The sequence below is a fragment of the Theropithecus gelada genome, chromosome 7a, assembly GCF_003255815.1.
Source record: "Theropithecus gelada isolate Dixy chromosome 7a, Tgel_1.0, whole genome shotgun sequence".
Lineage (NCBI taxonomy): Eukaryota > Metazoa > Chordata > Mammalia > Primates > Cercopithecidae > Theropithecus > Theropithecus gelada.
This window is the reverse complement of record NC_037674.1, coordinates 5,983,197-6,125,204: the sequence shown is the minus strand read 5'-3', so window position 1 is coordinate 6,125,204 and position 142,008 is coordinate 5,983,197. Positions and strand designations below refer to the sequence as shown.

Genomic DNA, 142,008 nt, shown 5'->3' with positions numbered 1-142,008 from the left:
TCGTGCCTCAGCCTCCTGAGTAGCTGGGATTACAGGCATGCACCACCATGCCTGGCTCCTTTTTTTGTATTTTTAGTAGATGGAGTCTTACTAGATTGTCCAGCCTGGTCTTGAACTCCTGGCCTCAAGTGATCCTCCCACCTCAGCCTCCCAAAGCACTGGAATTTTAGGTATGAACCACGGAGTCAAGCCCCTATAAGTAGTCCTGAGACCTGGTGGCACCTACAGCTTCGTGTGCCCTCCAGCCAATGCAGCTGTCCTTCGCCTTCCGCCTGCATCTCGGCTACTCGGGGCTCTTTACTTGGTGGGATCATTGAGGCTTCATTTGTGCCTTTGGTTGTTGCTGCACTTCCTCACTGACCTTTATGACTGGACAGCAGGTACTTGGAGGAACCCCAGAGGCCCCCTGGCTTCTAGACATTCCTTCTGCCTTGCTGTATAGCAGCACCCAGCTTCCCCTTGGTAATCAGGGTGGACCACCCTGGACAGTAAAGGGCCTCCCTTTTTGCCTCATGAGATTCTCAAGATGGCCAAGCGTCAGTCTCAACTTCCAATTCAGGGAACATTGGCTGTGTGTGCTGGTGGAGCAGTCCCTCCCTAGGGACTTCAACCTTCAAACAAATACAGCTCCAAGTTGCAGAGGTGGGAAGGAAAAGCTGGGCAAGGGAGCTATTAGATCTTACAATGAGAGGAGCCCCTCCCACACACACCCCTTGATTCCCAGAGCTGTGTATTCAGACATGGGAAAAACACCATCCACCTCTCGCGGGTTCAGAGACAGCAGTGGCCCCATAGATAGAGTTAAACAGCAGAACTGTATTGTCTGGAGGCTGGAAGTCAGAGATCAAGGCGCTGGCAGGTTTGGTTTCTAGAGAGGCCTCTCTCCTTGGCCTGCGGGCAGCCAACTTTTTATGGCCTTTCCTTGTGTGTGCGAGCCCCCAGTTCTCTGCATGTCCTAATCTCCTCCTCTTATAAGGACACCCAGTCAAATTGGAGTTGGGCCTACCCTAGAGACCTTATTTTAGCTTAGTTATCTCTTTAAATATTTTATTTCCAAATATAGCCACGTTCTGGGGGCCTGGGGGGTTAGGACTTCAGCATATCAGTTTTGGGGGGACACACTCAGCCTGTACCAACCTGTTTGGCCCGCCGAAGGCCTAAATACCATGCTAGCCCAGGAAAGCACAGGACATAGCTGGGGTTGCAGAGGGGAACAGTGGAGATGGGAAGACGGTACAGGCCCCGGAAGGCGTGGGGAAGTACAGTCTCTTGGGGGGTCTGCTAGGCAGAGAATCGGAGAGGGCACTCAAGGCAGCAGGAACAGCACGTTTCAGGGCATGGAGCAGCAAAAGGCATGCACCTTTGGGGTAAGTCAGTGCAGCTGAAAGACAGAGCTTTGCAAGCAGCAGCGCCTGTGGCTGGCAGGGACCCAACCTCCCAGCTGTTGTTTGATGGGCACTGGGTCCTTGTCAGGATTCTAAGTCAGGAGAGACAAGGTGAGAAGTCACTATGTTCTGTCAAAGATGCATGGATGGGAGATGGGGCCTGGGATTTGTGTCCCACGCTTGCCACTGGCAACCCATGCTCCTTTGTTGCAGAGTGAGGGCTTTGGAACCTCAGGGATCTGGTCTAAACTTCCTGCTCGGCGATACCAGTTGTGTGAGCTTGGGGACATGACTGAGCTCAGACTCCAGATTATTCAGGTGTAAAGACACAGGTTATTGTGGGGATTAATAAGGTAATGTAAGTGACATATGGCAGAGTAGACACGGTTCGCCTTGGCTTCCTTTGGCTTATCTGGAAGTTGTTTTCTCTGTAAAATGAGGTAGGCACATAGATTTTCTGGGGGGTGCAAGAGGACTCGGATGGGCCAGTCCAGTGGGGAATCATGGGCTGGCTGTGGTCTGAGGGGCTGCCCACAGGAGTCCAGGCAGAGGAGGGTCTGGAGTTGAGAGCTGCAGGAGCCCTGAGCCAGCACCATGGGGCATCTTCACCAGCTCATCCCCAGCCTCTCCATGTATGGCCCAAAGCTGGCATTTCTGATTTCCAGGCTCTGCTTCCTGGCACCCAAGGTCTTTGCGGATCCCAGAGAGGCTCACCCTGGGACTCAAAAGAGGTGTGCTGTGGAGAGGAAGGAGGCAGAGGCAGCCTGGGGGAGGAGGGAAAACCCGGCATGGGGGGTGTGAAGACCTGTTTATTTTTCAAACTGGTTCCAAAGATTTGTTCAGGAATTACTCCAGGGGAGGAGTCCCCCCTGTCTTTGCGGATGTCTCTGGCATGTTAAGCGTTTCAGGTAGGATTTTGCTTGGGGAAAAATATTCTGCAATAAACACACACACACACAAACACACATACAGACACACACACACACACACACACGCAAAAACCACCAGGGACAAATTAATATCTAAGCTCTCTTTCTACTGCACATAACAGTGGCCTGTCCACAGTTCCCCCCAGATCCCGGGTAATCCCTTATGGATAGGGACCTTATTTTACATTGTACCCTCAGGGCACAGCCTGGTGTGGCAGGCAAGCCCTTGATAACTGTTTACTGTCCGAGCTGAACACCTGAAGGGGTCACACTACAGGCCAGCCTGGTGGACATTCGACAGAAATCAAGAATTTTATTTGGCCCTAAATCTGTTGCTGTTCATCCGTGTCACACTTATCACATATAAACAAGGCTGCATTGAGATTCTGGAAGGCAAACACACGGCCATATGCCATCTTCTCTGGGCACAGTAAATCGGGTTCTGGGGCGCGTGTATATGAGCCCCACACCTTCAGCACCTCTCAGCACTTTCCTGGGGTCTGCTCTGTCGGATCCACATGAGGTGACTTTGTCCCCAGCCACACTGGATTAGCGCAGGGATGTGCACTTGACCCAAGCCGGGTCAACCAAAGCCCCCTCCTCAGGAGTGTGGAACTGGCCCCAGGAGATCCTAGCTCACTTTATGGAGACATAAACTTGGGGGGATTTGGGGCAGTCATTTTCCATGGCAGGGTCTGGGCAGCACAGGGCACCTGTCTGCAGAGGAAGGAGCTCCAAGCCAATGCAGAGGGAGTTTGAGGTGATTCTGCCGCACCCTCCCCTGGGCTCCTTGGAGCTCCAGTGGGGCTTCCTTGTCCCAAGTTCCTCTTTCAGTGTAAAGTCAGCTAGAATTGGTGACTTGCAAAAGACCTGAATCATGCACTGACTTTTTTGCAGGCCCTCTCTTGCTCTAGAGAATCAGGCCTAAGCACGCAGACCCTGGAAACTGAAAATGCTTTATCCCACAGCACGTGCATAGTTTTCGATGCATCATTTACCCAATGAGGCTGAACCCGGAATTGGACTTCTACCTGCCCGTCCTTTCCAGGTTTTAACTATGTCCTAGCTCTCTTGACTTGAGCTGGGAAATTCCCTATGCCACTTGGACTCTACAGCTCTGCTCAAAGGCCCTGACGTAACGCCCCCCTGAAAGCCAGGGCAATCCCACCTCCGCAGTGCTGCCGCCTCTACCGCGCTATCTTCCCGAACCTCTGCTCTCAGCCTGTCTCTCCCCAGCTTGGGTCCTGAAAAGGTTCTACTGAGCACAGTGCCTGCTCCCAGCCATCTGTCTTGCCCTCAGCCATGTGCCAGCCACACACTAGCCAGGCCCGGCCTGTCCTGCTCTCACCCTGTTCCCTCCCTAGCCGACTGGAACCCCACTCTCCCCTCCCCACCCAGCCGACATCTGCTGCTTCTGGGACCAGCCCCGCTGTGTCTGGTCTGACCGTCACGTGCTTCTGCGGCAGCCCTTTCCTAGGTGACCTGTCTGCTGAGAGCAGAAACTGAGGTGGGCAGGCCTGCGCCACCTTCCCCTTGGCCCCTTTCCAGTGCTGAGTGTTCTGCCTGGCACAAAGCCAGGGTTCCGCAAATGCTGGTTGAACCGAAACCCACTGTGGTTGCCGGTTCCTGAGCTGGTCTTTCTTCCCGTTCCCATGCCCAGCTCCCAGCCACGAACTGCAGGCCGAGCCTGTGGCCAGGCTCCCTCTCCTGTGGCCCAGAGAGTGTCTTTTGGCTGGGGGTGCTGCTGTCGGGACCCTGCTGTGCCTGCTGCCAGGCCCTCACCAGCCTGCTCTGAGCAGCTGGGCCACACTGACCACCTGCCCTGCCCTGCTTGGCAGTCAGGAAGCACTTCCTGTTTCTGCTTCTGAAATGGACTGCCAGCTCCCGGGGGCAGCAGGGAACCGGCCCCAACACCCCTGCCATCCACCTGAGTGGCAGCTAGGCTGCCCTGCAGCCCTCCCTCACCCCTTCTTGTGTCTCCTGCTATGGGTGGCCTTCAGGAAACATACACTTAGCAGGCTGAGGCCTAAACTCAGCTATGGGCTTAGGGTCCAGAGGAGGAGCCCTGGGGAGCAGCGCCCAGAACTTTCTGGCTTTGAGGAGGGGGATGAGGGGCAGGGGACAGAGGCGGCTGTGAGGTCCTGGGCTTGGGGACCCTAGGGAAGGAGTGAGGCAGCTTTAGGGACCCCATACAAAGGTCCCCAGGCCTCACACAAACCCTTCCCAGCACCCCCCGTGACCCCCACCTCTCCATCCTGGACTGAGCACTGGGAGGGGCCTACTGGGAGGAGAGGCCCCACTGTGGGACATGGGGGAGTAGGGAGTGTCAAAGGGGCACAGAGAGAAGGCATTTCAGGAAGCACCTTCACCAGGGCTGGCCATAAATAACCCCCGGGCAGAGTCCATTCCAGTGGTTCTCACCTACAGACCTGCCCCTGCCTCCTGCCTTTCCCTGTGCATGCTCTGAGCCAGAGAGGACGACTAAGAGAGTGTGACAGAGGGGCTTCGGGATGTCGCCTCCGTGGGCAGCGGGTAGGCTGTGGCATCCCTTAGGGGGTAACCCCACTTCCCAGACTGCTGGGCTGCAGGGAGTGGGGCGGCCAGAGGACACCCTCCCCCACCTCTGCGCTCAGTGGTCCTAGGGCCCCCGGTCTGCAGGGTCCATTGGGGCAGCAGCTAGAAAAATGTCTGGCTGCAAGGGACAGGGGCCTACCCCAGAGGCTTAGGGCAGCAGCTCGTTTTCTGCCACAGCAAGAGGTTTGGGGCAGGCAGCTGTGCACGTTCAGCTCTGCTATTCGAGGGCCTTCCGGGGGGCCTCACTCCTGGTGTGGTGCTCTAGACACTGGGCCACCAGCAAGGGGTGAGGAAGGCAAAGGCCTTGCCTGCTGCGGCACTGCTGATGTCAGGGAAGGAATAGACTTTCCCAGCCGGCCTTGGTTAGGGTCTCAGGCCACCCAAGCTGTGAGCGAGGCTGGGAGAGTGAACGGGACTGTCGACATGGACTTTGACCACGGCCGCTGAACAACGCTCAGGGATAGGCGGGATGTTAGGATATTGGAGGGCTCTCCACAGCGAGGGCTCTTGGTGGCTGCCGCCAAACAGGGCAGGGTCTGGTGGTGGGGCAGGAGGCTCAGGGACCTGGAGACTGGCACAGGGTGGCCTGTCTGGGTGGAAGCTCTGAGGAGTCCCTGGGAAGGTCCCAAGCCCCAGGGTCAGGAGTCCCTTCTTAGGCTGAGGGGGTGTCCACACCGGGTGTGGGAGGCTGCTCAGGTTGGCTGGGCACACAGCTGTGAAGGCAGCCCTTTGACGCGCCTCGATGGTGCAAGGAGAGAGCTGGGTGGTCTTGTAGTCACCAGGCTGGGGCTCCAGCCCCACGTTACAGCCTTGCTGTTGCCCTCCAGTGACCCCTCGCATCTTGGAAGTGAGACAACTTGTGGTAAACACCTGACACCTGGGTAGTCCTCAGAGGGGGCCACAGGGTCAGCTGGGGACGCGGAGGGGTGAGACGGAAGAGAAACTGGGATGGGGCTGACTTCCAGGAAGCCAGGACATCATGGGGCCCCAGCTCAGCCTGGCCCAGCTGTCAGAGGGGCTGCTGGTTCAGAGCCTGGGGCCTTCTCCAGTTGAGATGCCAGTGCCGGGCGGCTGGTGATAAACGTGGCCCCTGTCCCAGAGCAGTGCACGCTGCCTTAGGCATTGGCTGTGTCCTAATCTTACTAGAACACTCCTGGGCCAGCCTCTCCCTCCACCCAGCACCTCTGGGGAACACTGGGGCTTCCTAATGAGTTAATCGGCTCAGAAGGAGCCCAGGGAGTCCAGAGGCAGGCACAGCGCAGCACCCCCCACGCCCCACCCCAGCCCCCTCCACTGATGACACTGTTGACACCGCGGAGAGAAAGGCCTGCTCAGTGGGTCGTTGTGCTGAGAAACGAAACATTGCCTAACCCCAGGGAGAAACCACAAAAAGACAAAAACACGCACTGTAGCTGCAGCTGGGCCTGAGGGCTCAGCCCGGATCCTGCTGTCTGCAAGGCGGGTGCAGCTGTTGTGTTGTTTGTGTTAAAGGCAAGAAAGAGAAGGTTTGCAGAGTGGGATCGTGTTCAAATCCCCAAAAGATACCCCTCTGCCAGAGGACGAGTGGCGTTTGTTTAGGGACAGTGGGGCCTGGTTTCTTTGTCATTGAGTGGGTTAATTCCACTCTCTGAGCAGCCCTGACTGAGCTTCGCACCTGCGCTGGGGTCCCTGCTTGTTCAGAGCTGGGGCTGGAGAAGCAGCGCGTCCCTGTCCCCTTGCACGCTCTCCCATACCCTGCCCCTCCCCCTCCAGTCGTGGGACACTGCTATATTGCCGAAGGGATCTCAGGGTGCACTGGGACCTGATCCGAGCAGCCCCCACAGGCATCAGGGCAGAACTGGGCAGTGAGGTAAACACAGCGACGTGCCAAGGCAGATGGCAGGGCAGAGGCAAAGGTGGCTCCAGAAATCAGGAGGGCTGGAAAGGAACTGCTCTCATCCCGCAGAGGTGCATGTCATGAGTTTGCAGCTCAGGTTGGAGTCCACCATTCCTTATCCTTTACGCACAGGTCCCCCACGGGCGTCTAGGGCCGGGGCTACTGACCGGAGGCCTGCTCTGGCTTCCCTCCCTCCCCAAGGTGCTCTGGTCAGGCCTACCCACTCCCACCCTCAGCCCAGGCTCAGATCTGTCTGTTCTCCTCAGAAGGCAAAGTTTTGGGGACTTGGGGCCACTCATGGGTTGGGGGCTGGGTTGGGGGCTAGAGGCATGCTTAGGGCCCGGCCTCCATGGCAGGGCCAGGAAGTGAACCCCAGCTATCACTGGGGCGGGAGCCAGGTGCCTCCCAGCCAAACCGCAGCCCCAAGGGCTCCTCCTGTCCCCTGCTGCCCTCTCAGGGGCTGCCAGACCAGCTGCCCCACTCCCATGTTGCCGCCTGCCTGCACATCTCCTTTCTAGGCCCCGCCCAAACCCCTGAGTCTTGGAGCCCACCTGCCATGCAGAAGCTGCACTGCAAACAAATACACACACACGCAAACACACACACACACATATACAAGCACAAATATACACCCACGCACAAATACACATGCAAACACACACACACACAAATACACACGCACAAATATACACTCACGTACAAATACACACACATGCACAAATACACACAAGCACACACACGTATGCACACAAGCACACACACATGCAGGCGCACACACACACACATGCACACACCCACACCAGGAGCTCCCTCCCTGGAGCCTCCCCTTCACATGGTCTCATCCTGCTTGTGCCAGCAAAGTCCTTTAAGGCCACACGTTAGTGATATGTTCTGTGTCCCTGAGGGTGGTGGCCCTGTGGTTCCTGGCTCCAGTCTGGTCTGACTGACCCCCCTGCCCCCGCTCTGCTCCCTTCAACACTTGGCACCTTAAGGCTGAAGGCCCCTGTGGAGACAGTGGCAGCCCATCCACCCAGATAAGGGTAGCGTTTGAGTCTGGCTGCTGTACCTATGACCTTAATCTTAACACATGCTGCCAGTCGCAGACCGGGGGAACAACGCCAGTGCAGCAGGAGAATGTCACCAGATGCCTGCTTCATGACAGAGGAGGTCCTGAGGAGCTGAGTTAGGTCCTTGAAAAGTTTTGTCCCGCCACCGGGGACAAAATGGCATTGCTTTATGTATCACTAATCCTTGGAGAGGCTCCTTGAAGATGGAAGAGACGAGGGGATCTAAACACAGCCTGGGATGCCCAGGCCTCACTGGGACGCACCGTGGTAGGAATGAGGGTGAGATGCCCGTGCTGGCCTCTTGCCTCTCTCCAAGATCAACGAAGCTGGGCACTATTAAAGGGGTGAGGACAGACTTTATTGAGTAAGAATGATTGCAATCGGGAAGAGGCGCCAGGGTGAACTGAGCTCAACTTCCCTGAAACAGAAGGCGGGGGTAAAGGCTGCGTGTGCTCAGAAGACACTGGGGGTGTTAAGGAGGGTTGGTCCATGAGACTCAGCCACCTGGGTGTGATAGTGACTGGCTACCTGGGTGTGATAACTGGGCTCATCTGGAGGAGAAGCAAATTCCTTGTGTCTTTAGTGTCTTTTTTTTTTTTTTTTTTTTTTTTTTTTTGAGACAGGGTCTCACTTTGTGGCCAGGCTAGAGTGCAGTGGCGTGATCTCGGCTCACTGCAACCTCCACCTCCCGGGTTCAAGCAATTCTCCTGCCTCAGCCTGCCAAGTAGCTGAGATTACAGGCACCTGCCACCATGCCCAGCTAATTTTTTATTTTTTGTTTGTTTGTTTGTTTTTCCTGTAGACGGGGTTGCACCATGTTGGCCAGGATGGTCTCAATCTCTTGACCTCAAGATCCGCCTGCCTCGGCCTCCCAAAGTGCTGGGATTATAGGCGTGAGCCACCGCGCCTGGCCTTGAGTGTCTTTATGACAATGGTACAGGTTAGAGCAAGAAGCCCACCCAAGTCAGCCCTGTGACCTCCCACAGGGACTGGGAGCAAAGCCAGAGTGAGAGCCTCTGGAAGTTCGCATTGCAGAGGCAGCTCCCAGGTCCTTGTGGAGACAGTTCTGGGTGGTGGCAGATTCTCAAGGGGCAGCGGAAGGATTCACGGCTGCCAGCTTTCTGAAGTGACTGCTCAATGAGAGGGTCCAGGGGCCTATCTGCCCATCACCAGGTTGTGGCTGTGACAAACAGTAAATTCTCCTGGCAGCACTGCACTCTCTCAGGCAGGCCCCTAAGGGTGACTGGGGGCATCATCCTAGGAACACGGCTGTTAACAACTATGCTGGTATTTTTATAAGTCTCTTAGTGATGGTTGGGGGGTGCAGGGGGACAAAGTCATTTGCACTGAGTCGGCAGTTTTTATAGACCAGAGGTGATGCTGAGTGGAGAAGAGGGCTCAATAGAGGCTGACTGGTTTGGTCAAGGAGAGACTCTGACAGCTCCTGCTGCTGCTGTATCTGTAGACTCCTTCCCTCCAGGGGACATCACCCCGGCTCTGCTGGTCACCTTCTAGGCACAGCTGTGCCTAACAATGCCTAATCAGACATTGTTAACATGCACAGGAGCCCATAGTGGTCAAGGGAGAGCTAAGAGAGCGTATCCTGGGCACATGCATTGGATGGGCCCCCAAAGAATGCAGTCTGGGCCCTGATGCTGGCTCATGGTTTCTCAAGAAGTCCTGAACCCTTTCACTGTTTTCCTGAAGCCCTGCCCTCTCCTTCAGCTCTGCAGGGCACACAGACCCACGTTTCTACCCCGTGTGAGAAGTCATATTGCCTTGGGGCCACCATGCTGTGAGGAATCCCAAGCTAACCACATAGAAAGGTGATGTGGAGGACCACCAAGGCGCTAAGCAGGTGAGGGAAACCTTTGGGGACCTTCCAACCCAGCCTGGTAGCCAAGTGAACACAGCAAAAAATGTGTCTCTAGTCAATGCCATGTGACAATAGTAGCCAAGATAAGCATGAGACATAATAGATCACTGTTTGGGGAGGTGCAGCAATGTGTCCTCTGAACCCCAGCAAACGTCATCTTCCAGAGAATGCTGTCATTAATGAGGATGATGTGGCAGCTTTCGGGACCGCATTGTGATCTTGTTTTCTGGATATTATCATCAGAAATCAGCTGTGAGGGAGAAGAGTAAGCTGGGGAAAGAGAAGGAGAGTGAGCAGGGGAATGGAAGTCGTGTTCCCTGGAAGCTAGGACCCCGAGCTCCTAGGGAAGAAGATTGGAATGACAGCAGCTCACTCCATGTAGAAGCCAAGAGAATCCTGGAGTCCACAGGAAACTGAAAAGGTGTAAACATGGAGGCCTTGGGCCCAGAGTGGCTCAGGGAAACTGTCCTAGAAGGTCCTGAAGCATTGTGTGTTCTTCCCCACTGACCAGGACCCCCAGGAAGGCGGGAGTCTGGGCTTCAAGAAGGGTAAAGGTGAGCTAAGAGAAAGTGATTCCAACTGGGGTGAGAGAGGAGGGCTTTGGATGCAAGTCCAGGAGGAATAGGAGAGAGGAAAGGCCCAGGATATGGTGGCTTCTGGAAGAGCCAGGGGAGCACTGGTTTAATGCCCAGATCTGGAAACATCTGTTTGGCAAACAACTCTATAACCAGTTAATTTCTAGCCAGGAAGACAGAAACCATCCCAGGCATTTTAAGCAGAAGGTATTTACTGCTGGAATCGATGACAAAGATGTTGTAAAAGCCGGAGGAGCAAATGGGCCAAGAGGGTGTTACACAGAGATCTGAGGCTGCTCCTGCTCTACGCCTAGCTCAGGCTGATGTTTAGTGTAGGGGCCAAAGGTGACCTCAGACAGCACCCAGCAGGCAGAGTTTGAGGCATCCCCATGGGCAGAGCTGGTGCTGAGGCTCAGGCCATGGGGCTGTGGAAGGGATGCAGGAGAGAAGGTTCTAGACCAGGGCTTGATACTTCACTCCCTGGAGCCACATGGGCTGAGGCTCGGGCATGCGTCCCTGGTGCTGATCTGCCCTGTGGATATTAAAGTGCCTACTGTGTGCTGGCTGCGGCATCTGTTGTTCTGGGAGGTGATGGTGTCTTCTCTGGAGCCCCTTGCCCTGCCCTCTGCCCAGTGGCTCTGCCTCTGCCACGTATAGGCCTTCAGCTCCCAACAGGGGTGGAGGACCACAGCTGCCCATCTCTGCCGCCCCAGCCCCAGCCCAGAGTCGGGCAGGGAGTGATGAATGCTGGCATGCTGACCCTTGTTTGTGAAGCTTGATCAGGAGGCCCAAGTGGAATCTGGGCCAGCTTGGGACAAAGGGACATGATGGGCACCTTAGGGGATCCTAGGCCACCGGAAAGGCTCTGGGTGGCCTAAGGTTTCAGTCCCAGCTCCTGCCTTTTTGGCTTTGGCTTCAAAGTCCTCAATTGCAAAAAAAAGGGAGTTCATGAAAACACCAAACCCAGGTTGGAGGACGAAATGGCATATGGCCCTGGTGGGGACTTCACCGGGGGGAGGCGTGGCCCAAAAGGCTTGGGTTGCGTCAATGATGCCCATTCTGTTTGCAGGAGCCTGGCATGAGCAGAAGTTCTGAACCCACTGGGCTGTGCAGTGGAGGAGAAGGTGGGCTTTCACACAGAGCCTGGCCAGCTCGGAGCAGGGGCAGAGGGAGACTCAGGCTCTTCATTCCAGGGACTGCAGACAGCTTGGCAGAGGCCAGGCAGGCCCAGATGGGACGAGATCTGGCTGCCAGGCTGAGGAGTTTGGACTTGGAAATTTAAAAGCCCTTCAGGAAGCCTCTGCAAAAGACTGGCCTGTCATTGATAATTAAAAGAAAAAAAATCGACCACAATGCAAGGCAAGGAGTGGCCTTTGGTAGAGGCCAGGCAGGATCCAGGGGGGTGTGGCCGGGCTCAGGCATGAGCAGGCCCAGATCCTGTGCATCCTGCTGTCGGTGCCTCCCACCTCTTTCCCCTTGACACCTGCCTCACCCTGGTCGTTTCCAAAGAAGGCCCAAGACTCCCACCGTGGCCCTGCCCTGACAGGTGGAGGAGCTCTGAGCCTCCTGTGGGAGCTAGAGCTTAGCTTGGGCCAAGGAACCTGCACCCGTGGAGGATAGTGGGCAAGCCGCTCTGCCCTAAGCGGGGAGGCTATTTTGGGTTCAGAACCAGGCTGGATGAATTCTGTCCTTCTGCCGGCAGCCCTGGGAGCTCCATCTGCTCCAGGGAACAGGTTGAGAGCTTCATCAGATGGTCCTTAAAACCCAGGCGCTCTGCGGAGGCCTGCCTGGGCCTGAGCCACTTCTGACCACGTCCTGAGGAGAGAGGCCATTTCTTTTACTGTCTCCTGTCTCTGAAGAGAAGGAGGAAGTAAAAGTTGAAACACAACAGGAATGAAGTCAGTGGCAAAACCAGCCGGTGCCACTGATGACCAGGCCTGAGGTTAAAGGATTAACCCCCACTCTAACCACAAGTGCTCTCAATCTATCATGACCCTTTCACGTGCAACCCCTTAGAGTTGTAAGCCCTTAAAAGGGCCAGGAACACTGCCTTCGGGTGGGGGAGCTTGGTTCTTGAGATGCGAGTCTGCTGGAGCTCCCGGCCAAATAAAGCCAAATCCTTCCTTAACCGGGTGTCTGAGGGCTTTTGTCTGCAGCTTGTCCTGCTACACTCCAGCTGGAATTGGAGAGAAATTCCAATTCTGGCACGGCCCAGACCCTCTCCGACCTGGGCTGTGCCACCCAGACAGCGTCTCCCGCCTCCTGCGCAGTGGCCAATACCAGGCCAAGAGCTTCACCTTCGTTACCCTGCTTCATCGTCACAAGACCCTGGGGGCAGCAGGTGCGATTTTAATCCCATCTTATAAATCTGGAAACTTCCATTTACAGAAGTGACAGGATCCTCTCAGAGGATGTGGCCAGCAGGCAGTGGAACAGGGATTTTGACATGAACTGTGACTCCCAGACGCCATGCAGTTGACCAGGCTGCCATCCGGAGCTTCCCTGGGGCCAGGAACTGCCTCTCAGGCCTGACGGGATTCAGATATGCACCAATGCACACATTGGAGGAGAGGTGAGCGAAGGGGGACCCCACGACCCTGAAGCCTGCAGTCTCAAAGGGAAAGAGGACCCTCCACCCACGTGTGGATTGGCGGGCCTGAGTGGGGCACCCTTCTCTGTTACAAGTGCTGCTCTACCCCCATAGCCATGGGCTGCACTTCCATCCTTTGGGCAGCCTCGAAGGCTCTACAACTCTCCCTAAAGACGCTAATTTCACCCCCAGGGCCATCCAGGCTGGGGGAGCCTCTTGACAGAAACCTCCCATGTATGCGGTGTCTCTCACCCAGGCATCTTCCTCCTCCTGCACAGAGCCCTGTTCTCAGGGTTGCTCAGGCACACAGGTGACCTGGATGTTCTCTCCTGGATGTGACCCATTGTGTGTCTTAAGTGTCTGGGGCACGATCAAGAAAACAGCATGAGCCGGGCACAGTGGCTCATGCCTGTAATCCCAGCACTTTGGGAGGCCGAAGCGGGTGGATCACGAGGTCGGGAGATCGAGACCATCCTGGCCAACATGGTGAAACCCAGTCTCTACTAAAAAATAAAATAAAATTAGCTGGGCGGGGTGGCATGTGCCTATAGTCCCAGCTACTCGGGAGGCTGAGGCCAGAGAATGGCCTAAACCTAGGAGGCGGAGCTTGCAGTGAGCCCAGATTGTGCCACTGCACTCCAGCCTGGGCGACAGAGCGAGACTCTGTCTCAAAAGAAAATAGAAGAGGAAAAAAAAAAAAAAAAGCATAGCTTAGACTCCTAAACCTTTTGGACAAATAAACTTCACACCAACACTTAGAAGGGCAACAGCTGATGTTGAGGAAACATGACTCTATTTGTTCTCATAATCTTTATTCACAATTTCAATAAGATCTCCTTTGAAAACAAACAACAGAATGCTGTCCTGGGTGCGCGGCACAGTCAAGGGTTGCAAGAACCTGGAGTCCTCCACTTGCAGGGCAGCTGTTAAGGGCTTGGGACCCGCCCTCGTTCACCCCTGCTGGGTGTTCCTTGGTTCCTGGTGTCTGTGAGGCTCCAGCAGACCCTAACCCCGCCTTGAGCATGTGAGGCCCTTTCTGACGCCCTCATGGGCCAGAAGCAAAAGGGCTGCTCCTTTCTTCAGGTGGGGTTCCAGTCAGGGCCCCACAGGAAGCAGGTGGGCACATGTGGGAGGGGCACCCCTCCTCCCCAGGCACCCCCCATATTGAGGGGCATTTCCTGAGCTCCCAGAACAGCTGGAGAAGGGGATGATGCATCTGTTGGGGAAGGTGGAGGAGCCTGTCCACCGTTGGCCTCATTACCCACACTTCCCAGAGACCACGAGGCCTAAGGGTGGCCACTGGCTGGTTATGGATGCGGGGAGAACAGGCTCATGCCTCTGCCCGCTGGCCAGTTCACAGCGCCACAGGCTCCTTCCCTGCTCTTGGTTGGTTCTCAAAGGAAAAAGTGGAAGCATTTTTATGATCCTGCTATTTGGCTCTGGAATTCCCCTTTGGAAGGAGCAATGGCGGGATAAGGCCCCGCGGTGGAAGGAGGATCCCAGGCACCTGGTTAGAATCGACTGCTCTGCTGCCCTGAGCTGCTCACAGAGTAGAATGGAGAGGATCGAGCACAGGGCAGGATTGAGGTGGGCACCTGCGTGTCTGAAGGTATGCGGCTGGCCCATGCATAGCATCTGCTCCACTTGGGGACAGCACATGAGGGTCTGTGGCGGAGAGGGGCAGTGGCTCATGCCTGGACACTTATAGGGCAGAAGAGGCAAAGCTGGGCTGGCAGCAGAGGGGCTGGAGGAACGTAAGCCTCAGAGTCAGTTGCAGTCTCCAGGCCATGCCCCGGGTGCCTGTCGGCTCTTGGGTGCTTGGCACAGGCTCTGCTGCTGTGCAGGCTGAGTCCCACTCAGAGTCCTGCCCTTCAGTCTACAGGCAGGGGCCGTTTCTGATTGGATCGCAGAGTGGCCACATGGGCTGTGGGAGCTCCGCCAGGCTATCGTGTGCAGTGCTCCACTACTCCAGCCTGTCTCGGAGACCCTCCGGCATCTGCCCAGTTGCTGCCTAAAGTGATCCCATCTCCTAGGCCTGGAACAGTGCCTGCCCCGCTCCCGTGTCAGACACAAGCCCCACCCCGCTCCGGGTGCCCTGTCCTCTGACACGCATGGTGACACTCTCCAGCACCCCTTCCTTTGCCAGGTTCCCCTGACCTGGGGCTGGCCTCCAGTCCCTGAGTCTAGGGACCAGGCCTGCCAGACTTGTCACCCTTCAGCTGGCTCCCACCATGACCATGGCACGAGTGATTCTTATTTTATTTTTTGGACTTGCCAAAAAACCACCACATCAGTGTGTGGTGAGCCTGGAGGACAAGCCATCTGCGGGTAGAACCCAATAGACATGAATCATCCGTTCATGGAATGACCAGTCGGTCCGGGCTCCACTGGATAAAGGTGTGTTGTCCACGCAATGGGAGGACAAATTGCTTCTGGTCCCCTTCTTATGGGAATGGAAAGGACGACAGTCCCAGATGGATGGGCGCATGCCACGCTCCTGAGCTGCATTCTTCTGCTCTACCCTAGACACTGCCTCCGATGCCTCGGCTGCAATGGGCAGTACTTCAGTTTGGATGGTTCACTGACACCCTGTATCTGGTTTTTGTAGAAACTAGGCTTGTAAATTAAATGGGAATATGACAGGGACCACCAGCCCTGAACTACTGAATTTGTTTAGGGTGGCACTAATCTCTGCCGCTTGCCCCCTGCCATGTGATACCATTTTTGATTTGCTATCCTGGCCAGGGGAGGGGAGACCCAGAGGCTTCCACTTGGCCCTCCTGCTCTCATGGCTCTTCCCCCACAGGTGGAGGAATCCATGTGGGTTCTAGTGACTGCTGGCAATCTCCATCCTAAGCATATGTGCAGGTGGTGGAGAGGTGATCCCGACCACAGTGAGCCAGACCCAAGACCCGGTCCCTCATGCTCCTCCCCACCAGGGGTCTGCGGAGATACTGGGACCTCTACTCATCAGTGTCAACTCAGATCCTGCGCCCAGCAGTCCCACAAATGTCTGGATGTCTCCCTTTCCCCTGTGCATGGAGATGTAATCCATGGCTGAGAAGCCCCTTGGGGAAGGCCTGGAGGAGTCATTCCTGCCCACACTTGCCATGGGTTTGCAGCTCAGTCTTCACAGATCTGGTATCTCCTTCAGCCTGGGTTCTGGGTCTGAGGACTGGCTCGCGGCCGGAAACCAGCCACGGGATTATGATTTGGGGGTGGGAGGTGGCTGCCCTCAGCCTCCTGGTCATCCATCCTGGGTACTGTTGATCACACAATTAAGCCATGCCCTTGGTAACCGCCTACCCAGCTTGCCTCTGTGGACTCTGGGTTTGAGGAAGCCCCTCTGCGGCTCTCTGCACAATAGGCCCCAGCTGCTACTCAGAGTGGCCACCTGCTGAGATAATTGCATCCACCTTGCTTCTGAAGGTTAAGCAGCACCATCTGTTCCCTATCCCATCGAGATCTTGTCATCATCCCTGTTGCTATTAAGATCCCTCTAGAAACCTCTACTGTCAGCCCTGACCCTCAGAGGACAGCACCACTGAGCTTCTCAACCACGAGCCACCCTCTCCCCAGTGCTCTTTGTCACATTGGTGTAGGGGGGGTCCATCAGCCCTCCTGGGTTTTCCAGCCTTACTCAGAGCCTTTGGTCCTGAGCTGACCCCTCCTGGGCATTCCAAGAAGCATTCTAGCTCACAGTAGCACCATCTCCTGGGGTCCTGGCTAGGCTGTGAAGTTTCGCATCAGGGATCTCCTGGGGTCCTGGCTGGCAGTGAAATTCTGCCTCCAGGCGGGTGTGCCCACACTGACAGGCTCTCCTTCATCCTGTGCTCTGGCACCCTCAGGCCCAGGCCCAGGCCCAGGCACACTCTACTGGTCTTCCTGGTCCAGCGTGGGCCTGCAGCTTCTTTGGCATAAAAGTCTTCCCTGCCCATGACCCAATTTGGATGAAACTTGAGGACATTATGTTGAGTGAGATAAGCCAGTAGCCAAAGGACAAATCTTGTATGAATCTACTTACATAAGGAGCCAGAGTAGCCAAATCCACAGAGACAGAGTAGAATGGTGGCTGCCAGGGCTGGGTGGGGAGGGGGTGCTGAGGACTTAGTGATGAATGGGGAAGAGTTTCAGTTTGCGAAGATGAAAAACTTCTGGAGATGGATGTGGTGACAGGTGTCAATGTACTTACTGCCACGGAGCTCTACATCCAGAAATAAGAACTTTTATGTTACATGTATTTCACTTCAAATTCTTTTAAAAAGCAAAACCAGGCCTCTACTCCCTTAGCAGGTCCAGCCCTCTCCAGTTGGGCTGCAGTGGGGTTTGACCCTTCCCATCAGTCTGGCTGCCTGGAGGAATGGTGGAGGTGGGTCTGAAGGAAGCACTGTCTTGTCAGACACCACCAGCTTGGGGCCATTGTGCAGTCTTCAAGCTGGCTGGGGGAAGGGACACTATTGCCTAAGGGGGAGTGGTCACTTCCACAGGCCCTGCATGTACATAGGAATCTGAAGCTCTAGGTCCTCACTTGTACCTCCCCAGACTCTCCATCCAAGGTCTCGGGATCCCTTCCCTACTGAGGTCCTGACCTAGCTTGGGACACCCCTGGAGGCTGAGAGCGCCCCCACGCCTAGCAGTAACTTCTGAGCCTCGGTGTGATCCACCTCTCGCTTCCATCCTCCAAATCCCCCAAATGCCGGAGATCAGTTTCTCTGAATGCTCCAGGGAGGCTATCTGACTTTCCCATTTTGATTTCATTGGTTGTCATTCTCCGTCATCTTCCGAGTGGTGCTCAGAGCAGCCCCGTCCTCCGGCTCCAGGTCCCTCGCCCACCAGGATGTTGCGTCAGCTGGTGGGACCCTTCCCTGGGTAAAGTCCCCCTGGTTCACTGCCCATGCTCCATACAGTGAGGAGGGCGGTGAGAGAGAGACAGAGAGAGATAGGCTCATGATGCCCTCACACCCTGAAGGGGCTGGGCCTCTGTACCAACAACATTGGCCGGTCACTGTCCCACTGGTGGCAGCATTGTCTCAGGAGGGACTTTCCCTGAGGCAAAGGACAATTACTGGGGAGGGACAGGCTGTGAACCAGTCTCTGCCCAGTGGGTGGGGTGGGCACGAGGGCTCTGAGGAAGGCATGGGGCGGAGCGCCTGGTGTCCACTCCCACCCTCCATTCAGCAGCCCTGGCTGTCTCCCCTCTCCTCTGCACTGTGGCTGCCTTGGGCTGCCTGGGGCTAAGGCTTGTCCCAAACCTCCAGTCCCGCAATGGTGCCCCGTCCCTGGCATGGTCCCCACTCCACCCTGCCCCAGCAGGAGGCTGGTTTGCCCTGGATGGGAAGAAGGCCTCACAGGCCTCACGGGCAGGGAAGGCTCCCATGCGTGCCACCCCTTCGGCCATGCCCTGGGGTTCCGCTCTTGGGATTCTTAACGAGTTTATCCTTGAATGTGTGTTTGTAAGTGAAGTCAATGGGACAATGGAGCGTCCTCCAAGACTCCTTTTCCTGCTTCCTTCCCACCCCCTGTTAGGCGTTCTGGGCTGCCCCCTGCCCTGCTGCAGGCCCAGGCTGTCCAGCACGGGCACTCCACGGATGAGATAGAGCCCTGGGCACCTGGGAGGTCTGCACAGGCCCCACAGGGATCCCTGAGCCCAGGGCTGATTTTAAATAGCAGAAGAAAACACGCTTCCTGCTTTCTGACCAAGGGCCCACACTTTCATTTGCTGCCTGCCCTGCTCGCAGAGTGTCTTCTCAGTAGACACACCAGGAGGGCCTGTAAGCTGCTGACTGTGGCCCACACAGCCCACACACTGGTCCCCAAATCTCACCGTCTTCTCCCATCTTCCCTTCATCAGGAAGAGGCTCAGCCCCTTTCTCCCCGCCCAAACCTAAAAACACACTCCAGGGCCCAGCCCTGTGAACTTGGGGAGGGTGGGAGTGTTAAACTTGAGCTCACCAAAGATTTCTGTGATTTTCCGAGATTGCATATATGACCGATTTAGGAAAACTTGCAGGGAACACAAGCCACATCCTGCCCGCAGGCCCGGTTTCCGTAGCGCCTATGGTGACCAGGTTGGCACCAACACCCCTGTGCCACTGCCCTGTCCTGGCCCAGACATGCTGTCATGGCCTCAGGTGCCAGGCTAAATGAGGTCTGTCACCTGTCCCCTGCTCATGGAGCTGAGTGTGTTTGAAGTTCATTTACTGTGTATGTTCCCCTGGGGTGTGACTAATGAGCCCTACCCCCAGACAACAGTGCCAGAAATCCAAACAGGGCTGGGCTCAATCCCATCTGCCTGAGGCTCAGGGAGTCCCTCTGCTGTCCCCAACACCCACTCCTCATGTCCCACCCCCTAGCACATGGAACTGGAGCTGGGAGCTCACAGGCCCCTGGGGACCCATCTGCGCAGTTTGTTTGGGTGAGAGCTCTGTATTGACAGCAGCTCTGCCGGCAGCCCTTGGCAAGGAGAAGGCCGTGCCAAGTGGGTATCAAGCAACGGTTGGGCACACGCTCCAGATGACATGCGGGGGTGGGGGCACAGCCCTCCTCTACCCTGGGGGAGCCACCTCCCGATAATCCCTCCCATGGCTCCCCGGGGAGGGACGGGAGAACACAGGATGATTGTCACAGATCATGTGCTGGGAGGAGAGCCGCGCAGACCTGAGGCCGGGAAAGGGGGCAATGAAAACAGCTCTTTGTCCAGGGCCTCATCTGCCGCACACTGGGCTTGTGTTTCTTGCTTTATGACAATTGGGTGAAACATTAGACTGGGCATCAATTATTCAGATTTCACTGTGAGGTCAGAACACAGCAGCTCCGTCCTGTCCCCACCCAGAGAGAAGGAGAATGCCAGGGGAGTCAGTTCCAGGCTGTGGGAATTTAGACAGACTCCTGGGTGGGGCGCCTGAGCCCCCTGCCCCCACACTTGCGCCCTCAGATTTCAGCTGCCCAACCCCCACCAGGTCTAACTCTCCTCCACCCGCACTGACCAAACTGCTTTCCAGGTATTTGGGTGGCGTTGAACACCAGAAGGCATTTCTCCATTTTCAGGCAGAAAGTGCAATTGAAGGAATCCTCTGGTACTCAGCGACCTTCCACCCAAACCTGAAACACACACACACACACACACACACACACACACACACACACACGTGTGTGTGTGCATGTGCAAAAGGCATTGACATTTCTCTGGCTCTGTTTGCTTAGGACCCTGAGCCTGATCCCTTGCCTGGCCAGCTGCCCCTCACGTGCTGTCCTGGAGCTCCTCCCAAAGTGTCATTCACACACGGCTGTGGTCCTGGCTGCCACCCACCTTTCTCCTTTCTAATGTAAGTGTTTCGAGCCACACGTTTCCCTCCAAGCGCTGTTTAACTGTATCCAGAGATTTTGACAGGTTGTATTTTCACTGCCATTCAATTCAAAAGACTTTGTAATTCTTCTTGTTATTTCTGCTTTGGCCTGTGGAATTTTCAGAAGTATTCGTTTGACTTCGAAATATTTGGGGGATATCCAGACATCTTTATGTGATTTATTTCTACTTTGATTCCACGGCAGGCAGAGGATATTCTTGGTATAATTTCCAGCCATTTAAAATGTATTGAGACTTGTTTTATGACCCAGCATGGAAATAATGTGTCGTCTGCAGTGGGAGATGAAATATTGTGTAAATGTCAATTCAGTCAAGCTGGTTGATGGTGTTGTTCAATTCTTCTGGATCCTTGCTGATTTTCTGTCTGTTGGGTGTTGAAATCTCCCACTGTCATAGTGGAGTTGTCTGTTTCTCCTTTCAGTTCTATCCGTTTTTGCCTCATATATTTTGAAGCTCTCTTATTATGTGCGTGCACGTTTAACATGGTTAAACATAACCGCCATAACAAAATCCCATAGGCTGCGTGGCTTAAATAACAGAAAAGTATTCTCACAGTTCTGGAGGCTGGAAGTCCAAGATCAGGGTGGCAGCATGGTCAGGTCCTGGTGAGGGCTCTCTTCCTGGCTTGCAGACAGCTGCCTTCTTACTGTGTGCTCAAGTGGCCTCTCCTCAGTGCATGCATGCATGCACAGCCCAAAGACACTCCTCTCTCTTCTTTTTTTTTTTTTTTTTTTTGAGATGATGTCTCACTTCATCGCCCAGGCTGGAGTGCAATGGCATGAATGATCTCGGCTCACTGCAACCTCTGTCTCCCAGGATCAAGCAATTCTCCTGCCTCAGTCTCCCAAGTAGTTGGGACTGCAGGTGTGCGCCACCATGCCCAGCTAATTTTTTATTTTTAGTAGAGACGGGGTTTCACCATGTTGGCCTGGCTGATTTTGAACTCCCGATCTCAGGTGATCCGCCCCACTCAGCCTCCCAAAGTGCTGGGATTACAGGTGTGAGCCACTGCGCCCAGCCTCTCTCTTCCCCTTCTTACAAATACACTAATCCTTTCAGAGCAGGGCCCCATTTTTACAACCTCATTTAACTTTAATCAATTCCTAAAGGCCCTTCAAATACAGTCACCTTAGGGGTTAGGGCTTCAACATATAAATTTGTAGGGGACACAGTTCAATCTACAGCAGATGGTTATATCTTTGGATGAATGGACACTTTTACTAATATGAATACTCCTCCTTATTTCTAGCAGTATTCCTTTTTCTGAAGTCTATTTTATTTGATATAAATGAAGCAATTTTTACTATCTATGATTAGTGTTTACATTATACATTTTTTTTTTATCCTTTTACTGTTTATCTCCCTGGGATTTACATTGAAAGTGTATTTCCTATAGATAACATGCATTCGGGAGTTTTTTTTTTTTTTTAATTCAATATGGCCATTGCTGCTTTTAGTTTAGTTCTTCTTTTTTTAGATATTGAAATAGCTGGCTTTACATTTGCCATCTTGCTACTTGTCTACTTTTTGTCTATCTGTTTCTTTTTCTTTTTTTGTTTTTTTGAATTGTGTATTTTTCAATATTCCATTTTTATTTCCTCCATTGGCTTATTAGCTATATGTGTTATCTTTATTCTTTTACTAGTTAATTTAGAGTTTACAAGATCTGTCATTAACTAATCGAATAATAGTATGCTTGCTTACGTAAGGTGGAAAACCTTAAAGTGATATACTTTAATTTCTTTCATCCTTTGTTTTCCCATTGTTAGCCTTCCATCCCACTGTTATTGGATATATTATGTCCATATATGTAATAAATTCCACAGCATATTCATATTATTATTGTTGTAAATAATTATATTTTTTGAATGAGAAAAATTAACAGGTTTTCTTCCACAGCACTTGAAAAATATCCACTTGACTGTCTCCTGCTCTGCATCGTTTCTGATGGTCGTTATTATTTTTGTTCTCTATACATAAGGTACCTTTTTAAAAAAGAAACTTTACTTTTTGGGGTCACAGCAAAATGGAGGGAAAGGCACGGAGATTTCCCAAATGCTCCCTGCCTTTACATACGCATCACCTCCTCCCCATACACGTCCCCTGTCAGAGCAGTGCATACGTTACAACTGATCAACCTACACTGACACATCACTGTCACCCAGAGTCCACAGTCTACATTAGTTTTTATTCTAGACATCATTAATTCTCTGGGTTTAGACAAATGTATAATGATAGTATCATACAGAGTAGTTTCACTGCCCTACAAAAATTACCTGTGCTCTGCCTATCTATCCCTCCCTCCCTGAAACCCTTGACAACCACTGATCTTTTTACTGTTTCCATAGTTTTGCTTTTCCAGAGTATCATATAGTTGGAGTCACAGTCTGTAGCCTTTCACATCAGCTTCTTTCACTTGGTAATATGCACTTAAGTTTCTTCCATGTCTTTTCATGGCTTGATATCTCATTTATTTTCATCACCAAATAATGTTTCATTGTTGGGATGTACCACATTTTATTAATTCACCTACTGAAGAGCATCGTGATTGCTGCTAAGAATAAGCTGTTATAAACATCCATATGCAGGTATTTCACACACTAATGAACATCCATGTGGACTAAAGTTTTCAATTCCTTTGGGTAAATACCAAGAAGCACAGTGCTGTATTGTACGGTAAGAGTATGTTTAGTTTTGTGAGAAACCACAAACTGTCTTCCAAAACGGCTGTAGCATTTAGCGTTCCCACCAACAATAAATGAGAGTTCCTGTTGCTCCCCCTCTTCATCAGCATTTGGTGGTGTCAGTTCCTGGGTTTTGGCCATTCTGATAGGCGTGCAGTGGTGGTAGCTCACTGTTGTTGTAATTTGCATTTCCCTGACGACATGTGATGTGGAGCATCTTTTCGTATGCCTATTTGCCACCTGTACCTCTTCCTTGGTGAGGGACGTAATGTGTCTCTTATTGCTGGCTGATTTTGAGATCTCTTTAGCACAGGTTTTTAGCAATTTGAATATAATGATCTTGGCCATGATGCTTTTTGCATTAATTCTTCCTAGGTTTCAATGCGTTCTTTAAAATAGTGTGTTTGTATTTTTCATCAAATGTTAGAACATTTTCAGTTATCGTTTCTTCATCCATTTTCTCTGCCCTTGACCACTTCCAGGACTGCAATTACAGGTAAGTTACACCCCTTGACATTGTTCATCTTTAGAGGTACTACGCTCCTTAACAAGTTCATTTTTTTTTCCAGCTATTTTTCTCTCTGTGCTTTAGTTTGGATAGTTTGAGTACCTTGTCTTCCATTTTACTGCCTTTTCTTTTGTCATGTCACATCTTCTGTTAAGCCTATCTGGTGTTTTTTCAGACTTACATTATTTTTTTAAATTAATGTACAGTACAATAAACTTTTATTTTTTTGATGTACCATCAAAATTGACAAGCTGATCCTAAAATTCGTAGGAAAATGTAAGAAACCCAAAATAGCCAATGCATTCTTGATAAATAACAAATTTGGGGATTCACAATTCCCAGTTTCAAAACTTACTATAAAGTCACGGTAATCAACACTATGTGGGAGTAAAATAGTGATAGACATATAGATCAATGTAACAGAAGTGAGAGTCCACAAATAAATCCATATATTTATGGGCAATTGGTCTTCAACAAGCATGCCAAGACAATTCAATGGAGGAAGAAATAGTTTCTTTAGTAAGTGGTACTGGGACAACTGGCTACCCACATGGCATAAGAATGAAGATGGATCCTTAGCTCATACTATTTACAAAAATTAACTAAAAATGTTTCAAAAACCTAAATATAAGAGCTAAAACTATGATATTTTAGAAAAAAGCATAGGCATAAATCTCCATCATTTTAGATTAGACAGTGGTTTCTTAGATATTACACCTAAGGCTTAAAAGAAAAATAGATAAATAGACATCAAAATTTAAAACCTATGTGCTTTATTTTTTATTTTTATTTTATTTTATTTATTTATTTATATATTTTTTTGAGACAGAGTTTCATTCTGTTGCCCAGACTGGAGTGCAATGGCACAATCTTGGCTCACCGCAACCTCTGCTTCCCGGGTTCAAGCGATTCTCCTGCCTCAGCCTCCCGAGTAGCTGGGACTACAGGCCTGCGCCATCATGCCTGGCTAATTTTGTATTTTTAGTAGAGATAGGGTTTCTCCATGTTGGTCAGGCTGGCCTCGAACTCCCAATCTCAGGTGATCTGCCCACTTCAGCCTCCCAAAGTGCTGGAATTACAGGCATGAGCCACTGCGCCCGGCCCTAAAACCTATGTGTTTTAAAGGACACAATCCCAAAGAAAAAACAGCCCAATGGAATGGGAGAAAATACTTGTAAACAATATATTTGACAAGTGTCAAATATCCAGGAAAATAATATACATATACAACTCTTACATCACAATAATTTAAAAAACTAAATTATGAGCAAAGGATTCGAATAAACATCTCTCCAGAGAAAATATACAAATGATCAATAAGAACATGAAAAGATTCTCAATGTCATTACCCATCAGGAGAAATGCAAATCAAAACGATGAGATAACAGTTCACACCCACCAGGGTGGCTATAATCAAATATCTCAGACAGATAAGAGCAAGTGGTGGCAAGGATGCAGAGGTATTAGCATCTTCATACACTGCTAGTGGGGCTGTAAAATGGTACAGCTGCTTTAGAAAACAGGCTAGCAGTTCCTTAAACAGTTAAATATAGAGTTACCACATGACCCAGTAATTCCACTCCTAGGTATAGTCCCAAGAGAAATAAAAACATATGGCCACACAAAAACTTGTACACAAATGTTCCCAGTAGCATTATTCGAATAGCCAAAAGTGGAAACAACTCATGAATGGATAAACACAATGTGGTATACCCATATAACAAAACATTCTGCAGCCATGAAAGGAAGTACTGAAACGTGACAACATGGCTGAGCCTTGAAAATATTTAGCTAAGTGAAAGAAACCACACACAGAAAGGCATATATTGTATGATTCCACTTATACAAAATGTTCAGAAGAGGTGAATCCCCACAGACAGAAAGCAAGTTGGTGGTTTCCAAGGGCTAGAGGAAGGGACAATGAGAGTCACTGGTAATAAATACAGGTTGTTTTTTTTTTTTAATCTCAGGAATCATGGAAATGATCTGGAACTAGGCAGTGGGAATGTTTGCTTGTCTTCTGAACATACTAAAAACAACTGAACTATGCACTTTGGAATGGTTTTATGGTGTCAAATTGATGTTATTTCTTCTGTAAGTGTTTGGTGGAATTCACCAATGAGCCTAGAAATTTCTGTTCCAAAACAATTTTAACTACAAATTTAATTTCTTCAAATGACATAGGACCATTCAGGTTGTCTGTTTCTTCCTGGGTGGGTTTTGGTAGTTTGTAGCTTTTAAAGAGTTGGTTTGGCCAGGTGCGGTGGCTCACACCTGTAATCCCAGCACTTTGGGAGGCCGAGGAGAGCAGATCATGAGGTCAGGAGTTCGAGACCAGCCTCACCAATATAGTGAAATCTGTCTCTACTAAACATACAAAAAATTAGCCAGGTGTGGTGGCATGAGCCTGTAGTATCAGCTACCTGGGAGGCTGAGGCAGGAGAATCACTTGAACCCAGAGGCGGAGGTTGCAGTGAACTGAGAGCATGCCACTGCACTCCAGCCTGGGTGACAGAGTGAGACTCCTTCTCAAAAAAAAAAAAAAGTTGGTTCGTCTAAAATTTAAAATATAGGTATAAAAGTTGTACATGGAACTCCCTTATTATCTGTTTAACGTTTATGGTGTATAGTGATATCCCCTCTTTGCTGATATAGGTAATTTGTATCTTTTCTATTTTTTCTTTATCAGTCTGACTAGAAGTTAGTTAATTGTACTGATCTTTTCAAAGAACAATTATTCTGTTTCATTTATTTTCTCTATTATTTTTCCGGTTCCGCTGATTTCTTCTCTCATTTTTATTGTTTACTTCCTTCTCCTTGCTTTGGGTGTATTATGCTTTCCTTTGTTTACTTTATTAAGGTAGAAGTTTAGATTGAATAATTTTGAATTTTTTTCTAATAAAAACATTAAGTGATAAAAAAATTTTCTAATCAATGCTTTAGCTATACCCTCAAATTTGGATATATTTTCAATTATATTTAGTTAAAAATAGTTTCTAATTCCCCTTGAGACTTCTTGTTCAATGAGTTATTTAGATGTGTTAATTTACAAGTGTTTGCTGATTTCCCACTTATCTTTCTGTTACTGATTTCTAATTTAACTTCATTATTGTCAGAGAACATACTTTGAATTATTTAAATTTTTAAAAGTTAGTTAGGGTTGTTTTATGACACAAGATATAATCCATCTTGTTGAATATTCCACATGTACTTGAAAAGAAAAAATCTGTGCTCTGCTATTGTCAGATCGAGTATTCTAAAAGTGTCATTTGGATTCTTTCGGTAGATGATGTTTTGTTCAGGTCTTCCAAATCCTTACTGATTTTCAGTCTGCTTGTTCTATTGGTAATTGAGAGAAAAGTATTAAAGTTTCAAATTATAATTGTGAGTTTTTCCGTTTTTCTTACAGTTTTTTGAGCTTTTGCTTCATTTATTTGGAAGCTCTGTTGTTAGTTGTATAAATATTTAGGACTTTTATGTGTTCTTAGTGAATTGACCTTTATATCATTGCTCTGATGTCTACTTTTTCTAATATTTATATACCCACTCCAACCTGTTTATATAGTATATCATTTTGCATCCTTTTACTTTTATCTTATCCATATAATAATATTCTAAATGGGTTTCTTATAGACAGCATATAATTGGTTCTTGTTTTCTAATTCCATTCTTATAATCTCTCTCCTTTAATTTATATGTTTAAACCACTTACATTTAATGTAATTTTTGAAGTTTGGGTTTAGATCTACAATTTCTTTGTTGGTTTCCTATTTGTTCCTTGATTTTTTATTCTGGTATTTTCCCCTCCCTTCCTTTATTTGGATTACTTAAATACATTTAGTATTTCATTTGTATTTAATTCTTGAGTTTTTTTATAATATCTCTGTACTTTTTTAAGTGGTTACACTGTGGATTACAATATTCATTGTTAGATATATATTTTTTGTAGTCTACATAGAATTAGTATTTTACCACTTCAGGTGGAATTTTAAAATCTTTTTTTTTTTTTTTTTTTTTGAGACAGAGTCTCACTCTGTGGCCCAGTCTACAGTGCAGTGGCACAATCTCAGGTCTCTGCAACCTCCACCTCCTGTGTTCAAGTGATTCTGCTGCCTTTGCATCCCAAGTAGCTGGGACTACAGGCACATGCCACCATGCCCAGCTAATTTTTGTATTTTTAGTAGAGAAATACATTTCTACAATGTTGTAGGGTGAAACATGGTTTCACCAACAGGGTTTCACCATGTTGGCCAGACTGGTCTTGAACTCCTGACCTCAAGCGATCTGCCCGCCTCAGCCTCCCAAAGTGCTGGGATTACAGGCATGAGCCACCATACCTGGCTGAAATTTTAAAATCTTACTGTCATGCTTTACCCTTTTCCCTTTATCATATAGTTGCCGTATATATTACATCTACCCACAGTGAAAACCACATCAGTGTTATACTTTGTACATTTAATGGTCACACATATTTTAATGAATTTAAGAGGATAAAGGTCGTGTGTTATATTTACCCATATATTTGCCATTTCTGTTTTTCTTCTTTAATTCCCAATGTTTCAAGTTTGCCTCTGGCATCATTTTCCTCCTATCTAAAAAAACTTCCTTCAGGTTTTTTTCTTAAAGGAGGTCTACTGGCAATGAATTGCCTCAATTTTCCTTCATCTTACAATGTATTTATACCATTTTCATTTCTGAAGAATATTTTCACTGGACAGAAAACTCTGGGCAGACAGTTTTGGGAGTTTTTTCAGTATTTTTTAAATGATGTGCCACTTTCTTCTATCCTCCATAATTTCTGATGAGAAATCCATCATCATACAAATCCTTGATCCTCTATTTAATGTTTCATTTCTCTTTGGCTGCTTTCAAGATTCTTTTCTTTGTCGTTGTATTTAACAATTTGATTATCCTGTGTCTGGTCATTAATTTGTTTAAGTTTATCTTGTTTGAGATGCACTGAGCTTCTTGAATGTGTAAGTTTATGTCTTTCACCAAATTGGGAAATTCTCAGCCAGCAGACTCAGAAGGACTTCCTTCCTTCCTTCTTTCCTTCCTACATACATATCTTTCTTTTCTTTCTTTTCTTCCTCCCCTCCCCTTCCCTTTCTTCCTTCCTTTCCTTTCCTTCCTTCCTTATTTCCTTCCTTCCTTTCTTTCCTTCTTTTCTTTTCATTCTTTTTCTTTCTTTGTTTCTTTGTTTCCTTCTTTCTTCTCTTTTCTTTTTTCTTTTCCTTCCTTCCTTCCTCCCTCCCTCCCTTCCTTCCTTCCTTCCTTCTCCTTCCTTCCTTTCTTTTTCTTTGTTTCTCTCTTTCTCTCTTTTTCTCTTTCTCTCTTTTTTCTTTTTCTTTCCTTTTCTTTTTTCTTTCTTGAGACAGGGTCTTTCTCTGTTGCCCAGGCTGGAGTGCAGTGGTGTGATCTCAGCTCACTGCAACCTCTGCCTCCCTGGTTCAAGCAATTCTCATGCCTCAGTCTCCTGAGTAGCTGGGATGACAGGCATGAGTCACCATACTTGGCTAATTTTTGTATTTTTAGTAGAGACGGGGTTTCACCATGTTGTCTAGGCTGCTTTTGAACTCCTGACCTCATGTGATCCGCCTGCACTGGTTTTCTAAAGTACTGGGATTACAGGTGTGAGACACCACACCCAGCCTCAGCCAGTATTTCTTCACATATTATACTAGTACCACAGTCTTTCTCTTCTTCTTCTGTGTTTCAATAATGCAAATATTAGATCATTTCATGTTATTCCATAGGTTCCTGATGCTCTGTACATTGATTTTCTTTCTTTCTACTCTTCAATTTCTATTGCTCTAGCTTCATGTTTACTCACTCTTTCCTCTGCTCTCCATTCTGTTATTAAGTTCATCCAGGGAATTTTTAATTTCATTTGTTGCAGCTTTCAGTTCTAAAATTTTCATTTGGTTCTTGTTTGTATTTTCTGTTTCTTTGCTAAGATTTTGAATCCTTTCATCTCAAAAGTTTCCCCTTACATATTGCAGCATGGCTACAATAGCTGCTTTAAGTCTTTAAAAATTCCAACATGTGTCATTTCAGGGTTGATGCCTTTTGATTATCTTTTTCCTTTTAGTTTGAGATTTTTCTGGTTCTTTAACTACAAGGCATTTGTGGTTGTACCTGGACCTTTTGGATATTATAAGGCTCTGTGTCTTATTTAAATCCCAAAGAGAATGTTGACATTGTTGTTTTAATACACAATTGACCTGATTAGGTTCGGGCTATGGGTTCTGACCCACCATCTGTGGGCTGTGGTTCCAATGTCAATTCAGTTTTCAAAGGCTTTGCAATACTATGTGAATCTGCTCTGCCTGTACATTCTCCATGGGCTTGTCTGGGACCTGGGGTTGTGGTCTACCTTTAAGCTCAATTCTCAAAGCTTGTGGTGTGCTATGAGGAACAGATCCATGCAAACGCAGCTCAGAAGTGAGCCTAGAAATTCATACACAATTCTATGGGATTACTCTCTTGAGACCTTTTCTTTCCATTATCTCCTGCTCTCTGGAGCCTCCCTTTCTCATCCTGTGGCCAGAGAGCCCAGGCTTTAGTTTCTCACTCTGCTGCACACTTCCCACAACTGAGACTGCATCCAGGGTCAATCTGTGGGGGAATCCAGGGAGAGAAAAAACAATGAAACATTGTCTCACACTCCTGGTACCGTGACTCTTCTGGTCAGAGAGGATTCCTGTCCATTAGAGTTTCAGGCACCCTGCCAACAGCCACTGCCCTTGTCACCCCTGCTGCTGTGGGATTGCTTGAGGCTGGGAGGGAGAGGATGGAAAAATAACCAGGGCATTCCTCTCACTCTCTGACTCTCAGGAGTCCCCTTTCCTGCTCTTCGAGCAGAAAGAGAGGGCTTCTCTTGGAGTGCTCTTTGTCCACACCCATTGTACCCTCGCAGGTTTTGGGGGAAGAGGCTTTGAGTCCAGGCTGGGTAATACTGGAGGAAAGGTAAACGGGAAATACACCACTAATCTGGTGGCCCCTCAGCTTCTGGCCTCATTCCCCTGTCAGCTTACCATTGCTTTTTTAGCGTTCTCAGGCGGCTGCCCCTTGACTTCTGTCCACGAAGCATCATTTCACTCAGCGGAAAGGCAGGTAAAAGGTGCTTATTTCATCTCGCCCAGATCAGGAACCTACCTCCATCTAGTGAATTTTTATTTCAGATGGGGTATTTTTCCAGCTCTAGAGTTTCCATTTGTTTTTTGTTTTTGTTTTTGTTTTTTTCTTTTTGTGATTTTAATGTCTCCCCTTGTTATGTTTGCATTTTTTAAAAAAATCCTTGAATATATCTATAATAGTTGTTTTAAAGTCCATGATTACTAGTTCTATCACCTCTGCTTTTTCTTGGTCTGTTATTACTGACTCTTTGTTTATTTGTTTTGGGTTACATTTTCCTGCCTTTTGCATGTATAATAATTTTTATGGAATGCTAGACTTGAATATATCTATAATAGTTGTTTTAAAGTCCATGATTACTAGTTCTATCACCTCTGATTTTTCTTGGTCTGTTATTACTGACTCTTTTTGTTTATTTGTTTTGGGTTACATTTTCCTGCCTTTTGCATGTTAATAATTTTTATGGAATGCTGGACTTGAGAATATTGCATTGTTGAATATCTGGATTTGGTTGTCTTCCTTTAGAAAGTGTTGCATTTTGTTCTGATAGGCACTTAATTTCTTTGTGCATCAACTTGAAACTCTCAAGACTTGTTTTAAAACTTTGTTAGGGCTTTATCTAGGGTCATTTCTTTCTGTGTTCTCTATTGGACTACAGGCACATGCCACTATAGAAGGGGGATACATTGTGAGAAACGTATTATTAGGCAATTGTGTTGTACAAACAACAGAGAGTGTTGAGTGTGCTTACGCAAACCTAGATGGCATAGCTTGCTACACACCTAGGTTATGTGGTACAGCCTATTGCTCTGAGGCTACAAACCTGTGCAACGTGCTACTGAATACTGTAGGCAACTGTGACACAATGGTAAGTATTTGTGTATCTAGACATATCTAAACATAGGAAAGGTAATGTGTTGTATTATAATGTTACATGGCTACGATGTCACTAGGTGAGAGGAATTTTTTAGCTCCACTACAATCTTGTGGGACCCCTGTCATACACGTGATCCATCGTTGACCAAAAACATCTTCATGTAGTGCATGACTGTAATTTGGTATTCAGCGAGGACTCTCCCCTCTGGCTGACCAGAACACGAAGGCCTCCCAACCTGTGCGAGTTCTGGTTACTGCAATGCCTGCAGCTGCCTCTACCTGTGCATTGTGGTTGTGTGTCCAGCCCCATGGACTCTTGCCCTATATAGGTACACATCTGTTTTCATCTGAGACTCAGGGTGACCCCGTGCAGATTCATGAACCCCCTTTTTTTTCTTTTTCTTTTCTTTTCTTTTTTTCTTTCTTTTTTCTTTTTCTGAGGTGGAGTCTAGCTCTGTTGCCAAGGCTGGAGTGGAGTGCAATTGGTGTGATCCAGCTCACTGCAACCTCCGCCTCCTGGATTCAAGCAATTCTCCTGCCTCAGCCTTCCAGGTAGCTGGGACTACAGGCACTCACCACCACGCCTGGCTAATTTTTGTAATTTTAGTAGAGATGGGGTTTCACCATGTTGGCCAGGCTGGTCTTGAACTCCTGACTTCAAGTGATTCACCCACCTTGGCCTCCCAGAGTGCTGGGATTACAGGTGTAAGCCACCATGCCTGGCCTATGAACCCATTTTTCTGCCTCCCCAAACTCCAGTTGCTGTTTCCTCAGCTTGGCAAGACCACTGTTCTCTGCTGGATCCTCTCTCTGCACCAGGGCTGGGAAATGCCTGCAGGCAAGAAGCCAGGTCGATTGGAGGGCTCATGCTTTCTGCCTAGCTGCTCTGAGGGATCATGTGCCTGCACTGCCTGTTATTTGCAAATAGTTTTTTGATATATTTTGTCTGGTTTCCAACTTGTTTGCAGCAGGAAGGCTAGTCTGATGCCAGTGCTCTGTCTTAACTAGAAGTGAAAGTCTGCTTATTTTAATCAGAATTATTGAATTATTGGACTGCTTTGACATCATGTAGACAAAGCTCTAAGTAGCTTTTTAAATATGTTACCTGGTGGAGCATGAAGGCTCATACCTGTAATCCCAGCACTTTGGGGGGCTGAGCAGGGAGGATCGCTTGAGCCCAGGAGTTCAAGGTTAGAGTGAGCTATGATTGCACCGCTGCACTCTAATCTGGATGGCAGAGTGAGACCCTGTCTCTAAAAAAATACATAAAATTAAAATGTTACCTGATAAAAGAGATAGCCTCAGAAATTTAATTGAAGTAAATATTGTACAGCCTGATTGCATTTTCAGATTTCTGACACATTCCCGTGAAAGTGTCTTAGGGAGATCCAGGGAAGCCTGTTTCTTAGAAAAGGGCTGCCATACTCTAAGAAACAGCTCTATAATAGTATTTGCAAAGCAATTAAATACAAACTTGCACTCCTGATTGTTACTGCAGAAGTAATACTTATCCATCATTGAGAATTTAGAATGTAATGGCAAGTCCCCCAAAAGAATCACCATAGTCCCCATCAGTTAGTGCTTGTCACTCTTTTTATTGTAGCAGCTAAACATTTGTACTCTGTTATCAATATATCCACACAAATAGTCTTGTATGAAAAAATTAACTCATAATGTATGACTTCTACAAATGCTATATTTGAGTCTCCCTAGCAGGGTGGATCTGATGGAAGAATTAGGGAGGTTGTTAATGATGCAAATTTGCAAGCCAGTTATTTGCTGCACTGACCTGAAGTAGGCGTGTTGTTGCATGTGGATGGTGGCAGGATGGCTGTGGGATGGACGAGTTCACGAGAAGCCACCGAGGGCTGTGGCTGCTGGGATGGCAAGGGAGTGTCGCTTGTTTCCCCTGGACATGCAGTGAGGCAGAGGGAGAATCGATGAACAGGGAGAATCGATCCACGATCCGACCAGCCCTGCCCCTCCTTCCCCCTTGGAGGTAGGATGGCAGACAGAGACACTTATGGGCCATCTGTCCCAATAGTCCATAGAAGCCTCCTGCAGTCATAAATTTGCTGTAAGTTTATCTTCATCTCATTTAAAAAATAATGTTGTAAACCAGAATTAAATAAAAGACACCAATTCAAGAAAGCTATATTGTGGAAATAATTTTTTAAAGGCAAGTTATAAAAAGACAGGATAATTGTATTAAGAAACTTGAGACAAAGGCTTGTTGCTGTGAATAAGCTTAATTATTTAAATTTGACCTTCTTGGCAGTCAAGGCAAAAAAAAAAAAAAAAAAGGAAAATAGCATTACAAAGCGCTTGCTATCTAACACAGTTCCATGATTCTTCATTAGAAACTCTTGGGGGTGGATGCTTTTCTGATTCAGAACATTTGGATTTTAGACCAGTAATAAACTACGTATGTATGTTAAGTAACGCCCTAATAGGATTAGGGTGGCAACTCGTTGCCAAGTGCATTCATACATTTTTGCAGTGAAACATGCAAATATTCACATTAAGACTTTAACTATCCTTATATCTGACCAAGTCAGGTTTTGCCACCAAATGAGTTTGCCACGAACTTATGGAAAAAGTGTTGGTTTTCAGGATTATTTAGAATTTGGAACTGTGTGTTAGAGACTGCAGACCTGTAATAGAAGCTGTTAATTAATCTCTAGGGAGGGAGAAATGTTTTCCTACTTCACAAATGTTAATACCATGTGGACTTTAAAGATATTGCACAACAAAATGAGCAGGTTCACAGTGGATGTTTTACCAGAAAAAATGCATTGTGTCAACAAACTCTACTGAACTCTATTGGACAGGCATCTGGCCTGTCACCAGGATGCCGGGAGGGGCAGGAGAGGGCAGGACGCAGCCCTGGATGCGGGATGACCTTTGCTCTTCAGGTACACATTGGAGGGTGGTGTGCTGCCTCAGGAGGCCAGAGCACAAAGGCAGCGGGGACTGAGTCCTGGAAGGAGGCCAGCGACTGAATCAGAGGAGACTCTGCAGGGCAGCGCCAGGTGTAGGGGGTTTGTTTGGCTACAAGTGACAAAGACCCAGGATCAAGCTGAAGGAGCAATAGGGACTGAGGATCTTGTAGCAGAAAGTACAGAGGCAGGGTGGCAGTGGGCACCCTATGCCAGGCTCCAGGGTGTCTCCCTGGGTGTAGCCCTCCTCAGGGTGTGGCCTCACACTTGGCTGGTAAAAGATGTGATATCCTGACAATGGCAGACGTCCCGTGGAACATGCTAGACTATTTCTTCCTGTGGGTCTCTTTTATCAGAGAGGAAACCTTAGCCAGGAATTCCCAGCCAACTTTTGTTTATGTCTTATCAGCAGGACAGGGTCCTCAGTCCCCCAGCAAGTGGGGAGAGAGTCAAACAGCTGGTAGTGGCCAGCCAGGACAGTCCCCACGTCACTAGCAGGGAGGAGGGGGGCACATCAAGGTGAGCCTCAAACAGCGGGGAAAGGAGGGTCACAGCCAATGGACCAGCCACCCATTGAGCTCACCAGGGTTGGGGAGAAGGGTATGGGGGGACAAGACAGAGCTAGTGGGAGGTCAGCCTTAAAACCCTGGGATGGGTTGAAGGGCGTGGGTGATGACAATCAAGAGAAGTCCTGGACCTTGAGCTTGTGGGGAAAGGGGCCAAAAGGGGCTGGGTGAGTCTGGTCAGGGCTGCTTCTTCAGCATGGAAAGGCTTGGGAAAGCAGTGGGTTTGGGACTAGCAGAACTGAGGGGCCGAGCCCCAGCTCAGGCAGTGACGCAAGGGCCAGATCAAGGCACCTTTCAGGGCTGCAGGGCTGAGCACACCCCAAAGCCCACCGGCTCCACACCTGTGAAGGAAGGGCAAGCCGTGTGTGTTCTGTACCTGTGTGCACCACTCCAGTCTCTGGAAATGTGGGCTGCTTCTCCCACACCAAGCAATGCAGTTCTCCGGTTCCCTGGATGCCAAACAGGTGTCCTACAGTGTAACTCAATTCTGACTCAATCTACCTAGATAGCATCAGACCCCACAGGTTAAGGGCTGAGCTCAATCCCACAGAGCTGCCCTGCCCTGTCACATGCTGACTGCAGGTCCAGGTTGTCACCTGTGCTTCTGACAAAGAAGCTGTAAATCAGGGGTTCCCACGACTCCCTCCCTGGGTTCAATCATTTACTAGAATGGCTCACAGAACTTAGGGAAACCCTTTACTTATGTTTAGCGGTTTATTTTAAAGGATCTTATAAAAGATACAGATACACAGCCAGATGGAAGAGATGCGCAGGCAGGCAACGTGGAAAGGGGTCGGGGCTTCCAGGCCTCTCTGGGTGCCGCCCTCCCGGCCCCTCTGCGTTCAGCGCGGGGTTCTCCCAACCTGTCATTTCGGGTTTTTATGGAGGCTCCATTACATAGACTGATTGATTACATCATTGGCCTTTGGAGATCAACTTGACCTTCAGCTCTTCTCCCCTCTCTGTAGTGGGGTAGTGGAGCTGAAATCCCAACCCTCCAATTACTGGTTGGTTCTCCTGGCAACCAACCCTATTCCTGAGTCTACCCAGGAGCCCCCAGCCACCAGTCGCTCTCATGAGCACACACAGACACTTATGGCTTTGGAGATTCAAGAGTTTTCGAAGCTGTGTGCCAGGAAAGAGGGTGGGGAGACTACAAAAGGCCACATGCATATTCTTCATTATAGCACAAAATCACAATGTCCTAATGTAGGAAAGTGATGGGTTCAGCTATGGCACTGCTGATGGGATACCTTCTATCCATTTACCTTGACAGCTAAGTCTTCACAATGACTGGAAGGCCAGGCTCAAGTGTAGGATCCTGGAACCATTCTGCACAGAAATGTGGCCAAGGCCCCACCTGTTCCCCTCGACTCCCACTCCTTGCCCGTCCCACAGCCCCGCCAGCCCAGACCAGCCCAGACCAGCCCAGCCCATATGGGGATTATCACTGGAAACAGCTGCCCCTTGTGGCGCAAGGCCCACAGCTGTGCACCCCTATCAGGAAGAGACCCAGGGAGGCCCACGAGGCCCAGGTGGAGGTGTCGGGGGGTGGGGGGGAATGCTAGGCCCCAGGGCCAGCTGCATGGTCTAGCAGGGGCACAGGTCTGGGTGGGCAGATCTCCCGGGCCCACAGGCTCCTCGCCTGTGGGGAGGGCACCACCAGAGGAGGGCCCGGAATAGCGGCTCTGAAGGTGGCACTGGCCTCCGTACAGGCGGTGACAGGGGAACGCAGGGAAGCAGGAGAGGGAGGACTCTGGAGGGAAACCGCAGCACCTGACCTGGGCCAGGAGGAGCATGGTACCCCCTTCACCAACATGGGGCCTGCCAGGGAAATGGCTGGGCACGCATTCTTTTCATGTTTGTGTGGAGTCTTGGTATTTTTTTAATGGCATAATATTCCACAGTGTAGATGGTGCCCCATCACACCCGGGCATCCTTGTCACCCCAGGGTGCAGGCTGTGCTGTTGGGAGGTTTGGAAAGGAGAGGAACCCAAGGGTAGGCTCCAAATGGAGGGCTGTCTCTTCTCCATTTGGGGTGTTTCTTGTTGATTCGTATCCTTGTTTGTGGGAGCCCTGAGCAGGACGGGGTCTTACAGGAAGGCATGGGTGGCATGGGCAGAGCAGTCTTGCAATTTTTGTTTGCGTGAAAGCTGTGCTCCTGGAGACAGACCTCTGGGTGGCTGGAGGCCCTGAGTTCAGGGGCTCCCTTTTCTCCTTGCAGCCGAGTTGGCCCAGGCTGAGGCTGTAAGTCAGAGCTGTCCATCCATCACCTGCAAGAGAAAGGGAGAGTGTGGGGGCGCTGGGCTGGAGCAGAGACAGAAGGACCAAGGTCTGGGTAAAGTTGTGGCCTGGGTGCTGGCCGCCCCTGGAAGGAGTACAGTTGGGGGCCCCTGGATGATAGCCCTCCTCCAGGGCACTATGACTACAACTCGGCGTTTGTTCGTGCCTCTGCCAGGCCCCAGAGCCTGCCTGGCCTGGCTCCTGCTATGTGGGGTCAGATGTGAGGATGCTGAGCCCTGACCAGGAGGAAGGCGGTGGGGCACACCCACCCAGCCCACCACCCACCCTCTGCTGTCACATGTCTGCCTGCCAGGAGGAGGCCCACAATGCGGCTTTGTGTGGCAGCTGGCTCTGAGCACACGCAGAGTGTCTGGGGCAGTCCTGGCCAGCAGTGCCAGCCCTGGAAGCCAGAGATGCCAGGCTGGGGAGGGAGGATCCACCCTGCCCAACCCCTCCAGGGCCTGGGGCCAGGCGCTCTCCAGGAAACACCTGGGCTGGCCAGGCTTCTTCAGGGGACACCCAGGACCCCTAGAGGCTGTGTCTGGGGAACAGGAAACTTTCAACAGAGGCTTGGCTGTTAGTCCCCAACTAGCAGGGCCTGTGGGGTACCCTGGGACCACCAGGCCACCGGTTGGACCAACTCAGCCTGCCTTGGGATTCCCAACAGAGCTCCCTGGTCCCGGGTGAAATGAGAAAAAAAGAGGACAGCTTTGCCCATGTCTGTAATGCTGAATGTTTCTATTATTTTTAATATGAGTTTTTTGAAATGTTAAAAAATTCTTTTTAAATGAAATTATTCTAGTGCATAGAGATTGTTTTTATGACAACCTCCTTAATCAGCAAAACTAAAAGTCACCAACTCTATTTTCAGCCTTTATAAAAATGTGGCTCCTGAAGCCCCCAAACATTGACCCCTCGGTGCTGGCCGGGCTGGCGGGGCGCCTCGCGCAGGCGCAGCTGGGCAGCTGTGGGGAACAGTTGGCGCGCGGCAGCCGGGAAGGCACGTCTGGAGGGCTCTGTGTGGGTGCCCCAGAGTTTCCCAGAGCTGGGTGGGGGTGGGGGCTCTCCTGAGCTGGGACCTTCTCCCCTCTGGACCAGGGATGGCGTTGACCCTCCCTTCCCTGCCCCTCCCCACCCCACTGCCTTTGTCCACTTTAAGAACGCACACCTGTGCAACCCTGCATGGCTCCCCTCCAGCCCGTGTGGGACAAGGGCCGGTCCCTGGTGTCTAGCCCGGCTCTCAGGAACACCCTTGGCAATGCTGGGCAAGAAGCTCCTCCTCAGCTCTTCCCTTGGCAGATGAGGGTGGTGTCAATGGGCTCCCTACAGAGTCCGTCCTCTTTGGGTTGCCCTAGCATTGCTACAAACGGAGCATTCTGTAGGAAGGAACAGACCTTTTGCCCGAGTGACTTGGCCTGGATCTGAGAAAAACAGCCGTCCTTCAGCCAGCAGGGACCATCCCCTGCCTTGTGGGGATGGCTGCTGTGTGTGGGCAGGTGGGGACAGCCCATCTGCCACGGCTGCCCAGTGGCGAGGTCCCTTGGGGACCCTGCCGCCAAGTGAGTGCAGGGCCTTACTGTGACCAGCCCACCAGGAGATGTTATCGGGCCTGAAGCAGGTCCCCAGGGGTTGGGCCATCTGGAGTGAGGCGGTGGCAGGGAAATTGCTTCTCCTTCACAGAAATGTTTAAGAAACAAATCCAGGGAAGGCCTGTTTTTTTGAATGACACAGTAACGTGTCGAACTTAATTTAAGAAACACCCTCAGATATTTTTATTTCCTTTTTGCATTGAATTTGCATTGAGGTTTTCAAAAAATGCAAAAGGGCCTTTCTACTGGGCCTGAATCTTGCAAGATTTCTAACCCATTTCAGTCCTGTAAATAATTAGGTGCCATTGGTTGCTGAGACTGACTTTCCCAGACCAGTGGAGAAAGGCCCTGGCCCTGAGGGGCTCTGGTAACTTAGGGGACAGCACCTTATGGACACCCCTACTCAGGGAGGGATCAGTGAATTGATGCTTCTGGGCTTGGAACATTCCCCGCCATCTGGGCCTTTCTGTATGCATAGAGGGGACAGTGGGAACTGCGGGACAGAGGGTGGTCTGCACGCCCTCCCTGGACTCCATGAGGCCCATCTGGGTCCCCTGAGTCCAGACCAGTGCCCCAAGAAGCTCACAGTCTGGTAGGAAGCCGAGGAGGCAAACGAACAGGAACAGCCCTAAATAACTGCACAGTGCCCAGGCTGCCAGGAGAGTGTGTGGGCAGAGAAGGCTCCCAGAGCAGAAAAAGGATGCGCAGGGATGTATTCCAGGCCAGGGAGCAGCGTGTGCGGGGGCCGTGCGGAACGGCGCATTCTGCAAAATGCAGCGTCTGGCTGGAGGGCTACTCCGCACTCCCTGGCCCAGCTCTGAGTCCAAGTCACCCAGGGATGAGCTTCTGGCTCTTGCCTGAGATGGGACGTCATGGCCCCAGGTGTGGCTGGCAGAGGACCTGCAGGCTAGGGAAGAGGGCATGAGGTCGGCAGGTTAGAAGTGGCTGGGGAAACACGCGCAGGTCGCCTCTCTGAGGCAGTTGTCTCTTCTGTGGAGTTGAGACCAGTGGGGGAGATAAATGCCAGGCACTGCAGATGCAGAGATCCCTGGGGAAATCGAGTGACTGGAATCTCCTCTAGGAATGAGGGGCTTCTGGGGGGCAGTTCCAGGCATGGAGGGGGCTGAGGGACACAGCAGGACACACTCCAGACCATCCCAGGAGGCCTGAAGGGGACCTCAGCCCCCTCAGCTGCCGTGTGTGTCCCTCTGGCCCTGGCCCAAAAAGGAGATGGTGCATGCCTGTTTCTAGACCTCTAGACCCCTTGTGGGGTCCCTGGGCTCTCTCTGCCAGGGACAGGCAAGAGGGCACCTTGTTCCCTTTACAACTCCCACAGTCTAGCGAGAGTTGGAGCTCACTGAGTGCCACATGCCATTAGGACCTAGGTGGGAGATGGGGGTGCCAAGGAGGGGAAGGGGACTATGGAGAAATGGATGAAAGGGGACTAAGCTGGCTGGACGTGCCGAGCCGTGAGTGTCTGAGCAGGGGCTGAGCCCACCCTCTTGAACCTCAGACGGGGCCACTGGGGCCTGGTGAGGCCCCACAATTGTCCCCAGAACCTCAGAGTGCCTACAGGGCGCTGTGAGAGGCAGCACTGAGCTGAAAGGAGCGTAATCTCTAAGCAGGTGTAACCTAGAATAGAGCCTGATAGCTCAATGACAGATGCTTAATTTCTCACAATATTTCTGTCATTATGCTGGGACAGATATTCTTGGTTTGTTCAAGAACAAAGTCTTTTTTTTTTTTTTTTTGAGTCATTATACAGCACAAAAGAGACCACACCCTGAACAAGATTGGGACAGCACCGGGCCCCCGAGCCAAGCCAAGAGGAATCACCCCGTCCACACAGCCACCCTGCCCACAGGGCCTTCTGGTCCCAGAGCCCCGAGCCACACCCAAGCCTGCCTGGCTGCAAGAGGGGCTTCAGGGACTGATTCCGCTTGGGAGTGGGTGAGGGGAGGTGACCTCAGGCTCCTTTAAAGCCTTGCCTCTCAACTCCTCACTCCCAAATCCCTCCAAAAGAGATAAAATGACTCCTATAAAGATTAAAGGTCACGCACCAGAGATCATGCATGTGAAAAGTGACAGGAACACGAATTCATGCGATGGGGGTCTCAGACTTTTGTCCACCACCGCCTGAGAGTGATAAGGCCCAAGAGGGCTCCCTGCAGAGCTACCTGTATGAGATGTTGCTCTGCCTTAAAACGTCATGGGGATGATGTGTGGTATTCAGTATACTCCTGCGTTTGCTTTCCCTGGTTTTTAAAAGGCGTTTTCAAGCACTCACCATTGCCTATGGAGCGTGGCTCACCCTCCCTGCCCACCCCAGAACACAGTTTGAGAACTAAGCTATTGAAGATGGACCCTTCCCCACCCCAAGCCTAGCCCGTCTCCATTTCTAGCCCGGCTGAGGGATGCGACCATAGCCCTATAGCACTAGTGTGAGTGGTAGCCTGGGGCCAGCCTGGCTTGCACACCACCCCCTAGCCACGCACAGCCTGGAGTGGGAGGGCACCGCCTGAGAACCTGCAGGAGGAAGACCATCGGGGATGTCTCCAGAAACTGGCAGACACAGACAGCGACCCTTCCCCTTGGTGAGGCCCTGAATAGCCTTGCTAGTTCCTTCCCCCTGTATAGCCTACAAGGTCAGTCTCACCAGGGAAAATGGGATGCTGCATCCCAGGCCCATGGGGACAGAGGAGGGCTGCCGGCTGGGCCTGGCTGGGCTGGCTGGGGTGGCTGCACCCAAGGGTCAGAGTTCATCTGTGGCCCTTCTCTGCAGGGTCAGTCCTGGGAGGTGCTGGCCACCACGGTCATAGTCCAACCAGCTCAGCTAGCGATGTCCAGAGTGAGGCTGGCTTCATGCCACAGGACAAGGCCAGTGGTCAGGGTAGTGCCTTCCTGGGAAACTGCTCTCTGTTGGAGAGACAGCATGATAGAATGACTTTGCAAACGGTTTGCAAGCTGGAAGGGCTGGGGTGGGGTTGGGGTGGAGGTGGGGGCGAGGGTGCTTAGAAAGCAATGAACAGCACCTGGTGGGGACTCACACCTGTGTTCACGCAGCGGGCACCTGTGGGCAGTTTGGCCAAATTACCCGAGAGGCCAAGCAGCTTTCCTGCCCAGTGAAATGCAATCTGCTTTCTTCCTTTTCTCTAGTCATTATTTATTTATCTGAAAGATGCTTTTATGATAGAAATTCAGGGCTGCACGTAGGCATCTCTAATGAGGGCATTTGGGAGCAGAGAAGGGGACCAGGCATCTCCCCTGGGCGTGCTGGGGGAGGCTGACAGCCTTCACGCTTTGCAGAGCCCTCTGCCTGCTTAAAAGCTCCTCCCAGCCTTTCTCAATTTCTCCTCCAAGGCATCACAATGCAACGGTGTGCAGATCAGATCCTACTTTTACAGGTGAAGTGGCTGAGGCCTCCATTCCTCAAGTTACAGAGGCACCTGCCCGGAGGGAGCCCTGCTGGTGGCCTGCATCCTCTCCCTGGGCTCTGGCGCAGCTCACAGTCTGAAAATTACAACTCCCTGTTGTTGCTATGGTGACTGGTTGTGTTATTCTATCCTACAGAGCTGTGTGCCCCACCTTGCCCAACACGGTCTGTTTTTGCAGGAGAAAGTCTCTATCTCCAAGTCCGTGTGTGTGTGTGTGTGTGCGCGTGTTTGAGAGACAGAGAGAGAGAAGAAAGAGAGAAGAAAGACAGAGAGAAAAGAAAGAGGGAGAGAGAAATGGACCCTGCACACTGCCCTTCCTGCCACCCCCACCTTTTCCCTGGGCCCAGTGGACCTTCTGTCCCTGCCCAGGAGGCTGCCTGGGTCCCCAAGATACTGGCCCCATTCCTTTCATGGGACACCGACTCTGGGCCACAGGCACTGGCTGTGCGGGGGGCCTTCCCTCGTGTCTCCTTGTGAGGTCAGATCCCTGTGTCCGTGCACAAAGGGCACCCCGTTCTTGTCTCGTCTGCAGACTACTCTGTGACATGGATGGACAGACCATGATCTATTTAGCCAGGCTCTCTAGATGGACAGTTGGGCTGTTTCCAATCTCTGGTTGTCACAAACAAATCTGTGAAAAATAACCTTGAACATATGTCATTTTGCACATGTGAGAATATGTGTAGAACAAACTCCTAGAAGTAGCATTAACGGGAAATTGGTATATGCATTTCTAAGATTGGAAATTTTTGCAAATTGCTGTCCATTGATATCATCCATTGTGATCCTAGTACATGCTGAAAACTGAACTCAACATTTTATCTGGATTATTTTATTTCATCTCACCATGGCCCTAAAATGGAGGTTATTCCGATGCTGGTTTTACAGATAAGCACACAGATGCTCAGAAAAACTCAGCAACATGCCAAATCGTCATCTGGGCTGGTGGGGTGGGGTCGGGATGGACCCTGAGTCTTCAGGCCCTTGTCAGGCCCTCTCCTAAGGGCATGCGGGCCCAGCCCTGGGGCACCTGCCCCGCCCAGGGGGCCTGGACCCTTGACCTGTTCTCCAAGCCCCATTCAAGCATGCAAGCCTTGTGTGCCAGGAGCCCACGGACGGGCCCTTCTCACACCAGCCAGGCTCTCCTGGAACCAGTCACCAGCCACGCCACTGGGGCCTTAGGATGCACAGACCTTCTGCCCCCGAGGCTCTCCCCCATGAGATGCTGTCCTCAGCCGGGCTGGCTGGCCCGAACTTGGGAGCTTGGCTTGCTCGGAGGGGTCTCCCCACCCAGCCCTCTCCCAGCTCCCCGGTCTCCTTCTTCCAGGCCAGCTGGACACTTTGGGATGATGTCCTCTGGCCTCTGCATCTTTCCTCGGGTCTGGTCAACTCCTGGTCAGACTGTGAGTTCTGAGAATCAGGGCCTGCGTCCCGGGCCCAGCGTGATGCTCACCAAGCCGGGTGCAGGAGAGGACAATGGGAGAGGCAGGGCAGGCCCAGGGAAGTGAGAAGCCGCCGCCTTTCCCGGGAGAGCCCTGGCTTCCTCTGAAAGCGGTTAGCATGCAGGGGAGCGCGCCTGTCCCTGCCTGTATTTGCATGACAAAAGGGCCTGCCCAACGGCTCTCGGCAGCTTTGTTGAGAGCTGCAGCCTTGCTCAGGCTGAGCCTTGGGAATTGTTCCCCGACAGGGGTAGTTCCTGGGCTCCACAGCTACCCCGGCCGACAAAAGCCACATTGTGGGGCTGACGGCAGCTGCCAGCACCTGCTCCCTGCACCGCCGCTGCCTCAAGGCTTTGCACGGCACCTGATGCCTTTGCTAGGGACACAGCCAGGGGCAGACGCGGAGGCCCCGGGCATCATCCAGAACACATTGTGAGGGGTGGGGTGGGTGGTGGGGGAACCTTGCCTGGTTCCCAAAGGGCCTGGGGAGATGGCCCAGGGCTGGCCAGTGGCAAGGTGAGGACTCCAAGGTCACCAGTGTAGGCTGGGAGAGAGGAGAAAACCATAAACCCCAGGTGTGCGGCGCCCACGCTGCAGCATTGCATTATTTGATGCTTCACTCACAACAGGTGTTTTTCTTACTCTTCAAATGGGGAAACAGGCTCAGAGAGGTTCACTAGCCAGCCCAGCATCACACAGCAGAGCCCAGGTTTGAAGGGCCCCAGCCCCTCGGGGCATGCTCCTTACAGGGACCCCAGAGTTTCCCCTGGCCCTTTCCCCTTTCCCTTCTGAGCTTCTCAGTACTTTCTCTGTCTCCTCAATGGCCTCGCCACAGCATCCAGCTGCCTCGGCAGCAAGCACAGGGCGCCCTCGCCGCGCCCCTGGGGTGCCTGCCGTCAGCGGCATCCCCTTCCTTGTGGAGCACTGCCCTCTTCCTCGCTGGTCCCAGGGGTGTGTCCATGACACACCACTCCCTTGTGTCCTTTATGGATCCACAAGCTCCTGTTAGCCTGCCGAGCCCCTGTGCACTCCTCCTCTTCCCCAGAAGCCCCTCCTGAGCCCGGCTGCCTTCTCTCCATGCATGGTCCTGTGTCCTGGCTGTGAGAACCTGCATTTTGGCACCTGGTACCTAGCCCAGAAGCTCTACCTTAGCGCCTGCAATAAGCCAGCACTCATGGAACTAAATTGACTTCACAACTGTATTCCAAATGCAAACGCTGTCGCTACTCTGACTCACAGGAGAAAGGCTTAACTAGTGCTTGCCTCTGGCTCACCTGAAGGGGCTGGGGCGGTGCCAGCCGCAGGTGCAAAGGCCTCCGCACACCCGCAGGCAGCGGCCCTTCCTCAGGCCTTGACGGAGACGGGAACCGTGTAGGAAAAGCTGTGGTGAGGGCCATCCCCTCCAGATATCAGAGCAGGGACGGGGGCCATCACCACTGAGTCACCCTGGAGGGGGAAGGCTGTGCTGCAAACTTGGAAACAGCGTGAGGAGAGGGGCCCTCAAAGCCACCGCCTGCTCACAGCCCCCTGACTCCAGGGAAGGCTCCCTCCTTCTTTCTCCTGGGGATCTCCTGCTGGGACTCCCCGAAGTCCAAAACCAACCAGAGGGAGGTCAAAGGAGTCCATGATGCACCCAGTGGACTGGGGTAGAGGTGTGTCCTCTGAGGAGCCAGGAGCACAGCCCCCGGGGGAAAGCTTGGCCCAGCTGGAGGTGACACCATGACTGGAAGACAGGGCCGTGGGAAGGATCAGCATGCAGCAGGTGCAGAAACCAGAGCTCAGGAGGAGAAAGACCCTGCAGCCTCGACAAGAAAGGGAGGTGTGGGGAAGACCCCAAGGAGAGGCTGCAGGTGGGCTTGGCCAGCAGGAGAGCTATGGGCGGGACCTCAGTGTCACAGCGCAGGAGGAACTGAGCCCTTGCCTGGGCCCCACCCTCCCCAGCCTGCACCCCTACTGCACAACTATTCAGCTTGTGGGGGAAGACAGAGCCAGCTGCAGGCTGCGGGGGAAAAGGACCTGTGCTTGCCCTCCTTTTAGGTCCCAGGGACTCCCCCATCGCACCTGCGAGGAAGCTCCTGGGGGTCAGAGCCGCCTTGATCAAGCATACGGTGAGCTTGAAAACCCTCAGACACACAGGCTAACCATCCTCACCAGGAAACCCTGGGAGATCTCAGAGTGGCAGAAGGGAGATGTGGAATTAGAAAATTTCATCCCCTGCTCCCCATCTACTGGAAAAGCAAAAGCCCACTCCTCAAGGCACGGGCATTTGCTGGGCACCCAATTAAACCTCAAAGGGCACTTGGAATTTGAATGAGTTCCCCAAATTGTCCCAAGTTATCCAACTGAATCAGAATTCAGGGTCTGTAGTAAGACCCTGGGGGTGGCCCACACCGGATGGGCTGATCCAATGGCTGTGCCCAGCCTCTCTCTCGTGCTGCCTCCCCTACAAGAGCTGCCAGGTCACAAACTTGCTTCCCCCATCTCCCTCAGTGCTGGCGGGCCAAGCACCCTGTGGCCAGTACAGTGAAACAGAAGGCTTCTGGAAAAGCATCTTCTTCTTAAGGAGGGCACAGGTCGCTGGCTTCTACCAGCCTCCCCGGGCTTCTGACTCCAGTTGCAGACCTGGAGCAGTGGCAGATGTCTCTGGAGCGGAAAGCCAACACTTTAAGGATGGTAGAGGAGCCGGGTCCCTGTGGGCACCCTTGAGCCACTTCCTGGGAAGTGCCCACCTGCCAACCTCTTATGATGGGAGACTCCTGTTTTTTTAACTGGCTGTTGACTGATCTAACAGATCAACAGACTCCAACGTAGGCCCCAGGCGTGGCTTTGTGTGGCTTTGTGTGGCCCACTGTGTCTCTCACAGCAGGTTTCCCTCCTGCGCAGTGGGCCTGATTCCTGCATCACGGAGTGTCTTATCAGCTCAGGAGGCTATCACAAAATAGCACAGACTGGGTGGCTTATTTCTCACAGTTCTGGAGGCTGGGAAGTCCAAGACCCGGGTACCAGTAGCGGGCTTTCTCCCTGGCGTGGAGATGGCTGTCTTCCTTCTGTTTCTGCACGTGGTGGAGATGTTCTCTCTCTCTCCTCTCTCCTCTCTCCTCCCTCTCTTCTTAAAAAGTCACAAATCCAGCTGGGCGCCGTGACTCAGGCCTGTAACACCAGCACTTTGGGACACTGAGGCGGATGGATCATCAGAGGTCAGGAGTTCGAGACCAGCCTGGCCAACATGGTGAAACCCCAACTCTACTAAAATCACAAAAATTAGCCAGGCATGGTGGTGAGCACCTGCAGTCCCAGCTACTTGGGAGTCTGAGGCAGGAGAATCACTTGAACCCAGGACGTAGAGGTTTCATTGAGCTATGATTGTGCCACTGCACTCCAGCCTGGGTGACAGAGCAAGACTCCATCTCAAAAAAAAAAAGGTCACTAATCCTATCATGGAGGCTCCCCACTTATGACCTAATCGCCTCCCAAAGGCCACACTTCTTCCTACCATCGTACTGGGGGTTGGGCCTCAACATATAAATTTGGGGATGTGGGGACTAAATTCAGTCTGTGGGGATCAGACAGGAGACCGAGAAGCCTGAGTGCTTGGTGTCATGATGGGTGGACAAATGTAGATGATTTCCTAGTAATCACCAATTTCTTTCAGAGATAACCCCCTGCCTTCTGGATAGTACACTGGGGGAAGACGAGGAGTACTCTTTTTTTATTGTCTTATCTCTAAGAAAGGATGGGATGGGCTGGGTGCAGTGGCTCACACCTGTAATCCCAGCACTGACTGAGGCTGAGGCAGGTGGATCACAAGGTCAGGAGATCAAGATCATCCTGGCTAACACAGTGAAACTCCATGTCTACTAAAAATACAAAAAATTAGCCGGGCGTGGTGGCAGGTGCCTGTAGTCCCAGTTACTCAGGAGGCTGAGGCAGAACAGTGGTGTGAACCTGGGAGGTGGAGCTTGCAGTGAGCCGAGATTGTGCCACTGCACTCCAGCCTGGGTGACAGAGCAAGACTCCAAAAAAAAAAGGAAAGAAAGAAAGAAAGAAAGAAGGAAGGAAGGAAAGGGGAGGGGAGGGGAGGGGAGGGAAGGGAAGGGAAGGGAAGGGAAGGGAAGGGAACCAGGTGGGGGCAGGGCTACAGATGGCTGTGGGCCTGAGAACAGCCGCATGGCCTAGGGTCACTGAGAGTGGGACTGGAGGTCTGTGTTCTCGGAAGTAAACTTCTTTTCTTTTTTTTTTATTATTATACTTTAAATTCTAGGTACATGTGCACAACGTGCAGGTTTGTTATATATGTATACATGTGCCATGTTGGTGTGCTGCACCCATTAACTTGTCATTTACATTAGGTATATCTCCTAATGCTATCCCTCCCCCCGCCCCCACCCACGACAGGCCCCGGTGTGTGATGTTCCCTTCCTGTGTCCAAGTGTTCTCATTGTTCAATTCCCACCTATGAGCGAGAACATGCGGTGTTTGGTTTTTTGTCCTTGTGATAGTTTGCTGAGAATGATGGTTTCCAGCTTCATCCATGTCCCTACAAAGGGCATGAACTCATCTTTTTTTATGGCTGAATAGTATTCCATGGTGTATATGTGCCACATTTTCTTAATCCAGTCTATCATTGATGGACATTCGGGTTGGTTCCAAGTCTTTGCTATCGTGAATAGTGCTGCAATAAACATATGTGTGCATGTGTCTTTATAGCAGCATGATTTATAATCCTTTGGGCATATACCCAGTAATGGGATGGCTGAGTCAAATGGTATTTCTAGTTCTAGATCCTTGAGGAATCACCACACTTTCTTCTACAATGGTTGAACTAGTTGACAGTCCCACCAACAGTGTAAAAGTGTTCGTATTTCTCCACATCCTCTACAGCACCTGTTGTTTCCTGACTTTTTAATGATCACCATTCTAACTGGTGTGAGACAGTATCTCATTGTGGTTTTGATTTGCATTTCTCTGATGGCCAGTGATGATGAGCATTTTTTCATGTGTCTGTTGGCTGCATAAATGTCTTCTTTTCAGAAGTGTCTGTTCATATCTTTCATCCACTTTTTGATGGGGTTGTTTTTTCTTGTAAATTTGTTTGAGTTCTTCGTAGATTCTGAATATTAGCCCTTTGTCAGATGAGTAGATTGCAAAAATTTTCTCCCATTCTGTAGGTTGCCTGTTCACTGTGATCATAGTTTCTTTTGCTGTGCAGAAGTTATTTAGTTTAATTAGATCCCATTTGTCAATTTTGGCTTTTGTTGCCATTGCTTTTGGTGTTTTAGACACGAAGTCCTTGCTTGTGCCTATGTCATGAATGGTATTGCCTAGGTTTTCTTCTAGGGTTTTTATGGTTTTAGGTCTAACATTTAAGTCTTTAATCCATCTTGAATTAATTTTTGTATAAGGTGTAAGGAAGGGATCCAGTTTCAGCTTTCTACATATGGCTAGCCAGTTTTCCTAGCACCATTTATTAAATAGGGAATCCTTTCCCTATTTCTTGTTTTTGTCAAGTTTGTCAAAAATCAGGTGTTTGTAGATGTGTGGTATTATTTCTGAGGGCTCTGTTCTGTTCCATTGGTATACATCTCTGTTTTGGTATCAGTACCATGCTGTTTTGGTTACTGTAGCCTTGTAGTATAGTTAGAAGTCAGGTAGCGTGATGCCTCCAGCTTTGTTCTTTTTACTTAGGATTGACTTGGCAATGTGGGCTCTTTTTTGGTTCCACATGAACTTTAAAGTAGTTTTTTCAATTATGTGAAGAAAGTCATTGGTAACTTGATGGGGATGGCATTGAATCTATAAATTACCTTGGGCAGTACGGCCATTTTCATGATATTGATTCTTCCTATCCATGAGCATGGAATGTTCTTCCATTTGTTTGTGTCCTCTTTTATTTCGTTGAGCAGTGGTTTGTAGTTCTCCTTGAAGAGGTCCTTCACTTCCCTTGTAAGTTGGATTCCTAGGTATTTTATTCTCTTTGAAGCAATTGTGAATGGGATTTCACTCATGATTTGGCTCTCTGTTATTGGTGTATAAGAATGCTTCTGATTTTTGCACACTAATTTTGTATCCTGAGACTTTGCTGAGACAGTGGGGTTTTCTAAATATACAATCATGTCATCTGCAAACAGGGACAATTTGACTTCCTCTTTTCCTAATTGAATACCCTTTATTTCTTTCTCCTGCCTGATTGCCCTAGCCAGAACTTCCAACACTATGTTGAATAGGAGTGGTGAGAGAGGGCATCCCTGTCTTATGCCAGTTTTCAAAGGGAATTCTTCCAGTTTTTGCCCATTCAGTATGATATTGGCTGTGGGTTTGTCATAAATAGCTCTTATTATTTTGAGATACATCCCATCAATACCTAATTTATTGAGAGTTTTTAGCGTGAAGGACTGTTGAATTTTGTCAAAGGCCTTTTCTGCATCTATTGAGATAATCATGTGGTTTTTGTCTTTGGTTCTGTTTATACGCTAGATTACATTTATTGATTTGCGTATGTTGAACCAGCCTTGTATCCCAGGGATGAAGCCCACTTGATCATGGTGGATAAGCTTTTTGATGTGCTGCTGGATTCAGTTTGCCAGTGTTTTATTGAGGATTTTTGCATTGATGTTCATCAGGAATATTGGTCTAAAATTCTCTTTTTTGTTGTGTCTCTGCCAGGCTTTAGTATCAGGATGATGTTGGCCTCATAAAATGGTTAGGGAGGATTCCCTCTTTTTCTATTGATTGGAATAGTTTTAGAAGGAATGGTACCAGCTCCTCTTTGTACCTCTGGTAGAATTTGGCTGTGAATCTGTCTGGTCCTGGACTTTTTTTCGTTGGTAGGCTATTAATTATTGCCTCAATTTCAGAGCCTGGTATTGGTCTATTCAGAGATTCAACTTCTTCCTGGTTTAGTCTTGGGAGGGTGTATGTGTCCAGGAATTTATCCATTTCTTCTAGATTTTCTAGTTTATTTGTGTAGAGGTGTTGATATTATTCTCTGATGGTAGTTTGTATTTCTGTGGGATCAGTGGTGATATCCCCTTTATCATTTTTTATCACGTCTATTTGATTTTTCTCTCTTTTCTTCTTTATTAGTCTTGCTAGCAGTCTATCAATTTTGTTGATCTTTTCAAAAAACCAGCTCCAAGATTCATTGATTTTTTGAAGGGTTTTTTGTGTCTCTATCTCCTTCAGTTCTGCTCTGATCTTAGTTATTTCTTCCTTCAGATAGCTTTTGAATGTGTTTGCTCTTGCTTCTCTAGTTCTTTTAGTTGTGATGTTAGGGTGTCAATTTTAGATCTTTCCTGCTGTCTCTTGTGGGCATTTAGGATTATAAATTTCCCTCTACACACTGCTTTAAATGTGTCCCAGAGATTCTGCTATGTTGTATCTTTGTTCTCATTGTTTTCAAAGAACATCTTTATTTCTACCTTCCTTTCGTTATGTACCCAGTAGTCATTCAGGAGCAGGTTGTTCAGTTTCCATGTAGTTGAGCAGTTTTGAGTGAGTTTCTTAATCCTGAGTTCTAGTTTGATTGCACTGTGGTCTGAGAGACAGTTTGTTATAATTTCTGTTCTTTTACATTTGCTGAGGAGTGCTTTACTTCCAACTATGTGGTCAATTTTGGAATAAGTGTGATGTGGTGCTGAGAAGAATGTATATTCTGTTGCTTTGGGGTGGAGAGTTCTGTAGATGTCTATTAGGTCCACTTGGTGCACAGCTGAGTTCAATTCCTGGATATCCTTGTTAACTTTCTGTCTCATTGATCTGTCTAATGTTGACAGTGGGGTATTAAAGTCTCCCATTATTATTGTGTGGGAGTCTAAGTCTCTTTGTAGGTCTCTGAGGACTTGCTTTATAAATCTGGGTGCTCCTGTATTGGGTGCATATATATTTGGGACCGTTAGCTCTTCTTGTTGAATTGATCCCTTTACCATTATGTAATAGCCTTCTTTGTCTCTTTTGATCTTTGTTGGTTTAAAGTCTGTTTTATCAGAGACTAGGATTGGAACCCCAGCCTTTTTTGTTTTCCATTTGCTTGGTAGATCTTCCTCCATCCCTTTATTTTTTGCCTATGTGTGTCTCTGCACATGAGATGCGTCTCCTGAATACAGCATACTGATGGGTCTTGACTCTTTATCCAATTTGCCAGTCTGTGTCTTTTAATTGGAGCATTTAGCCCATTTACATTTAAGGTTGATACTGTTATGTGTGAATTTGATCCTGTCATTATGATGTTAGCTGGTTATTTTGCCTGTTTGTTGATGCAGTTTCTTCCTAGCATCGATGGTCTTTACAATTTGGTATGTTTTTGCAGTGACTGGTGCCAGTTGTTCCTTTCCATGTTTAGTGCTTCCTTCAGGAGCTCTTGTAGGGCAGGCCTGGTGGTGACACAATCTCTCAGCATTTGCTTATCTGTAAAGGATTTTATTTCTCCTTCACTTATGAAGCTTAGTTTGGCTAGATATGAAATTCTGGGTTGAAAATTCTTTTCTTTAAGAATGTTGAATATTGGCCCCCACTGTCTTCTGGCTTGTAGAGTTTGGAAGCAAACTTCTTAAAGGCAGGAAAACCAATGGTGCCTTTGTCAGAGCTTAGCTGTATCTTTACAGACAACGATGGCAGTGAGGGGATGAAATGTTCCTGTCCCTGCAGCTCCCTGCCCCACCCTCACTGGCACTCCCAACACCCCCTGCAGAGGTGGGCAGGCTTCAGAAAAGCCCTCACATGGAGTACGACAAGGGTGAGAGTGCAGCATTCTGAAGACAGAGATCTCAGTTTGGTTGATAAAAAAGAGATATTTAAGCTGGGTACAGCGGCTCGTGTCTGTAATCCCAACAGTCTGGGAGGCCAATGCAGGCAGATCACCGGAAATCAGGAGTTCGAGACCAGCCTGGCCAACATGGTGAAACCCCGTCTCTACTAAAAATACAAAAATTAGCCAGGCGTGGTGGCAGGTGCCAGTAATCCTAGCTTCTCAGAAGGCTGAGGTGGGAGAATTGCTTGAACCCAGGAGGCAGAGGTTGCAGTGAGCCAAGATCGTGCCACTCCACTCCAGCCTGGGTGACAGAGTGAGACTCTATCTCATAAAAAAAGGAGAGAGATATTTGGCTAGAAAAACGATTAGGAGTCCACTGCAAAAATGTAAATATGGTCTGCATATTATACAATATTCATAGATGAACAATAAAGTTATTCAGTCCAATACAGGCTCTGTGGCTATCCAAGAGCAGGTCCTCCTTTTTGCAAATATGTAGGACAAAGTGTTGTGAGGTCAGCAGCTTGCTTTCAAATCATTTCAAAAAAATATAGAGATATAGACAGACAGATGGAAAGAGAAATAAAATGAGCGTGGCAATCACTGAAGAGTTGGTGAATCAGAGTAAAGTGTGTTTATTGCACTACTGTTTTGGCTTCTGGTTAAATTATTATTATTACTATTACTATTATTTTTGAGACAAAATCTCTCCTTCTGTTGCCCAGGTTGGAGTGCAGTGGCGTGATCTCGGCTCACTGCAACCCCCGCCTCCTGGGTTCAAGAGATTCTCCTGCGTCAGCCACCTAAGTAGCTGGGATTACAGGTGCGCACCACCAGGCCTGGCAAATTTTTGTATTTTTAGTAGAGATGGGGTTTCACCATGTTGGTCAGGCTGGTTTTGAACTCCTGGCCTCATGATCCACCTGCCTTGGCCTCCCAAAGTGCTGGGATTACAGGTGTGAGCCACTACGCCCAGCTGAAAAGTTTTGAAACAGAATGTTGAGGAGAAAAGCAGGAGCTGCTAGGCCCTCTGCTGCAGCCCCTGACTTTGAAGGCATATGTCCTGGACAGTCCTGGCATTCTGGGCACTGCCCTCCCACCCTGCTCCAGTCCCGGGTGGGCGTCTCCTGTGGATCAAGTGCCTTGCAGAGCCCTCTTCAGCGCCCAGGAGGTGTTTATGTGGCAGCCCCATGAGAGGCAGGAGGCTGCTCCCCACTTTAGGATGAGGGCGCCAGGCATTTGGGGCAGTCCAGCCAGGACTCCAGCCCAGCCTCTCCCCCGGCACGGCGCACCTTGGGCAGCCCTTGGGGGCCACAGAAGCTCCTTGACTGCAGCTGCATGCTTCTCCCCATGTTCCCCTGACAGACCGGACCTGAGATCTTCCCCGGGGCAGCCCACTCTATTGACCAGGGCTGCAAGGTGGCCTGCTGCGAGAACCAATGGCGGGCCGCCAGCTGCCCACCAGATCTCCCCCAAGGGGTCTGTCCCTGAAGACTCAGAGAGTCAGCAGAGGGTGCTGAAGCTGAGCCAGGAGACTGCTGGGAGAGGAAGCCCTGGGGTGCTAAGAGCCAAAGGGGCAAAGCCAGCAGAGAGAGGCAGCCACAGCATCTGGAGGAGAAAGGATGGGAGCCAGGAAAGGGAGCTGCCCGTGGCAGTCACTGCCAGGTGGTCCTCCTGTCCGAGCATCCAGTTGTCCTTTCCCAGGCCTTGTTCCTGCAGGTCCCTCCAGCAGAACTTCCAAGTATGCTCTGCTCACTGCATACTTGCAAGGAGCTGCGCTGGGTCCAGACGTGGCACTGGAGAGGGCTGTATGTGCGAGGGGCAGCCCTGCTGCAGGAAAAGAGGACCTCCTTATTCTCTCTCATAACGCAGCCGGAGGATGCAGCAGGGTGGGTGCAGCAGCTCCTCTGCCTGTGGGGGGCTCCTGGACTGCCAGCAAGGTTCTGGGTCCCGTGCAGTGGGTGGAGGGAGAACAGAAGGCAGCAAGACCTCCCAGTTCAGAGGTCTCTTGGAAATGACAGATATCGTGCTGGGTCCTTATATCCTACGGACCCACATGTGGTCTCGTGGCACACCCAGCTGCCAGGGAGGTTGGCAAGTCAGGGATTTTTATTTGTTTCCCCCTTGTCTCTGCTCAGAGGCCCTTGGGAAGATATACCTGCAGTGAAGCAATGCTCTCATGAGCGGTCATCCTCGATGTGTCCCTCTGGGAAGTGGCCTTTGGTTGCAATCTCTGGAGCTGACTCCTGAATCACAGAAATTCCTCCTCTGCCAGGACAAATTCCACAGCATGCAGGGTTCTAAAGAAAAGATACATCTCAGCTTGGCACTTGTGAAATTATAGCTTATTTTTTAAAAGAAAAAATCTCTATTCTCATAAAGAAATTTGGTTTCCTGGAAGGAGGTAGGGAGACTGGGTTGTGGTGTCTTGGGTTTCCCCAAAGTCCTTATGAATCAGACACCATCAAATGTCAGCATGGAGAGGGCTCAACCCTGTCAGCTCTCTGTGGCAGACTGTGCTTCCTAAAGAATGCCACACCGCTGTCTCCAGTTCCACAGGCTCCTCTAGTCCCTTGTAATTCTTCTACCAAGAGGTGGAATCTACATCCCCATTCCCTTGAACTTAGGTGGGTCACTATATCTGCCTAACCCACGTGACTTCTGAATATCAGGTTGTAAAAATGTCATGCACTTCCACCTTGATCTCTTGAGATGCCCGCTCTTAGAACACAGCCCACCATACTGTGAGGAAGTGCCAGCAGCCTATCTAGAGGTTAAGGACAAAATGCCCAATTTCACAGCTGTGGCTGAGCTCCCGTTAAACAACTAGGACCAATGTGAACCCACCATCATGGAAGAGAGTCTTCCTGTCCCAGCTGAGCCACCCCAGCTGACTCTGCATGGAACCAAGATGAGCCATCCTCTCTAAGCCTTGTCCAAATAGCAGAGCTGTGAGCAAAATAAATGGCAGTCATAGCTGGGCGCAGTGGCTCATGCAAATAATCTCAGTACTTTGAGAGGCCAAGGCAGGAGGATCATTGGAGTCTGGGAGGTTGAGGCTCCAGTGAGCTGTGACTGTGCACTTCAGCCTGGGCAACAGAACAAGACCTCATCTCAAAAAAGTAAAAATAAAAGTAGGCCAGGCATGGTGGCTCATGCCTGTTATCCCAGTACTTTGGGAAGTTGAGGTGGGTGGATCGCTTGAGTCCAGGAGTTTGAGACCAGCCTGGGCAAAATAGTGTGACCCCATCTCTAGTTTTAAAAAAAAAATGAAAAAAATAAATAAATGGCAGTTGTTGTTTCAAGCCACTAGGTGTGTGGTGGATTTTACACAGCAATGGTAAGCCATTTCAAATGAGGAAACTGAGCTGTAGAAAGCAGAGGTGATGTGCATGCATTTCCACAGAGGGGTGGTGGCAGAGACATGGCTCCAGGACCCTGGACTGCAGTTCTGGTGCTCCAGGATGGCCAGGCAGGAGAGAAATATGTATTCTGGCTGCTGCTGGAGAGGACCAAAGACCACCTAACTCTTCTGGAGATGAGCCCTCAGAGATCAGAGGGGGCTGTATGCCAATGAAGGTGTTCTGGTCTGCTAATTACCTGAGGGTCCTCCAGGGCAGGCCTGGACTTCTTCCAAAATGGCAAACTTGGAGTCAGGACTGGGCTAAGAGCTGTTCTATCCATTCCCTCTCTCACATCCTAGAGCAGAGCCCCTCCCTGCCTCACCCAGCCCTGTCTCCAGGCAGATATCAATGATCTTAGAGTATATGTAAGTTCTCTATACCCAATGGTCACAGCTGATTGGACTGGGGTGGGCCCCAGACCTCAAAGTTGGCCCATCTTTAGGTGGCCTGTGACTTAGTCTGGCACAAGAGGTTATGCCAAAATGGATTATTATGATTATATGGGTCAGTTTCCTTCAGCAACTTAATTTATAGATATCAAGAAAACTAGGTCATTTGCAGAAGGACATGATGAAGGAAGAGGGCCTAGAAACACCTCCGTCTCCCAGGTTCAAGCAATTCTCCTGCCTCAGCCTCCTGAGTAGCTGGGATTATAGGCGTGCACCACTATGCTCAGTTAATTTTTTTTTTTTTTTTTTTTTTTTGTACTTTTAGTAGACATGGGGTTTTACCATTTTGGCCAGGCTGGTCTTGAACTCCTGACCTCAAATGATTTGCCTGCCTCAGCCTCCTAAAGTGCTGGGATTACAGGTATGAGGCACCGTGCCCGGCCTGGCTATTTTTAAAGACACTGCAACAACACTGTATGAACAATCTCTACCTTGAAGCAGGGGGTTCCTTCAGCTCAGCACGGCTGTGAACTGAGCCGAGGCTCAGGGGATCCCTGGTCCCTCCTTGCTTGCACTGAAGGTCTCCCTGAGAGCAGGGGCAGCCCCCACACCAGCTGGTCCTCTCTGTGTTGTGGGCATGTGGTGGAGCTGCTGTAGGTAGAGGTGTGTGCACACCGCTGGGGTGGTTACATTCATGGGCAGTTCCCCTGGATGTCTCACTGTCAGCGGGCCCAGGAATCCAGGCTGCAGTCCCTGAGCTGAGCTGTCTCAGTCCAGGATTACTGCTTCATAACGACACCTGGGCAGATAAAGGTCTTTGAGGAGAGACTTCAAGGAGACCACAGATGTGGCTGGAGAGTTCCCCCATTGTCTGGGCACCTATTTCCTGAGTGGCTGCTCACCCAAGGCACTGGACACCGAGGAGAGATGGCTGGTGACTGATCCCAGAGCTGGCTGAGAGCCGTGGGCATTCTTACTCCACTGCAGAGGAGCTGTTTAAGGATCTACCTTGTATTCACCCACCAGACCCAATGCAGACCCCTCAAACGGTCCCAGTCAGTGGCTTCCAGTGGGAATGACTTCTGGACTTTTCGGAAGTGACTTCAGGTTGGAAATGGCAGCCTTGTGGCTGCTCTCAAGTTTCCTGTAATATGATTAAATCTGATTTTTAACTTCTGCTTTCTCTTTCATTGAGGGGAAAACATTCTTTTATTCCTGGAATATTAACATCCCTCTTTGTGCAGTTCTCTGCTCTACATAGGAAACAAGTTCACACCTCATACCAAATCAGACAGCTCCAGTTCAAAGAGGCTCAGACTGAAAGAACTCCTCAGACCTGTATCCTGAAAATATTTTAAATCAATTTGTCGAACTATAAAATCAGGTCTAAGAGCTCCTGACTCTTCAATACACCGTCCTACAAAGAAAGCCCAGAGCCCATAAAACTAACTGAATACATGAAGAACATGATAGATTGAGGATTCACTGCCTGCCGCCCCAGGTTAACAACAGACCATGTGTGCTCATTGCTGAGCTCCACCTGACCATGAGTGGCCTAGCAGTTCATTTCCAGCTTCACTTCCTGTGATTTGATGGTGCCTAGATGCTACCAACTGGTACTCACTTTAGCAGTAACAAAAAGAAAAACCACTTCACGTGTATCAGAATGGCTAACCCTTGCCATCTTTCAGCTCTAGATGCAAACAGCCCAGAATTCAAGGCAGTCATAGCCTACATTGTTCATGATAAATCCTCCCAATCCCATTAATGAGAACACTCATTAGACAGGATTCCCGTGACAGCCCAGAATGAACCAGCCTGGCTCTCCCTGAATCGATCTGGTAAGTCCCTGCGCTAATTGGCCAGCTTCCTGTAGGCTGGCAGTGGGGGCACCAGTGTGAGGTGAAAGGATTCTAGGCTGAGAGCCTGGGCTCTGCATCTTGCTTCATGTGGCTCTAGAAGTCTCTTGGCCTGACTGAGGCTCAGTTTTCTCACCTGGAAATGGGAATGAATGGCACCTTCTGTGTAGAGTTCCTGTGTGTGTCAATGTGTCTGGTGAGCACTGATGGGTGGGGGCTTATTGCTATTGACCAGAAGCTTGGCAGGAATCTCAGAATCAATGGGATAAAATGCAGCATTTGACCCTGAGACCCAAGCGGGGAGGGGATCACCAGTTATGAATGGCAGACAACCAAGGAATGAGAGTGGGAGGGGTCATGTAGAATGGACAATTGTCATCAAGCCTGGAGATGTTCCCAGATCATGAGGGAGGGCAGGGATCCCGTGTCAGTTGTCATGTTTAGGAGCGGGAGCCATCTGCTCTGGCAAGCCTAGAAGGGATCGTCCGTCATTTTAACTTGCTTCCCTCGTACATTTGTTGCAGATGCTGTAAATACCTCTCGGGTGTTTCGATGGCTCAGATTCAGAAGCATTGCTGGTTTTAATCTTTCCCCGTGTAAATGTGCACCAGATGCGAAGTTGGCTTTTGTCCTTTAGAACTTGATCAATTATTTTGCACTCTGGACTACTGGGAGACAGGGCATAAAAAGAGTTTTCTACTCCAACCCCATGTCATACAACAGAAAATGGCTTATTCTTTGTAAAACGCCAAACCGTCAGTGACTGAGATGAGGTTTTTGATCAGAAGTTCCTCATCCAACAACCCCATTCTGACATGGTTAGGCTTGAGGGCTGTAAAAACTTTGGGGTCTAAGCCCTCCTTGGATGGAAGGCTTCCTTGGTGACATTATAAGTACGTCAGGACACAGGTCAAAAGCGGATAGGAGAGTGTGGGGTGTGGGGGGAGTTGAGTGCTTACACATGACTCCTGGGCTGAGGAGGACATTGCCTGCCCTCTGAGTTGGGGGGCACTGACCGCTGACATTGAGACATCCTGGATAAACCAAACCACCCTCAGCTCCAGGCTGGACTCTGTGAGCAGAAGCAGGGCTTGCAGGCAATGGCTGCCCTGGGAAGAAGGAGGACAGTGCCCAGAGTGGGCATCTCACAGCCTGGCTGTCACCAGGAAGCCTAGAGAGCAACACTCCAGAAAAATGTCCAGCCCCATTCTACCTGGTACCTGTTGTTTTTCTTCCACCCCAGTTTCCACATTGATTCCGGTAGGCTAAGTCCCAGTAACAGGTGGACCCCAATGTCTACTGCGGCTCAAACACAGTGATGGTTCGGGAGCATGTTCTTGGCCAAAAGACTTTTGGGCCCAGGCTCGTTCTATTTGGTGGCTCCATCATCCCCTAGAGCTTTGTTGCCATAAGCATGTAGATGGCAGGCAGGGAAGGGAAGCTGCAGCATGGAGACCTGCTCTCTTAAAAGCCTCAGTGCAGAGGTGACAGGCAGCCCCTCCACCCATACTCCCATGTTGAGAATTAGTCACCTGGTCACACCTAACTACAAGGTGTCTGGGAAGGCCGGGTGCTGTGGCTTACAGCTGTAATCCCAGCACTTTGGGAGGCCTAGGCCGGATCACCTGGCTAACATGGTGAAACCCCATCTCTCCTAAAAATACAAAAATTAGCTGGGCGTGGTGGTAGGCACCTGTAATCCTAGCTACTCAGGAAGCTGAGGCAGGAGAATCACTTGAACCCAGGAGGCAAAGGCTGCAGTGAGCAGAAATTGTGCCACAGTACTCCAGCCTGAGCAACAGAGCGAGGCTCCGTCTAAAAAAAAAAAAAGTGTCTGGGAAGTGAACTGAGTCGCAACTGTGGAAAGAGAGGAGAGATTTCACTGGGCAGCTAGTGCTCTCTGACCCCATCTTCTGATTTTTGTTTTTCCTTACATCTAAGTTAAACATGCACATCACTTGAAGAGTCAGATAGTTCTACCAGGTTTGTTAGGAAACACAGCAGTCCTTCCCTCCTTTCCTTCCCTTTCCCTCCGCAGAAATGATCTCTTTTTCCTCTTTTACCTAATTATTTCCATGACTCAAACAGCATGGGTATTCGTTTTCCACTGCTGCCTAACAAAACAGTACAAGCTTAGTGGCTGGAGACAGCAATGGTTTAGTATCTCGAAGTTCTGTGATCAGAAGCCTGGGCATGGTGCAGCTGGGTTTTCTGCTCAGGGTCTCACGAAGCTAAAATCAAGGTATTGCCCAGGCTGTGTTCTCTGCAGCTTGGGTCCTTGTGCAAGCTCCATATGGTAGGAGTCTTCTCTGTGGTTAGAGGGCTGAGGTCTCCATTTCAGTTGACTGCCATCCGGGAGCCAGTGTCAACTACCAGAGGCTGCCGGAGTTCCTTGCCATGTGGCCCCTTTGTCTTTAAAGCCAGCAATAGACTCTTCCTCACTTCAAATCACTGTCATGCTTCTACTCTCTCTGAGCTCCCTGTCTCTGACCTTTGACCCAGATTGAAACGGCTCATGGGATTATCACAGGCCCACCCAGATACTGTCTCCCTATCTTCCAGTCAACTGATTTGGGACCTCGGTCACATCTGCAAAACCCCTCACAGAAACACTGAGTGTTTGACTAACTGGGAGAAAGAAGGTGAGCACAGACCACAGGCAGGATGCTGGGGCCATCTTAGAATTCTGCCAACCACAGCACGATTGCATCGCTGCTTCTCGGTTTTTCAGTTTGGAGCCGTGTCTGTTGACTTCCTTGGAGCCGTGTCTGTTGACTTCCCATTATGTATGTAGATAGGGACTTCCCTCCCACCCCTCTGCCATGTGTACACCTGAGTGCCCCATTCCCCTACCAGATCCATGCAGAAAAGCTTATTAGATCAGTGTTCAGTATTCATTATTACCATCATGAAAACACTATTTGCAACTGTGCCAAGTAGTCAACTATAACTGACTTTCCTTTTCTTTTCTTTGGAGCTCTTTATTGTCTTTTCTCTTCATTTAGTCTTCTATCTACTTATTATTTCAATCCCAAACCCTTCACCAGTTTTCTCACTCTTCTCAAGTCAGATTGGGTATTGGAGAAACTCTTGATGTGTCCCTGAATAGCTCAGTTCCTTGCCTTCTGGGGACATCATGGGTCTACTCCTGGCTCCCTGTGAACAAGATGGTGTCTTAGTCTGTTCAGGCTGCTATTACAAAATCACCACAAACTGGGAGGCTTATGAACAACAAAAATTTATATCTCACAGTTCTGGAGGCCGGAAAGTCCAAGAACAAGGAGCTGGCAGATCCGGTGTCTGGTAAAGCCCTGCTTTCTGGTTCACAGAAGGCCATCTCCTTACTATAACCTCACATGGTGGAAGGGCCAGGGAGTACTCCAGGGTCTCTCTTATTTATTTATTTATTCATTCATTTATTTATTTATTTACAGACAGTCTTGCTCACCTAGGCTGGAGTGCAGTGGAATGATCTCAGCTAACTGCAACCTCTGCCTCCTAGGTCCAAGCGATTCTCCTGCCTCAGCCTCCCAAGTAGCTGGGATTACAGGTGTGCACCACCAAGTCTCGCTAATTTTTGTACTTTTTTTCAGTAGAGACGGGGTTTCACCATGTTGGCCAGGCTAGTCTCCAACTCCTGACCTCAAGTCATCCACCTGCCTTGGCATCCCAAAGTTGCTGGTATTATAGGCGAGAGCCACTGCGCCCTGCCTGGGGTCTCTTTTCTAAGGACACTAATTCCACTCATGAGGGCTCTGCTCTCACGACCTAACTACCTCTCAAAGATCTCTCCTCCAACTATTGTTACATTGGGATTAGGATTTCAACATATGAATCCTGGAGAAACACAAACATTCAGTCTTTAGTAGACGGTCCATGTGAGCAGTTACGAGCAGAAATGATGTGTGTCACTTCTGGGCCAATGCAAGACCTTACAGAAAGTCCCTTTTTCCTCTGCCATGAGACTGTCAGAGAGTGGCTGCTTTGTTGATCTGAGTGGTGGGGTGAGGATGATAGTGACAGAGGGCAAAGTCCCCATCCAACCCTCAATGTACTGAGAATTAGGCTTTTGCTATTTTAAGCCACTGAGCTTCAGGAACTATTTGTTACTGTAACATAACTTAGCTGATCCTGACTGATCCAGAGAATACTAACCAGGAATGGGGCACTGCTGCAACAGAAACCAAGATATGTGGCTGATCAAGCAGGCAGTGGGAAAATGGATTCTGAAGGCTGGAAGCATGGCCATCCATGTATTGAATGGCAGAATATTTGGTAAATTGTCACACTGGATAACGTAAAAGGTTCAGGGAAAAGAGACTAAGGGTGTTACTCTACCATCAAAGACTGAGAGGCTCAGAGGATCTGCAATCAAGTTGAGAGAGAGGCATGTCTTGAAAAGTACTGTGAGTGGATACTGACAATGAAACCAAGTGGAAGCAAAGAGACTGGGTAAGATGTTAACTACATTTTCAAGAAACTAGCAGTGCCCAAAATTAGGAGTAATACAACCTGTGGCTGGAACTTAAAATAACTCTTGGTCTCCAACCTTTTACAGGCAGAAAATGGGCTGAGAAAACTGCTCAGCCCGCAAAAGCAAAAGGACATATTTCCCCAATATCCACTTCATGTGCAGCCAAGGAGGAGAACGGCAAAAGGAAAACTTCCCGAGGGTGGAGCAAAGCCCCTGGTTGCCCCATCCCCAAACTCCACAGCAAGCACATTTGAGGCTATTCAAGGAGTGGTGTCACTTTAGGGCAGGGGCCATATCTGCCCAGCAGGGTTTCAGGATTGCTACGGATACTGTCTACTGCATGTCTCCCCCTCCTCCCTTTTCTGAATTAGGCTGTTTGTTGTGTTATTCTATCTCTTTGCACTTCCAGCATTGGGTGTGCATATGAGCAGCAGGGGCCCAGACAATTCATCTTTATATCATAGGTCTCTAGACCAAGAGGAACCACATGAGCCACATGAAGAAACCACTGTTTCTCTCATGGGGGTCCTGGGCTTTGAACTGGCTGCCACAGAATGTCCCTCACCTCAAATTTCTGTTATCCTGTCTCTGGCCTCTAGACCCAGACTAAACAGGCATGTGAGATGGGTCAGGCCTACCTGGGGAGGGGTAAAATGTATTTCGTGTATGGGAAAGAAGGGGTAGCTAACAACCTTGGGTCCATGCTATCCCTTGTCTTCTGTGTGGCAACCAGCACATTCTATATAGAGGCTGCTCCATCAACCTGCTGTCCCCAAGTGCCTCCCTATGGACACGCAGCATGGCCAGAAATAAACCTTTGAGCTTCGCAGTGTGGCCCAGCCTCTCCTGACTGATACAGGGACTCTGTTCATCTTATCTCTTGAAACTGTTCCTGGAGCTGCCAATCTGCTCCAGCCTGGGCTGCTGACCCTCTGCACCTGGCTGGGCAGCTATTACCTGGGACTTCCTTTCCCTTCCATCCTGCAGTGACTTCCCTGCTTTCTGGATCACATGTCTCCCACTTTCTTGGTTTACATCTTTGTTTTGATGAAGTATAATCTCTGGTGGCTTCCTACTATGAGAAAGGATGCATGGGAGATAAATTTTTTGAAATCTCATGCATTTGAAAATACTTCGTTTATAGTTTGGCTGGGTGAAGGTTGGAAAATAATTTTCCTTTTCATTTATTTCCCACGGCTTTGTTCCCTTCCTTCTAACTTCAACGAGTTGTTGTGGAGAGGCCCACGGTCGTTCTGACCCGACTATCCGTATGTGACTTGTTTTAATGTCAGGACACTTTTGTTCCCTGCATTCTGAAACTCGCCAATGATATGTCTTGGCGTAGAGCTATTTTTTCCCACTGTGTAGGGCTCTCTCCCTTTCAGCTTATGTCCGTGAAGACCTCTCTTGAATTAATAATTCATTAATGATTTTCTCTCTTGTGCTTTCCCTGATCACCTGTTGGGGTCCCTACTCGTTGATCAATGACTTTTTTTGGTTGGTCCACTCATTTAGCTTTTCTCTATTTTCCTTTTTTTTAAATTTTTATTTCGGTTCTACTTTCAGGGAGCTTTTTCACTATTACATTTCTGCTACCTTGCAAACATCTCAAGAACACTTTTCTTCCCCTGAATGTTTCTGTATATATGTTCTCCCTTCACAGGTTGTATGTCTTTTAAAATTTAATGACATTATTGATGGTTTTGTTGATGTTTACTTCCTTCTGCATGGACTGTTTCTTCCAACTTGTTTTAAAACTGTATCCTAACTTTGTATTTCATGACACAGGGTTTCCTGAGATGCCGGTCAGCTCTGGCTGCCTGCTTGTATTTTGCCCAGGAGGGACTGAGAGGCTGACAAGAACTTCTGTACACATGAGTGGCGGTGTTAACTGTGGCCTTCCCTATAGGGTAGTTGGGCAGCCACAAATGTCAGAATGTCTGGAAGTTTCCCCTTGGCATGGTTGGCTCCCCCAGGAAAGACCCTTCTAGTCTCCTGGCTGCTTGCATTCTGAAATCCCAGACAGGGGCTTGCGGGTCTCCGCATCCAGTATCCATGTGTGCATTTAATCGCCTGATCCTATTACCGTACCTCTGTCCTTAATTGTGCCTGCTGTCCACCCACCCCAGACGCTGCCTTTTACTTTTTTCAGGTCATAAATATCCAGCCTTTTGTCAGAACAAGGAAGGGGCACTTATCAGGCTGCATGACATTGGGGTGCAAATAGGGGCATCTGAGTGTTCCTCAAGCAGACGTTCTGCCAACCCTACTTTCACCCCGGTTTACTCTCACATTCAGAGGTACATAGTGCCACCCATTAGTGAACCTTCTGGGGGATTCCATGGAGTATATTCTTAGCTTTCCTTCCTAGCTACTATCTCAGGGTTTCATTTTCTTGAATCTGCTAAGTATTTTAGCTTCAAAAACTGTGTTGCTGTTACTTCCTCTCTTGTTCTCCCTGTCTTTGTGGATTTCTGCCTTCTAACAAATGCTCCAGAAGGAAGTTAAAGTCAACACATACTAACCATCCACCAACTTTACCCAGAAACTCAATCACCCTTTCGGCCTTTAGTCTCTATACTCCCCAGACACATCTGCTCTGCTTTTCTGTTGCTTCCATTTGAAATGAGGCGGCCCAGCCCTCACATATACATAGGCCATCTCTGTCAAAATTTTACTTAGCAACGAAAACATGGACTCTTAGCTAAGAGATTTTCTCTGGGGAAGAGCTGTGTCTGTGCGGAAGACACTTCCATGTAGGTTTGGGATAAAGTCAGTGAACACCACGACAATCATCAAACGCTTGAGTGGATTTTTGAGAAACCGGCCAGGGGGCTCAGTTTTCTATCCAGAATGCCACAGAATACAGTCAAAATTCTTTGGCATCCACATTCTTGGGAAACTCTTGGAGGGGGTGCATCAGTGCCGAGGACCCTTGGCCATGCAGGGCATCCCCTCACCCAGGGCAGGCCTGTTTTGTTCATGGCTGTAGTAGCCCAATACCTAGAATAGTGCACACTCTAGGAGGCCTACCACTGTGTATGCTGGCTGGGGTGACCCGGTGGAGAGACGTGGCACCTTGAAGATTGGGGAGAATTCTGCTGGCTGGAAAGGGGCCAGGAGGGTATGGGTGGCTGATAAGCTAGTGTAGGACCACTCCTTCCTTAAGAAGTGACTGACTGTGACATGTGGTGGGAATGGAGGAACATTCCGAATCATTAGTTGGTCAGGACACACGTCTCTTAAATGTCATCACACAATCTGCCTAGAAGAAACATGATTACTTTCTGCCAAGCACAGACCCTCCTAGAGGGACCAGACCCAGCCCAGCACCTTTATAGTCAGCCCAGAGAGGAGCAACTCAATCAGCGAGACCGCATTTTTGGGTTTTAGTTACAGATACTGAGGGTGCTCAAACATACATGCAATTTGCTGTTCACCATAACACGCAACCCGGAATGGCTGTTTCGGTACCCCGTCGGTTACCTGAAAAGCAGTCTTACTGGGCCCCAACCCCAAATCAATTTGGTGAGAACCTGAACTCCGCTATTAACCTTAATTCTGAGAGAAGAATGACACCCCCCTCCCACTGCTGGGGTCCACTGAGGGTGAGTGCCCGGGCTCCTTCATTCTCCAGGCTCCTCTCAGAACACAGCAAGGGTGGCGGACTCCTTCCAATGTCCATTAAGCACAATGCACCGGGGAGAGGCAGTAGGCGGTTTGCTGAGCCCGGTTCCGAGGCGGTGGGAAGTTATTCACCGGCGTCTCCGAGGACAGCCCAGGCCTGGAGAATGGCTGGGGCCGCGGGCTGGAGTAGGGGTTACCGGTGAGAGTCAAGGGCAGGTTGGCCAGGCCCGGGCCGGGAGGCGCGGGCAGGACGCAGCCGAGCATTTCCTCCGGGAGGCCCAGACAGCGGGCGGGTGGGGCGCGGTGGGCGGGGTCCTCGCAGTTGGTGGCTTTTGAAGCCCCCCCGACCGCGGTGGGAGAGGGGCAGCCTAGAAGAGTTGGCAGCGGGCCTGAGGCGGGAGGGGGAGGAAGGGGCCCCGCGTTCCCTCAGCAGCGGCGCCGGCCGCCCTGGCACGTAGTTCGCTTCTGGAGGCACAGGCCGCGGTGGGCGCGCCACCCGGGCTGCCAGGCTCACCGCCAGCCGAGGCCAGACCTGTTCGGGCTGACCCAAGCTCAAGGGTAGCGCGGCCGCACACCGGACCCCGGCAGCCAGGAACGAGCCCGAGTCTGTCCCTCCCGCAGGAACTGCCCCGCCCGGACTCCCGGAGCTCTGCAGGGCAAGGGCGTGGAGCGGGCGAGCGGCCTGAGGCTCTAGGCGCGGCCACCCGGCAAGCTGGCTGCTGAGGGCGCGGCGCGAGTGCTTTCCGCCCCCAGGCAGCCCCGCGCCCGGCCGAGCAGACACGCCTCCCCGCCGGCGCCCATCGCGGGAGGAACAAATGGCGCCCTCCAGAAAGCACTCCGCTCCACGCCGGGGGCGAAGGCTGGCCACCACACAAAAGCTCCGGCAGGGAAGTGCCCGCTGTGTCCCCACCGCGGGGGGTACGGGCAGCAGCTCCGCGCCGCGACTGCCAGGCCCACCACCCCCGGACGTCATTCGTCAGCGCGCCCCGCTCCAGTTTCCGCCCCTCCTCCTACCGGCCCAGGGGACACGCCCACTGGCGCGCGCAGGCCCCGGGACCGGGCACGCCCCTCTAACGGCCCGGATTGGCCTGGCCGTGCACTCACGGACCAATGGCGTCCGTCCCGGCAATCGGTCACGCCCCCTTCCCCAGGCGCGGGCACGCGACCCCTCCGTTCCTCCGGTGCGCGCTCTGGGCTCCCCGCCCCCTTCGCGCGCGCAGCTCCCCGCGGCCGCCGCCGCCTGTAACCTGCGCCGCCAGGATGTGGCTGGGGGCTGACGTCGGGTCCAGATGTGGCCCCGGCCCCGCCCACCCCCGGGGCCGGGCCGCCCACACCGAGCCGCGGCGCGCTCGGCAGCTGTCCCGCCTGCCACAATGCGCGGCGAAGCTGCGGCCGCGACTTGGCGTGGTGGTCGCTAACGTCGCCGCTCGGCATCCTTAGAACCGGCCGCCCCTGACGCCGCGCGGGGACCTCAGTCGTCCGCGCCCCCCATGCGCTCGCTCTTCGGTGCCCGGCCGGGCCGGCGCCTCGCAGACGCGGAGCCGCGCGGGTGACGGCAGAGGCGGCTGCGCGCCCAGCCCAGCCCAGCCCGAGGAGAGGGCGCGCCGCGCCCCCGCCCCCCGCCCGCTCTCCCGAGGCCGTGGGTGCGGATGCGCGGCTGACGCCTCGCAGCAAGAGCACCGCCGCCGGCCCCAGCCCGCAGCATGGCAGCCGCCGCCTATGTGGACCACTTCGCCGCCGAGTGCCTCGTGTCCATGTCGAGCCGCGCGGTCGTGCACGGGCCGCGTGAGGGGCCGGAGTCCCGGCCCGAGGGCGCGGCCGCGGCCGCCACCCCCACGCTGCCCCGCGTCGAGGAGCGCCGCGACGGTAAGGACAGCGCCTCGCTCTTCGTGGTGGCGCGGATCCTAGCGGACCTCAACCAGCAAGCACCGGCGCCCGTCCCGGCGGAGCGCAGGGAGGGCGCCGCGGCCCGGAAGGCGAGGACCCCCTGCCGCCTGCCGCCGCCCGCCCCCGAGCCCGCCTCCCCCGGCGGCGAAGGCGCGGCGGCCGCGCCCCCCAGCCCGGCGTGGAGCGAGCCGGAGCCCGAGGCGGGGCTGGAACCCGAGCGGGAGCCGGGGCCCGCGGGGAGCGGCGAGCCCGGCCTCAGACAAAGGGGCCGGCGGGGCCGAAGTCGCGCCGACCTCGAGTCCCCGCAGAGGAAGCACAAGTGCCACTACGCGGGCTGCGAGAAAGTTTACGGGAAATCCTCGCACCTCAAGGCGCACCTGAGAACTCACACAGGTCAGTGGGGCGGCGCGGGCGCCCGGATTGCGCGGACGGGGTCAGTGCGAGCTGCCCGACCACGCCCCCGGAGCCGCCGGCGGGGCGCGAGGTAGGGGCCGGGCGGGCCGGGACGCCCGGGGCTTCGCCCCTTCCCCCGCCGCTCCAACCCGCGGCTGGCCCCGCGCGCCGTGCGAGGCGGGTCCTGGCTCTTGGAGCCGGCGCCCGCCAGGCGACCGCGCCCCCGCCGGGCACGCCCCCTCCCCGGCGCGCTCGGGTGGGGCCGCGGGGGCGGATGTAGTCATCTGGGTCGGGGGCGGGGACCCCGCCCGGCCGGGGGGCGGTGTAGGCAGGTGCGGACAGCCTGGGTGTGGACCGCAGGCGGCACTCGTGACGGTGGGGCGCCCGGTAGCGGGGGCAGGGGACGCTCTCCGGGGTCCCTCCTAGTCTCCTCCCCCGCCGCCCGGGCGCGCGCTCAGGAGGGGAGGGGCCGGCCCTGGCGCGCGGCGGGCGAAGTTCACGTAGGGACAAGGCTTCCTTCGCCACTCTGTACATTCTCCGCTCTCTTCTTCCTGTAATTTTTCCAGCGCTCTAAGGTTTAATTTGTCGTAACCAGAGTCAGCGGCGGCGCTGGGTGATGCGGGGGGCGGTCCCGGCTCCCGCTCCCCGCCTGCGGCTCTTTGTGGGAACCCCCGCCCAGTCGGCCGGCGGGGGCGCGCCCGGCCCTAGGGCTCTTCGGCCTCTCAGCTCTCTCCGGAAAGGAATGCCCTGGCTGCTGCCTGTCCTCCGTGCTGACCTCTCGCCTGCCCACCTCTCACCTGCCCTGGGCCGGTGCGCGGCGGGCGGCACCTGCGCCAGGGCAGGCGCTGAGCCTCCAGCCTGGGGATCACCGCCCGCCCCCGCCAGCCCAGCGGCAGCAGTTCCCACGCGCGGCCCGATACTTTGTACTTGATTCATCTGTGGCGGTTCCCTCCCCCCTTTTTGTTTCGTTTTTAACACAAAGATGAAAACGTGTTAATGGACGGCAATCCTCCCCCATTTTTGTGTGAAAAATTATATGCTTCCCCTGAGCTCACGTGAGTTCTTCTGTGACACTCACCTCTTCGGGGGGCAGGCTCAAAACCCATGCACTGAATATTGTTGCCTTGTGACCAAGAGTGGTAGTGTCTCATTTGTAAAATAGTTCACGTAGTGATTAAAAGGCATTAAAAGAACCTGCAGCCTTGGAGACCGTAGAGCTGAAGGCCCCCTTTTTTCCGGTACATTTGGAACTGAAAGGGCCCGAGGTCTGCAGGTGAGGCTTTCGAATTTCGGACTTTCACTCCGGAGGCTGTTGTGGCCGCCCCAAACCGCGTGGCAAGTGATGGGCTAGAGAGTGAGAGCACGGCCATTTCTAGGCATTCGGGGTCAGTTAAGGGTATGGGGGCTCAGGTTGGGGGTGGGGATCAGTATGGACTCAGAGTTCAGCTCGGGACGCGGCTGCAGGGTGGGTGTGGCCCTGGGGGAGGGGCCAGGCAAGGCTAGGCTGGGCTCGGCTCCAGGTGGACCCTGAGTATCGGGTCGGGGCAGCGCTTGGGGCGTGGCTGGGGTTGAGATCCGCTTTGGGGGAAGATGCGCGTGGTGAGCGGGATACTTCATGTTTGGGAAATTTTTCTACAGCCCCTGTCAGGGTGGTCTGCCACTCGGCAGCACCGGTAGCTGGGAATTGAGGAGGGGGGTGGCCGAGGGGAGGGGCTCGCCGTGGTGGGCGGGGCCGGCTCGTCAGGGCCTCAGCCCTGGGATGTCTTCCTGGTGGGTTCACCTCTGGTTTCAGGCTCTGGCCCCGCGCGAGCCCCTTGACTAGAATATTGGTGCAGGGGCGCTGGAGACTCGGGCCTCCCGCCATAGGTGGGGCCAGTTTCCTCGGAGCGCCTGGAAACCGAAGGCAGGCAAAAGAGAATAGAACCAACCCTTTGAGCGTTTGCAGCGTGCTAGTGTCCATTCTTGAAGCAGAGAAACTGTTCCACCCTTCGGGTGTGCAGACATCAGAAGTGCTACCTCCAGGGTGGAAACCGGCCTCCATGTCGGGAGTGCACAGGGCTCCGGCAGCGGGGTGGCGGGGAGTTGGGAAGAATGCAGACTTTCAGGCCCCTGATGCCGACCCGTTCTAGCCTGCAGCTGGGAATGCATGTTACCGGTACCCCAGGTGACCCATTATGAGGGTTGCACTGCCCAGAAACCTGCCTCTGGAGGGAGTGTGGTTCAGCATCTGGCGGAGGGCACCCCTGGGAAGCCCATTTCCAGTTCCTGCCCAGATGGGCAGAGCATAAGTAACTGGTGTTCCTCAAAGGAGAAGAGGAGCGTCTTGCAGAAGGAAGAAACCCAGGCAGCCCTCAGGGATGACTGAGAAGGCAGGCCACGAGGGGATAGCTTTGCTGCAGCCATGGGCTCTGAGGTGTCTGTGGTTTGTGGGCCTCTAGCAGCATTGTGGGGTCTCTGCAGTCAGTGACGGAGGTCATGCCGAACCCTGTGCTCCATTAGGTGCGGGAAGGTGCCCCCGCCGCTTCCTGCATCTCCAGGATCCACAGTAATTTCATGGCAGAGGGTGAATATCAAAACCAGGAAGGTAGCCAGCTGCTCTGTGCTTTTCCTCTGTGACCAGGGACCGGTTCCCAGATCTCCCTGCAACTTGGTGATGTCTGCCCTGACCACCTGCAAAGTCTTCAGGGAAATGAGGTCAAGTATGTGAAGACCCTTTGGGAAATGCAAGGGTCGGCCTTGACTCTGGAGGCACTTGTGGTCCCTTGGCCGCGGCTCTGCTCTGATTTTCCACCCCCACTCTCTGAACAGTTGCATGCTGAGAGCTTTCTGTCCTGGTTAGCTCTGTAGCAGTGTGGTCTCCGAGTCCCACTCTCCCAGGAGTTATTCTGTGGACACATTGGTCTCTGTCACATTTAGGTAATTGTTGATGTTATAACGAATGCATAACACCAAACCTAGAAAAGCATCTTTGCAGCTCGTGCTACTTTGTTATTTGGCCAGTTAGAACTTCCCAGGCCAGATCTGGAAAGTTTGCTAAAAGGGGCATAGGGGAGCAGCAAGACCAGGAGCAGATTTTCTTGGAGCCTGAGGTGCTTTGATGCAGAAATTCAAGGACTTACCTTCGGATAGGTCAGGCTGGGGCCCTCTTGAGGGCAGACTGGTTCCCCAGATCCTGCCTCTGGAGAGGTCCTGCGTGTTGTCCTGAATGGGGAGACTTGGCAGGCTCCCAGCAGAATGGCCACTTGGTCTCTCTTGGCAGAGAAACCCTGAATACATATCTACCTATTTGTTCCCAAAAATAATTGTTTTCAAAACTGCTCTGTGCCCTGTTTTCCCTCCAGCGCTCGAGCCAAAACATCTCTCTGCATGCTGGGCCCTGTCTGGGTTCTGGGGGTTCCACGGAAAGGTGAGCATAGTGGTGTACACAGCCTTCCCTCCTGCAGAACCCGAAGCATGTTTGTGGTCCCCTGGCCCTGTTTGGGGTGGAGGAGGGAAGTAGAGCAAGATCACATTCTGTCAGCCATTTCCTGTGATAATTTGGGTGGGGTTAACCTGAAATTTATCTTTACCAACTGAAGCGGGGATTTGATCCTGACCGATTATCGCGACCCCTCCCCCAAGGCACACTCTGGCTTTAGAGGCTTGTTTGCAAGCACACTGTTCCCTGAGCACCCTGCAGATGCTCCCTAATGCTGCCTCGGAAAGCAGAGCAGAGGACATCTGGGTGGGATCTCCTTTACCCAGGGTAAAGCTGGGCTTGTTGGTGGCCCGTGCCTTGTTCAGAGACACACACAGGCCAGGGGCTCAGCACTTCCACCCCTCCCTCTCACACCTTCGCAGTCCCAGGCTACCAGTGGCCCTAGTTGTGAAACTCCTGAAACAATGCAGAAGTGTATGCAGCATGGGAGGTGCCAGCCTGCACCACCCCCAAACCACTGTTACCCCGCATTGGTGGTTTTCTTTACAGACCTTCTAGATGGATTTGCACGTATGCATACATGTGTATCTACATAGACATTTTGAAACATGCATAAATAGGATCCTAGCAAACATCCCACTGATGGCATTTTGTTCGGTGTGTGTGCTTAAATGAGGCATCTTCATTCTTTTTCCCAGCCACATGGTATTCCAAGATGTGGTTATATGGCTGTATTGTAACTTATTTACCCTTCACTTATGGACAGGACAGCTACATTGCCTTTTTTGTTTTTTGCTATTACAAGTTGTGTTTCAGTGGACTCTGATGTGTGTGTGTCTTGGTGCAGGGGAGCTGGCATTTCTGTAGGATTGAGACCTAGTGGTGGTGTTAACAGGGTTGATAAGTGTTGGTGAAATTTGTTGTGGAGTTACTATGTTATGTTTTTAAAGGAAGTAGACTGCAGTTGTTGGTCCCCCCTCCCCTGAGGGAGAGACCTATTGTGTCACCACTCCACCTTCTTGAAAATGTTTACTTCTCCCAGTTCTCCTTTTTTGTGTGTGAGAACATTGAGAACATTTAAAACAGTGTCAGCAAAACCACTGTCACTCCCGCACGCCTGGTGGCTGGCTCTCCTGGCCATCTTCAGTTCTGGTTTTACAGAGATTGGATGGAGAGTGTGTGGTGGGCTCTCAGCCCTGGAGCAGTTGGGTGGGGGCTGGTGTGGTGCTGTCTCTGCCCCCGCTCCCCACTCCGCAGAAAGCGGGCTGGAGGGTGTGCTGCCTGAGCCAACTGATAGGAGGCAGTTCATTCAACCAGTAGCCTGTGTCTGGGGCTTCACATGTCTGGAACACAATCCTTCTGAATAGGTGCCATGAAGCCTACTTCTCAAGCTCTGACAGCCTCCTGCCCTTAGGTCCTGTTGGCTCCCACTTTACACATAGTTTTAATCTGATTGGTTACTGGGGAAGGGCGAAATACATGGATAGCAGCTAAAGGCAGGGGAGGAAACAAACCAGTAGGTTGTTAACATATGCATGTGTAAGTCTGTGTGTTTAAATGGGTCATGAAGAAGCCCCACAGTCAGCCAGCACTGGAACAAGTATGGGGCCATTTGTGGAGGGGCACATGTGTCTCCGCAGCAGTCCCTGAGGTCTGCATGAGAGACCCTGGAATGAGTAACACTCTAGCAGGGATCTTGAGATACCAAGGCACTGTGAAGTGTGTTCAGTTTGTGTTTTCAGGAAGCAGTTAAAATAGTTTTAAAAATAAAAACTTCTAGAACGGTGCACTCAGCTCTCACAATCCTAAGACTTCCAGACTGTTTGCTCTAGGGGCCAGGCATCGTTCTGTTTGTATTAGTTTACATCAAGCTGTCTAATCTTCACAAGGACCCTGTGAAGTAGGCTCTCTTATTATTACTAAATTTCAAATAAGCTAAGGCTTCGATGCTTTAGGAATCGTGCCCAGGGTCACACAGTAAGTGAGGGTGGAACAGGGATTGGAGCTGGGGCTTGCGCCTGGGCAGGCGCTCCTGAGGTAGGTGTACCTACTGTGTCTCCTGCCACTTCTGTCTGGATCAGTGTTTCAGGTGACTGCAGGTGAGCAGGGCCCTGTGGTAGTAGAAACCTGGATGTCCCCAGTACATGGCTTCCCGCACAGATTTTTGCTGCTGCTTAAAGATTGAGGGAGTAGTACAGTGAACACTCCAGTACTCTTCCCATAGGGTCATTGGGTCATATTTTGCTACGTTTTTCTCCTTTCCTCCTTCCCTTTTTCTTTCTAAGGAAAGAAAACTTAATTTGTTGTCTATATTTTTCTCTCTTTTCCATCTCGCCTCTCTCTTTAAATTATATATTACCTGATACACAGTCCCTATTCAGTTCCCCTGGTGATTCCTAAAATGTCCATTATAGGATTCAGGATACAGTCAATCACACGTTGTGTTTGGTTGTCCTATTTAGTTTCCCTTAGCTTAGGATAGTTTCCCATCTTTTGGTCTTTTATTATATTACACTGGCATTTGAAGGCCCGAAGCCAGTTGTCTTGTAGAACAACTCACAATCTGGATTGGTCTGATTGTTTCCCATGATGAGGTCTGGTTTAAACAAATTTTGGTCCAAAATATGGCACAGGTGATGTTGGGTACTTCCATTGCATCATGGGGGCGGGGCATGGGATATTAGCCTGTCCCACTGCAGGACCACATGGTTAAGGTGGGCGGCCAGGCTCAGCCCCTTCCATCCAGCTGGTTGGTTTCTACTCCATCTTCCAGCTTCCTTGACTGGACAGATGTTGGGGGTTGGGTTCAGCTTTGGAAGGCTTTCGAAGTCAAAGGACCAACTGGAGGAGGCCTGGGCGCTCCTTTCCCCAAACAGGCAGGGCACCCTGATTTTCCTTTGAATGAAAATGGCTCCAGGTGGTGTGAATAGCCAGCGCAAGGGTAGCTGTGCGAGTGTTCTTGGTCAGCCTACCTGAATGCTGGCCCTGTGCCACAGGCAGCCTGTCTCCCAGGGCTGGGGGAGGGCCTACGACGGGTGACACCCTCAAAGTCCTGGTCTTTATGTGCTTTCAAGAAATAAAAATTATCCTAAGTCCACGCACCTGAGCCTGTTTTTCTTTCTTTTCAAAGCCCCAAATGGGATTATTTTCTTGAGAAGTCAACTTCCGGTCGAGATGGGAATAAACTTCTCTCCAGCTTGGCGATTCAAAAGCAGCCGCTGTGCTGTGTGGCTGGGGATGGGGTTATGGAGACAGCCACCAGTGCAGTCCTTGCGGTGGGAGATACTGAGTTCAGAAGGCTTTGGACACTTTTCTGGGCCAATATGATGGAGACTTGAACTTGTTTTACTCTTGGCATCAATTGGGCACTGGGCACAGAAGAAATCCTCACCCAACCAAAAGCTCTGCCATTTGGCCATGAACACACACGTATGCCTCCATATCCACGTACATGTGTATAAACACAATGGGTGTGTGTGTGAGTGGACGTGGCACCCTGCTCATGCTTGCTGAACAGAGGAGCATGCACACCTGGAACATAGTGGCTATGTGGAACCTCTGATTCCTAGTTCAGTTTTAGATCTTAAGTTCGTCTTCACCCCCAGCCAATGTGGATCAGCTGTTTGTGAGTCAGGCTCTTGGGTGAGACGTGGAGTTTGCTCAGTTCAAACTGGGGCTGTGGTGAAGGGGCTCTGCCTTCACACCCCGCTGCCCTACCCAGCAGAGGGACCGGGCTCCTGTGTCCTCCACACTGCTTCAGTTCCCCTCCTGATGCGGGGCCAGGCTGTGATCACCATTTGCTGTTAAGCATTGTGTGTGTGTGCGTGCGTGTGTGTGTGTGTGTGTGGTGGCAGGGGTGGGGTGGGGGGAGGGCACAGCATGGCACCAAGCACCAGAAACTCAGCCTTGACCAGTCCCTGATTTTCACCATCATCATTCTGGACAAACAAGACAGAGAGAGCGTTTGGCAGGGGGAGGATTCTGTTTATTGTTCTCCGTTTTTGAAGTTCATCACAAAAACACTTGCTAACCAGAAACTTGGCTACACTCCGTGGCCATTGGCCAGTCTGTCCCAAGGTGACTTGTTTGGAGAAGCACTGAGGCTTGATGCCTCAGATTAAATGTCCTTGTGCTGGTGCCACAGGGGTGTGGCCTACTCTGCATGGATGGGTGACCCTGGGTCCCCAGGCACAGGGCACAGGCTTGTCTCCTTGAAGCTGGAGCCCACGCTGCAGCATGAAAGAGCTCTGCATGAATTGAAGGCCCAAAGCAAAAATCGCTCACCAAAGAGCATGTGGCTCAGAGCCTACCTTGGCCTCCTGTCTCAGGAGAAGCTTCTAAAGGTGGAGTTGTGGCACGTGCCTGTCTCCTGTGAGCGCAGGGCAGGTGGAAGGAAGCTTGGAAGTGGGGAGAGGATGATGTGGGCTCAGAGGAACCTGGGACTTCTCCCCCGACCCCAGCGTCCACGGGACACACATGGGAGGTGAGGTGATGCCTAAGCAGCCTGGCGAGTGGCCAGGGCCCTGGTTGGGGCCTCCTCACTCCCTTTTGGAGCACTGGCAGCTAATCCTTGGGGGTCTACCATCCTTTCCTGGTCTGGCCTCGTTGGAGGACTCATCTGCCTTCCTCCTGGAGTAAGGAGAGCCTGTGAACAGAGCAGTGACCCCAAGGCCTATGGCCACTGGGGATGGCAGGGGCCTTGTGCTTCCATATGTGGGTCCAAGCTGTGGATGGGGAGGCCAAGTGTCCTGGTATGTGGGAGGTGGTCAGGTGCTCCCTGGAGATCTAACAGGTATGCATGGGTTAGCGAGATCTCAGAGTCCTTGGGCCACACCTAAGTATGTGCAGGGCCTGTGATACAGCCAACATTTCCTCCTCTAATATTCTCCGAGACTTTCTACTTGTCTTAACTCTTTTATTGTCTAAATGTTCACTGTAAAGAAGAAGAATAAAGGGAACTTGGTTTAGGGCTATTGGTGGAAGTTAAAGTTAATGGTGGAGCATGAATAGGGGTGTCTGCAAGGAATTGTTAGAAAGGAGATTGGAAATAGAGCAAAGGCATATGTAAGTTCAGAACCTGACTCCTTTGTCCACTGGGAGTGGGGCAGAGGGCATGGGTCCAGCAGGTCATTGGTCTCGGGTTACCGGAAAGGTGAAGGCTGTTCACCCGGGCCATTGGCTGGGGGTGCTGCTCAAAGCCAGGATCTGGGAGCTGGAGTCAGCACCTTGGGGTGCACCCGGGCATCATAGCAACAACAAACCCCAACACATTGTCATGGACCAGGGCAGATAAATGGGAGTTAATGACATGGTTGCCACACATCTGAATCTGGGATATGTAAATGTGACACACAGTCTGAAGGTTTGGCAGGCTCTCTATGGTCTTACTTTGCATATTTTGGCCTATCTGCTCTCCCAACTTAACTGCCTGTTGTCCTCACCTGCATGACTGGCCATATCTGGTTTGCCTACTGGTCATTGAAGGCATCCATAGGGGTGCCATCTGCCCCCATGTCCCTTTCCTGCCAGGCATGCTAAGTGGCCCGGGGCAGGGCAGGCAGGAACTCAGATTCCCTCCATCCCATTGCTGGGTCTTACTTCCTTCCTCTGCCCGCCTTACACGTGGAAGGATTCTGCTGTGCTCGTCCACCAGTTGTCGTTTTTGTCTCTTAGCAGGGATGGTGGCAGGAGGACGCCTCACACAGCAGCACGTGAGGACCCACAGGGACTCTGGCCCCTTGCAGCTGTACGTTCAGAGGGAAGATGCCCAAGGTTTTACTATCTTTTCCAGAGTGCCCTTTTTTTCTGCTTGCATGGCAGGCCCTTTCTAAAATTACAGCCATAGGTTGCTTAATGACAGGGGTGCGTTCTGAGAAATGTGTCGTTAGGCAGTTTCGTCCTCATGTGAACGTCATAGAATGTACTTATTATGCACACCTAGACGGCATAGCCTACTGCACACCTAGGCTGTATGGTGTAGCCTATTGCTTCTAGGGTCCAAGCCTGTACAGCATGGTACTGTCCTGAATACTGTGGGCAACTGTAACAGTGGTAAGCATTTTGTGTCTAAATATAGAAAAGGTACAATTAAAACAGGATATCATCTTATGGGACCAGCCTGTCATCCCACATGGACTGTCATTGTTTGAAACGTCGTTATGTGGTGCATGGCTGTATTTTGCTGCTTGGCCTAAGGTGCCAGGGCATTCTCTGGGGAAGCCTGAGGGGCTTTGCAGGCTACCGTGTTTTATCAAGGTTGAAATTAGTTTTAGCACTTCACACCGTGTCCCCTTTGCGGCTGACAGAGCAGGAGACCTTCGGTGTCTACTGTCACAGGTATAGAGCCGCTGTGTTGGCGAGCAGGTGGATGGTTGTCCTGAATTACTGTCAGGCTTTAGAGTCTTACAGGAAATACAGCCTTGGCTACTTCTAGCTTGTGATTTGAAGTTTCCCTAATGATGGGCTGGGTAGTACACTTTAGCAGTTTGCTTTGGACAAATTGTATCATTCTTAAGTTTACTCACTTCAGCCTTTGGGAAACTTCAAAGTTTGTTTCCCTGATCTTCCTAGTTGCCCTGGATTATGAACCAAGCATTGGAATTCCTTTGCACATGTAGCACCGCACATGACCTTGGAAGATGTATACTTATGTGAGTGTGTGCATATGTATGCGTGTGTGTGTGTATATGCCCGTATTTGCGTGCGTGTGTGTGTGTGTGTGTGTTTGTGTATGCACATGCACATGTGGTCAGCCATGTAGCCAAGTCTCAGAACAATCGTTCCACTGGAAGGAACCCAGTGTGGAGGCGTCTGGCCAGGTGGTGCAGTCTGCAGCACGATGTTTGTTTCTCCCAGCCCCATGAACCCCAGTGGGGCTGCATCACTTAAAGGCCTGTCTCTACAAGAGCAGGGTAGGAAGCAGCAGTGCGTGCCCAGCCGTGGCTGTGTAGGCAGAACCAGCCTTCAGGATGGAGGGTGGGACCCTGGAGCCATGCCTGAAGGTGTGTACCATTAGTCCGTGATGGGGCACTCCATCTTGGGCCATTCTGCCCCCTGGTCTCTCTGCTCCTCCTCTGCAAACCAGGGGGGCCAGCGACTTGTTGGGATCCTGGCCCTGGCCAGATTAATGCATGGGAACTGAGCTCCTTGGCTGCCCAGCTGAGGTTCAGTGTGGCCGCATTCTCACTTCCTCTACTCCCCGTTGTACTCTGGGATCTCAGCATTTCTTTAAGAGTCTTGAGGGATTTTCAGGACAAGCAGGTGGGTGGGTATGCAGGGGAGCAGACCCCAGGGGGCCTGAGGAGAGAGGGGGAAGGTACCCCTCCTTTGTGCTGTCTGTAGCTGCTCAGCCTGGGAGACACTGTGGGGGAGGCTGTGGCTTCCTCCTTCCACCCTCTGGGGATGCCCTGGCGGCCTGTCCCTTGGGGTGTTGGGAGGAGGTAGCTTGGCTGACTGTCCCTGCTCATGGTCAGGGTCCTCCTACACAGCAGAACTGGAGGTAAACACTGGGTTGCCTTGGCAACTGGGCTGTACCACAGCTCCAAGTGCTCCTGGCTAGAGAAGTTCCCGTTGTCTCAAGTTTCTAGGATGGGTTTCTATTTTGATTTTTTTCCTTTTTTTTTTTTTTTTTAATTAGCAAGAATGACTAAGATACCAAAATGTCTGACCTGGTTTCTATAATTTCTTAATAAACATTTGTCTTCCCTTTATAGGAGGAATGTTTTAGTGATTCATTGACTTTTCTTTTAGACGGTGGCGAGGCCCTGGTGAGGCAGTGCGGGGGCAGCAAAGAGGGCCCCCCGCTGCCGACAGCTGGCACGGGAGGCTGGGAGAGCACTGGCCACAATCCAGGGACCAGACGTTCTTACGTAAACACCACACCAGGATTTTATTGGCTTCGAGGCTAATTAAGTTCCATGGAAAATTTTGGGGAGATGCCTTTCCCCTGTTGGGTGTACAGATACCCATAACTGGTGCTTCCAGAAGCTGTCTGAAGGCTGATGAGTCTGACTGAGCCTGAGGAGCGCCCTCCCACCCAGTGCTGGACTCTCCTGCCAGAGGCCTGGCCCCCTCCCTGCAGGTCAGGGCATGTGCTTGTTTATACCTTGTTGGTGGTTGCTGTTAAATTCTAACTGCTCACGTAGGTAGCCTGGGCTGGCTGCGCCCAGTGGATGGCCTCCCGCCCCCCCGCCTGCTGTCTCGTGGGAGTGCCCCAGGTGGCACTTTGCTGTGGGAGATGCAGCAGCAGGCTCTCGCACAGGCCTGACCCTTCACCTTGGATTTCATTGGGCTTCCCTGCTCTGCCCACCCATGGATTATCTTGTAGAGAGTCACCCACCCCAAGGAGGAGCCAGGTGAGGACCCAGGGGAAGTGGCTTTGTTTATTTTACTATCAGTAGGGCTGACCCAGGTTGCCCTGGTGGGTGGTGTGGCCTGTGAGCCTCTCTGCCTCTAGGCCTGTTTCCAGGGTCTCGTCTTCATTGTAGGCCTGCAGGTCTATTTGGGTCCCTTCTCACGACTGAGGCAGGCTGAGGATGTGCTGAGTTGGGCTGGGCTGCCTCCTGGGTCCTCTCTCCACTGCCCTCACGGCCATCCTCAGGCATGAACCTGCCTCAAAAGCCTCTCTCTGCAGCAGCTGCCGTGGCAGTTGCCAAGCGAGCTCAGCACTAAAAAAAATGTTCAGATTTGCTGCATTTGTTTTAGAATGAGTCCCTGGTGTTGCTTGTGCACACCCCAAGCCTCCTGGCCTTTCCAGGTTTCCCTGTTGAACAGGCAACTCGCCTGCAGTTGGGTGGCACAGGGCTGTGGCGAGGGCCCCAGCATCCATCCTCACCTGGGTGCTCAGCTCCTTTCTTGTCATCCTTTCTCTCTTTGTAAAGCAGAAACAGTCCTGCTAACATCACCCCTTTCAAAGATGTATGCAGAATTTGATTTTTTTTTTCCTGGAGAATATACTTTTTATAGTATTTAAGAAAAAACTCGTGCTGGGCATGGTGGCTCATGCCTGTAATCCCAACACTTTAGGAGGCTGAGGCCGGAGAATTGCTTGAACCCAGAAGTTCGAGACCAGCTTGGGCAACATAGTGAGACTCCACTGGGCATGGTGGTGCACACACCTGTAGTCCCAGCTGCTCAGGAGCCTGCGGGCAGGAGCATCACTTGAGCCCAGGAGGTGGCAGCTGCAGTGAGCCACGATCTTGCCACTGCACTCAAGCCTGGGCGACACGGGGAGATCCTGTCTTAAAAACAAGAAAAAAATCTCAAGTCGAAGGTATTGAAATAGTATTGGAACATGTTAAAGGAGTCCAAAACATGAGCACACTTGGGAGTTTCTCGGGGGACCCAGCGCCCCTGTGCACTGTGTTCATCCTGACAATTTGGGCTCTGGACCTGGAGCCCCGAGTCATTGCTGTGTCTCTCTTATTGGACCACCTCTTGGAAGTTTGACTCCACAGATGTTGTGTTCGCATGACCTTCCTTGGGAGCCTCTCAGTGTTTTATTTTTCATCAGAGAAAGGCCTTCTTGTCTGATCATTCTTTGTTATCTAAACAGAGGCACTGTGGCGTAGTGATGAAGAGCCCTGGCCTCGGAGTGGGACAGGCTGAACCCAGCTCTGGGTTTTCACTGTGAAATAGGTCTGGTCATGCTGCCTCTAGGAGCAGAGGGGTAGAACGTGGGTAAGGCACCCAGTAGGAGGGATGTGTGCGTGTGTGTTCATGTGTGTGTCGGGTGAGGTAAGTAGTGATTAACTTGCAAGAGCAGAATTTCACCCCCTGCAGTATTGTTCATGGGCACCTGAATGAACAGACAGGTTTGCTGTCTTCTCAGACAATTCAGAACCTTTTTTTTTCTTTTGAGACTGGGACAATTCAGAACTTTTTTTTTTTTTTTTTTTGAGGCTGGGTCTCAGTCTGTCACCCAGGCTGAAGCAAAGTGGTACGATCTTGGCTCACCACAGCCCCAAACTTCCTGGGCTCACACTATCCTCCTACCTCAGCCTGCCAAAGTGCTGGGACTCCAGGTGTGAGCCACCACACCCAGCCCAGAACTACTGTGTTAAAGCAGGTGCTGGGTCACTTTCCAGGACCTTCACAGCCTGCCCTGAGCCCCACTTCCAAGAGTCACCCTGTGACACAGCATGTGGGGTGAAGCTCCCGGCATCTCCAGCCTCAGCTTCTGTGTCTGTATCCTCCTGGATAAACCCAGACTGGTTGCAGGAAAGTGGTACAGTCTGTAAGCTTCTGTGAGCATCCTGTTGTTGCTATGGAGACCCTGTTGCTAGGCATCAAGCATGCTCAGACTAGGGAGTGGTGACCCCGTCTCAGGTGAGCCTCACGTGTTACCAGGTAACCAACCCCTCTCGGGTACCAACAAGCTGTACCTGGCCAAACTCTTTAATCAGCAGAAGTAGCTGAACGGAAACCTCAACCTCAAGGTGAAAGACTGAGTTCCCAGTCGTCAGAACAGTTCTGGACAAGTCCACCTGTCTGAGGTGGGCTTGAAGGTTGCCCTGCACCCTGCACCCTGTGTCAGCAGTCTTGGGCAGTCTCACAGGGACAGGAGAGACTGTGCCTGCAGGTGGCCATGCTAGTCCTGCCGAGTGACCCCACCCCAAGGGAAGGACTTTCTGAGACCAGGCAGTCTTGGGTGAGAATGCCAGCTGCCCTCCCAGGGACGCAGTGCCCTGCTGGGTGGCCCGCCTCCCCTCCCGAGGCCCAGGCACCATGATGGGTTTCTTAACTGACAGCTCTTCAGTAGAGAACAACAGAAATCTTGTTTGCAGCAAAACTTGCCTCACCCGACCGCTTTATAACAGCTCCTTCAAGTGGGGCGAGCTCATCACTGCCGTCGGCATCTCAGCCATCAGCAGCCCAGAGAATCCCACTCAGGACTTAGGTTTGCTATTTTTGTGTCTTGCCTGGGCTTCGCTCGTTTCCACAGGCATTCCACTTCTTGTTTACAGGAGTAATTGCCTTCATGAGCTTTGGGCCATCTGCGGATATATGTATTTTTTCCTTTATTTTCTTTCTTTTTGGGGGCAGCAGTTCTATGTTTGCAAATATGAGGATTGTTTCCTAAAGGGAAGCATGAGGCCTTCTTGAGGCTGGCCTCTTGGCTGCTGAGCCGGGCCTTTGCACCCCTTTCCTGCTTGATTTCCGTCTTCTGTGAGTGTATTTGGTATGGAAGTGCTTCCTGTGGTCGGAGGTGAACGTTTGGAGTGACTAAGGAGAGCGTGGCCTTCTTCGCTCTCCCGGCATCTGATTGCTCCGCAGACACTGTGCGTGTTCCCCAGGCAGGGCCAGCCTGCTGGAGGGGGTCGGGGCCTTTCCTGGCCATGGGGTTTCCACATCCGCCTGCTGGCCAGGCTCCTGTGCTTGGGGAAAGGAGGACACTGAGGCACATACTGTCTCGTGCTCTGCTCTTGTGGTCGTGAGTGGCCTTTTGTCTCTTCTGCTCTGCGTGACTGGGTGTAGAGTGGCGCCTGTGCTGGGGACTGTCCTGCACCCTTGGACAGGGCCCGCCGGCTCAGGAGTGCAGCAGCCACCATCCTGGGAGAAACAGTGGCAGGGTCTGGGGTGGCCACATTTGAATGTTCTGCAGACGCAGATGCCTTCGGGACTTCAGACTTGTCCCCATCCCTAAGGCGGGACACAGTGCCCGCAGACAGGCTGGGTGCACACAGCCTCCCAAACAGCCTCCTGCAGTCTTAAGTCTGCACACCTCCCACCAGGTGTCGGCCCCTAGCAGTGGGAAGGAGACCAGCCTTCAGGCTGCTCACCTGAAGGGAGAAGGCACGGAGGCATGAAGGGTGCATCCAGCCTTCAGTGGGGATCCACAGGGGCCTGGGTGCTGACGGGCCCTGGCAGAGTCTGTGTGCCCACCCTTGCTGTCAGTCTCCTGAACCACAGGAGCAAGAACTGAATTTCACGTTAGGCGATAATTTCCAGCTTCAAGAAATGACCTGGAAAAGTTTTCAACTTAAACTGCCTGTTGTTGTTAAGAGCTGGTCAGCTCTGGCTTTCCAACAGCGCACGCAGCCCTCAGGCCAAGCTGAGTCCTGGTGTGGGGATATTCCCACTAACTGCGGGTCACCGTGACTCCACAGGGAAGGTCTCCTTGGAGAGGTCTGAGGCTCTGGTGTACGAATTAACCTGCTCCTTAGTCTTCCCTGGGAGACCTCTTGATCCCCTGTCCCCACCCATACTTTTGGTCACTTGTCAGTCTTTGTATAATGTGTTCAGTGTTTCTCCCTGTGAGACCGCAGCAGAGACAGGAGAGCCACACATTGCAAGTCACCCGTGCCTGGTTGCTGCCCTAAATACTTACTCTGCACAAATGGCCTGGCTCTCGGGTGACTTTGGCCCTGGGGGATGTTCTCCAACCCCCTGCGGCAAACACCTGCCAGTACTTAACAGTTACCTCCAGCTGGCTCTGGGTACCCATACCACCCGGGGCCTGTCACTCCAGCTCCAGAGGTGGGGCTCTCCGCACACCCGTACCCATCTCTGTGCAGATGCATCCATCCCAGATTCTCCCCTCCAGCCTGTGTCAGGAGGATAGTGGGCACCTAGGCGTGCCCCTCTTCGGGGCAGGACTGAAGGAGTGTCAGCAGAGAGTGGCCTCCTTCACCTGCCTTTTAAGCCGGGGCATACTCTGAAAACATGCCATGGCTGGACGTTTTCATGTGTCTGGCTGGCAGGGGCTCCAGGGGAGGTGGCAGGGGTGCCAGGCACCCCAGACATTTGCCAAGCTTGACTTCTCAGTGCCTTGGCTGGTGGCCTTTGGGGGTGACTTCACCCCACTGTCATGGCTGGCCTATGGCAAAAGGGGTCACCTGCTGCTTAGAAGCTGAGACTGGGCTGGGCCAGGCCAAGGGCCCTGTTTCTCTTCTGGGTTGTGGGGGTTTGGGCCAATGGGGAGGGAGAGACCCCCAAGGGACCATTATAGAATTTGCTGTAAGAATGTGGAGAAGGAGTTCTGGTCCTTGGGTTTACAGATTTTCAGATTTTTATTCAAAACATAATGGAACCTTTCTTTTTACAAAATCTCCTGGAATCCAGTGCAGAAAGAGCTGGGAGGATTGCCGGGTGGGGCAGGATGAGGGTGGGAGGGGTTTTGACTTTGTCCTGGGGCTGTGCGGGATCCTCCCTGGGTTCCCCAAGGAAGCTGCCTGAGTGGGGAGGGAGGGGCCACAAGTAACCAGGAGCAGGCCAAGGTTCCAGGGTTCAGCCCAGGACAGCCAGGCTAGGTACAAGCCAACCCTGGGGGCTGGCCAGCGAGTGTGAGCTGTTGCAGTTTGGGGCAGGTGCCTTCCAGGCTGTGTGAGTCAGGGTCCGCTCCTGGCCCTTCTGAGGGTGCCACCCTGGTCTCCCCACCTTTGAGCAGGTCGGGCGGTGGGTCTGGGCTCCATAGGGCTGGTCAGGAGGAGGCAGCTGTGAGATCCCGGACAGAGCCAGGGGAGGAGCAGGACAGGCAGGCGTGCTGCATCGGGCTGGGACTGTGGGGTGTCGGTGGACAGGGGTGGAGCGGGGTCTTGGGCATTCCTCACTCCTTGCCTGAGTGTCATGAGGGGCCTGGCCTTAGCTGGTGTTTCTGTCCCTTGAGGGTGTGGTATCTGAGAGCAGGGCCATGTGTGCTGCTCTGGGGGCCTGGAGGCCTGTGTCCCCACCCCAGCCTGCCTTTGCCCTCCTGTACCTCTGGCCTGCGTCTTGCCCCTTTGGGTACCTGCCTGGAAAGCACTGGAGTTGGGGGCAGATCCTGCCTTGAGTGACCACCGCGTGCCCAGCAGCAAGCAGCAGAGGATCTCCAGGAGTGTAGCAGGGTCCCCTCCTGAAACTGACAGGAAACCCGTAAGTGTGAGGATTGGGTGGGGTGGAGAAAGCCCAGGAGGTGCACCATTCCTTTGGCCCCCAGCCCCCTCACCACGGGACCCTGCCCTGCTCTTGTCTCCCAGTGGCCCTGCGTGGGCAGCGTCGTGCCTGGCTGTTGCAGTTGTGAGGCCGCAGGCTGAGACTGACCACGCCAGAGCTTAGTGTGCTTAGTTCTGACCCGGGCGTCTGCCCTGCCAGCCTGGTGTCAAGTCGTCAGATGCTGTGGGCCACACGAGGTCATATTTGCACCGTCAGTTTACCGGGGGCAAATGACTTGCTGGGGAGGGCTGCAGCTGCTCCCCACCTCTCACCCCTGGTTGTCTCTTTTGCCTGGAGGGTACCGTTTGTAGGCACTATTAGGGGTTCTGGTTCTAGAGGGAGAGTATCTGAGCTCAGAGGGAGTGGGGCTCCACAAGTGTGCCCCTGTGCGCCGGCATCTGGCACAGGCCTGCGTGAGCCCCTCTGTACAGATGCCTGCCTCACGCTGAGAGGCCCACGGCCCAGGCATTTCTCTCAGGAGCCCCCGCGAACCCTGACGGGAACCCAGAGCTGTTCTGCACAGAACACCAGGTCAATGATCTTGACTCTGTTTCTGGGAAGATTACCCATCTGTGGCTTCCAGAAAGCACCTGTTCTTTTTTTCTGAAACTCACAACCTTCTCCCCCGACCTCCTGTCCTCTGCTTTTCTCTGAGGCCAGAAGGAGAGATTTCCACATGGGCCCCTCGCCCTGGCCACAGGCCTGAGCTCCTGCACAGCAGCTGCTGTCCTTCCCCTTCTGGACTGGTCCACTCTGACCTGACCCATCCTCTTTGGTAAAGAGTATGATGGACCCCCCACCCCTGTTACCAATATTCAGCCACCCTGGAACTGTGGCCACCCACACAGCTGTGGAAAGCCCCCAGGCCACAGCCGGGTAGGAGCTCCTCTCCGGGTTCTCTTCTTCCTCTTCACATGCTTCCAGGCCGGAGCCCCAAGGCCTCTTGCTGCCCCCTGCCCCAGCTTTCTCAGGAAATGGGGCGTCCCCTCGTTGCAGGCCCCCGGGCTGACGTTTGTGTCACACAGCAGCCTTTACTTCCGTATCTTTCTTTCTCTTTTAAAGGCATCGCCTTCAACTGGAAGAAGAAATGAAAATACCACCTGTGCCTCGAAATCTTTCTGTTTCTAGACAGGGACATCCCAGGCACTTGGTGGTGGGGCTGGGGCTCCTGCTTGCCGTAGGTGGGCTGTTGGCCTGCAGGCCAGGCTCCTGCCTGCCACCACTCCGCACCCTCTGTGCTGGCGGCATCAGGGAGGGTCTGGGAAGATGCAGACTGGACGTGTGGGTTGGGTGGGCCAGTAGGGGAGAGGGGCAGCGTAGGGTCCTGAGTCTGGGGGCAGGAGCAGACTGTGTTAGCAAGCATGGATGAGGACCTTGGTTCCCCCACCTGCTGGCTGTCATCGGGGCTGGGACGAGGTCAGGTCTGTGACAGGGCGTGGCACCGAGCCCAAGCAGGTAGGAGGATTTGAGGACCTGTGAAGCTAGAAGGTCAAGCAGGGAATTCAGGGTTTGGACACCCTCCTGGGATCAGCAGGCATTCCCCCTTCATTGCTCTGCTGGTAGCACCAGCCTTCCCAGAAAAAGGCTTTTTTGGCAGGGCCTGGGAACCCCCTGGAGGGATCAGGGCGACCAGGTTCTTTGCTGAGCCCCACCGGGACATCACACCTCAGGAAGAGGCTGTTCTTGGTTCTCGTGGTGGGGAAGGGGAGCTGTGAACAGGCTTCCCCCTGAGGCGAGGCTGGGGGTGGGCAGTGGAGACTGGAGGCAGAGAGGAGCTACCCAGGCTTTGCGGCGCGTGGGTGGCGAGCCTTCTAGAACCTGTGTGTGCTAGCGTCAAAGGGGACCCTCAGGCTGGGCTGGGAGGGGCCCCACCTTGACTGTGGTGATGAGAGACAGGATGTGGGGCCCAGGGGGTGACTCTGCCTTGGAAGTGCTGCTCATGAGGGATGGGGGCTTCCTATAGCAGGCGCTTAGCCAGCGGAGCCGCAGGGTAGGGGAGAGAGGCAGGGGCAGTGTGGCTTGGGAAGTCAAGGCAAGAAATGGTTAAAGGAGAAGTGGGTGTCTCAGTGGCTGGGCCTAAAGGCCCCCATGCTGCCATCCTGTGGCAGCAACTTGAGGGGGGCCCAACCTCTTATGTCTGCTCTCCCACGCCCTCCAGCCTCTGGGGCCCTGGGGCGGCATATAGGCTGCAGGGGTTGGGGGCTGCCTCTGTTATAGTGGCTGCAACGCTGGTGGAACAGGAAGGTGTGTTGTTGGCTTCTGGACCACACCCCCTGAGGATGACCCGCTCCCAACATGAGGGAGAGAGCGGCACTTCTCAGTGCGTTCCAGATCTCAGGCTTCATTGTCTCCAGCCTGGCCTTCTTGGCCACTCCACATGAGTCTCCCTCAGTGTGGAGGCTTCTTCCTGCACTTTCTGGGACTTTTTTTCTGAAGGCGGGAGGCAGGCCTCAAACCCCAGGTGTACTTGCTGGTGGAGGAAAGTGAAAAACACACAGGCTTTGTGGGAAGACAGGACGCCATTCCTCCTCCCGTGGATTGCCTGTGGAGCTGGGACAGGAAACTTGCTACTCTTGTCAGAATGACTGTGGAGGGTGACTGGAGGGTGATGTCTAGAAGAGGGAGTAGTACACAGGAGCACAGGCGCCCCTCTTCATCTTGGTTTTGCACTAAAGGGGCGGCAGAACCCAGAGGGCCTGGCTATGTCAGCCCAGCCTCCAGTGCCTTCCGAAAGGAAAAAACCATGCATGGTCCGTAGGCACATGCGCACGCCGCACCACATACTTTTTATTGAAGTATACATGTGCTACAGACCATTTAAGTACAGAAAAGCTAAAAGAAGAAATTAAGTGGCACCCACAGTTTTGCTTCCCAGACAGGACTGTTGCTTGGCCCTGTTCTCACTGAAAACCTGCCAACATGGAGCCCAGGAAGCCCCTCCTGGCAGCCAAGGGTGTGGCCCTGCAGTCACGGCAGACTGCCTGCTCTGGCCACCAATGTCCGAATTTTTTAGACCCTGGAGTCCTAACTGCATCTCAGGCCACAGTGCCTTGGGCTCTAGCGGGGTGTCTCGGTGCTGGCGTTGTAGAGTTTAAGCACCACCCCAGAGCCGTGGCGGAGGCCCAGTGTGCTACTGTAACAGAAATACTGGAGATGGGTGGCAAATAAACAACAAGTTTATTTTCATGGTTCTGGAGGCTGGAAGTCCAAGATTAAGGCGCTGGCAGCTTGTGTATCTGGTGAGGAACCTCTTCCTGGTTCGTAGACAGCTGTTTTCTTACTATCATGTCACCTGGTAGAGGAGCGAGGGGGTTCTCTGGGGTCTCCTTTCTAAGGGCACTCATCCCATAAGGAGGTCCCTGTCCTCATGACCTTATCACCTTCCAAAGGCCCCACTTCCTAAGGCCACCCATCACCCTGGGAGTTAGGGCCGCAGGGTGTGGGTTTCAGGAGGCACGGACATTGAGCCTACAGTGCTCAGCTTTCTTGCCTAACCACGGAGTGCAGATGGCGAGGTGCGGTGGGGTACTGTATCCTCTGCAGGCCTACTCTCCCCATTCATGGCAGCTTTTTTGCCCCTTAACTTTGTAGGGCCACAGCCTGTGACTGTCACTTCATCTGGGGGAATCCCACGACCCAGGGCAATGCTGCTGCCCATTTAGGGAGGGGAGGCTGACGCTGCTTTCCCTGTGAGCCACCTGTGCAGATTATGATGTGTTTCCCCGGAGCCTGGGATGGACTGACACTGGCTGGGCCATGTGAGAGGCAGGTGCCCTGTCAGGCGGCAGTGGTACAGCAGCGCTTTCCTCGATGGAACGGCCACCGTGCCGGGGACCTGGGGATCTGGAGGGCGCTTGCCTCGTTCTGCACTGACTCTCAACGTGAGTCTCTGGGACCCAGTCTGCTCCAGCTGGTGCCAGCCTGTGGTTAGTCACCTTGCCTCTGGTACTTCACTGTCCTGGCTACATGAGTGCAAGGGCAGTGCTCTGCTCTTAGTGCCTGGCATGCAGTGGGGAGGAAGTAGGCTGGTGTCTGCAGGAGAAGTCCTCCGGGCCCATGTGAGGTCAGTATGAGCCAAACCTGTTGTGCCCCTGTGCCTGTGACCCATGCTGGGAGCAGGGGGCTTCAGATCCTCAGGCTGCTTTAAGCCTGTTTCTCCTGGGCCTGGAGGGCTTCCTGGGGGAGGGGGTTCACAGCTTCCAGGTCCCCTCCTGCCAGTGTGAACTTGGGTGTGAATTAATGAAAAGCAGATGAGCTCAGATGTCCCTGGAATTCCACATGAAGTTGAATGGTGTAATGTAACCAGCCATGTGTTCTTGGCGGAACCAAAAGTACTCAGAGTGTTGCTGAAGCTGCCAAGTCCTCAGAGTAGCCTAGCCTTTGCCGAATTTGTGATTCATGGGATGAATCCCATTTCATGAGATGATGTGCTTTTCTCCACCGAGTGAAGCCCTAGAGAAAATGACCCCTAACTCTCGGCCATTCCAGACTTAGAGAGTGGTACAGCATGCGGCCCCTGTTTTTAAGCCAATATGCCCATTACAGGGCAGAAAGGGGCCAGGGTCTGCCTCAGTTGTGGTAGGATATTGGGCACCCTGGACCCACGGATCCTGGACAGAAAGATGAAGCTTTGGGATTGGAGAGGGAGGGGATGGGCCAAGCAGGCCCCCAAGGGTGCAGGGCACCTGGATGCCGACCACATCGGTCCATTGTTCAGAACCTCACCCTAGCTCTCCTCTGCCTGGGCCTAATGAGAACGATGGTCTCTCAGCTGAGCAGGTGGACACCTGTGAACTTCATCTCATTACAGATCTCAAAGGAGGGAGTCTGTGTGGTTCTGGGCAAGGATGCTCCACTTTGCTTCTGTCTTCACCAAACTCTTAATATTTGAAATGTAGGAAATTATGCCCCTGCAGGGTTCAGGATAAAGGAAATGACACCCAAGCCTTGGTTCTTTGTGCCTGTTCCATCCACTGGGTATTTAGAGAAAGCAGCTTGGCATGTAGGGTGGTCTCTGGCCCAACTTCACCCCCTTTTTTGGTGAAGTCTGGGACTTGCACAATGACTGGCTCTTTGGCTCAGCTTTCAGACCTTGAAGGATCTGCAAGGAAGCTTTGGTCTGGGTACAGCCCTTGAGAAGCACCTTAGAGGTGGCCATGCCAGTGGAGAAGGTGAGGCTAAGCAAGCTCGTGAGGTGCGCCCATGGCCAGGCCAGAATGCAGGCCTGGCACTCTTTGCCCAGGCACCTTCTGGGCAGCAGCAGTTTTGAGTAAGGAGCTTAATGTTTAATGGCCTTTGTGTAAGAACATGATAACGACAGTGACAGCAGGGAGGCTAGGAGGGAGTGTGGATGGACTTCCGAATAAGAGTTCCCCAGTGTCTCCAGGAACCACTTGGTTTGTAAAATGAGCCAAATCCACCATCCCTGGACCTGGGGCAGATTCTGAGTTGGGCCACGGCCTGGGAAACCGGAGCTGGAGAGTCTTTGCTCAGCCCATATCATGGACTTGCTCTTGGTGCTCTGGGCTGGGGTCAGATGTCAGCGTGTTCCTGTTGTTGTAAGAAGTTGCCTTGCCAAAACGTCATCATTTGAGTGCTCGGCACTTGTTTTTATTTCTACTTACGAAAGTGGAACATGTTAATTAAGGATGATTTGGGAAACAGGAAAGTATCAAGAAACATTAGTAAAGAGGAAAATCATTAACTTTAATCCCACCACTCACAAGTCAACACTGTTGAAAGGGTTTTACACGCCGGGTGCGGTGGCTCATGCCTGTAATCCCAGCACTTTGGGAGGCTGAGGTGGGCGGATCATGAGGTCAGGAGTTTAAGACTACTGGCCTGGCCAACATGGTGAAACCCCGTTTCTACTAAAAATACAAAAATTAGCTGGGTGTGGTGGCGGACGTCTGTCATCCCAGCTACTCAGGAGGCTGAGGCAGAGAATTGCTTGAACCCAGGAGGTGGAGGTTGCAGATTGAGACTCCGTCTCAAAAAAAAAAAAAGGGGGGTTTTGCAGTGAACAGAAGTCACTGTTTAAGTAGAGTTTACACAACAGTGGGGTCCCCAGGCTGCCCTGTACCTGGGAGCTTCAGACTCTTCCAAATAGGCCTCACCTGGACCCTCAGATCTTGGAGGCTTTGTGGTCCAGCCTTGGACGCTGGGTCCTGAGATCTTGCAGTTCAGGGAAAAGTGAGATTGTCTCACAGCAGAGGCCTGGCCTGCTGCAGGCCACGCTCAGGGGTTTCTACCTCCCTCAGTCCCAGTGTCTGCCCCACAGGCTCCCTTGGTCCTGCTCAGAATGCACAGACCTGATGGCACCAGTGAGGACAGGCTGTGTGAGCTCTGCCTGGCCCAGATGTAGGCTGGCCATGGGCTCCATGCCTGCCTTCTCCATGGGCCATGAGGTCGGCCAGCAGCCTCAGCAGCTGCTGAGATTAGTGTCTCTAATGTGGTGCCACTTGGTGTGCCTCTGGCTCCTGGCCCTGTGGTGGCCCCATGGAAGGGCCTGTCAGCATCTACTCACTCCTGGGGACAGGAGCAGTATCTTCAGGGCTGTGGGTCTACCGACCTGGTCTGTGCATTTCCAGCCTCCTGTGTGCTTCCGAGCTCTGAATTATGACCACTGTGCTGATTTATTTCTTCTGACATTTGCAAACTGTTAGGTGGCAGAGATCAGTGAATAAAAACTTAATAAAAGGCTATATTTAATCCCATGCATCCTAGGCTGAGCCAAGTTCCCTTAGGACTGAGCATCACCAGATGGAACCCAGAGACCACTGGCATTGGGACCTCCAGGGTGGCTACCTGGAGTTTTTGTGGGGAGGGCAGTTTCTTGACTGTGGAGCATGACGAGGCCAGACCCACCTCCCCGTCTGTCTGCAGCCACCGTGCAGCCCACCTAGACTGTGGGCTCTGTCGGTGGCAGCTCGGAGTGTGCGGCTTGCTCTGGGTGGGCCTTCCAGGGGAGGAGGGACTGCAGAGGTGGTGACAGGGAGGGGACCCTGGGCCAGGGGGCTGGGCTCAAGGGTGGCTCCACATCTGCTGACTTTGTGGCCTGATTTCCTGGTCTGTCACTTAGGGAGTTTTGCTGGGGCCTGTTAAAGGGGGAGTGCCTGGAGGTATCAAAGCAGGGGCTTGTGGCCCTGGTCATCCAGCAGTTACTGGGGGTGTTTACAGCCACCTGTGCTGGGCCTCCCCTGGAGAGGAAGTCACACCCGCGTTAAGTGCGTGGGAAACCTGTCCCAGGCATTCTGTAACCATAGCTGCAGGTGCTCTGGGTGTTGCCTCCCGGCTGTAGAGGGCCCCCTTGTGAAGAGGGGAGCCCCAGGTTGGGGGGTCTGGACTGGGCAAAGTCCCTGCCATCTGGCCTGCCCACCTGGGGCTGGCCATGTTGGGCCTGGTCCCACCAGGGCTTGGGGTGCTTCCAGATCTGTTTTCATTTTCAATTCCCTTTATTGCTAAAACCACCTCGGGGCTGCAGAGAACAAACTGTTGTCCTCAGCTGACCTCAGATTCCTGGCCTCAATTGTTTGCCTCTTGCTAATTTTAGCTGCTGATCATTTCCACCCTTATCCTCCCCCCAAAGGGAGACACAGACCAAGAATAGCTGCTGGGAAGGGGGGCTGCGGTGGCTGTGGCCAGACTTCCAACAGTGAGCTGGCAGGGCTGTGGGATGGCTCACAGTGGCCAAGCCTGGGGCAGGGGGCTCTCGGCAGGCAGCCCCCCACAGCCTTTCCTCTCTCACCAAGGAGCCTGTGTTGCAGGCATGGGCCGCAGAGAAGCGGAGCTCGCTGCTCCTTGTTTTAAACGGAAACCAGGCTGCTTCTGGGGGAAAAGTACACCCCGTGGCCCTGCCTAGCTTGAAGACCCCTGAGAGTCCCTGACTCCCCTGAGCCCTTCCGACTCCAGGACCCAGGTTGTCGTGTGGGGTCAGATGTGGCACTTGACTACAGCCAGGCCCTGGAGACAGTGTCAGTGTGGAGGCCTCGGGCCTGTCCAGTCCCTACCCAGCATGGCCCCGGAGCCTGGCGCAACTCTGCCCTCCCAGTGAGTATCAGGCTGCGGTGGACTGACAGCAATGTCCAATCCAGGACATCAGCCCAGGCTTGCAGGATGGGACTTCGCCTGCCAGGGGCAGGCAGAGAAGCAGCTGACCAAACCCCAAACCATGGTGTGCTGGTGAGCAGGCCTGGGGAGAGCCAGAGGAGGGATGGGCTGAAATCCAGCTAGGAGGAGTGGCCTCCGGGCAGGGCCTAGGGTTGCAATCTCTGTCCATATATTAATAGTTTTTTGTTTTTTTGTTTTTGTTTTTGAGATGAGTTTCACTCCTGTTGCCCAGGCTGGAGTGCAATGGTGCAATCTCAGCTCCCTGCAACCTCTGCCTCGCGGGTTCAAGCAATTCTCCTGCCTCAGCCTCTCAAGTAGCTGGGATTACAGGAACCCGCCATCACGCCCAGACAATTTTTTGTATTTTTAATAGAGATGGGGTTTCACCGAAATGTTGGCCAGGCTGGTCTCAAACTCTTGACCTCAAGTGGTCTGCCCACCTTGGCCTCCCAAAGTGCTGGGATTATAGGCATGAGCCACCGCACCCGGTCATATTAATAGTTTTTAAACTTCTGTTTGGAGAACTTCAGACAGATGCCCACATCTTCAGGACACCCACATTTTAAGCACCTGCTAGCCCCCTGCAGTTTTATCTCTGCCTCTCCCCTACCACCGTCCCCTCCAATTGTTTTGAAGGAAATCCCAGATGCAGTATCAATTTGTCCATAAATATTTTAGTGCCTTACATCTTCAAATGAAAGCCTGATACGTCTAATTTTGATACTGGGCTAATAGCGTGGAGTGAAGAATCCAAAGCCTGAAGTCACCCCACATGACTTGGTATTGGGAATTGTATAGGTCCAGCCCTAAAACCCCCGAGCTTGGGGTTGGAGCCACCATTTAAAGAAGTGATAGAGCTCATCTCGCCATCCCTCAGCCTGGAGTTAAAACTAGTCCGTAGGTAAAAAGAAGGCAACCAGGACACAGGTGTTTATGAGATCAAAAGCAACAACAACGGAAACGATCAACAGTGCTACTGAGGTAACACAGATAGGTGAGGAAGAGGCCAGGTGCTCAGTGTCTCCTGTGGACGGTCCCTCACCTCCCGTGAGCAGAAGGGCAGGGTGTCATCTCCACATGCCTTGGGGAGATGGCAGGGCCAGCACCCTCTAATGGCTTCTGAAGAGGAGCTACTAGGAGAAGAAAGTGATGCTCTAAGGAAAGGCTGGATTGGCGAGAACGCTACACCCATCCCATTTTGTAAATTATGTTAAAAATTGTATTATTATAGTAGTGCATGTGGTAATACACATAGATTAAGGATCCAGTCATTCTGTACGCTCACTGTGATAAGCAGGTCACCCCCACCCTCTGCCAGCTTCTTCAGCTACTGCCTTTGGTATTTACCTTTCCCAGCTCGGTAACGTGCTCATAGGGGCTCTTCTTGATGGTAGAAGAGTGTTGGGCATTATCTCCTGACTTCCCATGATGGCACATGAGTGCCTGCAGGCACCCTTCCCCCACACGTGTGATAACTGGATATTTAGGATGGAACCAGCATGCAGTATTTTGGGGATCATGACAGTAAATGCTAGTTGCAGGTGACCCATACATTACGTGTGTTTCTTTCCCTGAGGCTCAATAGTTGCTGTTTCTACTTGATTTTTCCAGTGCTGTTGTCCCCACACCCCCAGCCCCCCAGGTGTCCCCACACACCTAGTGTGGCCTGTTCCGTGTGGCCTGGGTAACATCTCTGTGGGGGTTGGCTGTCATCCTGGGACCCCTCCCTACCATCTAGGCCCCATTTCCTGGAGCCCCTGCCGTCTGCTTCTTGGTGGAGCTCCTGCTGCATAGCCTCCTGGAAGGGGTGCACTGGAGGCCATTTTTCCTTTCCTTCTGACTTTTATTTTAGGTTCGAGGTTACATGTACAGGTTTGTTACATGGGTAAATTACATGTCACAAGGTTTGATGTTGTTATTATTTCATCACTCAGGTAACAAACATAGTGCCGGATAGGTAGTTTTTCAATCTTTCACCTTCCTCCCTCCCCGCTCAAGTAGGACCTGGTGTCTGCTGTTCCCTCCTTTATGTCCCTGTGTACTCAGTGTGTAGCTCCCACTTATAAGTGAGAACGGGCCAGGCGCGGTGGCTCACACCTATAATCCCAGCACTTTGGGAGGCCAAGGCCTGTGGATCACCTGAGGTCAGGCGTTCAAGACCAGCCTGACCAACATGGTGAAACCCCGTCTCTACTAAAAATACAAAAATTAGCCGGGTGTGGTGGCGGGCGCCTGTAATCCCAGCTGCTCAGGAGACTGAGGCAGGAGACTCGCTTGAACCTGTGAGACAGAGGTTGCAGTGAGCCAAGATCGCACCACTGCACTCCAGCCCAGGCGACAGAGCGAGACTCCATCTCAAAAAGTAAGTGAGAACATACAGTGTTTGGCTTTCTTTTCCTGCGTTAATTCACTTAGGAGAATGGGAGGCTATTGTTTTAAGGCTTACATGTCTGGAAATGTCTTGATCCTGGTCTGAGGTTGATTCACGTTTCTCTGGGTTGAATCATAGGTGGGAATGGTTTCCTCGTGGGGTTTGGAAGGCTTTGCTGCAGTCTCTGAGCTCTGATGTTGCTGTGGAGAAGACTGAAGCTGTTCTGATTCTGGCTGTGTGCACCTGCTGGTCTCTTTGCCTCTCAGGGCCTTTTGGGCTTGTGCCTTTACCCAGGGCTTGGAGGTGTGCACATGCATGGAGGTGCTTGGCCAAGCTCTGTCCTCTGCAGCGGGCCCTTCGGGTGGCATCTGGAAAACATTCTTGCCATTTTCTTCACGATCCACCTCACCTCCTGTGTTCTCAGGGCTGCCTGCAGTTTCTTTTATTTGGAGCTGTTGAACTGATCCTTACATTTTCGTATTTTTTCTCTCTTATCCATCCATTTGTATTTTTGCTCTGTTTTCTGTGAAATTCTCTCAGTGTTCTCTCCCAAACCCTGCTATTGGGATTTTTATTTCTGCCACATTTTTCCTTCTGTATCTTTACTTTCAAACTCGGGTTTCTGGGCCTCCCTGTTAAAGGCGCATGCAGTTCTTGCTTCCGCCAGGCCGCCTGTGCGGTGAGGATGTTACTGACAGCTCTGGAGGTCTTCTCGTTGCGTGGCCTCTGCTGACTCCGCATCACCTGTCTCTGCTCCTTGGTCTGGGTCTCTCGCCCACCCACGTCAGGCTCTTCTGCGTTGTCTGCTGATCCTCGGTGTCTGGTGACATGGCCCAGAGAGCCTTGAGCTGAGTGGGGGCTCCTGGGTGCCCAGCGGGCTCAGCAATGGTGGCCTCCTGTGGGTGGTCTACTGGGCCATCTCCTTCAGCGTTTTCCCCCGAGATGAGTGTTCTGCTCCTGCCTGGGGGAGGGAGGGTGGTCCTGCTGCCGCCCTGGGAGAGAAGCTGGGAGGCAGTACTCAGTGAGCGGGCTGTTCCTCACACCCCCGTTCTGGAGGCTGTCCCACTCTGAGCTAGGTCTGGAGTCCTCGTTCCAGAGCTCCGTCCTGTGTGGACCCTCCCAGAAAGTCAGCCTCTGGTCCCTGGCAGGTGCAGGAAGGGCAGGCAGCCATTTGTAAGGTGGGGAAAGACCTTGCGTCCACAGCTGCTTTATCTGGTGTCCAGGTGCCCCCCACTAACTGCACCCCCACCCCCACCAGCGACTCCTGAGCCTTTGTGGGGAAACGTGGATTGCTTTCTTGCCTTCTCTGCTGTTTTTCTAATTTCTTGCTTCCAGATTATTTTTGTTATTCTCTTTATATTTTGTTTTGTCTGCTAAAATCGACTTTCTTTCATTGTAGTGGGATCTGGGGCTGGAAAGGTGGTGGGTGCCTGTGCCTGACCTGCCGTCTTTATCCAGAGTTCCTATTAGGCTTTTGGTCCAGTGCAGGAGGTCTGGGGAGAGATGAGAGGATAAGGTAAGCACTAGGCAGGGGTTCTTGCCCAACAGTGTTATCCAGGAGTTTGCCAGAGATACACCCAGCAATATCCTGGAAGCAACTGAAAGCAGCTCACAAGAAGACAGTTGTGCAGAGAAAGGAGAGAGTTCAAACCTAAGGTTGGCAGGTTGACTATAGTACAGTCACAATTGTCTGCATTCTTACAGTTTCCATCAAAACAGCGTTTCCTCGAGTGGCTGCTCAGCTCCCCCGTGGTTAACATGCTTGCAGCAATGGATGAGAGCTCCAGTTGCTCCACCAGCATTTAGTATTGTCTGTGTTTTGGATTTTACCCATTCTCGTAAATGGGTATAGTGATATCTCTTTGCTGTAATTTGAATTTTCATAATAACAAATGACACTGAGCACTTTTTCACACAGTTGTTTACCATCTATCTTCTTTGATTGAGTGTTCAGATCTTTTGTTCATTTTTTAAATTGGGCGTTTGCTTATTGTTGAGATTGAGTTCTTTATGTATTTTAGATACAAGTTGCCTTTACTTTTGATCAGCCTCAAATGAAGAGCATTTTTATCAGCTAAATAAACCTGGCTCTGTAATTGTGGATTCCAGCCTCATGTTCCTGTCTTGCCTTGGTGCTTCAGAAAATCTCTGAAGAGGTGGATAGCAATGTCATCCCTGGGCTATCACCAGCCATCAAGGCTGTGTTGGTGTACAAGCAGTCACATTGCCTCCCGATGCCCAGAACGAGGGTGCTAACCGCACACTGGCTCCTGAAGCCAGGAAACGTTCCCTTCAAGATGGCAGAGGAAAGGTGGGGGCAGTGGGGGTCAGCTGGACGTGCGTCACCCCACTGCGCTCAGGGAAGATGCTCCTGGCTTCCCTTGGGAGGCATTAGTGATGAGGCTCTCACAATGGAAAGGAAATGGAAATGTCTGTTCTTTGGGTTCAGCTCTCGAGTCCAGAGGTAGCACCATTCATCTGGAGAAGGCCTTCACTTGCAGCAATCCATGATCTGGAAGCTTCTGGGGCAAGAGGCAGATATACCTCTCCCTACATATTCCTTCAGGAGCAACAGGAGTTGTGACTCAGGGGTGTGCATGAAGGAGAGAAGCTCCAGAGCCCTTGTCTCAGGTGGCTTCTGGCCTTCTGTTGGCAGAAACCATTGGTGTTCTATTAGTGCTGTTTTTAAAACAGACCTTGAGAACGGAAATTTGCAAATGTGTTTTGTAACCCTTAGCAAAAGGAGAGCAAACACCTTTATGAAATTCTGGCATGTGGTCCTTTTAACCTTCCAGGCAGTGTCCTGGTGCATGCAAACTAGCGCTATTCCCTTCTTAGGAGCTGGGGTGCTGGGTTCCGTGGAAGCAGTCCCAGTGGTGAGCTGGAGCTTGGGTAAAAGGTATGTGTGTGTACATACACCACTTTGTTATATAGTGTTATTGCATTAATTCCAACTGTCCAAATGGATTCATTTGATGAAGACAGAAATGCAGAAAGGAGAGTCACACACAAATCCCATCTTCCTGAGGTAACCTCTGTTTCCTTCCTGCAATGAGAGCTCTGGCATATGCATTTCGTGTGTGCATTTGAGGGCAGGGCTCAGCCACTTGGTTGTCTCTTTTCTTCCCTGTCCACGTTCCCAGGGGCTGTTTATGAGCGGCTCACATCAGTGGTTCGGAAGAACATTCGAGAGAGATAGCTGGGCTGTCTCCATGTGCTTACTCTCCCTCGTCCACCCCATTCAACAGATTGTGAAGCCTGCTTCCAGTGACCTTGGGGACAACCTCGAGGAGCGCCGACCCCCTACCCGCCATGTTGTGGTCCTGGGGGAGGGAGGCAGGCAGGACACAGGACAGTGTTCCTGCCCCAGTGGCTCCTCCCAGCTCTTGCTAGCCCTCCGTTGGCATCAGGCAGACCTAGGTAGCCTCAGGTCTTGGAGTTCCATACAGAGCTGTTGCAGAGGGGTCACTCCAACCTTGAAGCTTCTGGGGGCCTAGCCATGGGATAGTGCAGAGTGTGGCACTGCTTTTCTTCCTGGCTGGTGTCCCTGGGGTCAGCTCCCTTAAGGTTAGGGCCCTGTTCTAGGCTAGGACAGGGAAGGGCATAGGAAAAAGGGCCAGCAGGATGCAGGGAGGAAGGTATGGGCACAGACACGCGGTGGGCAGGCTTTGTCTCCCGAGGAGAGGTGGCCCCCAGAGCACTGGTCTCCCCACATGGCAGGCAGTGGAGCTCTGTTTCAGGCCAGCCCTCTCTCCAGTGCACTTAGGCTGCGACAAGCCTGAGCAGGATGTAGGGGGCTACTAGACCTGTGGGCAGGGCTGAGGGACGGGGCCTGGATCTGCCAGGTCACCTGTTCTCCGCTAGAGGGTTTTTGGACACAAGGGCTTTCCCAAAAGATAGGGGGCAACTTGCTCCCAGTGGGCAAGACTGAGAGAGCCCCGGGTGGCTCCATGGGCCTGGGCTGCTGCAGGAGAGGCCTGGGGGCTTTCTGGCTCCTTCCTGGGGGTCTGGAAGTTGCTAGCAGAAGCCCCTGGCACTGTTCACCTGTTCCAGAGAAAACAGATCATTGTCCCATTTGTTGTTGTTTTGCCTCAGCTCCCTCAGAAACCAAAGGCGTTTTTTAGGCCCATCGTCCACATTACAAGCTCATTGTAATTCGGATGTATTTGCTTTGTGAAACCAACCCTGAAGAATATATTGTTTTGTTATATTCTGCTGGAAACCTTGCCACATTTTTCCTGAGAAAACTGAGCCTGCTGTGCACCTGGAGCCGGCCAGGTGGCAGGTGCTGGGCCTGGAAGAGGAGCCCGCCGAGGCTTCTCCAGCGCTTCTGAGTGCCATTGTTTTGAGTGCGCTGCCTGGTGGCCCTCGGCCCTTCCCAGGGAACTGCCCGGCTCGTTCCTCAGCTGTGGCTTCCTGCTGCAGGGGAGCTGGGGACCGTGGAGGTCCCCCACGTGGAGGTCCCCCACAGGTCCTCAGGCCCAAATGCCCCCAGCCTGGGCAAGCCTACAGTGAAATAGGCCCGTAGAACCTGACTGTGGGGGCCGCAGGGACCCTGGGGTGCAGAGGGTAGCCTCACCGCACAGTGGGTGGGTGTCCCTGCTTGCTCCTCCTGGAACGTGAACGTGGGCAGCAGTGTTCCTATTCCATGCTGGGGAGGGGCTGTGAGAATGTCTTTCTTCCTGATGGAGCCTAGCCTCAGGCCCCACTCTTCTGGGTGTGTTACCTTGGTGAGGTCACTTGGTTCCTTACCTCTGACATGGGTTTCACATCAACACTTTCTGTCTCTCCAGGTTGGTAGAGTCCAGTGAGCCCAGTGCAGGCCAAAAGTAAAAGCTGCGCCCCTGTAAAGAGTGTGCATGCAGCTGTTTGTGCCATTGAGTGTCTATAGCAGAGCTTAGCAGGGTGGGGTCCCTGCCAGCAAGGTCCCCCCACCCCGGGAGACACAGAAGGAGAGGGCAGGGGGAGGAAATGAAGGCTGGGGGAGGGGAGACACAGGAAGAGGAAGTGGGCCACAATGGTTGCCGAAGGCCCTGCAGACAGGGGCCCCTCCCTCAGTTGCCTAGATTGCCAGCCGGGAGCACGGGGCCCTGGGGTGCAGAGCTGGGGCTGGCTGTGCAGGTGCTTGTTCATGTCAAGGAGCAGTTGGACTTCTCTGTGAGGTTCTGCAGATCTCCTCTGTGACTGCCAAGGCTGGTGCCCCCCACCCCCGCCCAGACATCACAGCCAGAGGCAAGCCCAAGAGGCCTTTCCATACTGTGTCCCTTTACCTACCCACCAGGTGCTCTGCCCTCTTTCTTCCCTCCCTCCCTCCCTCCTGCCTTTTCTGTTTTGGTGCAAGAGAAACCCCTTTCCCAGTAATCCACAGATTCCCTGGTTCCCACTCCTCACGAGCCCCTGCAGCAGCACTTAGGGTCTGCATCCTAGTGGCCAGATGGACATGGCTGTCCTAGCTGCCAATACCTGCCCCATCCACCTGGGCTAATTTTCAGCCCACATTGGTGTCACAGAGTGGTCTTATGGCAGGAGTGTGATATTCAGAAGCCTGAAGGGAGCTTCTGACGTGTAATTACAACCCTGGAACTGCTTCTGTTTAAATCCTTTGCTGAATATTTGTCACCCATAGCCTTTTAAGTCTGACCCGTTCTAAACTGCTGGGCCTGTCAAATAATTTATCAGGGAGCACGCTCCTCCAACAGGACAGTTTGCAGTGTGACCCAGGGGCTCTCAAGCCCCAGAGCCCTGCCCTGGGAGCATCTCCTACAAAGCTAGACTGGACTTGATTGCTATTTTTGAGTTTCTCATCCTGGAAGCCACTGCCCAGCACATTCTGAGGAGAATCTGTCTGGGCGACCATTGTTATTTTAAGAGAGCTCTTGGGGTAATATGAGGAAATGTGCTTTGAAACAGGGAATACAGAATGGGGCCAGTAATGTGCTCAGAGTGTTGAATATCTGCTTTTTAAATTGGCATTATGGATGGCTGCGTTTTCTAGTTTGCTATGGATTTTTTTGTTTTGAATTTAACTTTTTGAGTAGGAAATGCATGTATGTGTTTCAGAATCTGAAAGATTTAAGTAGTTTCCCCAGGGAAAATTCTGTCAACCTTCCTTGTCCTCCATCTGCTCAGTGTTCCCTTGGGTGATCTCTGTTCTTACTTTCCTAGGGACCGGTCCCTCTCTCTGCACATACAGGCCAAGGCACACGTAGATCCTCGCTGGTCATCTCTCCTCAACCTTGTTTTCTTCACTCAGCTTGGAAATCTTTCCATATCAGTTTGCAAAGAACTCGTTCTACTTCTTTGCGATAGTATTCTGTTATATGGGCGTTCCATAATTTATTTGACAGGCCCCAGTGGAAGGACATGAGTTGTTTTCAGGCTCCTGCTGCATTGACTAATCAGGACCATATCCCATTTTGGAGATGTGCAGATGGGTTTATAGGCTAGGATGTCAAAAGTTCAGATGTGGGATAAAAGGGTGTGCCCATTTCTCATTTTAATAGGTATTGCCAAATCGCCCTCCATGGAGGTTGTAGCAGTTTGTACTTCCATCAGCAAAGAATGCCTGCTTACTTGCAGCCTTACCGAGGTGATGGCTACCAAGCTGCATTTCAGTGTGTTTCGTTTGCCGTTACATACTGCAAACGTGTGTAATGGATGAGGTGGAGCATCTTTTCAGGCACTTGAGAGCCATTTGTAGTTCCTTTTTTATGAATCGGCTTTGCCCATTTTTCTGCTGGATATTTTTCTTTTTAAAATTCCTGTGAGCTCTTTCTGGTTTGGAGATGAGCCATTTGTGATATGAGCTGCAAATATTTTTTCTCTCAGTTTTGTCAGTTATCTCTTGCCTTTGTTTATGATGACTTTGTTCATGGAGAAATATAGTATACTTTTTTGTGCAGTTGATTGATTGATTGATTGAGACTGAGTCTCACTCTGTCACCTAGGCTGGAATTCAGTGGTGTGATCTCGGCTCACTGCAACCTCTGCCTCCCACGCTCAAGTGATTCTCCTGTCTCAGCCTCCTGAGTAGCTGCGATTACAGGCACCCGCCACCACACCTAGCTGATTTTGTATTTTTAGTAGAGACAGGGTTTCACCATGTTGGCCAGGTTGGTCTTGAACTCCTGACCTCAGGTGATCCTCCTGCCTCAGCCTCCCAAAGTGCTGGGATTACAGGCATGAGCCACCACGCCCAGCCTTTAGTCTTTTCTTTTATGGTTTGTGGACTTTGATTCATAGAAGGAACTTCTGTCTTACAGTTTTCTCCTAGAATGTTTGTGGTTTTATTTTTCACATTTGAATCTTTGACCCATTTAGAACTTATGCTGGTATAGGGTGGGAAGGATGAACCCAACCTTTCCAGATGCTACCGAAGCGTCCTGATATGTGTATTTGTAGCAGGAGAAGCCACAGACAAAACTCCTCAGACACCGAGTTAAAGAAGGAAGGGCTTTATTCGGCCGGGAGCTTTGGCAAGACTCACGTCTCCAACAGCCGAGCTCCCCGAGTAATTCCTGTCCCTTTCAAGGGCTCACAACTCTAAGGGGGTGCATGTGAGAGAGTCGTGATCAGTTGAGCAAGCAGGGGGTGTGTGACTGGGGACTGCATGCACCGGTAATTAGAATGGAACAGAATAGGACAGGGATTTTCACAGTGCTTTTCTATACAATGTCTGTAATCTATAGATAACATAACTGATTAGGTCAGGGGTTGCTTGTGGATTTCATTTCTGCCTTTTAGTTTTTACTTCTTCTTTCTTTGGAGGCAGAAATTGGGCATAAGATAATATGAGGGGTGGTCTCCTCCCTTACATTGACTGCTCCCTGCCCTAGGGGTTGGAAATGTCACTCCATCCTATGCAGTTATCACTGCCTTTCGTTCTAATTCTGCCATTTCCTCTGGGCTTCACTGGCCAGTGATCATCTTACGAAACTGTGTTGAATCCTGGTGGTCTCGTTTCCCCACGTCATGGTTTTGCAGGATTTTTTCTGGCTATTCCTGCGTGTTTTTCTGTATGAATTTTTAGGATCAAGTTATCCTATTCGAAAACAAAGCAAAGCGACAAGAAAAATGCCTACTTTAAAAAATATCTTCACATGCATTGTAGAAATGTAGAGACACACATTTGCCCAAGGAGGATTCTCTCGTTGAAGCAGCGTTCCCTCCGACACTGTGGCAGTCTCCAGCCAGGCTTCAGCACCCTGCCAGCTCTTGCATATGAAGAGTGGATTAGTAGTGTGTGATCAGCGGCACTAGACCAGAGCGTCCTGGGACGGGGCACACGTGCCCCCCATGTCCTTTTTACTGCGTGGCTCACAGACATGCTTCCCGGGGCCCCTTGGCCCATAGGTGATGACATTGTTATCTCCTCCAGGCACCACTGTGCAGCAGGCATGTGTCCCGTGTATTCTCCCACGTAACCCTCACAGTGACAGAAACAGGCTGGATGACAATCCCTGAGGCATCAACAAAGGAGTGGGGGTGGGGCAGGCTGCTTCCTTGCCACAGGCAGATCCCAGCTGTGGCTCTCGCTCTGGCGCCAGCCAGCTGAATGACAGCTCACTGTCTCCTCTCGGGCCTCACTTCCCTTACCTGCTCAATGGGTGGGTAAGAGCTTCCAGCCTGGACTTCCTGGGCGGCCATGTGCATGTCAGCTCCATGTGGCTTAATAAACCACTACTAACATTTCTAGAGACGAGCAGGGCAACCAAATGGCCTCCAAAGGAGTTAGGAAGTCCACCTCCCACCACAGAGGCCAGACCTTTCTTTCTGCCACCCCTGAGGCTGTATGCCAGAGTTTCATTGGAGGCCAGCAGTTGATCAGCCCCTGTGTTTGGCTGTGTGCCGAGCTGCTCCAGCAGGAGGGGAACAGGCTTCCCTGGAGTGAAAAACATGGCAGTCTTGAGGTTGGGAGCTAGAAGTGGCCCCAAACCACTGCCCACAGGGCAAAGCTGTCCATCGGTGAATGACAGCCCACTCACTGGTGGGGAATAGCTGGAGACTGGGGGCAGTGGCCTGGGAGCCCGAGGGGAAGCAGTTTCTCTTTGGAAGGCTCTCCCCATGCCTCCCTTTGAGTCTGACCAGCCCTGCCCCTGCCATTGCCCCCAGATACACACCCACGGGGACCTTTGCGCTGCAGAGGTCTGCTGTTGCATCCAAGACATCCCTGTGAGGGTGCCAGCTCATCTGCCTTTCCAGGACCTCCCGGTGGGAGTTGCATTTCTTCCCTTCTCCCTTCCATGAAGGGGAGCTCAGCCAGGCTTCCGAGAGAAGACCCAGCAGGAGGCCAGAAGAAGAGGCCCTTGCGGCAGATGCTGCTCTGGCCCTAGCTTGGTGCTGGGCATTGGGAACATTGGAAAAATGACCCCTCAACAGGCTTCCCACAGGAGGTTCACAGACAGAAAGATCTGCAGTGTGGTTCATACAGGGGTAGCTGGAGCCGGGTGGAGGGCGGGGGGCCCACTCACCTGTGGGGTGGTGGGTAGGAGCTTGGCTAAGGCTGGATCGCAGGAGATAACTTGGAGCGTGCCCTTTGCGTAGGTGAGCAGAGTGGAGTCCGCGCCACGGCCCAAGTCTGAGCTCAGGCTTTGAGCTGGAGCATGCACACTCCTGAGCTGGCTGCATTTGCACGTGGCTGCTGTGGGGGAGGGGGGAGGTGGCTGCTGTGGGGGAGGGGGGAGGTGGCTGCTGAGGTGGATGGGGGGCTCAGCTGAAGGAGAGAAAGCCCCTGCGCTCCCCTCCCGGCTGGCTCTCTGAGGGAACACGCTGTCCCCGCCTGGGCCTGCGGCTTGGGCAAGAGCAGCATGTGGGACGCTGTGTTCCCTGATAAGATGAGGCAATTGCTCTCAGTCGGCGCTGCTCCGCTTGCGGCCTCGCTGTGGCGCCAGGGAACATTTATGTAACGCGCAGCCCTGAGCAGCTGCCCCGCCCAACCTTACTCCAATCCCCACCCCCTACTCTCCCGCAACTCCATGCGGTCCCCTACCCTGCACCCCCCGGCCATGCAGCCTGGTACCTGAAGAGTCCCCCACTACCTGGCACCCGTAGGACCCCCAAACCCCAGCATGGTGTAGCCCCTCCCCCAGCTCCCCACAGTTCCCCCAGCCCTCTTACAGCCCCCCTTCCAGGCTCCAGGGCACCTAGCGCCCCTCCAGGCTCCACCCCAGCCCCCTTCCTCTCACCCAGTCTCCTCACAAGGCCTAATCCCACCTTGTCTCAGGACCCCCATCCCATGCACAGGCGCAGGCACACACAGCCAGAACCCCTGGGGCCCTCCCACCTGGGGAGCTGGAGTGGCTCTGGGATCCGGCAGGAAGGCTAGGAGCTCCTCCGCAAGAGTCTAGAATCTCCTACCGATTCTCTTGTCATTTTGGAGCTAGAGGGAGCCCTGTCCTGTTGAGTCCCTGTCCTGCTGTTGCTGTCTCCATATGACATGCCCGGCTGGAGGCAGACGAAGGGTTTGAGCCCAGCAAGGAGGGTGCTTGGGTTTGTTTAGTCCGATGGGCCCCCTTTGCCGTAGAATGAGAGGTGGGCGCACTCCCTGAAGGGCCAGGCCTGGCTGGCCCCTCACCTCACTGGGTGCCCCCCTGTGCTCACTTCACTTGGCTGCACACAGCCCCCCTGGAGTCTGTCCCCAGAACAGCAGTTTTTAGAGTGAAGCTGGAAGACACCCGCAGGTGTCTTCCCTTCACCGGGGCCATGAGATCAAAACTGTTTTCATAATAATAGCACTGTTTGCCTCATTCTCCCAAAAGAGTACAGTAGGCTATTGCAGATGCTACAAGATGTGTGACAGCACTGTCCCTCTTCAGTGACTGGAATGCATGCTTGGATTGAAGACTTTGTTTCCATTTTAATTTCTAATTTCTAATATGATGAATAGCAGGGGCTCTCACCCACATACACGAAAGCTCCTGGGGCTCCTTGCGACCGTGTGGGTGAAAGTGGCCTGGGGCATGTTGCTCCCTGTTCCCGCCCCAGCCTGTTCTCCCTTCTCTGAGCTGTTCCTTGTCAGCCTCCTGGGTGCTGCCTGAGTGTCACTACCAGGGGACCCAGCCAGACCTGGTGCTGCTGCTCCTTGCTGGCCTGAGCCATAACTCCTGTTGTGGGCCAGTTCACAACTGTCACCTCTCTGCAACGGGCTGAGGGAGGAGCAGAGAATGGAGCCGTGGGGCCTGCATCTGCCTGGGTCAGGACCGTGTCTCTGGGCCAGGCACCCAGTATGTCCCCTGTCAAAGCATAAAGCTCCTGACGTACAGGGAGGCCAAGAGCTGTGCTGGTGGAGTGGCTGCACCAGACACCCGCCTTCCTCCACTCCAGGCTGCCTGGCACCAGCGCCCCATCCATTGGATGCTGCATTTCTCTGCGGCCCCAACATCGTGTGGCCCATCTGTAGCTCTGTGTACCTCACATGCTTCCCCGGCCTGCAGGCAGAAGGAGCTAAAGGACAAGGCTCCTCACAAGAGCTATTAGGAAGCAAGGCTGAGTGTGGCTTCCCCCCACACCAACAGGCGCAAATCTGGGGAGACTCACTTGACAGGGCTAATGACTAAGAGCAACAGTAACAGCTGAGATTTCAGGAGTGGACCTTTGGAACGTGTCAGGCACTGTGCTGAGGCCAGTCATGCACCGCCCCTCGGGATCACTGTATGGACCACCCTATGAGGATGGGGCAGTGTGCTCACTTCCTGTGGCTGCTGTTACACATTACCACAAACTGGGTGGCTGAAAAGCACCTGAAACTCACTGTCTCACAGTTCCAGAAACCAAGGTGTTGGCAGGGTTAATTCCTTCTGGAGGCTCTGAGGGAGAATCTGCTCCATGCCTCCCCTTCCTTCCCCTGCCCCCTTTCTCCCCCTTCTCACTTGCTCCCTTCCGCCTCTTCCCCACCCTCCACACTTGGGAGCGCATCTCCAGATCCTTACCTGATTACATCTGCAAAGACCCTTTTTCCCGATAAGATCACATGCACAGGTTCTGGGGGTTATGGCTTGGCTATATCTTTTTGGGGACCATTATCCACTCTACTACAGCCAGCAAGGAGCTTGTTCGAGGCCATAGTGTCACAGCTAGGGAACAGGGTCTGAACCTCATCTGTCAGACCTGACATGGTTAATGCTAAACCATTTAATGCTGGACTTTCCCAAGCTTTTGATGACTAGTGTGCGACGTGAATCTCCAAGAGTGGAATTACTGTGCAACATTTTCACTCTTTGGTTGACAAAATTTTTTATTCTGGAAGCAATGAATAGTTTTATACAATGATAATATTTCTTTGAACATGTTTTGGGAAATGTTGGACTAGATATTTAAGGAACTATATTTAAACATTTCTTCTTATTGTTATGGAAGAAACAAATATATAGGATTTTTTTTTTAAGACCCAAGGTGGGCGTGTGGCTTATACCTATAATCCCAGCACTTTGGGAGGCTGAGGAAGACGGATCACTTGAGGTCAGGAGTTCACGACCAGCCTAGCCAACATGGTGAAACCCTGTCTCTACTAAAAATATAAAAACTAGCCAGGCGTGGGTGGGCGCCTGTAATCCCAGCCAGTTGGGAGGCTGAGGCAGAAGAATCACTTGAACCCGGGAGGTGGAGGTTGCAGTGGCAGAGCAAGACTGGCTCAGGTTAGATAGATAGGTAAATAGGTAGAGATACCCATAACACAGAGGAGCTTGCAACAAAAAAAAATCCTCTCACCAGTCCAGCCCCACTCCCTAGAGAGCATTTCTTTTCTGATTTTAGTTGTCTTGATGGTTACTGCTATAAATGAACTGTATCTTATTGCTGTTTCTTGATTTATCAAATTTAGATATTCTCTGTTATCCCCCCTGCCATGAAATTTAAGGATTTACCTCACTCCTGTCCCTCCCCTCCAACTCTTCCTAAATTGATGGATGTATTATTTTACTTATTTTGACTATCTTTGTAATTTTAAATCTCTGTGTTTGATTTAGGTATGTTCTTTGCACACTGTGTGCATTCCGACTTTTCCCTTAAATCCATGTTCTCTGCTGGGCCCACAGGTCAGTTGTATGGCCTTTGTTTATAGGATTGGTTCTAAACACTGACAACTAGTGCTAAGGTTAGCATGACCACAGCTGTGTAAAGTTTGCTTCCATCAGCAGGGCCTGTGCTGGGATTATGTTTCTTGCCACCACCTCATGGAGTTGTGAAGAATAAATAATAGAGCACAGGAAAAATCCCTAGAACCGAGCTTGGCTCGGAGCTCTTGACCCATAATCATGAGGCATTTTCGTTTACATCTAATTTGAACCACAGTTTTTTTATATGTCTTTTATTTTTCCTGGAGTTTCTAATTGCCTCTTTTTTCTTTTAAACAAAGAAGAGTGATGTGTCTTTACTGTATCCTGAAGTGTATCCAGCCTTTTGATGGTACTCTGTGGTGCACAAAACTCACTTTCCTCCTGGAATTTTCCCCCGTGAGCCCCGGTCCTGTGCTCCAGTGACCTCCCAGGTCTCTGCCTCGCTCTTGTCATGAGGTGGCCCTTTACTATACAGTCATGTCCCTAGCTCCTTGGTCTTATCTCATTTTAGCTGGAGTGTGTGAGACATTAACTTGGAAGACCCTGTTCCTTTGTCTTCAGGATCCACTGTGACTTAGGAAAAGTCTGGTGTCTGTCCCAGCCTTGTTCCTTTGTGGATGACCTGGTGTTTGTTTCTTCCTCCTCTCTCTATTAAGCTGTGAGAGCTCCTGTTTTTACTCAGTGTTCTGACATTGCAGAGCTTCTCACAGCAGAGATCTTAACTCACTTACCTGGTCCACCTCAGTGCAGCCTGTCTCATGTTAGTCTCCTGTCTCCTTTTTCTTTTTCTTCTTTTTTTTTTTTGTACTCTTTGACAGAGACTGTTGTTATTTCTTTTGTAATTTCTTCTCCGTATTTTCTGTTTTCTCACTTGATTGTAATTGTCATGTATTTGGGAAATCGTGGTGCTACTTGATTTTGAATCCCCCCAACACCTTTTCCCTCAAAATGTAAAATCAATAAAGAGAACAAAGGCACCCACACGTGGCCCCTGCTTCAGCAGTGCCAGGAGACGGAACACATCTTTTCCAGAACTGTTTTTTGTTGTTTTTTTCTCATATATTTGCTTTGAGTGTATTTCCAGCTTTTATATGAAGGTTTTATATGGACATAATGCTGTTTTCAATTTCTAAATGCTGTTGTTTTGCTGGATTGTTTTTTTGTGTGTTTTTTTGGAGATGGACCCTCACTCTCTTGCCCAGGCTAGAGTGCAGTGATGCAGTCTGGACTCTCTGCAGCTTCCACCTCCCAGGTTCAAGTAATTCTCCTGCTTCAGCCTCCCAAGTAGCTGGAATTGCAGGCGCACACCACCACACCTGGCTAATTTTTGTATTTTTAGTAGAGACGGGGTTTCACCATGTTGGCCAGGCTGGTCTCAAACCCCTGATCTCAAGTGATCCACCCGCCTCAGCCTCCCAAAGTGCTGAGATTATAGGCGTGAGCCACCGTGCCCGGCCGTTTTTGCCCTCTGAACTTCCTTTGTATTGTATCCTCTTTGCTTTTGCATCAAATTTTGTCTCAGATTCCTCAGAGAATACAGAAGTTTCAAGCTAAAATTGTCTTCTGTTTCCTGGCTTCACTCTTTTCCTCTAGAGTTGGTGGTTGAATTGCGCTTGGCCTTTCTCTTCCATGCTGCTGGTTCTCCTTGGCTGTCTGGCCATCCCTGGGTGTCTGCTTGTGTTTAAGGTGGGTGGGTGAGTGGGTTTCCTCTGTTGAACATGGGTAGATCAGCTTCAATGACTGGCAGTCACTTTAGGGTCTGTGTGGGGGTGAGAGGGGAAGTGACCAGGTAGGAACGGCAGCCCTGCGGCCACCCCTAATACCAGAAGGGCTCCTTTCTGGGGTGCCAGAGGCCCCCCCCCCCCGCCCCAAGCCTGGTTCTTCCTGAGCCGTTGATGTCATTTTTGTGATTGAGAGTTTTGTGTGTGAAGAGTTTGCCTGGGTAAACGCTGGCCTGTTTCCCGCTCTGAGTGAGGGATGGAAAGGAGGGAGCAGCATCCAGACCTAACTTGATTACCTTGCACCCCACTGTGTTCTGCCTCCTCCCCACCTGCACAGGCCCCTAATGAGGTGCTCTGGGCTGCTGCCCTTGTATGTCACCACGCTTGGGATGCAAGAGCCTGTCTCATTCTCCTGCTCTGCCAGCCATCCCTGGTTGGCCACTTTGGGACTTCTGTGAGAGAAGGAGCAGCAGACTGTTCGTAGAATTCCAGGCCCAGGAACTCACCTAGGCTGACCCTCTCATGTTACAGACTAGACTGAGGAGGGTCAGAATGGGAATTGCCTTCCTGCCCTGCAGGGGTCCAGAGTGTGGCTCCCATGGAGCAACATGGGCAGCTGGGCTCCCGGAGGCCTGTGAAGCCAGGGCGTGGGCCTGCAACCCCCATGCATTGGAGACCGCTGGCCCTACATGGGTGTGTAGTGCAGCCTGCTTTGTGGTGTACTTAGGGGGTCCACTGCCAGGAGCCTGGGGCCCTGACCGGTTCCTACCCATGGGCCCTGCAGCTTCAGCACCTGAAATGCTGTTTTATCCTAGGCCGTGTCCTCTGCCTCCATCCCAGGCGTGGGTGGGAGGGCAGGGGCCACCTTCATCTCTGCGCTGATGGATTTGTCACAGGAGCCGTTGGAGGTGGGGCACATGGAAGGGGTGATGAGAGATCGGGGTGTTGGGTGTTGCGGGTCCTTTCCCAGAGAGGGTGTGAAAGCGGGGCCAGGTGCGGATACTGACGCTCTGCCCCTGTGTCCACAGGTGAGAGGCCCTTCGCCTGCAGCTGGCAGGACTGCAACAAGAAGTTCGCGCGCTCCGACGAGCTGGCGCGGCACTACCGCACGCACACGGGCGAGAAGAAGTTCAGCTGCCCCATCTGCGAGAAGCGCTTCATGCGCAGCGACCACCTGACCAAGCACGCGCGCCGCCACGCCAACTTCCACCCGGGAATGCTGCAGCGGCGCGGCGGGGGCTCGCGGACCGGCTCCCTCAGCGACTACAGCCGCTCCGACGCCAGCAGCCCCACCATCAGCCCGGCCAGCTCGCCCTGAGCCCGCCACAGCCATGAGCAGCCGCTCCCACCCCCTCGTGAGTCCCTGGCCTTTCCTTTTGTAATAAGAGAGAAGAGAGAGAACTTGGTGTGAAGTCCACGAAAAAACAATTTTTTTCACCTCAGGTGTCAAAGTAAATTTGTTAAAAAAAAAAAAAAACACAAAAATTTCAAAAAACACCACCTACCAATTGCACAACAGATATACCCACAAAGTTGAGATTCAGCGGTGTTGAACCCCCTTTCTCAGGGATGGACACGTTCCACGAGGTCAGTGAGGACACCCCTTCCTGCCGCCTTACTCTGTACATAGATTTGCACTCTGGAGTTTTCTGTTAGGTTCGGGAACACGCTGGGGACAGAGCAGGCCAGCCAGTCTGGTGGAGCTCAGCGTCTGGCTGGCTGGCCAGCCTGTGGGTCTGTTGGGAGCAGATGTGGTCACTGACGTTTGTGCCTCCATGGCAGATTCCTAAGCAGCAGGCCTGACCTTTTCTTGCCCGGCCCCCCACCCAGCCTCTGGCGTCTGCCCAACAAGCCTGGCCGGGCTTGCAACGCAGCTGATTCTGAGACAGGCCCCTGCAGAGGGATGCCTTAAAGCTGTCCCCGGCTGGAAGAGCACTCCACCTTGGGGACAGTGGAGGGGGCCTTCAGCCCTCTGCACCCTGCCTGCCTCACACCCCGCCTCCGGGAACCCTCTCCTTCGGTGCTAGGGAGCACTGGAAGCAGAGGTGCCAGCCCTGGCTGAGCGTAGCACTGCACCGTCCGACCTCCGAGTCAGGGGCCGGGGTCACACCTGCCAGGACTCCGCTTCTCCGTGTCCCTGCAGAAGGCACGCAGGACCCTGTCACTATTATACCTGGGCCTCTGATGGGGAATTCTGGTCTTGTAAAAAGATGTTAGAAATTCCTGGTGGCACATCCGGTTCCGGAGTCCTCCCGCATGGGCACGTGTGTTGGAAACAATGGGCAGGTCATGGGGCCTCCTCGTCAGATGGCCTGTGTGAGCGGCTGTGCCTGTGGCAGCGCATCGTGCTTCACAGAGACTTCTGTAGCAAGAGACCGGAACATTGTGACTTGGACCTTTTCAGGAGTGGCGCGGATGTTACAGGAAATGCTGTCGGAGAGCGCGCATTCTATTTCCTCCCCAGGGAATGCCAGATGGAAAGTTGTGGGCCACACTTTTCTCAGACCCACCATGTCCCCAACTCAGACTTAGCAAACCTCCAGCCTCTCCGTGTCCCCAGACTCCTCCTCGCTTTTCCTCCTGCTTCTCCTTGTCCTGCCTGGAGGCTCCAGGCCATACCCAGCTGGTGGGGCTGCTCCAGTGCCCCATCACCAGCCTTCTCCTGGCAGGAGAGGAGGAGCAGAGAGCTGGGTCCTGGGTTGGGATTGGAGCCCTGGGCCGGGTCAGTCAAGCTGTGGTCCAGCAAACTCCTCTGCAGATGGCTGGAGTGTCGACCCCAGGCTTGTGGCCCAGGTACCACCTTCCCTTCCTCCTGAGAGTTGGGGCCTGTAAATACAAGGGCCCAGGACAGAGTGTGTGCGTGCGTGTGTGTGTGCGTGTGTGAGCACACACGCGTGTGTGTTGGGGGGTGGGGGGATTGGGGTGGACTCAGGGTGTCTTGCCAGAGATACCTGTTTTGATGAGTACCTATTTTGATGCAAAGGAGCGGCTCTGGGACCTCAGAGGGCCGCAGATGGGCTTCCTGGGCCCAGCGTGCCTTGGTCGTGGCCATCCTGCTTCTACTCAGTCCTACCATGGTATGGGGTGCAGCACAAACCCGGGACCCAGGCCTAGCCACTGCCCACCGCTGCTGGCCACTGTTGTGGCTGGCTCCAGAGTGGACAGGTACCCTCTGTCCACAGCAGCTGCTCAGGCACAGGATGCCGCCGGGTGCCCGCTGCTCACCACTGTGTGCCAGCGGGGAGTGGCCGACAGCGTGGTAGTGTTTTCTAGGTAGAACGATGGGCCCTAAATTGGGCAGTAGCATTGTTTCTGCTGCGGTGAGAACTGGCAGGGAGAGGGTCACCCCCACACTGGTTGGATGCGGAACTGGCCACTCTGGCTGCCATGCTGGTTGCCTGACAGCCCTGCTTGCGTCGGGTCTGGGAGAGAGAGTGGAATATTCGGTAGGGACCTTGACAGAAGAGAGCCCTGGGTGCTTGTGGTGCAAAGATCTTCATGCCCAGTTCCAAAGTGAGGTCCCTCCCAAAGTTGTTTTCGTGTGAGGCAGAGAAAGCCACACTCTGACTACATTTTATGTCTCAGGAATTCACATTCCAGGTTCAGGAATTTTATTCCAAAGTCCTTTGGTGCACTCACTGTCCACCGTTCCCCAAGGCAGGGAGAGGGAACGGCCCATCCCTGGGAGGCTGGCAAAGCGCTCTCCAGGGAGCGGTCAGGCGTCCTTGTGATCTGCCCAGGGTGTCATGGAAGGAGATTTTCTAGCTCCACATCTGTCTGCACATAGGAAGGAAAAGATAGGACTCTAAACCTAGTCATCTTGGAATAAAAAGAAGAGCTGGTTTGTTTTAGAGCAGGGCGGGGGGTGGGGGAGGGAAGCGGGTGTTGGCTGTTTCCAAAGAGAGCACTTAATTTAATTTTTCCTTTAAATGACCCAGGGCTGTTCCGTCTGATAGATGGAAGGGTAACATTGCCTTAAAACAGAAATATGCAGGCATTGGCTATTTTTGGCTTAAGAGTGTGTCTTCTTTCCCAAAGTGGTTCTCATTTAATGGCAGGGTGTGGTCCTTAGGCCCCGGCCTGGACTGGGAAATGGGGGCGGGTAGGGCACCAGGAGAGAAATCCTGCTGGGTACTCCTGGCCAGACCCTCCTGGATCATCTGGGGTTTTAAACTCATCTCACTTGAAGGGCGGGGAGAAACCCATGAATCTCAGGCACAGTTCACAGGGGTCCTCAAGGGCAGATGTCCATCTCATCATGAAGTGAGGGATTCCTGTGGAAGAGGGTGGTGGGCCTTGGAACGCTGCCTCCACTGAAGTGGGCACACAAGGCGGACCCTCCTGAAACAGCCTTCATTTTCTTCAAACACGCAGAATGTTTTCCCAGACTGCATCTATTTCAGGGTCTTCCATTTTTGTGGTTTATGGCCATGCTTGCCAGTTTTGGTGGGGTTGAGGAACCCATAGGACTCATATAAATAATAGTGAAAACTCAAACCCTTATTCTGGGACTTCAGTTCTAGTGGTCCATAGGGGCAGAGATCTCAGAATGAAGTTTGCCTGAGTGAAGGGAGAGTTCCCCTATAAAAGGCCTAAAATTGATTTGGGGCTCAGCCATCAAGGGGCTGGTGTTGCTCATGTCCCAGACAAGGAAGCCCCTCTTTACATCAGCCATATTAGGGGAATGGTTGTCAGCTCCCCAAATGCCTACTGGATCCTACAGCCATACAGGAAAACAGATGGACACAGCCCTTTCCTCAAAGAGCCCTGGGATCCTGTCCTGCAGGGTGCTGCGTAGGAACGAGCAGAGATGTCCTGGATGGGAACATGGTCCTGGAGGTGTCCTACCTGCATCCTGCTGCGCCCCTACCCACGACACTCGAGTGCAAGATGGCCTCACTCCTAATCCTGACTTTATTCCCAGGCCCCACACCAAGGCAGGTGCAGGATTCGCCATGGTGCAGCCTCCAGGTACAAAGATCTGAGGCAATGGCGATCCCAGGCCTTGCTGCACCCTGAACACAGCTCAGACCAGTGAGGGGTGATTCAGAGGTGGGGATGGGCAGAGAGGGCTGGCCACTCTGCCTCAAGACTTGACCTCAAGTCTTCTGTCTCCTGACCTGGTGTGTCCAGAAGACCATCCTCTTTCTTGCCAGAAGCAAATGCTAAGATGGACTGCACAGGGCCCTGGTACTCCCTAGGGACCCATTCAGGATCTCAGCTGGGCAGGGGTGCCACCCAACAGGAAGATGTGATCTGAGCAATAGTGTGGCCTTGTTTCTCCACTTCTGGTTGTGGCTGTGTTTACAGGGCTACCTGACTATTTTGACCTCTGACAGGTGTCACTGATTTTCTTTCCCCCATTTAAAAAAGGTCATTTAGTCAAAGACACAGTGCTAGAAGGTTTAAAGGGTGTGATGTGTTGGTCACATCACAACCGGTAAGAAACGCTTTGTAGGTTATCCACATCTTTTGCTGACTGTTTCCATATACAATTCTGGTCACCATATTTTCCAAAGCTAAAATCTGAGGCGTGGGCTGATGGTTTTTGAAATCAGGATTACCCCAGGGAGAACCAGGTCCTATTACTAATTTTCCTGATTCTGAGGCTCTGAAGACTTGTCTGAGACACATTCCAGAGACCTTTGTACCAGAACTTGGATGCACAGTCCAGCTTACTACTGACACACACCTGAGTACCCTTTAGGGCGAGGTGCCGCCGCCTGCCTGCCGTCGTGTCCCTCAGCATCAGAAGAGTTGAATTCAGCCGGAGACGGGAGCCCGGTGTCCATGAGGGAAGAGGGGCCGCGCTTGGTTTCTACGGATTTCGGACTTGCAGTGCGGCTACCTGGCCCTGCCCTGCCTCTCTCTTTCTCATACAGCTTTAAAACTTTACTACTTTTATTTAAAAACGAACTGGATGGGAGAGAAGTAGCTTCCCCTACCCTACAAGTCACACATTCCCGAGAGGGGGTGGGGGGTGGAGGCAGGAAGTCCGGGGGTGGGGTGGGGGGCGAACAGCTTGCTTAAGGCCTCAGGGTCCTGCTTTCTCCGGCCTCTTCTGGAGGGCCTGTGGACAGGCCACAGCGCCTGCTTATTTGGAAACCAGGTGTGTGAGCCGAATGCCTGCGAGGCCACACACTCGGCACAGGAGCCGCCCTGTATCTGGCTGCCCCGAGAGGAGCAAGGGCCACCTCCCATGTGGCTCTAGACACCCCGCGGGCCCATCAGCCCCAGTGTCTGTGCGGGCTCCACCCCTGGTACCGAGTGCTGGGGCCTCTGGGGCTGGTCGGCCTCAGCAGGAAGGAGGCACTACTGAGCAACTATGCATTGTCATTGTCGGGTTTGGGGCTTGCGGTGGTTCCTTGGTGACTGGGAATTGCTTGTGTGCATGTGTTGGGTGCATGCTTCCGGGCCTCAGCTGCCTCAGGCCCGCACAGGCAACCCTTTCCCATCCAAAGCCATTGGTGGAGCTTCTCTGGAATCGTTTGCCAAAAGCCCAAGGCAGAATCCAAGGGTCCAAGACCATTTCCATGGAGCTCATGTTTTTCTTTTCTGTAGGAACTTTTTTTTAACCAGCACCCACCATAATTCTGAAGGCCATGTTTCATCTTCCTGGATCACTACAGTGAAGTATTACAGTTGTACAGTTCCCAGTCTGGCCTTGGCTTGCTCGGATAAAACTTTGTATGTATTTTGTATGGCATAGATTCTATATTGTAATGATGTCCTATGCAAAAAGAAAAATTAACGAAATTGTAAATTTTATTGTTTTAACGTGTATGCATGTTTAGTGACGTTTACATTTTGAAATAAAATTTATGATTCATTATTTTATTTGCTGGAGCTAGTCTGTTTGAAGAGCATGTCTTGCAGAGGCTCTGGGATGGGAAGGGAACTGAAATGGACAAAATCAAGCAGTCGCAATTGACTGAGGGACGGACTGAAGCTTGCCTGGAACTTGGCGGGTCGTGTTTTGGAAGGAAGGCTTTGCAGAAGAGCTCTTGCAGAGAGTGGGTGCTCTTCTGGCTCCCCTCCTGCCCATGGGAGGCTATTTCAGCTCATCACATTCCCACCCCTCCGTCCATCCGAAAGAGTATGGAGGAGAAAGGGATGTGGCGATGGCAGGTTCCCTCAAAGGGCACAGCGCCTTTCCCTCAGAGTCCCCCCAAAACACCTGGACTTCCTTCTCCTGGCTGGGCAGCAGCCACCACTTCTTTCAATCCCATGTGCCCTGCTCGCCTTACCCCTCAGCCTGGAGTCTAGAAAACACACCTGTTTCTAGCTACCAAAGTTCTTACAACCTACTATGGGCACAGACCCCAAAGTGTGCTGCAGCGAGGACAGGTCCCCAGGCCCTAGGAGTCTGGGGAGTAGGAAGGCAGGTGTTGATAGCAGAGCCTGTTGAAGTCCCCAAGGAACACTAACTGCCCCTGGCTGCCCCCAGGGCAGATGATGTCCTCATCAGAGGCAATTGGAAGCCTGCAGCGAGTGGAGGAGGTGGCTGCTGGGGTGGAGGTCTGGCCTGAACCCTGTTCTAGCTACAGCATGTGGAAGGGAGGTGCTGGTGCAGCCACATCTCAGGGTCACCCAGGGGTAGACCAGCGCTGCGTCTGGGCCGTACGCTGTTTGTACATGATTACCTGTTTTGTTTTGTTTTTTTTGAGACGGAGTCTCGCTGTGTAGCCCCACTCTTCACTGTCGCCGAGGCTGGAGTGCGGTGGTGCAGTCTCAGCTCACTGCAACCTCTGCCTCCCAGGTTCAAGCAATTCTCCTGCCTCAGCTTCCTGAGTAGCTGGGATTACAGATGTCTGCCACCATGCCCAGATAATACTTGTATTTTCAGTAGAAACGAGGCTTCGCCATATCGGCCAGGCTGGTCTCGAACTCTGGACCTCAGGTGATCCACCTGCTCGGCCTCCCAAAGTGCTGGGATTACAGGATTGAGCCACCATACCCGGCCTGTGATGACCGGCTCATGGGGTAAATGAAAACCACCACAAAATGTGAAGTGTTACTAACAAATGCAGGCATTGCAGCTGATCAGACGTGGGTTTTCCCGAAGCTCCCCCGACACCAGCTGGCATCGCCTGATGAACGTTTGTTTTCTGTATCAGAGTGGGGGCAGGGAGGCGTGAAATGAATGCACCCAGGCACACGCTGAACAGTCATAAAAACAAGCACACATTTTTCAAACAAAAGTCTTTTTGGTACGGAGACATTTGGAGCCCGTTCTTGGTTGGAGTATTTTCCCGGGACAGCCACTGTTCCGCCTTCTCAGAGCCATTTATTGCTCAGGAACTTCTCCAGATAGCAGCAACTGCAGGGTGGATCCGCTTCCAGAAATAGGTTTGTGTCGAGAGGATCCCAGATGCTTAAAAAATATTGACAGAAAAAAAAAAAAAAAGCCTGTCAGTTATGATGTCACTGCCAAGATTTGAAACCCCTCATGGGGTTTCTTTCCAGAAGACTGGGGTCCCCACCATTCATGGAGCCCCCGTCCCAGGAGTGAGGGGTCTCCTAAGGCCTTCAGAGGCCCCCAGTAATGTAAGAGGGAGAAAAAAAGCAAGCAATAGATTTTCCTGGCGTTCGAAGAACAAATGTATGAGTGTCTGTGGTATGCGCATAGCACATTTTCTTCTCACACTTCCTTTTTGGACCAGGTCACAAAGCAGTTTTGGGTGGCAGAGAGGGTCTGTGGCTGACAGATCGTGTCAGAGATGACAGCATCCTGGAGGCAGGCCTGAGGGGTCAGCCTCAGGACACTCCTGGCTCTGACCCTTTTTCCATATTTCTCAAGACTTGGATTAGAAGTCAGTTTGTGGCAGTTAGGTGAAGTGCTGTGTCTGGCTGCATAGTGACCAGGTGAGGAGAAGCATCTGGTGGAGGGCGGGGGTGCACTCCCCAAGAGGGCAGAGCCTGGCGAAGGCTCACAGTGACATCTGCCCCTGTAAAGAAGGACTTCCGGCCTGGCGCGGTGGTTCACGCCTGTAATCCCAGCACTTTGGGAGGCCAAGGCAGGCGGATCACCTGAGGTCAGGAGTTCGAGTTCAAGACCAGCCTGACCAACATGGAGAAACCCTGTCTCTACTAAAAATTCAAAAATGTGGCATGTTCCTATAGTCCCAGCTGCTCGGGAGACTGAGGCAGGAGAATCGTTTGAACCCAGGAGGTGGAGGTTGCAGTGAGCCGAGATCACGCTACTGCACTTCAGCCTGCGCAACAAGAGCGAAACTCTGTCTCAAAAACAAGTAAACAAATAAATAAAGAAGGACTTCCCATCCCTTGGTGCTGGCCTGTAGGCAGTGAGCACCCTGTCACTGGAGGCATTCAAGCAGGAGCTGAAACACTGCTTGCCAGGAATTCCATGAAGGGACTGGTGTTGAAGGGACTGGTGTTCTGGAAGGGGGCCTGGTTAGCGTTCAGAGGAAGGGCCACAGTATTTTCCAAGGGAACTCACTGGGGTGTAATCATCAAGACCCTCTGACACTTGCTCCTAGCCTTGTCGGTCGTGTTGGGGTGTGGACTAGCCTTTTCTGGATTGGGTTTGGCTGCAGAAGGCCTTGAATAACAGATAAGGCAATGTGTAGCTTATTCTGGGGACATGGGTGGCTCAGTCACCCCCAATCAAACCTCATCTAGGCCATGATAAAATTCCTGCCATTAGCACCATTCCTGAAAGGTCTTCTGTGTGGAAAGCAGTAAAGACACGCGGCTACTCCTGGTAGGGCTGCTATCTCTGCACCAACTTTCCTGCACTGTTACGCGTCAGAGACCAGCATTCCGATGGTACATAGGACAGGCAGGTTTGAACAGAAGACAGTGTTGGAAACACAAGGTCTGTATTAATTGCCAGTTGCTGGCCGGGCGCAGTGGCTTATGCCTGTAATCCCAGCACTTTGGGAGGCCAAGGCAGGCAGATCATGAGATCAGGAGTTCGAAACCAGCCTGGCTAACATCATGAAACCCCATCTCCAGTAAAAATACAAAAATTAGCCGGGCGTGGGGGTGGGCGCCTGTAATCCCAGCTACTCGGGAGGCTGAGGCAGGAGAATGGCTTGAACCCAGGAGCCGGAGGTTGCAGTGAGGTGAGATCGTGCCATTGCCCTCCCAGCCTGGGCAACAGTGCAAGACTGTCTCAAAAAAAAAAAAAAAAAAAGAATTGCCTGTTGCTGCTGTAACAAATTACCATAAGCAGTGGCTTAAAGCAACACAAGTTTATTCTTTTTATTCTCTTATAGCTCTGGAGGTCAGAAGTGCAAAACAAGTCTTACAGGGCTAAAATCCAGGTGTCATCAGGGCTGCTTCCTTCTGGAGTCTGTTTTCCTTTCCAGCTTGTAAAGGCCACCTACATTCCTTGGCTTGTGCCCTCCTCCCCTATCTTCAAATCCAGCAAAGCAGCATCTCCTCTCTGATCTCCTGACCTCCCTCTTATAACGGCCTCTGTGATTACCCTGTGAGGCTGAGATGTGGCTGCACATTAGGCTGCCCCCAACCCCCAGCTAGTCCAGGATGAGCCCCCCATCCGTCCCAGCCTTCATGTCCTTCCTGCACTCCCCTGGGCTGGGGAGAGCAAAGTGGCGGCTTAGGCTGCAGGGCTTGATGAACTCCTGCATAGTGGAAGGAACCTGCATCCCACTCTCCACGGCCCTAGCAAGGGCCACAAAACATAGTTGAATTAAACTGGACTGAGTATCTCTTCCACCTGTGTTTTGTTGTCCTTCATAGTATTCCCCATCAATTATTCAGCTTTAAAAAGTAGGAGTAATAATCAAAATAATTGTCACTTCACTACAGTTCTTAAAAGCCGATCAGTTCTTGAAGGCCTGCACCCCAGCTCACCTGCTGCTGCCTGCACAGCCGTTGCTCAGGGCGGTGACCACACAACACAGTGTTGGAGAAAGGTCTGGTGTCTCCGCTCTGGGCAACCTGCCACGCAGCTGTGGGAAGAAGTCTTTCCCTAAGCCTTGCCTTCACCTGGGAAGCAAGCTTGGCATGGTCTGTGTAGGGTCATGGTGAAGTTCACAGTGGGCTGTGAGACGTCAGATGCTGGGAACTGTGCCCATGCCAGATACTCAGGCCCCCAGGCCAGGCCTCCACTCTCACATGCCACTGAGAAATGATCCCTGTGGATGGAGACCGGGACCGACCGGGGACACCGAGGAAGGCTGTCTCACACGGCACTCCCTGTCCCAGATGCCTCCCAGGCAGCAGCCACTTGGCCGGGTCCTGGGCCAGGTGCTTGCTTGCTGAGCTGTGCCCTCTGAGCACTCTCAGAGGGAGGTGTGAGTAGTCCCAACTTAGGGCTGCAGAGGGTACGAGGCTCAGAGGGGTCAAGTGGTCTTCTCAAGGTCACACAGCTGGCAAAAGTCACGGAGGGATCCTGGTCTGATTGGACCACCAGCCACAGCTGCCTTTTAAGCTCTGAGTTCTTTTTTTTTTTTTTTTTTTTTTTTTTTTTGAGATGGAGTCTCGCTCTGTCGCCCAGGCTGGAGTGCAGTGGCCGGATCTCAGCTCACTGCAAGCTCCGCCTCCCGGGTTCACGCCATTCTCCGGCCTCAGCCTCCCGAGTAGCTGGGACTACAGGCGCCCGCCACCTCGCCCGGCTATTTTTTGTATTTCTTAGTAGAGACGGGGTTTCACCGTGTTAGCCAGGATGGTCTCGATCTCCTGACTTCGTGATCCGCCCGTCTCGGCCTCCCAAAGTGCTGGGATTACAGGCTTGAGCCACCGCGCCCGGCCTTAAGCTCTGAGTTCTAAAGGCTTCTAACCTGTCTAGGGGTACCTTTGTCTATTCTGTGGCATTGTGGGACAGGCCCAGAAGACTGGCGGGCCCCATGACACAGGGCTGGTGACTTAGCATTTTTCTGGCTGCTGCATTTCTGAGGCCTGAACACTGGCCAGTCTGTGTGCCTGCACCTGGCAGCCTCGTGTGTCCAATGCAATGTCCTCTAAGAAGACGAGCAAGCTGCCCTCAAGGGGCCCAGTCCCAGTCACTGTGAGGTTCAGACCTCCCTTTAGGGCCCGCCAAGGAACCAGGCAAAGCCTTTTCTCCTGCATAGCTGTGACTTCCCGTGCCCAGGGTGCCAATGTGTGTAGATATCACATCCACTCACTCAGACCTCTTGGAACTTAGAGACAGAGAGTACAAAGTGGTGATGGGCGTTGCCCTTATTTGCAAACACATGATAGGCCTGAGGAGCTCAGTCTGGGTGTCCTGACCCCAGCTCCAGGGCTCATTCTTGACTCCATCATAATGTCTTCCATTCCCAACCTCACAATTGGGTAATCATTTACTTATGAATTCGCCAGGGGACCAGGGAGAATTGACAGTAAATATCAAGATGGCCTGCGTAATTAGCAGACTTCCTCTGGACCGCCTAAGAGGAGTCCTCATCTCAACACCAGCGACACAAGGGTCACTGACGGATTGTATTTTGGGAAAGTGGTTATTACCTGCTTACCCTGAACACAGCTACTCCTTGTCTCTTATCTGTCTCCTGGTCTTTTCACCATAAACACACTCTGGTGGGTTTCCTGAGATTGACTGTTGGCCTGTGGGGGCTGGACACGCTCAGAGCAGGGAGGATGGCCTCCTTCCCGGGCTCTGCAGTGCTCTCCCACCATGGCCCAGTGGACTTTGTACATGAACCTTCCACTTTGGGAAGACCAGCTGCTAGTTTGCAGAACCCGGATTACAATGGAAACACAACTTCTAACTCCGAGAGAACATGTGCCTCTGCAGTGAGGGCCACGGGGCCAGGAGAGGCACACACAGGAGTGTCAGCGATGACGAGCAGCCTAGTGCTGAGGACAGGGCCGCACTTACACTTTCATTGCATATGTTCTTGTGAATGCAGCGAATATCACATAAGAACAACATTAAAAGAAAGTTATCTGTTAAAAATACCAAGATGTTTCAAATAGCTTAAATGTCCAGGAATACGAGATCAATTCAATGAACCACATAACCTCCATAATCACCAATACCCAATCTATTATTAAGTGAAAGAGGTAGGTTGCAAAACAGTACGGAAGTATGATCATGATTTATTTAAAAAAATTTTCTCTATAGCTATATTGTGTTTACATGTTTAAATGCATAGAAAAAGGGTAGGTAGGCCAGGTGAGGTGGCTCATGCCTGTAATCCCAGCACTTTGGAAGTCTGAGGTGGGAAGATCCTCTGAGCTCAGGAGCTCAAGACCCGGCTGGCCAACATGGTGAAACCCCGTCTCTCCTAAAAATACAAAAATTAGTCGGGTGTGGTGGTGGTGCCTGTAATCCCAGTTACTCAGGAGGCTGAGGCAGGAGAACGGCTTGAACCCGGGAGACGGAGGTTGCAGTGAGCCGAGATCGCGCCACTGCACTCCACCCTGGGCGACAGAGTGAGGCTCCTTCTCAAAAACATAAGGACAGGTAAGAGACAGAACAAACTCAAGCAATTGTTACCTTTAGGTAGAAGACAACAGAGGACTTTTATTTACTTATTTTTGTGTGCTCTCTAAATTCTCAAAACTACTCAGGTATCACTTTTGTCATTAAAACTCACAATAGCACTTTTGTGAGGCTAAGAGCTTGCCAAAGGTAAGCTGGTGCAGTGTGTCCCCACTCCATCCCCCAAAAGATGTCCACCAACATTCATGACCATACTTTTGGACACACCCCAAATGCCCTCTACATGTCCACACAAGGACAGACACGCCCAATGGCTGACCACACATTGGTGCAAAGGGATGATGTAGAACTGAGGGTGTCATCCCAAAGTCACCAAAAACAATGCTGCACCACAAAAGCAAACAGCTAAAGGAGCACCAAACACACCAAGCAATGCCATGTGCTGCTCATGCATCCATACCTACTATGGACTGAATGTTTGTGTCCCTGCCAAACTCACATGTTAAATTCTAACCCTCAATAGGATGGCATTAGGAGGTGAGGCCTTTGGGAGGTGATTAGACCATGAGGGTGGATCTCATGATTTCATAATCCTCATGAATGGGATTGATGCCTTCACAAGAAGAGATGTGAGAGGGATGATCTCTCTCTCAGCCATATGAGGATACAAGGAGGTGGTGGCCATCTGCAAACAAGGAGGAGAGCCCTCACCAGACACTGGATCTGTTGGCACCTTGATCTTGGACTTCCCTGCCTCTAGAACTATGAAAAGTAAATGTTTGTTGTTTAAGTCATCCAGTCTATAGTAATTAGTTTTAGCAGCCTGAACTGATGAGTATCTATAGACCAAGAGTATGAAACCACATGATGAAGGTTAATCCCAAAGTCAGGACAAGATGACTGAGAGGGGCCCAAGGGGGTTGCAACATTAGATTTATTTAGGATTTACAGGTATTTCTTGTTCTAGTGCACACCATTTTATTGCACTTTGCAAATATTGTGTTTTTTAGAAATTGAAGATTTGTGCCAAATCTACCTTGAGCAAGTCTATCGGTGCAATTTTTCCAACAGCACATGCTCACTTTGTGTCTTGGTCACATTTTGGTATTTCTCAAAATATTTCAAACATTTTTATTATTATTACATCTGTTATGGTGATCTGTGATCAGTGATCTTTGATGTTACTCTTATAATTGGAGTGCCACGAACCACTTCCATATAAGGTGGCAAATTTAATTGATAAATGTGTGTGTTCTCACTGCTCCATCAACCTGCCTTTCCCTGTCTCTCCCTCTCTCCTCAGGCCTCCCTATTCCCTGAGACACAATATTGAAATTAGGCCAATTAATAACCCTACAATTGCCTCTAAGTGTTCAAGTGAAAGGAGGAGTCAGAGGTCTCTCACTTTAAATCAAAAGCTAGAAATAGTTAAGCTTAGGAAGCCATGCGAGGAAGCTTCAAAAGGTGAGGTAGGCTGAAAGCTAGGCACCTTGTGCCAAGTAGTTAACCACATGGCGAATGCAAAGGAAATGTTCTCAAAGAAACTTTTAAAAGGGCTACTCCAGTGAACACATGAATGATACAAAAGTGAAATGGGCTTATTGCTGATATGGAGAAAGTTTCAGTGGCTTGGATAGAAGATCAAACCAGCCACAACATTCCCTTTAGTCAAAGCCTAATTCAGAGCAAGGTCCCTAACTTTCTTTCAATTCTACAAAGGCTAAGAGAAGCTACGAAGCTACAGAAGAAAAGTTGGAAGCTGGCAGAGGTTTGTTCATGAGGTTTAAAGAAAGAAGGTATTAGGCTGGGCGCAGTGGCTCAAGCCTGTAATCCCAGCATTTTGGGAGGCTGAGGCAGGCGGACCACCTGAGGTCAGGAGTTCGAGACCAGCCTGGCTGACACGGTGAAACCCCATTTCTACTAAAAATACAAAAAATTAGCCAGGCGTGGTGGTGTGCACCTGTAATCCCAGCTACTTGAGAGGCTGAAGCAGGAGAATTGCTTGAACCTGGGAGGCAGAGGTTGCACCATTGCACTCCACCTTAGGCAACAAGAGTGAAACTCCATCTTAAAAAAAAGAAAAAAGAAAGAGGGCATCTGCACAACATAAAAGTGCAAGGCGAAGCAGCAAGTGCTGCTACAGAAGCTGCGGCACGTTATCCAGAAGATCTTCGCCAAGATCATTGCTGAAGGTGGCTTCACTACACAGCAGATTTTCAGTGTAAATGAAACTGACTTCTATTTGAGGAAGATCCCATCTAGGACTTTCAAAGCTAGAGATAAGTCAATGGCTGGCTTTAAAGGACAGGCTGGCTCTCTTGTTAGAGGCTAAGGCAGTTGATGACTTTAAGTTAAAACCAGCGCTCATTTACCACTCGGAAAATCCTGGGACCATTAAAAATACGCTAAATCTACTCTGCCTACGCTCTAGAAGTGGAAGAACAAAGCCTGGAGGACAGCACACCTATTTACAGCATGCTTACTGAATATTTTGAAGCCCACTTTGAGACTCCTTTCTGATGAAACTTGAATGAATGAGGAGTTGCTTCTTATGGATGAGGAAAAACAGTGGTTTCTTGAGATGGAATCTACTCCTTGTGAAGACGCTGTGAACATTGTTGAAATGACAACAAAGGATTTAGACTATTCCATAAACTTAGTTGATAAAGCAGTGTCAGGGTTTGAGAGGACGGACTCCAATTTCGGAGGAAGTTTTACCATGGGTAAAATGCTATCAGCATTGCACACTACGGAGAAGTCCATCACTAAAAGACTAGTCCATTGGTGTGGCAAACTTCATTGTTGTCTTATTTGAAGGAATTGCCACAGCCACCCCAACCCTCAGCAACCACCACCCTGATCAGTCTGCAACCATCAACATTGAATCAAGACCTTTCAGCAGGAAAAAGACCAAAACTTGCTGAAGGCTTAGATGATTGTTAGCATTTGTTAGCAAAAAGTATTTTTAAATTAAGGTATGTACATTGCTTTTACAGACAGAAAGCTATTGCACACTTAATAGGCTACAGTATAGTTTAAACATAACTTTTATATGCACTGGGAAACCAGAAAATGTGTTTGACTCTCTTTATTGTGATATTTGCTGATTGCAGTGGTCTGGAACCAAACCCACAATATCCTGAGGTCTGCCTGTACTAGAACTGGGCGGTGGGAAAAGTGAGGCTTGTTTTTCCTTTCTCCGTATTCACTTTAGGTGTGAAATGTTTGACAATCTGACAATCTGTGACCTGGTTCACAGATGTGGTTCCTGCCTGTTATCGGGGCTTGGCCAGGTTCAGGCAGGCCTGCAGGCTGTCCCCACAATGGGCAGATTGAAGTGTGCACAGATGTCTGTGACAGGGCTGTGACTAGCCTGTGATCAGGCTGTGGCCAGGCTGCTGTCTGGAGCAGGCAGAGCTTTGTCCCATAATAGGGGTGCTGCCAGGGAGTCTGGCACCTGGAGCACAGCCACTGGCTTGGACACGAGCCATCGACAGCGTGGAATAAAAATAGAACTGCTTCAGCTGGAGAGGAGACAGGCTGAGCTCCCTGCTGCGAGGCCTTTAAAACAAGAGCAGGTTTCATTGATCTGAGACTAGGTAAGGATGCTGCCTCGAGTCAGGAAGGAGTCGAAGTCATCTGCCCTGGTACCTGGAAGTGCCTGAACATGATGGGGCTGGGTGGTTATTACTCTTCTTATCAGCTGGCACTGTCCCTTTAGGAAAGCATTAGAAACTGTTTTTGTTTGTTTTCCCTTCATGTCTAGGTAAAGAATGCATACTCTGTATACAGTTGCTGACAGTTGTAAAACTGAGAAAGTGCCAGTGAAAATGATTTAAAAAATGAAACAGTAAGGCTGGGCATGGTGGCTCATACCTGTAATCCCAGCACTTTGGGAGGACAAGGCGGGCAGATCACCTGAGGTCAGGAGTTCGAGACCAGCCTGACTAGCATGGAGAAACCCCGTCTCTACTGAAAATACAAAATTAGCCAGGTATGGTGGTGCATGGCTGTAATCCCTCCCAGCTACTCAGGAGGCTGAGGCAGGAGAATCACTTGAACCCGGGAGGTGGAGGTTGTGGTGAGGCAAGATTTCAAGCTGGGCGACAAGAGCGAAACTCTGTCTCAAAAAAAAAAAGAAAGAAAAAGAAAAAGGAACAGTAAAATATGTTTATTTTATGGAGTATTGAGTCATGATGTTCAAGGACTTTGGAAGTAATTTGACTGTTGGTTTTGTTTTTAAAATTCAGGAATTCTAATCATACATATGAACAAGGTTAAAAAATACCAAAAACAAAAAACAAAAAACGAATGATAGAATGTCTCTTTACCCATCCCCCCACACACACACCAGTTCTACCACCTTGGGACTAAACTTTATCGCTTCTGTTTTTAATTTGTTTTTGTCGTTATTCCCTTCAGCTTCAATAAAATACTTGTCCTCCTACTTTGTGATTTATGAGTATTTGACAAAATATACTGGCTTCCTAATATGAAAGATGAATACCGTTGACCCTTCAACAACACAAGTTTGAACTGTGTGGGTCCACTTCTATGTAAATTTTCTCCTGCCTCTGCCACCCCGAGACAGCAAGACCATCTTCTCCTCTTCCTCCTCCTCCTCAGCCTACTCAGCATGAAGACAATGAGAATGAACACCTTTATAATGATCCACTTCCACTTAATGAATACTAAATATATTTTCTCTTTCTTATATTTTCTTAATAACATTTTCTTTTCTCTAGCTTACTGTATTGTAAGAATGCAGAATATAATATATCTCACATACAAAAGATGTGTTAATTAACTGTTTATGTGATCGGCAAGGCTTCTTCCGGTCAACAAGCTATCAGTAGTTAAATGTTTGAGGAGTCAAAAGTTTTATGGGGATTCTTGACTTCATGGGGGAGGGGATCAATGGTCCCAACCCCTGTGTTGTTCAAGCATCAACTATAATTACCTCCAGTCCCCTCTCCCCTCTGTACCTTCTCCCTCCTCCCCCTGTGTTTACATTAGAGGAGTGTTTTAACCTTCTGCAGGTTATCTCTGAAACTTTACATTAGCTCTTACTCCCCTGTGTTTACTACCATACCTTTGGTCTGCGTCTTGACTCCCCTTCATGGAAGGTGATAGTAGGATGGCCTCTGCTATCCACTCTCTCTAGGTCCCACAACACCATCCTCCTCAGCCTTTACTTCTGCGGCTTTGTCTATAGTAAAAGTGGAGCCCAGTGGATTCAAACTGCAACAGTGGGAGCCTCTACACTCATGGGCAGTTGGGCATATCACTGTTACATGTTACTCACTGCACAGCTACCTGCTGGGCCAGGGGGACATTTCTTTCTCTGTGGGCCTAAAGTCATCACCACCACCACCACCCTGTCCAACCACACAAGGAAGGTATTCTTAGCATCAGAGCAAATGGGGCAAACTCATTTTGCCTTCCCTCAGGAACTGAAAATCCTATCCTATGTTCGTTTGCTTTATAGTTGAAGCTGAATTTTGTTACATACATTTTCCCTAGAGCTTTAAATTGCCTTTCTTCCTTATTAACACATAATATTAATAACAGAATAATAATGTGCCTCTGACATGGCCTCAGTTTTGCCACCTTTTTGTTCTCAAGACCTCCCCTTCCCTCTCCTACCCCATGGATCCAGACTCCAACTCCTTGTCCCTGGGTAGGAGCACAGCCCTGGACTCCCTCTACCACCCCCTGGTGGATCACTCAAGAGTCAATCCCAGGTCTTTCTCTTAGCTTTCTTTCTCACTTTGCTGGAATACATCCTCAAGTAACTATCCAAGAAAGGATGCATGGGAGGATGGGTTTCTGTTTTTTTGAGTCCTTGGAGGTCTAACAGTATCTTTTTTTCTACCCCATGCTTGATTCATAATTTGGCCTAGTGTAGAAAACAAGGTTCAAAATTACTTCCCAATCATCTTCTTACGACTATTGCTACTGATGGGGATGTGATGCACTGCAGTTCTCAGCCCTTGCAGTGAACATTTTATTTTTACCATCTTTGAAATCTGTCAGCCAATCTTACTCCCTGTCGCTCTGCACTTTTGTTCAGATATTTCTAGAGGCAGGTTATTTTTTCCTTGATCCTGCATTCCATGGAGCACTCCATCTGCAGACCCATGTCTCCTTAGGTCTGTTCCTTAGGTCTGCACTGCTTTCCTCCAATCTTGTATTGTTAATTGCCCTCCCTCTACATTCTTTTCTTTTGGAATTCCTATTAGTTGAAGGTGGATTTACTGAATCAGGCTTCTGTGTCCCTTATCTCTGTGTTCAGCATTAACCCTGTGTTTATTTTCCTTCTTTTCTTCTGGTCTGCTCCCTGAGCTGAAACAGGCTTGCTTATTCAAATCTCACTCATCCCCTAAGACCCAGACCACAGGTCATGTCCTGTGGGAGCCTTTCTGGCCATCCTGTCCCCAGGCATTGTTCATGGCACTCTTGGCCATGGCATTTTGTCCTGACCCTTACTAGGCTGTTGAGTCAGGAAAGGATGTACATTCTCAACTGCATGGGCCTTCTCTATGGGTTGGAGGGCTGTGGGGACTATGGGGCGGAGGGGAGGGATAATGTGGGGGACTATAGGTGAGTGTGGGAGGCTGTGTGGGGCTGAGGGGGCTGTGAGGGGCTCTAGGGGGGGTTGTGTGGTGCTGTGGAGGGGCTGGGAATAGGACTGAGGAGGCTGTGGGGGTGGTGCTGGGTGTTGGGCTGTGGGGGGCTGAGGGAGGATGTGTGGAGCTGGATGTGGAGCTGTGTAGGGCTGTGGGTGTAGGAGGTGTGGGGCTGTGGGGGGCTGAGTGTGGGGGCCTGGGTGTGGGGTCTGTGTGGCGCTGCAGGTCTGTGAGGGGACTCTGTGGGGGGCTCTGTGGGGCTGTGTGGGCTGTGGGGGGCTGGGTGTTACTGTGCTCCTCAGGCAGCCAGGAGCCCTAGAGGAGTCCGCGGAGTTGGGCTAGGGGAGGCGGACCTCGGCGGGAGGGGCTTCCCGGACTTCCCAGGCTCTAGTAAGTTCCTGGAATTAGGGAACTGCCGGCCTGGGGGAGGATCTATGAGGGCCCCGGAGAGGCCGAGGATTCCTGCGCGGACTGCCGCGCCCGGAGGGCAGCCGGGACTGCTGGGCCGGGGGCGGGGGAGCCCTTGGCCGGGCGGGCGCTCTGAGCCGGGCCGGGCCATTCACTGCCTCCGAAGCGACTGGCCACACCCGACAGCTGCCCCCTCGCCCCCGACCCCCGCGGCGCCGTCTCCACCCCGGCTCGGACCCCGGCCAGCCCCAGGCCCTCGCGGCCACCGCAGGACGTCGTCTCCACTTCGCAGCGCCCTCTGTCCACTGCGATGCCCCCAGCCCACCGCGAGCTCAGATGGCACAAGGATGAGCCCGTGGTCCGGGAGAGAACGATAAGAATCGTCACTGTGCTTTGCACTCTGTCATTCTAAGTTTCTTCTCCTCACGTGAGCTCATGTAACGTGGACAGCGACCCTCGGTGAGACCCGGGGAGGCGCCACCTCCTTGGCCGCGGGCTCAGGCGCCGAGTCACAGGTCACGGGGACGTGGCCCCGCCCCGCTCTCCCCGCTCCCCACCCGCGTCCTTTTCCCCCCGGTACTCTGGGCTCCTCAGGCCCCTGACCGCGCATCCCGGGTCCTCCACGCGCGCGACTGTCCCGCTCCTGAAGGGGCTTTCAGGGTGCGTCCTCCCTGACCCCTCAGGCCTGTCCTGGGGGTCCGCCCTGTAAATAGCCCCGAGGAAGGAGCCCCAGTGACTTGGGTGGCGTTTTGGAAATTCAGTGGAGTCTGCTGGCGGTATTTTAACAATGGGGGCCCTGCACCGGCCCAAGACACGGGTCAGCTCCGGGCTGGGCCAGGAGCCCCATCTGGGGCCCCACACCCATTTCTGGGATTGGCCCCCACCCCGCCCCCGCCGCACACCTCCCGCCCCCGACGCTTCCGGGAGGTCTAAGCGGCTGCAATGGGCGCGTTGGGAACGGCTCTAGGTGCGCGGTCCGGCTCCGGCCAGGTCCGCTACGCTTGGAGAGCATGGAGGCAAGTTCTGCCGGCTCCACCTGCAAAGCAGATCTCCCTCCCACAACTGTGCAGCCCCGCTGGCTCCAGCCCCACCATACCCGCCTGGACGGAGACGGACCGCAGCCTGGGAGAGCCTGCAAGCCTGGAGGCGGGCGCGCGAGCCTTTTACAAGGAGAACCCACAGCGGCTTGCCTTCTTGCTCCAGCGGCCTCTAGATCCTCCCCCACCTGGCACCTAGGTCTCTCCCAGAACTCGGCCTGCCCCTACCTTCCCGCCAGCCCCCACCCTGCTGGGGCTACCGGGGCCTCCCAGCAGCATGCAGCGTTCACTAAGCAGCCACCGGCGCGGCCTTCGGCCTTTGCACTTCCTGGTCCAGAGAGAGAGGTGACGGAGGTGTGCTGCGCACTCCCTGTACGCCTCTGCTGCAGTGCTCCCCCTGAGAGGCCTTCCCTAAACCTGGCTAAAGAGCACCCTCCCCGTCACCCCCCGGCCCGTCGCCCCGTTCCCCGCAGACCTAGGATGCACCCACCCGCCAGGGGGTCTCAGAGCCAGGGCAGGGTGCCGGCCATCCAGCCCCCATCCCAGCACCCTGTCCCTGGGTCCTCCCACGACTCCTCTAGTACCCCCTACACGCCGCGCCGCGGGGCTCAACCCCGCTGTGCTCTGGGGTCGCAGCTGCAGCCGCTTCTGTGCTCCAAGACCAGAGAGCAAGCAAAGGCAGAGCTTTCCCAGCCAGGCATCGCTGCTTTGGCCTTGAAGGTGAGGGGAGTGGTGAGGAGAGTTCCCACTGAGCTCATGTTCATTATGACCCAGGCACCGTTCTGAGTGCTGGACCTGTATCCAGTCGTCTCATTACTACCACAGTCCGGTTCACAGAGCAAACGGAGGCCTCTGTGGAGAGTCAAGGGCATGCTGCGTGGCTGGAGGGCACCGGGTCGGGCTCCCGTCTGTGAGGGTGGTGGGTGGGGAGGTGGGGGGACAGGCAGCCGCACCTGCCAAGTCTGGACTGCCTTTGCCCTTGCATCTCAGGGGCCTCCCACAGGGATCACCTGGGCAGACAGGAAGCAACCTGCAGGCAGCGTTGTTCCTGGCGGCACAGTCCATGAGGCTAAGGTCTCCACGGAGAAGCGCTGTGCACCAAAGAGAGATGCTGACAGCGCTGGGGTACACTGCTAAGTTAAAGAAAAGAAAAGGAAGGTGCCAAGCAGCACGGGAAAGACAACACTACCTGAGTAAGAAAGGAGGGAGTATTTTGGCCGGGCACGGGGCTCACGCCTGTAATCCCAGCACTTTGGGAGGCGGAGGCGGGCGGATCACAAGGTCAGGAGATGGAGACCATCCTGACTAACACGGTGAAACCCGTCTCTACTAAAACAATGCAAAAACAAATTAGCCGGGCGTGGTGACGGGCGCCTGTGGTCCCAGCTACTCGGGAGGCTGAGGCAGGAGAATGGCGTGAACCCGGGAGGCGGAGCTTGCAGTGAGAGGAGATCGCAAGCCAGTGCCCTCCAGCCTGAGCGATTGAGAAAAAAGAAAAAAGAAAGAAGAAAAGGAAGGGGAGGGGAGGGGAGTATTTTAAAGAGTATGGGTGTGTATTTTATATAGACTTTGCTTATTTTTTCAAAAAGAAGTCCTGTGGATATGGGCAGAGAGGATGGAGGTGGAAGTGAGATTTCTCTAGGCCATTTTTTCTATGACATTTTTGAGATATAATTCACATATCATATAATTCACCCTTTTACTGTATATAATCCGTTGGCTTTTAGTATATTCACAGACATGTGCAACCATTACCACAGTCAATCATAGAATACTATCTGAAAACGAAACCCTGTACCCTTTAGCTATCCCCTCCCACCCCCGGGATATTCCCCTATTTGCTCTGGCCCTAGGAGCCACTCATCTACGTGCTGTCTCTGGATTTGCCTTTTCTGAATATCTCATATAAATGTAATCAAACAATATGTGGCTTTTTGTGTCTGTTTCGTTTCACCTAGCATAAATTTTTAAGTTTCATCCATGTTGTAGCATGTGTTAGTACTCCACTCCCTTTGCTTTGCTTTGTTTTTGTTTTTGTTTTTGTTTTTTCAGATGGAGTCTCTCCCTCTGTTTCCCAGGCTGGAGTGCAGGGGGCAATCTCGGCTCACTGCAGCCTCCACCTACTGGATTCAAGGGATTCTCCTGTCTCAGCCTCTGGAGTAGCTGGGATTGCAGATGCCCGCCACCACACCCGGCTACTTTTTGTATTTTTAGTAGAGACTGGGTTTCACCACATTGACCAGGCTGGTCTCAAACTCCTGACCTCAAGTGATTTGCCCACTTCTGCCTCCCAAAGTGCTGGGATTACAGGCATGAGCCACTGTGCCCGGCCCCCACTCCCTATTATGGCTGAATAATACTCTGTCGTATGGGCATACTATTTTTTAAAGTCCATTCGTCCACTGATGGATGTTTGGGTTATTTCTACTCCTTAGCTGCTATGAATGCTGCTGCTATGAACATGTGTGTACAAGTTTCTGTGTAGACGTAAGTTTTCTTTTTTCCTTATTTATTTGTTTTTGGATATAAGTTTTCATTTCTCTTGGGTATACACCTAGGAGTGGGATTACTGGGTCATGTGGCAACATTATGTTTAGTTTTGAGGAGCTGCCAGACTGTTTCCATCTGCACTGTTTTACATTCCCACTGGCAATCCATGAGAGGTCCAGCTTCTCCACATCCCCCGACACTTGTTACTGTCCACCTTTTTGTTCATAGCCATCCTCATGGATGTGAAGTGGTACCTTATTATGGTTTTGATTTGCATTTCCTGGATGGCAAGGGTGCACATTTCATCTACAGTTTTGACATTTAATTTCATTTAATAATATCACCTAAAAATTAATTTGTTAAAATAAAAATCGGGGAGGGGAACCCCCAAAGTAGAAGGAATTGAGTTTCCCAAGTTATGCTGCTGCTTGGTGGTGGAGCTGAGGTTCTGGCCCAAGAAGTCTCCCTCAGAGTCCCCGACCCTCCATCCTCTGCCTACTGGACATTCACCAGCTTTTCTGGCTGTTGTCCCCTCAGGGCCTGTGATACACATGCCCTGGGAGGGTTGGGTCTTTTCTTTCTTTCTTTCTTTCTCTCTTCTCTTCTCCTTTCCTTTCCTTTCCTTTCCTTTCCTTCCCTTCCCCTTCCCTTCCCCTTCCCCTTCCCCTTCCCCTTCCCCTTCCCCTTCCCCTTCCCCTTCCCCTTCCTTTCCTTTCTTTTCTTTTCTTTTCTTTTCTTTCTTTTTGAGACGGAATTTCCCTCTTGTTTCCCAGGCTGGAGTGCAATGGCGTGATCTTGGCTCACTGCAACCTCTGCCTCCCAGGTTCAAGGGATTCTCCTGCCTCAGCCTCTCGAGTAGCTGGGATTACAGGCATGCACCATCACGCCTGGCTCATTTTGTATTTTTAATAGAGATGGGGTTTCTCCGTGTTGGTCAGGCTGCTCTCAAACTCCCGACTTCAGGTGATCCGCCCACTTCAGCCTCCCAAAGTGCTGGGATTACAGGAGTGAGCCATCATGCCCAGCAGGGAGCGTTGGTTTAATCAAGACAGAGGATGGTGGGTCGGCCACCAGCTCTCCCAGGCCTCCTCCTTCTGTTGCCAGCCCACTTCTCCAGCCGAGGAGGACATCTGCTCTTTATCACCACGGGCAGTGTCTAACACATTGGGGCTTGGGCGCTTCCCACGCCTCTTTGCCTGGGCATGGATGGTCAGGCTGAGAATCCCTTCCCCTACAGTTCCCCCACACCCCTGAGAGGCCGGTGCCTGAGGACATCCCCTTTTCAGGTCTGCAACTCAACATCTGGAGTGACTGGAGGGAGGGATGCAGGGATGTCCGAACACACCGGGGGAGCAGGGGGTTTTGTGGGGAGGCTGGCTTTGGGGGGTGCCTGGGGCTGGTGGATGGGGCTTGTTCCTCACACAGATTCGTTTTGGGGATGTAGGGCGGGGCTGGGACACCCTGTCATCCTGTCCATGCTGCTGGACATCTAGCTGGAGCCACCAGACAGCACAATCTACTTGAGGCTGGTACAGCTTTGTCGGGGACAGATGACCAGGGCACGGGGGCCTACCATTACCAAGCAGCCACGGTCCTGGTCAGGTGTCACCAGGTTGCGGAGAGTCAGACAAGTGTCATTTAAATACCTGTTGGCTCTGCTAACAGACAGGAAGGCCTGGAAAAAAAAAAAAATCACACACACACACACCCCGGAAGTAAAGGAAGCGTAAATAGTCCAGTGGGACACAGAAGTGTGCAGCCACCAGAGTGGAGCTAGAAAATGTCAGTGAAAAGAGGTAGGAATTAGGTGACGTGTGACCAGTGTTCAGGGAACTTGTGTAGGAGGGCTCTTCCTCTCCTGCCATGTGAAAAAAATTGGCAAAGCAGCCACGACCTAAGCTCAGCCTCTTGCCTGGCTGTGAGCAGGGCCACTCCACATGTTAAACACTCCACCAGCCAGGAACCTAACCCGACGTTCCTTGGAAAGGTAACTCTGATACCATCTTGATGACAACATTGTAGAATTGTTCATCCAGATGTTAAGGAGAATCAAACCCACAATTTTAACATTGTAAAACATGTGCACCTGGTCTTTTCAGCATTTGTTATGTTTTGGATAATGTGGCCCGTTAGAGTCATAGGCCAACCATGTAATAAGAATTTAAAGTTAAAATTGAGGAATTAATTTAGACTTGAGATTTTAACTTCTAAGTTCTTTTTTTTTTCTTTTCTTTTTGAGACAAGGTCTCACACTGTCATCCAATCTGGAGTGCAGTGGCATGATCATGGCTCACTGCATCCTTGACCTCCCAGGCTCAAGTGATCTTCCCACCTCAGCCTCCCATGCAGCTGGGACTATAGGTGCATGCCACCAGGCCTGGCTAATTTTTTGTAGAGACAGGGCTTTGCCATGTTGCCCAGGCTGGTCTCAGACTCCTGGCCTCAAGCAATCCACCTGCCTTGGCTTTTCAAAGTGCTAGGATTACAGGCATGGACACCATGCCTGGCCCCAAATCTGAGTTCATATATAATACCACAACACTTCGAAAATGTGAATCATCATATTTTAATATACTTAATTGATTACATACTTGGGAAAGTTTTTTTTTTCTTAATGTTATTGAGACTATTGAACTATTTAAAAAGAAAATTAAAACTTAAATGTTCAAATGCAATTTACTATATGTAAGAGTCTCAGGTCAGGCGTGGTGGCTCACCCCTATAATCCCAGCACTTTGGGAGGTTGAGGCGGGCAAATCACCTGAGGTGGGGAATTCGAGACCAGCCTGGGCAACATGGAGGAACCCCATCTCTACTAAAAATACAAAATTAGCTGGGCGTGGTGGTGCATGCCTGTAATCCCAGCTACTCGGGAGGCTGAGGCAGAAGAATTGCTTGAACCCGGAAGGCAGAGGTTGCAGTGAGCCAAGATCACTCCATTGCACTCCAGCCTGGTCAACAAGACTCTGTCTCAGAAAAAAAAGAGTCTTTCTGACTCATGCGATTCCATGTGCCTGGACTTGTGGCCGGTGCTGGGAGGGTGGCAGAGGGAGAACACATTCAGGTGAATGAGGAATCTGCCCTCAAGGGATGAAGGTCTCCTTTGTCAGGGAGACCACAGGGACTTGAGGTACTACTCTAAAGGAAAAGACACCACCCAAGAGATGCACAGAGCTGGCACTGGGTTGTAGAGAAAGGACCACAGTCTGTGGGCTTCAGGGGCAGGGGCACACCTGGTGTGGGGGACTGACACTGTCTGATGGCTGGCTTGGCTGGACATGGGGACACAGGGAGGGTGGGCAAAGCAGTGGACCCAGTGAAGGACTCCGGGGCTCTGCTTGGGTCTTGCGGAGTAGGAGGGGGGGCAGCTCCTGCAGCTTTTTGCATACTGGGTAACTAGGGCTTACATTTTCAGCCTGGTTAGTTGGATGGGGGACAAGTGGGGCCCTGAAAGGGCATCCCATCAGCACTGACATGTGAACTGAGATAGTGGAGGGAGGGTCAGGGTGCCCAAGCAGTGTACGGTGGCTTCTTGGCATGCTGGTCTGGGCACCTTACTGTGGAAGTCACCCCCATGTCTCCGTGGCCGCCTCTGTTCCCAGTGTCTCCAGCAGACAGAGGTTGCAGAGCGCCCTATTCTGTCCCTGCTCAGATGCTTGGCTGTGCCTTTGAAGAAAGAAGACCAGACACTGAGATAGATCTGTAACCCCCAGCCTGGTTAAAAGGCAAAAGGCAAGTGTCCATAGGACTGGGACTCCTAGCCCGTGAGCCGAGTAGGGGGTCTGACCCTAAGCTGCCCACACACCTGGGTGTGGTCTTTGGTGAGGGCAACGTTCAGGCAGATCAGGAGTTCCAGGAGTCAGCCTGGGTGTGCATCAGAGATGAGGGGAACAGATGGGAGGCCCTGGAGGGAAGCCCTGGAGTGATTCTGAGTGGGAGATGCCCTCGGGGCCCCCGAACTCCTGAGCTCCTGGTCTGAAGGAAGCAATGGTGGGGTCATGTGTGAGGGTGAGACAGAGAGGCTGCAGGCCAGGAGCTTGCACACTGCAGCCAGCATCAGGCTTCTCTGGAGGGCTCATTAAACAGTGTCTGATTCAGTGAGTTTGCAGTGGGCCTGGGTACTCCAGCCGGTTCCCAGGTACTGCTGCCACTGCTGGGCCCCACAACACCCTGAGAATCACTGCTATAAAACCAAAGCTCATCTCTTCATTCTTTTTATTTCATGAAAAAGAGAAGGAACAAAAGGAGATGGGCAAGTCTAGTTAAGCCGGTTGGATCCAGTTTGGAAGTTGATGTGGCCCTTCCTTTTCTTAATACCCCAGGTCTGGGATGGTGGTACCAGAGCTGCAGGGACGGGACCTTGGGGACAGAGTAGAGTTTCTGAGTGACTCGGGGGGTAGCCCCCTAGGCAGAGGCCCCTTGTCTTTTCCTGCCTTTGGCCTTGTCTTGGCCTGGCAGGACTTTCCTGGGGGTGCAGTTAAGTCCCCATCCCTGTCCGCCAGGCTTCCCAGCCCATGAGGAACACACAAGCCCCAAGTGAGGTGCTGGGCCTTAGAGCCTGGGGGCTGTGAGGGTGACGTGGGATACTAAAGAAGAGGGGGACCAGGTGACAGGGCATAGCAGGACTTCTGTGTAGAGGGATCAGGCCGAGCCAGGGGCTGTAGGGCCGGAGAAGAGCCTGGTGGGGCAAGAAGGGTCTCCTGTGAAAGCCTTGGGCTATGTTTTGGGGAGACAGGGTAACCCACTAATGGCTTCATCTTGCCCGCTGCCTGAACAGAGCTGGTTTCTCAAGACGGGAACTGCAATAGAGAATGAGTAATTCTCTCAGAGCCAGCTGTGCTGGAGACTGGAGTTTCGTTATTACTCAAATCAGTCTCCTCAAGCACTGGGGAATTAGAGTTTTTGTTTGTTTGTTTGTTTGTTTTGACACAGAGTCTTACTCTGTCGCTCAGGCTGGAGTGCAGTGGCACAATGTCGCCTCACTGCAAACTCCGCCTCGTGGGTTCACGCCATTCTCCTGCCTCAGCCACCCTAGTAGCTGGGACTACAGGCGCTCGCCACCACGCCTGGCTAGTTTTTTACATTTTTAGTAGAGACGGGGTTTCACTGTGTTAGCCAGGATGGTCTCGATGTCCTGACCTCGTGATCCACCCGCCTCAGCCTCCCAAAGTGCTGGGATTACGGGCATGAGCCACCGTGCCTGGCCTAATTTTTGTATTTTTAGTAGAGACGGGGTTTCACCATGTTGGCCAGGATGGTCTCCATCTCTTGACCTTGTGATCCGCATGCCTCAGCCTCCCAAAGTGCTGGGATTACAGGCTGGAGCCACCACACCCGGCCTGGAGTTTTTAAGGATAATTTGGTGGGTAGGGGGCAGCCAGTGAGTTGGGAGTGCTGGTTGGTCAAGGATGAAATCATAGGGAGTCGAAGCTGTCTTCTTGCACTGAGTCAGTTGCTGGGTTGGGGCCACAGGATCAGATGAACCAGTTTATTGACCTGGGTGGCGCCAGCTGATCCGTGGAGTGCAGGGTCTGCAAAATATCTCACGCACTTATCTTAGGGGTCTTAGACTTTACAATAGTGATATTATCCCCAGAAGCAACTTGGAGAAAGTCAGAATCTTGTAGCCTCCAGCTGCATGACTCCTAAACCATAATTTCTAATCTTTTGGCTAATTTGTTAGTCCTGCAAAGGCAGTCTAGTCCCTAGGCAAGAAGGAGGTCTGCTTTGGGAAAGGGATGTTATTGTCTTTGTTTTAAACTATAAACTATAAACCAAGTTTCTCCCAAAGTTAGTTCAGCTTACGCCCAGGAATGAACAAGGACAGCTTGGAGGTTCAAAGCAAGACGGAGTTAGTTAAGTCAGATCTCTTCCACTGTCTGGGTTATCATTTTGCAGTGGCGGTTTCAACAGTGGGTCAGGGGCTGGTGCCTGTCCCTACCCTGCCCCCAGAGGACACTTTCCCTCCTCCAGTCCAGGTTTTTCCTTTGACTTTGCCTCAGGAACATTTGCCAGGGGTCATTTCCCAGGGGGAAATAGGCAAAGCGGGGTTGGGGACAAGTCTGAGGCCCTGAGGCCAAGAGGGTATCCAGGTTCAGGGTAGGGTGGGGTAGGGCGGGGTAGGGCAGGGCCGGGCAGGGCAGGGCAGGGCAGAGGTGCATGTGGCAGGGCAGGCAGTCTTCCCCGCTCTCGGCTCAGGCCACGCCCAGCGCCAGCATAATTACCCGGAGCATAATTACCAGCCCAGAGCGCCGCTGACCCCGCCCACTGCCAGCCATTCTCAGGCCTGGGGCGGTGGCGCCCTCTCCTCAGTGACGTGCACTTGCAAAGGCTGCAGGCCAAGAGGCCCAGACGCCTCGGAGCGGAGCGGGAGGGTCCGTGGTCTGCCAATGTCGTCTGTCCTCAAGGGAGGGGCGCTGGGAAGTTCCTGGGCCTGTTTCCCCTTTAGGGTCAGGGCTGCCTCTTGGTTCCAGCTCTAGCAGCTGCTAGCAAGTCCTTTAACATCCCTGAGCCTCAGTTTGCCCATCTATAAAATGAAGATGGATTTGTTGAGGACTAAAGGAGCTACTCTTTGTACAGTGTGAGGCTGATTTTGTAACATTATTATTATTATGTTGTTTTCAACCATACCCAGTGGCCAGCAGCTCCTGGCATATCATAAATGTCAGAGGGACGAAATTTACAGATGAGGATGTGGAGGGCGTCGGAGTTAGGAGCTGAATGTGGGGTCTGCAGACTTCTCCGGTTTTCGGGGGGTGATCCACTCTCCCCGGGAATTCTTCTGTCTTTCTCTCCCAGGCCTCAGCCTGAGGGCCTCTGGCAAGTGCCTCTCCAGGAAAACACCACCTCCCAGCTGCTCTCCAGGTTGACCCTGAGTTTATCTTGGGTTTTACGCAGTTTCGGCAGCCCAGGAGCTGGTAATTAGCCTAATAAGGAGCCTGCTAGGCCTGCGTCTGTGCTCAGGCTCCGATGGTTACCCGGTAATTTACCTGAT

General features: G+C 51.7%; 1 protein-coding gene across 1 annotated transcript; it reads left to right on the top strand.

Annotated features, from left to right (window-relative positions):
- Window positions 1-67,443: 67,443 nt before the first annotated feature.
- On the top strand, window positions 67,444-117,891 carry KLF13 (Kruppel like factor 13). The gene is made up of 2 exons (XM_025390463.1): window positions 67,444-68,472; window positions 112,083-117,891. The coding sequence occupies exons 1-2, from the start codon at window positions 67,896-67,898 to the stop codon at window positions 112,370-112,372; spliced, it is 867 nt and encodes a 288-aa protein (XP_025246248.1). The 5' UTR covers window positions 67,444-67,895; the 3' UTR covers window positions 112,373-117,891.
- The last annotated feature ends 24,117 nt before the right edge of the window (window positions 117,892-142,008 follow it).

What these genes read in the sequence shown, in the direction of transcription:
- KLF13 (XM_025390463.1), top strand. Translation starts at nt 67,896, where the DNA reads ATGGCAGCCGCCGCCTATGTGGACCACTTCGCCGCCGAGTGCCTCGTG. An exon ending in GCACCTGAGAACTCACACAG is followed by an intron (nt 68,473 to 112,082) that starts GTCAGTGGGGCG and finishes CTGTGTCCACAG; the next exon opens with GTGAGAGGCCCTTCGCCTGC.